This window comes from Netta rufina (assembly GCF_964035555.1).
Source record: "Netta rufina genome assembly, chromosome: 2".
Taxonomy (NCBI): Eukaryota; Metazoa; Chordata; class Aves; order Anseriformes; family Anatidae; genus Netta; species Netta rufina.
Window position 1 is genome coordinate 62,499,661 of NC_140124.1, and position 144,179 is coordinate 62,643,839.

The 144,179-nt window shown below is 42.6% G+C and overlaps 1 protein-coding gene across 2 annotated transcripts; it reads left to right on the top strand.

Moving 5' to 3' along the window:
* The first annotated feature begins 38,541 nt into the window (after nucleotides 1-38,541).
* SEPTIN7 (septin 7) lies at nucleotides 38,542-96,460 on the top strand. Of its 2 annotated transcripts, XM_084283204.1 has the most exons (13): nucleotides 38,542-38,638; nucleotides 71,279-71,385; nucleotides 77,122-77,222; nucleotides 77,822-77,956; nucleotides 79,981-80,098; nucleotides 81,935-82,027; nucleotides 83,280-83,376; nucleotides 84,942-84,993; nucleotides 85,629-85,754; nucleotides 89,761-89,781; nucleotides 92,619-92,754; nucleotides 94,770-94,909; nucleotides 95,437-96,460. In XM_084283204.1, the coding sequence occupies exons 1-13, from the start codon at nucleotides 38,629-38,631 to the stop codon at nucleotides 95,474-95,476; spliced, it is 1,176 nt and encodes a 391-aa protein (XP_084139330.1). In that variant the 5' UTR covers nucleotides 38,542-38,628; the 3' UTR covers nucleotides 95,477-96,460. The 2 variants fall into 2 exon arrangements, with proteins under 2 accessions (XP_084139330.1, XP_084139331.1); XM_084283205.1 differs by lacking the exon at nucleotides 89,761-89,781.
* The last annotated feature ends 47,719 nt before the right edge of the window (nucleotides 96,461-144,179 follow it).

Here is a 144,179-nt window from a genome sequence, read left to right on the forward strand (position 1 = left end):
CAGGAGAGGAGAAAGGCTGGGGCCACCCTGTCACCCCTTTGCAGTATGCTGTATGTGATTTGAGAGGAGCCTGCTGAAAATATGGCTTTCAACAGTTCTGAGGACTGGATGGCTGGCATGCACCTACCACAGCTCTTCTCCTTAGAGGAATTAGCGGATATAATATAGTTAAAGTGGGGGATGAGGGTGATAGTTTAGCAGGCAATATGTCACTGCTTCTGTTGAAGGAAGGCTCGAGTAAACAATATGCATTTTGCAACTTTTTTTTTTTTTTTTTAAATCAAGCAGTGATCTTCTGCTATTTTTTTCTTTTTATTTCTTTGCCAGATGAATTTCTGTCGCAAATGCATGTTCTTCACACGCATTCTCCTCCACTCATCTGAGTTTCATTTCAGTCGTGACCATTACATCATCTCCTCTCAGCAAGTACCCTTGGAGTGGCAGGGAGGGAAATGCAGTCCTTAATGGGGCTGCAGCCTGTCCCGTGAAAGGCTGCACAGAGAAAGATCATTGTTCTGGCTGAGAGCAGCTACAGCATGTGGAGTCACTAAGCTGCGGGGAAATATTCTGACGCTGTCCCATTTGCCTTTGCAGCTCCAGAGATGCACAGCTGCACGGGGGAATGGGTAACACTTCTGAGCAGCTTTCTGGCCAGTTTAAAACGTAGAGCATCCCTATCTTCCACCTGGAAATAAAGAGCTGCGGGGATGGATGCCACGGTCCCAGGAAGGAGGTTGGTAAGATGAGAGTTGTGTCAGACGGCTTTAAGGGTGTCCGAGCAGCAGTCAGCATGAAGCACGCCCTGAATGCTGATACCCGTGGTTGTCTCTCATCCATAATCTCTCCTTAGCAACTGATGGAAGGAGGGGAAAGTCGTGATTTCCTAAACGGGCTGTACCATCTGTCAGCACTACTCATCCTTTCTTCAAACTTATTTTGAGTTAGCTTTTTCTCTCCTTCTGACATTCGCTCTTCCCAGGCTTGGCTATAGCCTGGTGAGTATGCTGTTCAGTACAAATCACCAGGTGCATGTAGCTGTTCACCTCTGAGGTCTGAGGTATCTCAACAAGTGACATCCCACCAACACCAGTATTGACAACTGGCTTTCCATGAGGGGACGTGGAGCGAGGCGGATAACCACTATGGCCCTCTCCGATGTTTCTGCAGGGAGTGCAGATAGTTTCCATCTTCAGAATGACCCCACTGATCCCTGAGAGCTTCTGTGGAGAAGCAGCAATATCCTAAGTTCATTTGTGTCAAAAGCTGCTGATAGACCTCACAGATTTTTACCAGAGATAACAGGATCATATTCCACAATGGCCTTCAACCATGCTAAGAAAAAATTGGATTCTTGTGAATGGGGGGGAATTACTAAAACTGGATTATTCATATTTTTTTCTTACTCAAAAAAAAGAAGTGATTATACAATGCAACAAATATGATTCTTTTATATTTAAATGTGATTCATTTATTGAATAACATCTGGATTACGTCTGTGTGAAGAAATTATGCAGTTGTGTTTTTTTTTTATCCCATGCCCGTTTTATTAATTTTTCTTTTGCATATACTTTTTTTTTTTTTTTTTTTTTGGCTCTTTATTTTCCTTTTGCTGTCAGTAGGGCTTTATTTTAAAGTTTTAGCTTTTGGAATTCCTCTCTCTTCAACAGCGCAGTAACCCTCAAGAGGTTAAAATGACATCCTCATACACTCAGCATACTAGACCCAGCCAACCAAAGCAAAGCAGTGTGCAGATTCAGGACAGAAATAAAATATGCAGCAAGCTCCCAAGGAAAAGAATAAAGAAGTTAGTATGGCAAACAGTGAGAAACTAAACAAACACATTCAAAACACAGCCCACGAGGGAAGCAAACACGCACCGAGTATAATGAGGAAGGAAAAGTCAGGCTAGGGCCATCCCCACTCGTTGGCAACACATGAAGAGAGTCAGCAAATGCAAACTGCGTGCTTTTCTCCAGAAAGAAAGGCTTGATTTTCAGAAGCACTTCTGAGGACAATTTTCTGCTTCCCGCTAGGAAGATCGCTTTTTCAAAGTCATCCTCTGCAGAAAGTCAAGGCGAGTACTGGAGTGTTGGTTTAGTGCTGTGTCTTCTGAGGAAAAATTTATTCCCACTAACTGTGGGTAATTAGAAAGGAAGAAAGCGTTACAAATTACCCGTGGAACTTACTTAGAAACTTATCTTTAGCATTGTATTATGTGCTGACAGCAATAAAGCGGAAGAAACTCAGTGCTGGTGGTTCAAGAGGGGAAAGCTGGAACAGGAAATGTCAGGAACAGCTAATGTGGTGTGCAGCCAGTCAAAGCACAAATCCCGATACATGGATGTTATAGATGTATCTGGAGCAAACACGTACACATGTACATATATGCATATGTATGTGCATACCTCTGCTATGTAGAATCATAGGCAAGAGGCAGGAAGACAGGAGAAGAAAGCATCCTAAGTGCTCCAGCCCCCTGTTCACACATTAGACTTCTTTTAGCCCACCCACACAAAGCCCTTTTTGTCTATGTTGCTACTTTTGAAAAATCTGACCATGCATCCTGGCACATGGGAAAAAGCTAGTGGTTTGCTAAAGCTCTTAGGGGGTTGGTCTGCTTTTTTAATCCGTTGTTAGATGTGCTCAGAGGCTGGGAAAAGAAACATATATTTTTTTTATATTTCTCAAATTGCAATCAAAATAAATAAATAGCAAAAAGGAACTCACTGGCAAATGTACATTATCTATGTGCTGTTATAGTTCTGCTAGCAAGCACAGAGTTTTTCAGAGGGGAGCAGCCAAGACTCAGGGCTTAGAAGAACAAAGCAGCAGAAATAAGAAAGAAGGGAGCTCCAGCCGATGCCTCCAGCTCAAGCATCTAATTCATACAGAATCTTTAATACGGAATCACAGAAGGGCTGAGGTTCCTAGGAGAGATGCTCTAGTCCATTGAGCATCTCAGCGACCCTCCATACAACTCTCCCCAGTATGTCCAGGTCTCTCTTGTACTGGGGGTCCCAGAATTGGACCCAGTTCTCCAGGTGCGGCCTCAGCAATGTTGAGGCAGCAGTGACGTATTCTGAGCTTGAGGAAGTCTTTCATATTTCTCTCTGACACATGGAACAACCAAACATTTTACAGATTTGTCATTTAAAGGGTAACAAATAACAATATATATTTCTTGATCTATATCCCATAAAGGAGAAGGTATTCAGAACAGGGGACTGAATGAGCCTATTGCTTCACATCACTTTCAATTCTATAATTTTCACAGCCAGAATAACTTAATGGGAAAGCGACACAGGTCATCAACACACACACACACACAAATCTGAATGTCAAGCAGTAAGAAAAAAATAAGTAGATTGGTGATTGTAATATTATAGGGAGAATCAGAGGCTTGCACTTCCTGAAGCAAATGCTGTCAGCAACCAGGTCTCACAGCATTTGAACCAGGGGAACTGACAATGCAAATGAAGCAAAGTGAAGTGAAGTTCAAGTAAAGACCTATTGCTGAGGGGTGGAAAGGTTTAAGCACAGCAAACGTCTCAGCTTGACAATGTAAATTCCTCAAAGACTCAAACAGAAAGGGGCAATTACTGCTTTATGTTCCAGTTCTAATCTGAAATTATAGGATAGCTTTCTAATGAGGGGGAACATTGCTGGAGACAGCTGTGGTGGATGGAGGGGAACATTGCTGTAATTACAGGTCCTTATGCATCGGTGTCAGAAGTTCCCAAGCACCAAACACCTCCATAATGTTTGTTTTTGCAGAATCAAACAAATCTCCCAATTTGCAATGGAATGGAAACACTCAAGTATGTGAGCACTTCAACCAGATGGCGGCACAGGCTGGGGCAGGGTAGGAGCACACTAAGTGGGCAGAGGTAAGGCAGCACACTGAAACCCTAACTCAGGCTGGGGCTGCAATAATGGTGGTCAACCAGAGCCAGTATGCCAGTGGTAATTGAGGGAGAGAAAACAAGTAAAGTAAATGGGGGGACAAAGTTTTAGGCAGACCGTCTGATATGGAAGAGTCCAGAACAAACTCATTTCCTCCTTGCAAGATTATTGCTAGCAGCAAGGGCGTTGGATGTTTCATGCACTTCCTTATTACGCAGCATATGTTACTAGAAAGACCAAGAAAATGACTTTTGATTTAACTTTTTTTTTCCTTTGTGAGCTATACAGTCAGTGACACTGGTTTACAACATGTGGCCTACAGATTTCTAGGGATCCACGGAGGACTTCCAAGGGCTGCAGAAGAGGTAACTAAGGAAGAAGCCATTATCTTGCCCTTATCCAATGGCCTGCATCCCTCCTGCAAAGTTTATAGGGATATATAAGTGGGGACTGTTTGGAAAAACACTGCTTTTACACAATTACTACTACATGAAAGGAAAAGGATGGTGTTTTTCCAATTAGCACTTCCATGGATGTACTGTGACTCAGCTCCTATTGACATGCTACATAACTTTTTTCAGAGTAGCCCGGCTTCAGCCAGCACACAGAACGAGAGGTGGCCATATAATGAGCATGACTGCATGATTGGTGTTCTCCTGGTTGTTCACTGTGGCGTGAGACTTTACTGGGCTGCATTCTTTTACTTCACTCTGAAGAAAGAATCATTTGTTCCCCAAAGTAGGTTTTTTACTGACACTCAGTATTATAAAATTTGAGTACTGCACAAATATTGATGATTTCTTTGTAAAACTAAGGTGGGCAGATGAAAGATACATTCAGTTTTGGCATCCAATTAGGAATATTAAAACCTGACCTTTCCAAACACTTCACATTATATGTTTTTGTATATGCAGAAACCTAGTCCTCATAGACTTTAGTTATAGCTCTGAGCACTCAGCACTTTTTCATGTTAGGCATCATATTGATCACAAAGGAAATGAGGAGCATCTGGGTAACATTAGCCACAGTTTGCCCCGTGTGCAAGTTCTATAGCATCATGACCAAATCCCAGGCAGCAACCAGGGATGATTTATCTGCACCACTGCCCCATTTTCTTGCCTTCAGCTTTCAGTCCTGGACTTCAGATTTAGCCAGTCCTGGCCTCTGCTCCTTAAACTTCCCACACATTCCTAATCTTCTTGCTCAGCAAATCCTTGGCCCTAGCAAATCCTTGGCCCTGGCAAATCCAAGATAATGCTGCCTTCCTCCTGTGCCACTTCATGGGGTTCAGCCCCAGGCTCTGCTCATGGGGACTTCCCAGGTCCCCCAGCTCTGGTGTACACACTGCTCCCTTCCCAGTTCCCTCTGGCTTCTGGCTTGCAGTCTGCATCAGCATTGTGCCTCATCTCTGCTCCTGTTTTAAACCTCCTGCCCTCCCTCCTTCCCCCTCTGGGTCCAGTTTGTGCCGCTCTCAGGCTCCTTATCCCCAGCAGCTTGCCCAGGGGAATTGCCCAGGATTACCAGCCCCAGGTTGCTGGCTGGAAATCAGGCAGTGCCTGGCACTGAGTTCAGATCTAAACATAAGCACGGCCTGCCACAGAGCCTTGCAACAAATGTACCCCCCTCCACCCCTCCAAGAAAAAAAAAAAAATCTTAAATTTGGACCAGACTGTGCACAAGGCAGGCAAAATCATCGGGGAGGTTAGCTGCTAAAATTTTAAAGGTTTCTGTTGAACACGTGTGAGCTGCAGACATTGAAAGGCTTCTGTCTTAGCTAACTCTGGCTCAATTTGCTCAAGGACCGTAAAAGACAGAGCCCTTTCAGAAAGCCCACTTCCCCCCTCCACACCTCCCAGTACCAAATGCCAAATATTCATTCCAGAAGCCTTTGACCTGCGTGAGATCTGTTGGCCTTTTATCCTGTATCTGAACGGTGCCGTCACATACCCATGTGTATGTTCAGGTGGTGAGAGCAGCCAAAAGCGGCCCAGTTCCAGAAGCTGAACTCCAAAAAAGTGACAAGAGGCTGGACACAGGGCTTTATAATGAGATGTGCAGACAACTTTAATAACCCGTGGAGCCACCAGGCTCATCTACAGCCACTGGTCCAATGTGGAGAAATCTATACAAAAAGTGCTTTGGTGAAGCCTGCAGGCCTTTGTTTTATCCTTCTCCTCCCCACAGGAATTGTGACAGACACAGCCTGACATCACTGTAATCTGGGAACCAGATATTTCAGAGAGGAATTGCAGCCACACCAGCACCTAGCTTTCATCTGACTTTTTTTTCTCTCTTTGATCTCATTAGCTGGCTAATTACGAAGCCTGAATCAGCACCTTGCCAAAACAGGCCATGTCTTTCTCTGTATCTGTAACCCTCAGAAAGAGTACCCAGTGTGCTCAAGGTGTCCCCTGCGAGCCCTTCAGCTTTGCTCATTTAACCGACCCTGTATAAATGTGTGCTGTGTTCTACTACAGGCCCTGCGCTTTCTGTGTTTCCTATTTCAAGATGAATTGAGGGTGGAAAAAAAAATCTATAAACCTTGACATCACATTTTGCAAAGGAAGCAAATGCACTCCTCCCTAAACTCGAAATGAATGGCCTTTTAAGGTGACTGCTGAATTAAATTCCTGAATGATGAAATCAATGGGCATGAGAAGGTTCTTATTTCCGAAAAAGAAAAAAAAGCTGCAAGGGAAAAAAAAAAAAAAACAAACAACAACACTCAGTAGTGTGATTGCAGGGGTGAGAGCTGAATAGGAGCTGTTTACAGTGACTCAATAAAGATACTTTACTCAGCTTTGGTAGTAAGGCAGCTTCACAGGCTGAAGGGAAATGGGGATATACATATTCTCAGCCCGCTAAGCTTCTCTAATGTAAGACATGCATTTAGTTGAAGTCCTGAAATACCTCGCTACGAAGAAAGATGGTGGAAACCCCAAGCACATCTTTCTGTTTATCATACATTACACATTTCTGACATACTTTACTCAGTAGTGTATGCAGCTGACATCAGTCTCTATACATCTAACATGCCTGCAAGGTATGCAGCTAAAACCCAGTTTCTCTGAAGACCTAAAATACCCTTAAGACAGAGTAAAAATAATCCCATTAAGGGTATGGAACACGTCTGGACATTCTCAGGACAGGAGCACAGCACAGCTTATCGTTCTTGGGGGGGGAGTCACAGCAAATCAAACCAACACAAAACACAGAAATGAAACAATATCTCCGCAGTCTTGAAAAAAACAGAACTGAAGGGAGCTCCGTGGAAGCTGTAAATTCCCTTGAGCTCAGGAGGTCACTAACCATTAGGTTGGTTAACACTGCCTAAGCATTTTTCTACCATTTTCCCCAAGAATACTGCTCTTGTCGTTACAAAAGCACAATGGACATGAAACCTCGCTGCATTTTTTTCCTGTCCTTATGCCTACTGCCCCAGTGTAACTCCCCAAACCTTGCTCTCCACCAGCCTCTCCTTCATTACATTTTCCATCACTGAGACATCCCTTGTGGCTGGATTGTCGATAGCAATAACATGAGCCTTAGGGCAGGAAACGTACTGTTAGGCATCAGTTTTTTTTTTTTTTTTTTTTTTTTTTTATTACATCAGCCAGACTTGCGCTAAGTAGTAAGGTTAGACCACACAGTGATAAAACACTGACGTCTTATCTTAATTGTTCTCGGTGCTCCTACAGGCAACGGTGCTACACCAGAGATAACTGAATGGCAAAGGAGGGTGGATATTTTAGACAAGCCTACATCTGCAGGGAAGAGAATGTGACACCTCTGTAGGATGTCAGTTTTAAAACAAATGCAGCAGGATCCAGTGGCTTTCCGTTTTTAAGCTCAAGTCCTCCTACTGTGACAGAATTACAAGTGGTAAATGAATTCCTTGGACAATCCAAACGGGTAACGAAGAGGGAGCTGAATGATGGCTTGAAGACCTTCCGTACTTCAGTCACTCCAGTGGACTAGACGGCTGCTGGGGCCAGGTACCATGGTGGGCAGTGGAACTCTGCACTCAAAGCTATTTTCCATGGCATAGGCTGGAGCCAACTCTGCATCTCTGCAGCGGATGTGACAGCACCAGGCTCCTTTAACTTCTTCTGCCTTCTTTGCTCTCTGTCTGCAAAGAGAGTGAATTCAGAGTTTTGGACCCTGCATGTATTTTATCCATAGCAACCACAACACTTCCCTCAGATTTGCTAAAATGCACAGCTTTAATTTAGAACAAGGAAGGTGGATCTTCCTGCTGATGCTCTGCTTCTGAGCTCATCTGAAATTTAGAAGTCAGCGCCTTTACTACATCAGGACTTTCCGATGGCCTTCCCCATCTTAGAGCCTCCGAAGTCTGGCTCAGCAACCCATGGCCTTTGCAAGCAATCGCTGGGAAAGCACTGAAGACAAATTGTTGAGTGGTGACTCACTCTACCACAGTTTGGTTGCTTTATCATTTTCTAATGCTGCTGATGGGAAGATATTTTCTATTGTGAGAGGTTTGTTTTCCTGCCCCATTGGAACAAGGATTTCCTGAGGAGTGACTTCTCCTTACAGTGTGTGAGATTTCTTGTCTTTTAGCTCCTGGAAGGCTAACTTAATTAACCATCACCCAGTTACTTACTACCTTCCTGTTCCCTCTTGCCTTTTCAACACCCACTTTAAAACAGAGGGCTCCTCACAGGACTCAGACACTGGCAAGCAGGGTGTGACTGAGGAAAAGCCGTCATAAATCAGCAGCGGAGGAGGAAATGTGTGGGACTAGGCTGGAGCAACCAGGGGCTGCATTTAGACAGCAGCACTGGGCACTGCCTGCGGCGGGGAGCCACACTGCAGGTTCAGCCCTGGCACTGCTGGCCTTCAGCATCAGCTTCAGCCTGGAACAGCCACCTCCAGTCCCGATGGTCACAGCAGAAGACTTCTTTCCCCTCCAATCAGGAACAGCACTCAGGGCTTCTCAGGAAAGCAGACAGAAGTCAAGGTTTATCTTCTATTCTTCTCTTATTTACAGTCTTTGGTGAGGAGTCCTCTCCCCTGATGACTGCAGATTTTAATATTTCATTAGAAATACAGCTGGCTGCTTTGGGCTGCTTGCAGGCATAGCTGCACCTGTTGGGCTAAATGCTTAATGAAATAAAAAGGCTTGCTCTGAGGGACACGGTCAGGTTGTCTCCTCAGAGACAGACTGAATGCTTAAAAGAGTTCATTAATGTCATCCCGTGTGACCTCCTGCGTGACCACCCCTACAGGACTTTCACAAATGGATGCTCTAGAGAAGCTCCCCCAAAAAGTAGTGTCTTAAAAATCTTTCACAGTGTCTTAAAAATCTGTTAAGATGCTACAAAATCTGTAGAAATGCCTCTGGAGTGATGGTGAGGGCGGGTACACGTAGGTGCGTGCCTTTAGGTTGGTGGAGTGGAAGAGATGCCAGCCACATCGCACAGCTCGCTGTTGTTGTCCCCTTCTCAGCTCCCAAAGGGCTGGGAGAAGCAGCTGTAGTGCAGGGATGCCAGCCGTCAGCAAAACACAGCCATTGTTTTATCAGTTTAGTGCTCTTTATTTCTGAATTTATTTACCAGGGACATGCGTGGTGTTCAGTGAAAGCTAGTGCGCCGAAGTCTGAAAGACACCCTTCCGTTTGCTGACATGTTAGTTCTTATTAAATAAAAGTGATCTGTTGTAGCAAATTGAAGTTTTATTAAAAATAAAATAATTTTAAAAAGAGGAGGGGAGGAAAGAGATGAGCAGGAAAACTCCAGAAAAGTGAAACACCAAAGCGAAATAGCTCCTCGGCTCACACTGGGAGGAGATAAAAGGGGAAGCAGATTGACCCAGTCCCATTCTCATTTTCTAGCTGATTGCACTGGACATTGAGTGCCCCGCGGATGGCATGGACCCCACAGCACGCAGCTCCTGCCCCAGCAAGATGTGCACAGAAGGGTAAATGGTGGCTTTGTGGCCACATATCTCAACGAGCCCAATTTGCTCTGCATGCAAGCTGCCGGCCTGGTGTTTGCCAGCTCAGGTGCTGCTATCGCCTTCGTGTTTACATCAAGATATCTCTAATGGCTGGGACCCTGCGGCGAGTGCTGCCAACCTCTGTACCAAGAGGAATTAATTGCAGGATTGGGGCCCACTGTGGAGCAGATAAAAGGGATCTAGAAAAGTGACAGAGCCCAGACAGCATTAGATAAATGGTGGTGAGAAAGCCTGCATTAATAGCCCTAATGTAGCTGTGTTTCCTGAAAAAAAGAACAAGAAATTCCCTAGTGTAGACATACTTATTGTTGGCCAAAAGGCATTCTGAATTCCTCAATAATCAGGCAGGAAGTGGTAAAATCTGTCAGACGAAATGACCAATATGTTATTTTTTCCATTATTAAAAATATATTTTAGGTCATTACTATTAGAGAAAGACATTTTGTGGCCAATCCGATTTATTTTTTTCAGCCATAATAAATTTGGTGGTGATAGGCAGCAACAGGAATTTCTGTACACAAAAATGCATTACAAGAACGTTGTTTCGGATCAGTACTTTGCCTGAGAGGTGCATTAGTCACTAGCGCACACTGCTCTTTCAAAAATGTGCACAAATAGAAATTAGGCGTTAGTGTTTTCCCAGTCAGCAATCAGAAAAGCAGAATTGTAATAATCACAAATTTTTGTACCGCCTGGAGACAGCTGGAGTTTTCATTGCAAACTGACAAAAAACATACCAGGTAGTTTCTGATTGGATTTAGTCTCTTATTGCAATTGCTTTTGTTTGATTTCCTCCATGAGAGAAATCAAAGTGTTGACTTGTATCAGAATAGGTCTTCCAGCTTGCTTTGGCTAGCTGTTCTGAGAATCTCCCATCCCAATTTCCTTCCCTCTCCATTTCAGAAGAGCTCTCTCTTTCCTCTGATGGGTGTAAAGCAGTCGGACCCACCTGGTGTTGCTGCCGAAATTGAGTCAGCAGCCTAACACTGTGGTTCCTTCCAACTTCTTTCTCTGTAGATAAAGAGAAAGGAGGACGCTAGCTTAATAGCTTCTCCCCATTGTGCCCCAGAGGTTAGGCATCTTGCCATACACAGATGTTATCAGAAATGGAATCATTTTATAAATAAACTGAATTAACAGCAGTCTGGATAAATGTATGCCTTGGTCCAAGACTGATGTATTCCTTTCTTTGTGAACATTCCCTAAATAAACTGAATGTTTTCATTTTGTACTTTGTTATGATTTATCACATTGTGGTTTATTTAAGTCTTTCAATGCTCTCTCTTCCATTTGCTGAACTTTAGGCATGGAATTAAGATACCCTTGACTGCACAGTCTCCCCTCTGTGTTTTGAAGGAGAAGCCCCATAGCTATCACAATGGATTACGATGTCCTGCATTAAAAACCCGTGTCACTTTTACAACTCTGTGCATTTATGCAAAAAGACATCAGTAGCTAATGGGTCCATCCAAGACATTAAGTTGAATGGACACTTTTTTCATAGCTGTGGTAATTGTGAATACTCTGAAAAAGGCTCCTTCGCCAGCTGTAGCCAAAGAAAATTGAATACTGTTCCTTTGAAAAAAAAAAAAAAAAAAGCTCTGCAAATATTCAGCCATCTTATTCCATTACATACTATTATGAAAAACAGTGACTTGTTTACTCGTTGGAAGTATATGTACATGTATGTACAGCAGATCTTCTAAAAGTCCCTAAATACTGCTTTAGCCAGCAGTATATCAAAAGCATGGCCTCCCGCTAAGAGCTCTTCTAAAAGATTACTTCTCCATATATCCACTGTAGATAGCCCACAGCACAAACAGATTTATAATCACAAAAAAATTCAACAATCCCAAATTCTATCTTACAGAATTACAATAGCCACCTTTGCTCTCAGAATTCAGCCTCAGGGTTTCTTTTGGGTGACATCCCCCAAACAGCAGGACCAAACTTTCAAATGTGCCCAAAACAACTTTTTCTAGAACTCTGCTTTTCCAGGAAAGAATATTAATGGTGTGGAAGTATAGTCACACTAAACACCTTCTGCTGTTACCAAACATATCAACTTCCATTTGGTATTTAGTTATGCCTTAAACCCTTTATTTACTCTCTAGTCATGATTCATATAGCTATATATTGCTGCCAAGTGAATTCCATTACCATGGGGATATTTGCAGACATTTTAAATAGTTGAGATAAATAAAATAAACTAGAAAACCACCAAGAAATAAACTGATAGAAAATGGGAGATCGCTAGCTTGCAAACTTGAATTAAATACGCTGAATTTGGGGGCCAGCTAGTCAACACATCAGTAACTGCCTAAGTTCCATAATAATATACTGCAGGTAGAACAATACTGCACTTCTTTTTGCAAGAAAAGTAGTCAAAATACTTTAAAGAAAGGGACACGTAAAGAAACATAACCTAGGGAAAGATTTGCTTCTTATACAGCTGAACACTCTTTCAGTAACATTCAGCTCTGCAGATTGATATTTCAAGCAAATAAAAAGCACACTGCCATGAGTCTGTAAGGAAATGTCACATCCAATAGCCTATTTCTATTACAGTGTCTTTGGTGGAGGTAAGCAATACCTGAAAATGGGCATGGGCATCATAAGCATTAGTATACACATAAACCATAAAATCTTGCTACAAGGTATTCCAGGTATATATTAAAAAAAAAAAAAAAAAAAAAGTGGTTTTGTTTAGCATATTGTGTAGCAGATTTGTTACCATGCACTCTGAAGAGCACAAGATTAACTATCAAAAAGGGCTATCAGTTTATAACCAGATAGTGCGTGCTTCATATATGCCACAGTTTTTACAGGTCATTGGGCATTGCATTAGACAGTTTCAGGAAAAAAAAAATAGTAGAAGAAGAAATGTTGGAACAGAGTTTAGAAACATTCTGGATAGCTACAGTCCATGCTGCCAGTTAGTCCAAAAAGGCATTTAATGACCCTATGATCCAGAAGTGGAAGAAAACATCTGCTTCTTAAAACATGTCTATGATGTTATGCAAATAACCCCAACCCCAATTTTTCTACACCAACACAGATTATGTATTTTGCTTGAAAATATATACACTGTAGGAACCAAGTCTGAAGTCTGGCTCTGGGAAAAGCACATAATTACTTCAAAAATTGTCCAACACTCTAACTTTGTTATTACAACAGTACAAGAACTTTTCTTATCTGGAAGATAAAGGATATGTCCCAGGTTATGCTAATGGATCTACTTTGAAACAAGCTCTTGAAATATTCTTGGCTTATACAGTGGATTCATCATCAAAAAGACCATTATCTTCCATTATGAATCCCAAACGTCCATATAACTGATTCTTTTAGAACTGTTTTCTATTTCTAGTATTGCTCAGTCATCAGAGCAAAATCACTAAGTACTAGTCTCCTTCTGTAAAAGAGCAGTTCAGCACAAAGCAATTCAGAATATAAATAAGAAAAAGCAATCTGAATTAAGTTTCATCATTTTCCTTGATCTACATTTCAGTTTTTAATTTTTCCCTATTGTGTGCTCAAAATTTAATTAACTAGATTGAACTATAATGTTTTGAATTTCTATATTTTACAGACATATTTCAGCTGTTTTCTGTTTTCATCAAAAACAGATTTGAGAAATGTTCTCTGATAACAGATTTGACAATGGGAGATGGTATAACCATTAAAACGAATTGCAAAATTTCTGCTGTCACTAGTCACTGAAGGCTTCAGTCAGTCCCATGTGTAAACAGATACCAATCTTTACAGATAGCCTCAAAAAAAAAACAACCAAACAAACAAAAAAAAACCACTCTTTTTTACTTATTGATAAGTGACATCATCACCTTTTGTTGCAAGGGACAGATTAGCTGTATTAGATTAACTGGAGCGCCATGCATAGGCATGTTCAGCTTAATGGCTGAATTCTAGATAAACTACCAGCGAAGCCCAAAAGACAGGTACAAATAAGCCATCCTCTGAGTAAAGCGGGAGACAAAGCCAAGCAGTGAACTGTAAATGTTGCATTCATTGACTGTAACCAAAGGATCCAACACCTGTTTTTAGGATGGAACCGAAAAGTACCAAAGTCTTTTTTTTTTTGATACCAAAGTATCAAAAGCACCTTGAATATCTGCAGTTGAACAGTACAACTGAATATCTGAAAACGTCTTTCAGGAAGTGCAGGGTGGATGTTTGGGTATCAAGGCACCACTTCTTTCATTCATACAGAGCAGTTGGTCAGAAAAACAGGAAGGATGGTCTGACCGCACGGGGCGAACTACATGTGCACGTAAAGTAGATCAGAGAAGTGCAGAGGTTCAAGTCCTCCTCTCTGGAGGCAGGCTCCTGATGGTCCTGATAAGCAATTCCTTCTGCTTATTCCTTCCACGGAAGTACCAGGTGCAGTCCCACATGGCAGATCTGGGAGCCAAGTCATGTGCAGGTCAGGAGAGCGAGCGCAGCCATGGAGCCCGAACCTGCCTGCACGGAGGGCGCGGGGTGTCCCTGAGCTCTGGGGCGCAGGGGCCAGGCCAGTCCTGGTCAAGGCTCCAGCCTGCAGGTGTGAAGGAAGAGGCCCATCGCCTTAGCAGTGGGGCCAGAGAGGAGCCCAGTAGCCAGAGCTGCATGTTTCCCAGTAAATGAAAAGGGACAAAGTGATTAAAATGCCAGAAAATGGTACAATCGGTAACACTTTCACAGAATCACAGAATCACAGAATTTCTAGGTTGGAAGAGACCTCAAGATCATCAAGTCCAACCTCTGACCTAACACTAAGAGTCCCCACTAAACCATATCCCTAAGCTCTACATCTAAACGTCTTTTGAAGACTTCCAGGGATGGTGACTCCACCGCTTCCCCGGGCAGCCTGTTCCAATGTCTAACAACCCTTTCGGTGAAGAAGTTCTTCCTAAGATCCAACCTAAAACTCCCCTGGTGCAACTTAAGCCCATTCCCCCTCGTCCTGTCACCAGGCACGTGGGAGAACAGACCAACCCCCACCTCACTACAGCCTCCTTAAGGTACCTGTAGAGAGGGATAAGGTCGCCCCTGAGCCTCCTTTTCTCCAGGCTGAACAAGCCCAGCTCCCTCAGCCACTCCTCATAGGACTTGTTCTCCAGGCCCCTCACCAGCTTCGTCGCCCTTCTCTGGACTCACTCAAGCACCTCAATGTCCTTCTTGTAGCGAGGGGCCCAAACTTTGCTGCAACTTTGCAACGTTTGCACCTAAGGCCTTGCTTTGGCATACTACTTAATACCTCAGGTCCAATTTCAAGTACTGGGCATACCATTGCTCTGCTGTTTGCAAGGACAAAGCCTGATTCAATACTCCTAGTGTGATGTCCTTTAGTCAAAAGCGTACAACTGGGAAATGCAAAGCACAGCAGCTGCACTATGTACACAGCACTACTTTCTTATCAGCACCCGTCATTTACTTTTGTAGAATCAACGTTCAGATGTAAGTATGGAGAATAAAATAAAGAGCTGACTACTGTATACAGGAAATTAATTTCTTTTTCTTCTATACTGTTTTACTTCCAGAATGTCAGGGGAAAAAATAAATCTGTCAAGCATTTGCACAGGACATCCATTCTAAGCTAAGAAATACATTTTTATTTTGGAGAGCAGAACTTCTTCCCTTCAACAAGAAAAATATAATGCAGTGCCACATTGCATTAAGCGTCTAAGTACTTTTTCCCTAATCTAATATGCAAAGGATGATGGCAGTACCTTCTACCACAGTAGGGAGCATTTGCTAATGCAAACAGGCAGCCGGGGCTGTCCCAAGGTGTCGGTGTGTGCAGACCCTCTGCGCCCTCAGGACTCTGCTCAGGCACAACGGTTCACTGGGGTGTGCGCTCGGCTGCAGCGCTGGGCATTAATGATTACACACCTGGGTATGCAGAAAGTCTCTTAAGGATTTACCGAGACCTGCCCAGCCCAAGTGGGGCTTACTTATTAACAAATAAACAAACAGAGAGGTGGAATTACCAGCCACGTGCTGCACGCTTTGCTTCTGGTCCTCCCAGCAGTCGGTCCTGCCTGCCAGTGGAGGGGGGGAAAGGGGAGAGGGGCATTTGCTTCGGGCTCCAACTCTCCGGAGTAGGAAATCTATCTCATGATCTGCCCGTTCACTGACTCGCCTTCTGCGAGCGCTGTGGAAACAACATCGTAGACGGTGCATTTTTCAAATAGTTTCACGTTACTGGAAATCTTCTGTATTTCCCAAGCCACGCGTCTTTCTCAAGGATCACAATGGTGTAGAGCACTGGACAAACTTCCACAAAGGTTGGCTCTCACCTCACTTAATGAAGCAATCCTAATTGGTATGAATACATGACTAAGGGCTAAGCTCCCTTCGTGCTTCTACTGATCTATATTCTCCGCTACACAACCATGACTGCACAAAGCAACCATTTTCTACCTTCAACAATCAGTGCATGTGTGTGCCTCTCACAAGGATCACATCACTGGGTCATAATCTATCAAAGCCTCTTTCTTCAGATAATTGAAGTAATGGATGTATACCAGGACAATACAGTAAACACACTACAAAACAACAGATGCTGTATTTTTCCCATAGCAATTGTTTAATAGAAGCCTGTATGTGGAACTTTGACAGCATTGTATAAGCATTTGCTGATGAACGTAGCTCTTTCTTAGTGCTGCAGAGCATTTTTTAACCAGCAAACGGTGGGACTTAAGGAGGGGGCCCAGAGAGGCACACTTGACGTTGTTTCATTCGCATGTTCCTAGGATCATGTTATAGGTAGCAGCCAAAGACGACAGCTATGGTGGCAGCACTGGGAATAGTTGGGATAGCAGGTTATTGTGCAGCTTGGGAGTTAGCAAGGGGTTTCTGTTTGGTGAGAGCCCTTCTCTGAACACAGAGCAACTGAGGGCCTGGTTCTGGAAGCCTTTACTCACACCAGTGGTCCTACAGTTTGCACGTCTCAAAATAGGAAAGGGCTGATAGATGAGACATCAGGGCCCAATCAGATGTGACACCAGATGCCTCAAACTATTGTTGCTCTTTGTATTGCCATTGTATTGGTCTGTTTCTTGTGCTAGGGAACAAAGCAGAATGAGAGTATTTACACAGCAATCATCCAATGTAAAGGCAACAGATGTCTAGGAAGGAACAGAGTGTAAAGACAGAAGACACTACTGGTCAGCATGACAAGCAGTGGTCAAAGAGCAGTCGAGATCTTGATAGGCATCACCATGAAGCTGAGATTTAAGGATGGGTTTGAGGGAGGATACTGTGCTTATTATTTACCGTTGAGCATCCTCAGCCTCGTGTCTTGAAAGAGATAGATTGTTTTTGGGAATGGGAGTTTGGGACTTCCACCCATGTGGTATAACCGTACTGGTTGTTTTGGCAAATGAAAGCTTGGTGTGCAAAGTCCTGCTCGAGTTGCACAGCTCAGAAGGGTGCTGCAAGCATTGTGCCAACTGAGCAAGCATGATTCAGTCTGGAAACACACTGTTTGTACCCTACAAACACAGGAGGCACTGCAGTTGCCATCCAGGAGCAAGGCAGCAGGGCACATGTGCCGTAATTCTAACACATCCCATGCTGAAGCTGGTTCACCTAGTGAGTCACATCTGCTTGCATTAAAAAACAAAACAAAACAAAATAGTCTTCATATGTCTCATTGGCAAGAAGACATGAAAACTGGCTAGGCTGGCTGGGAACCAACCTGGCAGCAACCCTAGTCAGTACATTTTGTAAATAAGGTGAGTGGGTTTTGTTTCTGTATCTGAGGACAAGAAGGACACAAACTGGTTCTGCATTATGGCAGGTAGCAGTCTGTATTTAACCTTGCAAAGTGTTTTACTAATTTCACCAAAAAAAAAAAAAAGTAATAAAATTGCATCTTCTTTCAAAAATCAACTTACGTAGAATCTGAAGAGTCTTGAAATTTACTTGCTGAGTTCATTTCTTCAAAGTTTGGTGATGATTTAGGGAAGCCTGTTATTTTTGAAGGCAGAACAGCAGATCACCGCAGGAATGTAAAAGGTTGAATTTGTTATATCTTACACTGAACACAATATTCTTTCAAACTCAGGGACCCATTTGCATTTGTTTCATTTCTTCTCAAAATGCACACAATTTTGCAGAATCTTCCTAACCCTATAAATTACCGTATGAAAAGAGACCTCCCCCCCCCCCAGCTATTCACAACACAGAAAAATGGGACATTAACCTCACATAAAACCCACTGGCTTGCATCTTGCTTCCTTATTAAGTCTGTGCCAGTTTTGCAGTAGATTTCAAAGGTGCAAGCTCACTGTTGTTGTTTTGTTTGTTTGTTTGTTTTTTCCCAACGATCAATCCATGAAGTACAAGAAAATTACTTTAAAAGTACCATTCACTTTTTAAAGAGATCCCCAACAGTTACATACCTCAGCCATTTTCTCAGCATATCTGAAGACCAAAATACATTTTCTGAGGAATTTGAAGCCTGTGCTACAAGAAGAAAACAAGTATTACTCACATTGTTTGTTTTCCCGCAATGTATTTTTATGGGAGAGCTGTGGGGACCATATTCTGTATTCAGTGAACAACTTCTGTGATGTAAAAATGTCTCTTTTTGGTATTCAGATAACCATGAAAGCAATGCAGCTGTATCTCATTGCCATGGACATTACCACCTAAACCAACCAGAATGCAAAAAAGGTTATTTCTTACCTCATCCATTGTGAAAGACACAGATTTATGAGATAACATTTGGCAGTCCTGTGACCAATGATAATAAAAATCTCTTTCCCTTGGGCATCCAAGAACCACAGTATATTGTAACACTTCCAGTTTTTAAACAGTGCTGAACCACATTGCGCAGGGTTGCGTATCTTTCTGAAAAAAATGATGCATTTCTCACTGTTGCTGTGAAAAGTACTTGCTTATCAAATACACCAGAAAAAGTCAAGTAAGATATTAGAAAGAATTTCTGGAAGCCAAAAATGAACCAAGGACCATCTTAGCGTCTTCATTGCTGCTCTTTTCTGCCTTGCTACAAGCCTACCTACAAAAATACTGTATTACTGCCATCTTCACTTTTGCCAACTGAAATGGAAGTTGCTGCTTTCATCCTTCTAGTAGCAGGTCATGCTCTTAAAACGTACCTTTAATAACAGCAGAAAGGAGTTAAGCCATAGGTAAAACAAATTTGAGTATTTTTCTCATTTTGGTGAGTACCTTTTTTTTTTTTTTTTTTGTACTAGAGAAACATACTGTGTCTCGTGAAAAAGGCAAGGCACAGACCATGCTCAGAAATCCCTAACACAAAAGAAAGCGTGTTATGTTTCAAATCACACATCATAAATATAGGTATCCACTATTGAAGTTTGAGCATGAAACATACAAAGAGTTTAAATGGCTCCAAAGAGATGTCCCGAGTATATAAAGGAAACACAACATTGAGATACGTAGTTGAAAAGGAAAGGCAAAAGTAGTTTGTTTGTTTGTTTGATTTTTCCTCTTTTAGTGTGCATCCTTTTCCAGGATCACTTATCCACCATGACCGAGTTTGCCCTGACTGGTAAGGGTGCTCCTGAGGTATCAGCACCACCCCAGACCAGCCCAAACGCTGTCTTGGCAGTGTGATTTTCAGCGCATTCATCTCCTGGCAGGATTTTATCTGGCCAACAGCTGCCTTCAAACAGTATTTTTTTTTTAACGCGTTTTCATTCGCTGCTGGGACGCGCGCGCCAAGTCATCCCCCGCCGATGGCCAGAAAGGCGAGACTTTAGCGGCGAGGATGAATGCCTTGGCAGCCCCTTCCCTCCTCCGTCCCGGCGGCAGGGCTCACACCTGCCTCAGAAAATCCCCCGGGGAAGCGGAACCCCCCGGGTCGAAGGCTGCCCGCTGCCCCCCGGCGCTGAGGGGCGGCAAGTCGGGCCCGGAGCCGCCACCGCTTCCCGCCGAGCTGTGAGGGGAGATGGGTGGCGGCTCCGTGAACGCGGCGGAGATCGTCAGTAGGGTCCCGAGCACTCCTTTGTGAGGGGAAAGAGCCCGGCGCCACCCCCAGCCGGGTTCCCCTCAGCGGGGACTCGGCGTGAGGGAGCGGCCCCGGATCCTCCCACGCCAACTGCGTGAGCGGGCGTGCGGAGGAAGCGCGGGGCGACGCAGCGCTCGCTGGGATGCGCGAGCGGCGCGCGGCATAACGGCGTTCCGAGAATAGCCCTAGTGAAAAGGGGGGGGAGGGGATCGGATGAAGGGACCGTAACCGCCTCGCTCTGCCCCTCCGAGCCGGCGGCCATCTTTAGTCCGGGCAAGCCCCGCGAGCGCTGGCGTTGCGGCGTGCACCCGCTTCCAAAATGGCCGCCGGGCGGCCCCTTTTCCCCTGACACGGGGGGCGGGCGGACACACGGCGGCCGGGCCCGGCGGCGCGGGAGGCGGGCGGAGAGACGTGGGGAAGGCGGCCAGCCCCGCACCGAGCCGCTGCGCGCCCGGGGAGGCGGGCGTGTGAGGCGAGGGAGGGACGCTAATTGCGTCCGGCGCGCGCGTAGGCGCCGTGCGGAAGCGCCGCGGCCCCTCTGCGGAGTCGGCGTAGAGGGCGTTGGAGAATCGGCGGGCGGCGCGCGGGGAGGAGGAGGAGGAGGGCCGGGGAGGTGGGGGCAGCTCGGTCCGCGCCGCCGCGGCGGAGGAGGGAGGGAGGGCAGCGAGCAGCCGGAGCCCAGCGTCAGCAGCGACACTGCCGGCGCCATGGGTGAGTCTCCAGCCCGAGGCCGTGACGGCGTGAGGGAGCGCCGGGGGCTCCATGATGGAGGCGGGCGGGCGGGCGGGGGGCTGCCTTCCTCACTCCTTCCGGCGGCCGGGAGCGGGTCCGAGGGGTCCCCTCCGGGTCCCATCCGTGTCCCCCGGTGTCCCTCGGTGTCCCCCGGGCCGCTGCGAGCTGCCCCCGGCCCCCCCGCCCCGCGCTCACTTCCTGCATCGTGCGCGAGGGCGGCGGGGAAGCGAAAATGCCAGAGGCATCGCTGCGCCTTCGGCCCTTTTTCTCCCTTTATTTTATTTTTTTTTTCCCCCTCCCTTTCTCTTTTCTCTCTCCCTCCCCCCCCCCTCAATCTCCCTCCTCCCCTTTTCTCGTTTTGCGCCCAAATTTGGGAGGGAGGAATTCGCGGCAGGAATTAAAGCAGGCTGGAAATATGCGGGGAGAGGAGCGGGTGGGACTGCGAGGAGGAGGAGGAGGAGGAAGGGGCCGCACGGGGATGGATGTCTGCTGGCAGCTCGGGGTCACCCAGCAGGTTGCAGCCTGCTTTCCCTCCACAAAACCGCTTCTTATTCTTACAGATCCCTACATTCAATTAATTATTATTATTTTTTTTATTCCCCTCGGCTCTCGGCCGCTCCTCACCTGCAGCGCCTGGCCTGGGCTGCGACTAAAAGCAGAGGGGGGATCGCAAGTGCACCCCCGTACCCCCAAAACCTGGGAGCAGTGCTCTGCAGGCAGCTCGGATGCTAGCCACTCGCTTGCCAGATGGGTCCTGCAGGGCGAAAGGCAGTGCTGCTTAATGTTTTGGGGCCAAGGGAAAGGCAGGGCTCCTGCAGGAATAATTGTAGCTGGCAACTTTAGGAAAAGCAGTGAAACTTATTTTACCGTGACGTTGTCAACTTCAGACGGAACCGGTTATGTACAGATGTAATTCTGTAGCATAACAGCCTTCAAGAATCTTCTGCATGCAGTTGTATGCCACCTCCTGCTGACAAAACATCAGCGAACGCAAGGCTGTCAGAAGTATCCATGTTCTTTCATGTCCATTACGATCTCCCTCTGCTTCGCGCTGGCTTTAGATTACATGCCAAGAAAGAAATTCTTCCATGCGTAGGGACATCCGTGATCTATATTAATGTTGAGCCAAAAAAAAAAAAAAACAAACATCCATGTGAGTGTATGGGCAGCTCCCTTGGAAGTTAGATGGGCCACTGCTTTATATCTTCACCAGAAGACAGATTGTACCTTCTTATGCAAGACATTTTCGTAGCAGTAGCTTTCTGGTATTCGGTGCTAACTTCATTTCTGACCAGACACCAAAGTAATAGTACTGTATTTCTGCTTTGTAATTGTCTGTGTGTAGTTTAAAGTCCTTGCCTGCTGAAATATTAGGAAATTGGATAAAATGTAGTTTAGTGTAGCATTAGGTATCTTTATTAGGTAGTGTAGCATTTAGGTATCTGATGCCAGTGTACTTTATAATGTTTATGTCTTGTTCACTTCTGTGAGATTACTGGCATCTCTGGCTGATGACTTGTACATATAAGAGCATTGTTTCCTGCTTCAGGAAAACGGTTTCAGATAGCTGCTTTTTTTTAATTGTCTTTTAGCTAACATGTAAATAGCAGAGACCAATAAATAGAAATTTTACTTAGGAGAGCAAGTGTCAAAAAGATTTTACTTTAAAGGTCAGCAACTGCCTTGTCCACACAGAAACTGGAATCAAAATGCAAGAACATCACCTGTTCTCTGTCCACTGCTGTGGGGGAAATGGTTGCTCCTTAGTCATTCTGAAATTGAAGCAAACATACCCAGAACCGTGTGTATCGGTCTGTGCTCTGATAATAACTTGCGGTATTTCCTTCAGTTTACCCACAAGGACAAGTGACGTGCCACAGTTAAAGTGGTACTTCGAATGTGAACTTAATGTGATGAAGAAATGTGTCTGTATATATGCACAGAAACTTCATCGTATGTCTTAATCAGAGATAAAGGATGAGACTTGTGCTTTTTGTAAGCAAAAATACAGTAAGTTCTGGTTTTTTTTTGGTTGGATTTTTTTTTCCCATTAGAAGTGCGTGTAAGCATGTATGGTAGTGTGGTTTTTGGGTGTTTTCCCCTCTGACTGACTGCTGATATAGTGGTACTTTCATTACTCTTAAATTTCTTAATTTTCAGTAACTTCCCCAGTGCTTTATTTTTCTTGTTTTTAATACCACCTTGAAATACACATTAATACAACAAATTACAAATGCATTACAAGGGCTACAGATCCCAACCTTGTTCTAAATACAGTTGGTGGAGGAAACTTTACCTTGGGGAGAGTGTAGGAGAGAGGTTTCTTCTCAGAACTGTATCGCGACGTTCATTTTTAGCATTAATTTATTGCCAGACTTCACTTAACCTGTCTAGACCAGAGATGTGTATGTATGAGCGACGTTCTGTTTTCTCTAAGTTCATTCTCTCACTCCCGAAATAAGCCAGTTAATTGCAAATGTGTTCTCTATAATTAGAATGGCATTTAGTCACCATTTAAGTAGTTTAGTTAAGTCTCATATAAATTAGTAATTCAAATTTTGGGTAGTGTTAATCTCTAGGCGGACACAAACTGTCCTTAACAAGGCTTTGCCAGACTTGAACTGATGTTTATGAGATGTATTACAGAGGTGGGGATGGTGACACAGGTGAAGTAAGGAGATTTCTCAACTGCAAGGGCTAGAAACTCTGCTTGCAGAAACCAGTGACTTCCTGCTCACCTTGTCAGAGGGAGTTTCAGTTCGTGTATGTCAGTGGTGAGTCAAATTGGACTTTTTTTCCTGCCGCTGCCCCTTGTTTAATCACAGCATCACGATGGTTCCATAATGTCATCATGTAGCTGTTCGCAGTTTGTTCTGGTTTTTCCTTTTCAGTAAGGAATCAAAGCGCTCTTCACTTATGTAATGTGTAGTTTTGCTTTCTGCTTTGGTTTACTGCAGCTGCCCTGCAAAACCAGGCAATTGCTGCATTGCATGAGCATGGCTGTGAGGCTACAGAGCCTCATAAAGTTCTGATGCTTCGTGCTAAGTTAAAAATGGGAAAATAACCTGCAGGCTCACAAGCAGGTAGAAGACAGCGTGTATCCGCTGTCCTTTGGTTGGAATTTGAGCGAGAGGTACACAAGGCACATGGCTGACCAAACCTTGTTCTGATGTGCATCCCGGACTTCCTTTCTGCAAAAGCCGCTTCATCCGACTTCTGCTTTTTGTGCTCTTCCACCTTCGTAAGCGTGCCCTGCAGAAGCTGTCTGCGAGTCGCGTGCAGAGCTCCCTGTCCAGGCCGGTGGTGCTGCTGCACAGGTTGGTGCGTAGCTTCCTTGGCCTTCCCACAGCCACTTCAGGCAAAGTTGTTCTTCAGTGGCTCTAACTCTGTACATTATTTACAAACTGCTCTTTATAGGGCTGTTTTTTTCTTGCCAGATTTCCATCATTTAAAAGGGTGATGGTTCAGAATGCATTTGCAAATAATTGTGGAAACAATATTGCAGAACAATAACACTACCGGTGTTGCGTAAGTTCACTAGCTTCTGAATGTAACTGAACTACAACTGAGTGATTTCTTAGCGTAGAAGACTTGAAAAGCAATTTTTAGTCGACATTGACAATCACTTCTCACGATGAAGGTTTTTAATTGATTTTTGCCCATTTTACACTTAAATGTTTTGTGTGTGTGTTTATCTGATTATCAAAGCAGTTAGGACTTAAAAGCAGGGGGAGGAATGATTAAAACATCAGGGAGATTTCTCTTTCCGTTGACCCCTGTAGCTTTAGGAGGATCAATATTAGGATATGGCGTATTGTTCTAGTGTCAGCGTTTTTATAAGAGAGCCTTCTAAGGGAAGCTTGCATCATAATCACAAAAGATGAGAGATCTGAAGAAAGAAAGAATGAATCTGACTTGAGACTCTTTCATTCGACCACAAAGAGACCAAGGGGTGACAGTGGCCTAGAAGCGTGTTCTGGAGGGAAAGAAAATCACATGGTAAACATTTTCCATTGTTTTGTGGTGAAGCGTGCTAAGAGCAAGGGCATGAACGAGAGGAAGGGAAGTGAGGTATGAGGCATTCTCTTCTACGTGCTAGGTGAGACTGGGATGTTGTGCTTTGAAGTAGCAGTTTACCAGATCTCAATCAAAATAGTTACCTTCTCTGTAGAAAACAGTCTATCATAGACTAATGATCAGGCCTTTCAGAAAGTCAGTCTGATGTTGAAGGCAAAATTTCTGGTGTGACACTTGCCTAGAGAAGCGTTGTAAGTTACTGTAGTTGACACTGAAGAAAAAATAAAGATAATGTGAACGCTGGTACTGGTGCCAGTGGTTGTCCCTGTATTGTGGGGAGGCAGATTATTAGAAGAAGAGCACATGAAAAACTGATTTATTTTTTTTTTTATATCTCATGCATTAAAAGAATATTCATGTAGTGATTTAAGATGAACTTTAAATAAGATGAAACTTAACCTAGGGAGATGGTCAGGATTGCCAAGAGTACTTGAGGGAATGGTTAGCATAAAGCTTAACTCATGTCTTTTCTGATAGTGGCTGAGTGGAGTGTTTTAGGCTCTTACATGCAAAATAATTATTTTACAGTGTACAGAAAGTTTTAGCTGCCCAGCAATACTCATGAACAGCATCCTTTGCATGTGGTTCCCTTTCTTAAACACCTTTACCCCAGGATTTCATTGCTTACACTTGTGTAACTGGACTGCAGCTGAAAAAGACTTCCTTGCTTGTGTATTCACCTCTTCTATTTTGTGTTACCTCTGGTGTTCATGTGACTGGTATGACTAGATGAGCTTGCTGATGTAAATGAAAGCTAACCTTAGGGTAGGGTAGTTGTCAGCTGGATATTTGAGCTGATCTGGCTTGTTCTTTGGCTGTACAATTACCAGGGCAGATGGGAGGGAAGCCTAAGCTCACCCTGGTGGTATGGTTTCTGGGCAAATCTGTTGGCCAGTGGCTCGAAGGGAGGCAGTTAGCTGCTTTCCCTGCCCTTGCCGTGGTGCCTCTCTGGCCCTGCTCTTCATGGAGCTCAACTTGCAGGAATTGCTTTTTCCTCTCAGTTGAGCTCCCTGAACCTTGTCCTGTTGTGGGATCACAGAATTGTTGGCGCTAAAGAAAAGGCAAGTGTGCTATAGGCAGGAGATGGGACGTGGACCATTTTGGCCATAGATGGCTTGGTGCATCCCTAGTTCAGTGCCTGTTTTAGCCCAGTACTGCTGCGGAGAGACATGAGCTTGATTTTCTGTTCCCACCCCGACACCCTGTTTTTTTCCACTCCGTCCTAACGTAGGCTGAAGGCTGTGGTGGTGTGCCCAAGGCAGTGGAGATACGCGGCAGCTGATCTAGTTGTACAACTTGTTTACTGCCACTCTACCCGTGGTTAAGATAGGGAATGTGGAAAACCCCATCCCCTTGGAGCAAGGAGTGGCGGCAGCTCTGAAGGCAGCACTCTCCCCTCCGTGCCCAGCTGCTGACTGAGTTGAGGATCCATACGTGGATCCTCATAAGCCCTGACTGATGATGACTGCAGAAATCCTACAGTGCAGAGGGCCTTGTCCTGGCCAGATCCTACTGTGATGATGTTTTAACTGAGTTAAGATACTGCTTTTAGCTGACTTCTTGTCAAAAACAAAGTGGTCGTGTGAGGTATTAGCAGCTGCTGCTGGAGAAATGTGATTTTTCTGGAAGCTTTCTGACAGCAAACATTTTTCTCACTGTATAATCTTGCCAGTGCTCCCTGTAGCTTTTTAAAACAAGAATGCAAAACTCGGAGTTTATGACTGAAAATTTGAGTTCTGGATGCTGGCTCAAATGTAATTGAATGGTTTCAAGTTTGGGGCAGTGAAAATTCCCAAAGTGGTGCGAGTCCAAGAAACCCGTTTTTTTTTTTTTTATTTATTTATTTTATTTTTTATTTTTTATTTTTATTTCTATATATTTTTTTCGCTGCCTCTGAAAACAAACAAGACTTTGTAATTTTAGTTAGGTAAGGTATAGTAATAAACCAAGAGATTCGATATTAAATTAGTTTCCTGTTGAGAGGCGTGAAATTAAGGTCTGAGTAATCCCTTGATCATGGGCAAAGGGCGGCCAACCTATTTATTGCCTTCTATATGTATTTTTTTTTTTATGTTTTTAGTAGTTGATGGAGAACCTCAACTCTGCGAACTGCTGCAGTGCTGTTTGCTGGAGCTCACGGACATCTCCTGTTGTTCAGCTGTGCCAAGTATTGACCTTCGGTGCTCTTATTTGCAGTTGGGCATCTGCAGACTTCAGAGCAGTGGAGGGAACATGACTTTGCAAGGAAGAGATGGAAGCAATGGAAGACAAGACTTTAAAGAGACCAGGGCAAAAGTTAGAGGATATGGTTGTGCAATCCTTTTTCAGACCTTGTGAGGTTGAGGACTCTCACAGGAACTTGCAGGAGCTTTCTTTTTAGTCAGTTAAAAGAAAATTGTGTTAAAGTGTTAGAAATTCCAAACAGTACTTAAGGCTGGGTGCTTGAAGGGAAGAGAAGAAGATGGGGATGTTGAGCACCCGTTCTATAAACAATTAGCAAGGAAAGCTTGGAATTTCAACACAGACTTGTTCCTTACAAGCCATTTTAAATTGATTTAGCAAGTTACTTTTTTTCAGCTGATTGCTGTTTATTCCTTTATAGTTGTTTAACAAGGCATCTGCAGAAGGTATTCAAGATTTGCTGTGTTCTGGATCCTTAAGCAGTTGAAATTATCAGTGAATTCAAAATTATATCACAATTCAGTATTTCATGCATACCAGGTTATGGTACGTGAGTGCTAATGTGTTGGTAACAAAGGGAAGCTGACATCTTGTTCGTCTGAACAGATGCAAGAGTTGATTTTGGAGAAGACTTTGGAAGAGATTAAGATATAGCTTCTCCAAAGAAATGTTTAGAGATGGCCTCTAACCTGGTCGTGGAATGGATTTTGCTCAGCCCTCGCTTTGTGTCTCTGGCTTCCTGCCTAGCGGTATGCCTGCAAGTCATCCAGTGTCAGTATCCCCCTTTGGTAAAGGTGACTCGTTTTCCGTAAGGTTTATTCTTTTTCGCTGTAGGTAGTGAAAATGACCCTGTGTTTCTTGTTCTCTCCAGCTGTGTTCCCAGTTGTGAATCTTGGCTGTCAGGCACTCCGGTGTGGCAGCCAGGTAAGGAGAGGTGTGAACTCCCACTCTGAAACTTAGCATTGCTAATTGCAGCGGAGCTGCTCTGCTGCTCTATATCTTGGACCGCGTAACGCATGCTCTTTGCAGCCAGCTTGGTGTCTAGTGCCAGGAATTAAAGTAGTTGGGAAGCTGGGAAACGAGCAGATTTGATGCTGCTGATCATCAGGATGGAGCTGTGGCTGTGGTCCTTGCAGTCAGTTGTGCACCTGAGGGAGCTGGACAGCTGGCGTCCTGAACACCGTCCCGAGGTTTGCCTTCCTATTTGAAAAATGTTTGCAGTAATCACTGAGGTAAAAATGAATTCCTTTAAGTGGAATAAATGAAATCCAAACTTAGGGTTTCTAACTGCCAGCTTATAATTACTTCTCATCTGTAAGATACCAATTATATATTGTAGTCATCTTAAAATATATCATCCAGCTTTAATGTTATTATCAGTATGGACCATTCTTTCATATCAGGATGTTTCCCTGCGGGTTGCAATAGTGTGAGATCTTGATGGCAACCAGGCTTTACTTACTGTCTTCCCTACGTAGTAATTACAATGGAACAATTTTTCTGTGGTATCTTTCCAGCTTAAGAAATAGCTCAAAACAATGCAGGCAGCCAGCTGTGTTTCAAAACTTGGTAGCATCTGAGGTTAACACACTGACTGTTTCTATTAATTGGCATCATTCTTTGAAATAGCACCTGATTGTTATTTTTATCTCTTTGGTCTCATTAGAGTTCTTCCTATTATAAACGCAGCATTCCACAGGAAGTGTGGAAATAGTTAAAAAATAAAGTCTTCTAAATATTACTAATTTAAGAATATCCCAAGGCGCTTTTTTTGATTCTTGATGTGTCTTGCAGAAATACTGAAGCGTGAAAGTAAACATGATTTTAGAGTGTCCTGAAAATTCAGTTTGTAATTAAAAGCCTGACTTCTGTTAGCGATGAGATATCCTCATATGTTAATTTTTCCAAAGGAATTGCTTGTTGGAAACATAGGGATGAGCACTTTCGGAAGTGCCCAGTTCACACTGTTCTGGAGGGCTGTTTGTGCCAGCCCAAAAGGCAGTTAATAGTAAAAGGCAAGTGACAAGGATGTATCTCTTAGAAAGTTTTAGCTCGGCGTGTCTGTCTTGGTGAAGCCTCCTGCAAGTCAGAACTTGAGGTATTTGGTACAGAAACTAGTGTAGGAAAATAAAAGAATATATAGGAAAGCAGATGGCTTCCATATGGGAACGGGTGGCATCCGCCATGCAGAAATACATGGCAAAAGCCCCTCAGCCTTGGTAGGTTAAGAGAGAAGTCCTGCTGTTACCAGAAACACCAGGGGAGACGTGCTGCAACTTCTCGCAAGGTTCTCGGGGTGTGCACTGCACCTGGAGCATGGTGAAGGTACCAGAGTCTTTCTGCATGAGTAATTGAGCTCTTTGTGCCTTATCTGCATGCTCTGGGTACTCGAAATAGGTCTGCTGGTGTTGCTGCATTTCTAGCCTAATGGGCTATTTCTTGGGTTGCCAGCCTTAAGTCTCCTTGATGAGCCAAATGGGTTTACTTCTGTATTCATGGCACAGAGCAAAAGTAGGCACAGAGTGCAGGTCTGCCTTTATCTAAGCACCCCAGTTGAAATAGGGGCAGTCGGGTTGCAGGAATCTTCTCTTCCTGAAAAATTCACCCCGATGTTTGGGCGGCTGTAGCTAGCCCTGGCTGCTACTGCTACTTCGCCCAAAGGTTTGGGGTGGAGAGGGAGGAAATCAGCAGCACACTTTATAGAGTGAGACCTATAAACCATAATCTATCACTACTTGCTGAGTCTTTGTTTAACTGGCTGATCTGTATGCAAATTCTGAAGGAAAATACAATCTTACTTGGATTATGTGAACCTGAAAGAGCTGAAAGTATTTTCACCAGTACCTTGGATTAAAAGGAAATGGCTAAGGATCAAAACCAATACATGGCAGCACAGCACTTAAACGTGTTTCTTAATGGTGCTGTTAGGACGCTTTGTCGCCCTTTCTACTAGGTTTCCAGCAGTGAGTAAGACTTGAAATGGTCCCCAAGTTGAGGCACTTGCCAATGTTGTGGAGAATTTCTGGTTCCTGAAAGGTGGCTCTTCTCAAACCTGTACTTTAATGGATTTCACAGGAGGTGAAAGTAGAGTGTGTGTGGTAAAACTGCCAGAAAGTTCCCACCATTTTCTTAATTCTTTTCAAGTTTATTTACATCTCTTTGGGAAACTTACACAAACCAAGTAGACAAAGGACATATGAAATATGAAGCCAAATACAGATTTTTTTTTTTCTCGGAGGTTTTATATAGCAGAATCATATAAAGATTTCTCTATTTTGAAATATTTTGAAACAAAGCTCCTTCATATTCTAGCTCTTTCCATGTTTCCTTTGCATCTTTCAGCTTCAAGCTTTGCCTTAGTGTTTGGATCAGCATAAACATTCAACGTTAGTAAAACCGAGGAGGCGGAGGAGTTAGGAAGAAAAGTTAGAAGTGATGGATAACACCATGTCACATTTGGTCGGAGCTCAGGCTTCTGCTGTTCTGACACTGGCACCCCTGGCTGCCTCGTGGCGACCCCTTTCTGTAGGCATCCCTGTCTTCTGTGCCTCTTCTTCACCCCTGCTTTATGGAGCAGAAGATAATCAGTCGCTTGCCATCAAATTTGATTTCAAATGGGTCGCTGCAGTTAGATGCAAGTTGCTACCTGGTGGTGTTCTGTGTGTCAGTTTCTACAACCAGACTTCAGGCCTTTTTCTTCTTTTAAAGAAAGGGTAAAGTGGGAAAATGAACAAAGAGAACAAGAAGCTTTTTAAACGCACAAGATGCAATTTTACTCTTGTATTTAAAATGCAGAAGAAAGCTTCCTTTTCCTTCCATGAATTAATTGTCTAGCTAATTCCAGTAGAGGATGACACAGAACTGTTGCTGCGTGTGGCTGGCCTGGGTGTCTTGTGGGGTCATCTTGGGCAGGACTTCCTTCAGCACGCTGCGCTTCTAGAGGCCTGCTTTTTGTAGGTTGACAACATTTTGGCTTGTTTGTTTTCCGTCCTATCCATCATTAGTTTTGTTGTTTCGGAATAGTTGGCTGGCTTCGTTTTCCTGCAGTTGTCTGCTTTCTCGCACTTGTTTGGTTGCTGGAAGAATGACAGCACTGTCTGTGGTCCCTGCAGCTACTGCAGCCTGCTCCGTTTGCTCAGGCGTGCCCTTGTATGCTGCACGCTGGCTATGAAGAGCAGCTATTTCATTTTTTATAATAGGTGAACTAAGGTTTACTAGTGTGTTGGTTATATTCCTTTTGTTTTCCTTTGGAGTTTACCACTTTCCATGTGGGTGCGCTGCCCGTAGCCCAGCAGATACTGTACTGCCAGCTCTTTCTGATCTCTTGCAGTGCAGAATCCTTTTGCTCTTATAAATCTCATGCGCTTCAGCACTATCTGCTAATAAACCGGATCTGAGTGTCTGGCACGGGGAGAGAGAGCGAGTCTGAAGCCAGCTGACTCTTTACTGATACTGACTCAGTGGCTACGCCCAGTGAGACTTAGAAGAACAATCTGCCTTGGAACTGCAGTCACTGCATCAGCAGTCGAAGTTACTGATTACTGACTTGATCAGTTTGCTCCTGAAGGCTGAACGAGATAGTGGTTTATTGGTAGTGGTTGCACAGTGAAAGAATTTTATCTTCTGGATCCTTTTTGACGAGTTTTAATTTTGTCTAACATAGGCAAGACCCCAGGCTTGCACTCACAAGCCAAGCTTTCCTTCTACAAAAGGTTTTTAGTAGCTTTCTGCTGTCTGCAGTTGATATGTGCTAGAGGGAATAGAAGTGCCGGTTTCCCTTTCATCAGTGCTAGACTTGTGCTGTGCAGATTATGGCACATGTTATTGACTCTGCAGATGTTTATACTTTCAACAGTGAAAGGAAAAACATTTTTGTAGATGTTCAGCACAAGTTTAACTCTACAGCTGTAGCTGATGAGTTTCCTTTTTCAGATTGTTTTCTCCATACTTAAACTCAGTATTTGTTGTAAATGTGGATAGCGTATATCTTATTGTTTGTAAAAGCAAGATTAGGGTATTATCTATTGTAACAACAAGTGCTAGGGGTGTAGTAGCAGCATTACTGTACTAGATACTGCTACCTAAAGCTCCTATTCTAAGAACAAAAACTGTCACTTGCAAAACATGCAGTTGCTCTCTGCCTTTGGGACGAGGCAGGGCAAGATGGGTATGTGTATTAGCTGTATGCTTTATGCATTGTCTCCATATTGAAAATTGGAAAATATTCAGACTTTGTCAAGCTGTGGGAAGCTTTTAAGGCCCCGAAGATGTTGATAGGGTATCTCCTAGTCTGTCCACCCCAGTTCCTAGAAATCTAAACCTGCGGGACTTTAAACAACTAGCACTGTTGCAATGGGCAAAATTGTAATAATAATAATAATAAAAGTTATATCAGGTATACTTAAGGAAATAGTGCTTTATAGGGTAGTCTTTCTGTATAAAACTAGAAATTCACCTAAACTGACCCTAGTTATAATGTGATGGTAAGGAACTGAATAGACATGTTGTGGCTAGAATATATGCAGAAATTAGTTAAAAGTTCTAAAAAGATGGTTTTAGCTTTATTGAAAGCAGTGTTAGAGCAGATGAAGATGCTGGACCTGCCAGAAGAAAAGAATTTTCTAAGTAAACTGCGTATAAGAGAAACTTGCCTCGTGCCTAGGTACTGTACAGGAACAGACTGGCTGCGTAGCAAATGTGAATTTTAGAAAAAAATATTATGTTGGGAATGTATTCACTGTTCCAAATGCATGGAATAAGTTAAAAATGATTACCTTCTGTTTGCACTGGTAAGTGCCATTGCTATCGCATGTCTAATTTAGTAAGTAATTGTGCCCTTTCTAAGACTATGTTGCTTATAGTGTAGTCAAAGTTCAACAATTCATTCTTGGGTTTTCTGGGATGCTTCTGGAGACTTTTAAAAATGATGATAAATCCTAGAAGGAGAACAGGGGGGAAATGTATCACATTTCTTGCTTTTAGAATAACTTCGAGAAGCTCCAAAGCCCCGGTATAACAAAAGCTTTGGCTGGATCAGAGATTCCTCCAGTGTTGAACTGTTTTTTCTATTTTATCCTTTTTTCTCTCCAGCTGTCTTCATTCATATTTGCTGCTGGTTTGGCTGGGTCGTAAATCCTTCACATTTATCATAATATCCTGTAACAGACTGGCAGTGCGCAGCAGCTGCACTTACTCATGTAGGCTTTGAGCTGAGCTCTTGGCTTGCACAGAGGCAAAAAATGGCTTTAGCTCACCTTGGACTTGCAGTTCTCCTTGATAAGGGAATAAGGTGTGCTGCTTGGTCAGGCAGTGGGCATGATGGCAGTCATCTTTTGGCCCAGATGGCATTACCTGCAGAATGACTTGGAGTTCTTCTGTTCCTGGACATGGTCAGCTCAGAATAAAGGAGAGATGTAAATTACAGTGACTGGGCAACAACACAGATGATAGACTTAATGGAAGGCAAGGTAATGAGGATTTCCTGATTGCCTCCTAGGAAAGTGCCGCCTTTCTTTCTTCTCATCATTTGCATAGTTACAGCAGCTTGCTGTTGGCTATTAGTCCGCCAGGTCAAATGATGGATCTAAAAGCACCAGCTCTGCTGCTTGTTTATGTGGGCTCTGGCATTTTGCTTGGGGCAAGCCTCTGTTAAAGTAACATTGAGCATACAAAGTGGATGCATCGTAAGTCAGCTAAGGCCAACGTTAAATTGCTTGTATGACTTGCTTTCATTTGTGCTAAGTGAGAGCAGAGATGATGAATGACAATGAGGGCTTACAGGAAGATATTACAAGACTTGATTAAAGTTGATAGATAAAACACAGTGTAGGTGAATGTAAAGTGATCCATACACAGACAGCTTTTGTGCTGTGCGCTCAGAAGGGAGCTGTGACCATCTGCTACAGTCTGGGAAAAAGGTCTTGGGCCTGTGCTGTGGTTCCCTGGAAGCCTCAGCTCAGCACTCAGCAGTAGTCAGAAAACCAAACCGGGTGTTGGGAGAAAATAAGAAAGGAACAGAGAACAGGAGATCCCATGTGATGTGGCTGTGTAGATCTGTGACTTCTTGCCTCTTGGATACCATGCATAGTTCCCACCTGACCTCTCCAGAAGCTTGCAGATCTGGAAGTGTTGCAGAAGAGCACTGGAGGTGATCAGAGGCAGAAACAGCTGCTTCTCAGAGAAGCGTGCTCGGTTATTAAGGCTGTTTTCCAACACAGGTAGCACTGTGTGCTTGGCAAACTGGAATGTCACTGTTTTTTCACAGCACTGCCTTGTTTCAAAGTTTAAAGTGGTGATGTGCAACATGATAAATGTTAGTAACTTGGTGCTTGGTATCAAAATTTTTGGGTGTTTATACTGCTGCCGTGTCTGCAGTGTTGGTTGGTCTCCCAGCCTGTACAGCTAGCTCCATTTCTGCTGCATGTGCATCTGTCCTTCCAGAGCTGCAAGGAGTGTCCTGTGCTGCCTCTTGGTTTCAGCAGGCAGAGAGGGGCACTGGGACTGATGGGCAGGGCTTTGTTTTTTTGCCTCCTTGGAAGAGTGCAGCAGCAAAGAGCTAAATAGGCAGAGTTCTTGTGGCTCTGCACACTGGTACACTGTGAGGGGGGCTGGGAAAGCAGAAGGCATACATCCCACTGGGTAGTAAAGGAGAAGGGAACCTCAATGCTGCTTCAGCTAGTGTTCATGACAGTGTAAATTGTCTAGAAATAGGCTCTGAGCCTCTGGGAGTATGGAATTGATTAAAAATTGGGTGTTAGGGTTCAGTAGCATTACTGACTGCTGTCTTAGAACTTGGCAGTGAGATTTATTTATTTATTTCTTGTAACAGTATCTTGAAATGCTCCAGCACCAGAAGATACTTGGTGGAAAAGCAAACAAACCAACCCCCAGAAATTTAAAGGGTCTTTGTGAATATGGTTTTATCGTTAAAGTATTAAAGTGTCGTGTTGGAGAGCTAGCTTGGGTCTTTTGTCATCTACAGGGTCAGATGATATTAAAAAGGCACTTAACTTGTGCACACTGATTTTTTCTTTATTTTCTGGCTGTTTAACCAAGACAGTTATGCCCAAACCTGCAGTAGTGCTTTAATGCTCAGTGTGGGAAATGAAGTGAATTGGCACTGCTCACTGAATGTATAAAGTGATAAAGAAATACAAGAACCTGAGAGGTGTTCATGATGATGGTGGCTTTGATCTTTTTACCTTTTCCACTCTAAAATAAAAAGGATGTACAGTAGTGTGGTGAAATTAGATTATGTATTGTGGTGAGCACCTATGTAGAAAACAAATACCTGTGAATCTATTGCAGGTTCAGGTTGCATATGGTAAATGCTGAACATCTAGAATAGTAAGGACTACTGAGTGACCACCTGTATTGGCAAATGGTTTGCAGGCTGTGTAGCTCATTATCACGAAATGAAGCTGTCTGTATAAAACAGACTAAATCGTGGTTGCGTAAAACAGTGTATTCTAAGTATACTAGATCAAAAATATTTTGGGTAACTTTGTTGATCAAATGTAAGTAACTTTTCTTTCTTTTTCTTTCTCTCCTCACGCCACCCCTCTTAATCTCCCTGCATTGCTGCTGTGCCTGTGTGGGCTCCTTGCTGTGATGGTTCACATTCATCATTTTACTGGACTACTCTTGGATGTATTCTATCCATGTCTTCAACACTGGAAATGATGGAAATGCGTTGTTTACAAAGTAGCTGTAAGTATTCCTTTGATAAAGACGTGTTACAGCTATTGTGCAAATGCAAGAAACATTAAGGCTTTAGTAGGTGAACTGAAACTGAGCTTAGGTAGCAGCTGGTTGAAAACTAAGAAGGAATAAAAGATAAGGAGAAGCTCTTGTAGGTATTGGAAACATGAGATCTCACCCTACACAGTTATCAATACAGTGGAAGCTAATACTTCAACAGAAAAGTAACTTCTTGTAAAAGCTGTTTGAGGAATTTAAGAACGTTGATTTCGTTTTTTTTGTTGTTGTTCTGTTTAGAAACAGAAGGTTCCTGAACAACTAGGACCTTTTCAAAACCTGTACGTTGAAAGCACTGATTTTAATTGATATTGTTGTATGAGAAATCTGAGTCTGGCAACCAGCTTTGGTTTTTAGAAAGGCTCTCTTATTGGTAAAGTATAAATGCTGAAGTTAAACACAGCATTAACGCTAGGCATGACATTTCTTCATATATCTTTCTGATTAGTGGAATTTATATTTTGGTGTCTAAAATAAAACAAATTATGGATTAAATGTTGTACATCCACTTAATGGAGCAAACAACCTGAAAGTTGCTATATGATCTTGCTTAGCAGTTCATACTCAGCTTTCTTAAAGTTCCTAGAAGTTAAACTATTCTAAATGTGCAACTCTTATGTAAAGAGGAAGGCAAGGAGATAAGAAAAAATAATATTTTAAAACGAGTTACTTTTAAAGGCATTCTTAAAAGCAAAAGAAATAATACCTTGATATAAAGCAAGGGATAAGCTCTTTCTTGTAAGTATGGCTTACATTAAAAGGCATGTAGGAATTAAAAGATGCAGGTGACTGGTCGACAAGTAGAACTACATGTATGAGGAGTGTCTGAATATGAGTAGGTCTTTTATACCTTGTAGACTGAATAGTAATTACACATCCTTAATAGTTATTAAGGACATGCCCTGTTGAAGAAAGTTTTAATGCCTTAAAGAGCATCCACCTGCCTGTGAGGTAGTCTGTGAAGCATTGGCTCCTATTTAGTGTTTTAAAATGTGACGTATTTCTCAAAAGTTGTAGTAATAGCCTGGAGAAGTAAAACGGTCCCTCGATTTTTACATTTCTGGCTGATTTTTTTTTTTAAATCTTTTGAAACCTTTAAGATGAGACTAGTGCTGCACTTAAGGCTGAATTCAATCAAAAAGCATCTTAAAGAGTTTATTGATGACAGAAGGCAAACACTTGCACATTTGGAGAAGTACTAACATTTGTACTATTGTGTGTATTTGAACTCGAAGTTACAATGCCTGGCTTTAGCAGGCTGTCATTAAATGTTCCTCTTCATTCTCTATGAGTTAATGAATTAAAAGATACTGTGTTATTTAAACTTGAAGGAAAATTATTATATTATCACTAAATTAGAGCTGGGAATTGTTTGTTCTAGGATTTCATCCTTTCTTTCAAAACAGTTCTGCTAAATTCAGACTCTGGATTTATTTAAATTCAGTGGTAGCACCAGTATAATGTATCTTTATAGTAGCATAATCTTGATAGAAAATAATGGTTTCTTTGCCAAATGGAGAAAGCAATTATGTCAGTTAAAGCAAAAAGTCAGTTCATTGCAATCTCACAACACTAGGAAAAGAAGCTAATTCTTATTTGCATTCAGTGACTTTAAAAGAGAGAGTTTTTCTATCCTTGCAAGGAATGTTTGCTTTAATTTAAAATAAACATATTTTTAACTCTAGAAGTTATTACTCTTAACAAGTTTACTTATTGATTTTTAGTGTTTAGAAAAAAGCATCCAAATAAACATGAGTCAACCACATACCAAATTTAAATCGACCATACTCCATCCCATGCAGTCAAGTTCTGAGGCAATAGTGCCTGTAGCAGAACAGATGACATTGTGTGTGTTTGTAGAATCCCTCTGTCCTCTTGAAGTTAATTGTGGAAAGGGGAATTCAAATTTGTAGACAGTGCTTCAGCTCCAAGGATGTGCATAAGTGCTGTAAAATCTGAAACTGAGGTATTATCAAATCACATCCTGTCAACTTCGGATAGATATAAAGCTTAAGGTTTTAAAGCCCTTGCTCCATGTAAAACAGTATGTTGTGTTGTGTTCAGTAGGCAATTGTGTCAAAAGTATTTTTGTTTTTTCTGTAAAAGAACTGAATTGTCTTATCTCAGAAGATGCTCAGGCCTGCATGATCAACAAGCCCACTGGTAGAATTCTACTAAAAGAATGGTTTAAAAGTAACATGACATGGGTGATTTCTGGAGGTTAGTCAGGTCTAGCAGAGTGATGGAGAGGCATTTTAACCACATTCAACGTTTTTAATGTTGTGAGAAGGAGTAGTGGGTAACATCTGAAATTCTCATCTCTTTTCATAGTAGGCAATATTTCGAATGACTCCTTCAGAGTGCAAGCCAACTGAAGTTTTGCCTGTGTGAAGGGTTTGTTGCGATACATGCTGCATTAGTATACATCAGAAACAGATTTACCACTAAAAGATTAATAAAGGCTTCCAACTGTGTGATGCAGGAGAAGCGACTGCCAAGTTAGTCCTGATAATATTGGGGCAGTACCAGCACAACTCTCAAAACTGTAGAAGAGCTACACTCATACTACTTACCTGTGTTTCAAATGGGTGTTGTACAAAGTTGAGTATATTTTAATGTTTGCACTGTTACACTATTGTGCTTGCACAGCAATTACATGGCAGTTGAACTTGCTAACTTTCTGTGCCAGTCTCTTAGCAATCCAGTCAAAAAAAAAAACAACCCTAGGGTTTCCTGTTTGTTGCTGCAGTACATTGCATGGTCTTTGATGTAGGTAGCTTAGGGTTTTGAGAGGTAGGATAGATAGCACCCTTCTTTGAAAATGAAGCAAACTGTTAAATAGCTTGAAATACAAGCACAATAAGAAGCTTTTCTTTTAACTTTTTCTTCAAAATATCTCATCTTAGCAACAGAAGAACCTTGAAGGATATGTGGGGTTTGCAAATCTTCCAAATCAAGTATACCGGAAGTCTGTGAAGAGAGGATTTGAGTTCACACTCATGGTAGTAGGTATGTTTCTTTTTTATTCATTCAGTGGTGATCACTGGAAGTATGTTGGCATAGTTCTTAAAATTTAACATGATGATGTAAGTATATTTTTCTGTGATCTCATGAGAAAAATGTCTTAATTTCCATACTGTTAAGTCCATAGTGTTCAAAAGAACAGGTCTTGTGCAAGTAGGAAAGAATGAGAATGAAGAGCTGTACAGTTCATAGAGCTTAAGAAACAGGGCCAGTGTGGCTCTTGTCTAAGATGTATACTTGCAACTATGACAGAATATAAATAATTTGAGCTTTTTTTTTTTCATTTGAATAAAAAATGGAACTGCTTTTAAAATTGTGAATGCAGCATGATGACCTGAGATCCAAAAGTAAAGCTGGAGTCTTTCTTTGAACATCACCATTCAGCACGATCCCATGTATCCTGCATTTCTGTGGCCACAAAACTGTGCTACAAAATCAAAGCTTTAATTTAAACAAACCTTTCTAGCTTGTATGGTTGCAAAGAAAACCAAATGTAAACAGTTGGTTCCCTATGGACTACAGAGAATTTGAAACTGTAGTTAGAATGGATGAAGAGTGCTGGGCATAATGGTTCATTTAGGCTTTGGTGATGACCCAAATTATTACCTGTCCTGCTAGGACATCCGATTTCCCTTCCCCCCCCCCCCCCCCATTTGAGTATTTGAATTGTAGTAGATCATTATTAAGGTTTAGGTATATCTGTACCCAACTGATGCATATGTACTGGTTATGTGACTCACTTTTGTCATGCTAATGGTTAAAATTATTAAAACAAACAAAAGAAACTTTGTAATAGTCATCTGTCTCCTTGATGTCTTCCTTTATCTTGTAATTTGGGTAGCTTGCTTAATGCTTTGATGTTTTGTCATCAATACAATGGTTGTATCGTGCAGTCATTATGGATATGTAACAAAACTGCTGTTGACGGAATTAGAAATTAAGGTCAAATATCAGTTTATTTTGATGTCAGAGTGAGAATTTCAAAATTTTAGTGTTGCTTTTTTCTTTTGCAACTTGAAGTCCCATCGTAATCTATCATCCAACTACATAATGATAGTTACAAAACTGTTCAGTCTTAAAATTTGGTTTTCCATTATTGTCCGGGGGGGGGGGGAGAAAGGGAAGGCAGAAAGGAAGAAATGATTTTTGTAAATTTTAAACAAAATGGGCTGTAATTTGCAGTTCAGTGTTTCATTCCTGCAAAAACCAAGTCACTTAAAATGCAAATAATACATGTAGTGAATGTATTAGAGCTGTAGAAAATGCATACAGTTAATTTACAGTTCTTTTGCCTGTTTAATTTAATAATTTAATTTAATAACTTATGGCTTAATGAAATTGCATTTAGGAAAATGGTAGAAGATTGTGTTCTTTGTTCTAAAATTTGATGGGAAATGAGATCTCAATTAGAAAATTTTGTTACTCCTTTTATACTTAGTACTGTTTTTATACATAATAGTAAGACTTCATTTGTAAGCAAATTTGTCCCATTGTGTGGATATTCACTGAGGGAGGTTGTCAGTAATATTCTAAATTTGGCTGTTGTTTTCCCCCCACCCCAAATACAGAAGTCAACACTATGTGATCGTTTTGTACTAATATCATGGGGGTGGTGTTTTTTTTCTCCTGGTACTTCAGTGATGCATCTAGTAATGCATGTGCTGAAAAGACATGTTTTTTAAATACTAAGCTGAAATAGTTTATATTTTACTGGATGCTGCTGTTGGTAGAAATTGACCTGTAGTGGGCAGTTTGATTTGTAATAGTAATCAGCTGTTATTGCATTTTTTGCTTTGAGGTAGTGTACTCTGGGTTGGGCTAGGTTCTTCAGCTGACATGAGGGTATGGTTCTGCAGTAGTAAAGGGAGCTATCTATAATCTATTTATTAAGACTTCAAAGTTTCAGAATGTAGTGCTAATCTGTATATGGTCAGTGCTGGCTGAATAAGAACACTGTATCATCTCTTTGTGAAAATCCAAAATATCTTTTGCTTTTTGTGCTGCCAAGAGTCATGTGTGCGTAGCTGCCTTTTACTGTAGATTGCACAATCACTAGTCTGCTGGCTGTGCTATATTTATAGATGCTTCAACGTCAGTATGGCTGTTTGGTCTGAAATGAAAAACAGGGACCAGTGCTTCTGGTTGCTACAGATACAAGGGAGCGTATTGCAGTCTGTGCCCAGCAGTTTCCAGGTGTTGATGAGGCTTACCATTGCAGCTAATTCATTTGTATAAGTACTGCTTCCTACTTGTTCACTTAGTCTGCAATTACCAATTCACCGTACTGGATTTGTGTAGCAAGATAGAGGGCTTTTGAAATTAGGCGAGCATAAGGCCCAGTGGCTGTTGAAGAAGCTGGTTTCTGGAGCAGATCCAGGATGCAGGTGCTCCTTACTGGAGCTGATGGATGGTGGTTGTGGGCATGCTTTGGAAGTGGCTCTGTTTCAGCCGTGTGGGCAGCGGGCTGTCCTGTAACATGGTCTGAGTCGAGCCTGGTGAGATTCGTGTATTGCTAGGGAGGTCTTTTCTGTAAACACAGCTGCTAATTCCAAGGCGTTTATGTTAAATGTAAAGTGTTTGAAATGCATGTAAAGATAAATCATTGCTGTTAATATATATCCTCATTTGTATTTAATGTTTTGGGAATCATTGTAAAGCTAACCTTAACAGGAACTGGCATTACTCTGCAGCCTTGGCTCTGCAACTTTGGCTCTATAGCTCATTGGCTATATTCATTTTTTTTCTCCAAATTGTGTTGTTTCGTTTGGTAGAGTTTGTAAACTTTTCTTAGGAAACTGAAGACTGAGCCCTTTTTTCCTACTTGATCATGTGTAATTAGGACATTATTTTGTGTTTAAAACTTTCACGGGACTGTGAATTCTGGATTGGACCTATTCTAAAAGGCCAATCAGTATTTTAAATTAAATCCCACTATTTTTGAAATTCTCTTTGTAGAATGAAGGCTAACAGGTGCCTGCTCTGAGGATAAGACATCAAGGAGGCAGAAATACGCAGTGAAAGCTTAAGTCTTGATGCGTTCAAAAGAAGACATAATGCTTTAATACAAACTACTTCTACATTTTGAATATTTAAAGCTCACCACTTGCAAAATTGTCAAGTTTGCAGGCTATTACCGTTGTAATTTTGTGTAATCTCTTCACATATAAGATGGTTGGACTCTCCACTGTTTCAACAATATAATACATCATCTAAATATTAAGACTGTAGTCTCCTGTCTCCCTTTCTCAGTCTTTTTTTTTTTTTTTTTTGAGGAAAGTGCCTGCTGAAGTCAAACTTACAAGAGAAATTCTGGTAGTAATACTACCATGGTTGGGAGCTCACAATTAAGGAAATCTTAATTGTGAAATTGTAGTTGTCTGCTTATTAATATAATTACACTTGGATAAGTAGTGGGTGTGTTTGTTTTTTTTTTGTTTTGTTTCAGGGTAATGAGGTGTGGAATAAGAAGTGTTACTTTTCACTGTGGTCTTTTGTCTAAGTACTGAATCAGAAAATCCCTCTTGTTCTTGTACTGAAATTATACTGGTATGTTTTGAAATAACACCCAAGTAAATACAGTCATCATCTTTTTAAATTATTTTTCACCTATATTCTCAAGGTACTTCAGCATAATTATTTGGGGTAGCTTTTCTTAGAGCAATATGCTTTTAGGTGTTTGGGTGTCATGACTCTTATTGGAGGTTGGACTTTTAAATTTTGTTGGAAATCATCAGCTTTTCTCCCGTGTGCAGAAGCCTTCCAGGCAGGTGGCTTTCCAGAAGGCATTTCTACACAGTTCCTGTTTCTTGAATGACTGTGTGGTAGCTCTGACTCGGAGAGCTGTTTTGAACCCTTTGCTGTAGCAAATTGTCTGTTTTGCTTTCTAATTGTTGCTTTACCCTTGTAGCTCACCTGTGGATTACAGCTTAAAGGAAAATATACAGTACTGTGATAGCATTTTGTTTATAATTACATGCAAACATTAAAACGTTCTGGTTTAAATATGGCTTTTTGGCTTGGACACAAAGTAGAAGGCTGTATTTTGCAGGACTTGAAGTTACCTTAAAGAAAAAGCACACTTGAGTTTTAAAATGACTTTACTCGTCCCTGAAGAAAACTTTGACGAGTTTCATAGTGGTACCTTGTGATGATGGATCATGTTCTGGTGAGAATTACCCTTCTGTTCACTTTCTGCTGCAGTTTGTTTATCAGGCCAGCAGGCATGCCGACCGCCTCAGATGCTCATGTGGACTTGTCTTCTGCCGACGCATGGCTTCCTGTCCTCCCCAGCTGCACTTTAGAGCCAGGAACAAAACCATCAAGTATATGACAGGATAGGAAAAATAATTAAGTGAAAAATAACATTGGACAGGCAGTCCAACCACTTGAGGATGTTTCCGGTTGTTGTTGATCTGCTGTGGTTTGAAATGCTCTTAATTAAGGTTTCTTTATTGCCTCTACTACCACAGTATCTGAGTGTATGTTTGGGCTTTTATGTGTCCTTCATATTTGGTTTGCTTGGATTAACAAAGAGTATTCAGTGATGCTGACTATTCAGTGCCTAACTGAGCCATTATATTTGAGGCATGAAGGCTCTATTGTCATACAAATACAGTTTATGTTAAAACACATTTCGCTTTTAGACCTAGATGGGAAGAAAAGAGAGTTCTGATCTTCCCAGTCAATTCTCAGCTTTCTTTGGTTGTGTGGTTGCATTACCAGTTACAGAGCTCTTCCTTGTCTATGTACAGTCAGGGGTGCACATGCATCTATCTCAGAAGCAAAAAGCTCCTTAAAGAAAGGAGCTATCAAAGCTTGCTTAGTCTTGAATGTGTCCTGCCTCCATGCTGCCGTTTCCCCTGTGACTTCCATTCCTCAAAATACCTCAATTTCTCCAGTCCTCTCCTCCATCCTTTGTTACAGTCGTGTGTTCTGTACTGCTGCCTTGGCTGTGGCCCGTTTGGGGCTCCTTGCACGATGATCCTGCTGTGCCAGTTGGCTGGTGCCAGGTCAGCGCTCTCCCAGTTCCCGCTGTTGCCCGTTCTGTAAAGAAAAGTGTTTGTGTCCACCCCTTGTGGAGCAGACGTGACTCCCTTAGGAAACCAGATAAAAAGATTTCAACTTAGAGGTGTTCTGTTGACTGGATGGTGAGGTTTCAGTGAAGTACAGAAACAAGAAAGGGCCATTGAAGAATGTTTTGACCTAAAAAAATTACTGTCTTTCACATACTGGCTGTGTGGATTCAACATGTTCCAGTGATGATGTCTACAGAGCGTTAAAATGGATAGCTTAATCCTTGCCCCTAACCAACACACCCCCAAAGCAAGACACGTAGAATTCAGGAGAACTTGTGGATGTGCAAGGTGCAGAAAACTGGTGGAGCCTAGGATGGAGCCGGGGTATTCCTAAAGGTGTCACATGCCTTGGTGTTGAATTAACGCCTGACCACAGAATCACAGAATGGCTGAGGCTGGAAGGGACCATCTAGTCCAATGCCCCTGCCATAGCCAGGGATGCCACCCACTGGATCAGGTTATTCAAGGCCCCATCCAGCCTGGCCTTGAACACCTCCAGGGATGGGGCATCCACAGCTTCTCTGGGCAACCTGTGCCAGTGCCTCACCACCCTTCTGCAGTGAAGAATTTCCTCCTAATGCCTAGTCTATCCTCTTTTAGTTTAACACCATTCCCCCTTGTCCTATGCCTTCTTAAGGGTAAGAGGTAAAAATGGTGTAAAATGGGCCTGATTTCTACCCCAAATGGAGCCCCTTTCATCTGAGAAGCTTCCTGTGCTGCTCTGTGGAGAGAAGCCCATGCTGGAGCAGTCTGCTCCTGAAGGACTGCACCCTGTGGTACGGAAATTAACCTGACTGTCATGAGAAGATGCTGACATGAAATGGCTGCTCCACACCAGCAGGAGCAATGTCTGCCAGGCTGGGGTCCAGGCCGGGAGCTCAGCCTTTGGCCTTGAAACTGCACCTGGGAGCCAGGGCCATCCTTGGTGTGCAGCTGGACACCTGAGCACCAGAGATGCCCTGAAGAGACCATCAAGGAGGACACAAGAATCTGGGGAACAAATGACCAAAACTTGATGGAGAAAGCAAAACTTTCTACATCGTATTATTGTTGAATTTATTGTTGTGTTTAGTGTTGCTAAAGGTCAGTTAGTGTTTATCTAGAAACCCTAGCTCTTCATGTAGTCTCACAAATTGCTCACTGTAGTGTTTTTTTCAGTCCATATGAAAAAAAAATCACCTTAATTTTTGTTAAACTGCTTTTAAGCGTTTTCCTTGCTCACTGTGCAATAGTTTAGGCTTGCGCCTAAGAAAAATTGTAGAGACTATAATGGCTAAAAGTGAATCTGATATTTAAAACAGCAGTTCTTCAATACTCATTTTCTCTAAATTAGCAATTTACAACATTAGTTGGGAATGTAGTGCTCACTGCACAGGTCTTAATAGCTTTTGGCGTTGTTTTTTTCTTTTTTAATTTATTAACTGTTTGGATGCCATGCTTGCTGACTAGATTATATGATGGCCAACCTGAGCATAGTATCTCCTCCCAGATGCCGTACCTGTATGTTCTGTGCTTTGCCTGTGCATGTAAAATATGCAATCATATGACTACAGAGTCCTGATGACTATGTGCCAAGTGTATTATATTCAAATATTGTTTTGAAAGTTGAGGAAGCAGCTGAGGAAAGGTTTTATGAAGCTTTCTTTGTGTATTTAACTCAACCAAACTGTTTCTTGTTGTGGCAGTGTTTTGGTCAAAACCTAATTTTTATTGTAATGTGTATGTTTGTCTCCTCACAGAGGTTTTGAGGGAAGAGACTTGCAGCAAACTTTGTGAATATGAACTCGTAACTTGTCAAAAAGCTGTGTATAACCCATGTGGTTTTTATTTCTTTGAACAAATGGTGATTCTTTTAAAAAAACATTTTCTTTTTTTTTTCTGTTTCATGTATCATTTTGTTGTCAGCCTCATAATAAATTATATGAAATCTTTTACTTCTATTTGTATTGAAAATAGTGTTTCCAAGGGATAGATTCAGGGAATTTCATGAAAACCTAATGAGGTACTGTGCTGTACACTGTGTAGGTGTTATTCTCTCTGTCTTTTTTCAGCTTTCTGGAGTTTTCCAATACAAACCTATATAATTAACCCTTTTCTTTCATCGTAGTTGTTTTCAAGCCTGTTGTAAACTTCTTTCCATGTATCTATGGAAATATTTTTTCTTTCCCTTCTGCTAGCTTATCAGTTTTTCAGTGTATATAAAGTTGTCCTTGCTAAATTCACCCATCTGTGCACATGTGTGTGCATGTACACAAACGCTGTTACTAAGCTGGTATTTCCTATATTGCAGTCCTTTTGTTGAACCCTTCTCATGGTGAGATCAGCATTTGGATCTGGTTCTTGTTCCTTTTGGTTAGAGGTTTGAGGTTTGCAACTTAACTGAAATGAACAAAGCTTTTTTTTCTTTTTTTTTTTTTTTTTTTTTTTAAATTAGAGTGATTGGCCATTGCGTGGTGTCCTAGTCTTGCTGTTGTATGTACTTGGATGTGATGGTGTTTAAAGTAACACGCAAATTCAACCAGGTCTTAAGGAGGTACCTAACTAGCAGATGTGTTTTGCTGCTTAACTTGGTTATCAGATGGCTGATGTTTGATTCAAACCTCAGAAGCCATCAGATTGTCCTGAGCTTTTGTAGTGCATTGGTATGAGCAAAATGTTGCGCATCTTGTAAGTAATGATGGGTTTCAAAGTTGTGTGGTTAGTATCCCTTTTCTTTGCCTTGGATAATCAGGTGCCAGTTCATTGCTGGGCTGCTTCTGGGGCAGTGTTTGCCACAACCCTGGAGTTAGATTCAAAGCACGTTTTCTTTTCTTTGTTTGCTTTAATAAACGTGCTGTGTGGGTTGAAAATAGCTTGTCTCTTCCTGTTGGCTAAAAACGATAGGTGTGGCCTGCTGTATCAAAAAATGCTGAAAATTTCATGAATGAGTAGGTTAATCTTGTGACCGAAGTGATATTCTTGGATGGAGTATTTATGGTCCAAGCTTCCAATTGTAGTAAAGCCGCAGTGACCCATTAAATATGACCCTTCTGATCCAATGTACATATTTTCCCTCTGGCTGATTTGCCATAGCCAGCTCACATCTTTACTGTGACTCCATTTGAAGCTGTTAAATTTAGTTCATTTCTCCAGTGTTTTTGTGTGTAGTGTGGCTATTGCATGCAAATGTTTCATTTGTGGGTTTTTTTGGGTCCTTTTCTATTGAGCTTCTGAGTATGTTTACTGACAGGTTTGAGTTTATACCTTGCTCCTGCCTAGGATTATTTTTATTAAAGAGAATGAACATGTTCTAGGAAGAATTTCTCTTCACTTCTGTTGTGATGTTGGTGGTGTCTGATGTTTTTCTTCGTTCGCTTGCTTTTTTATAATACCTAGGCCAGAGCAGTTCGATTTGTCAGTGCTTGAAGGGGAGCAAGGCTGCACAAGTTGCATGTTTCATCAAATTGATTTTTCTGTTTAGTTTCTTCTTAGCTTTGACTTCTATCCCGGCCTTTCAGTGTAGCTGTTCTTGTTACATGTATCAAAAATGCAAATAGAAGAACTCTTAAACTATCTTGAAATGATGCTACGTGTCTGTCAGTGTTGATGTAAGCATCTCAAGTATGTAATGACATTGTTCAACATACCAGGCTTAACAGGAAGAAGGAACTAAGAGGTTTTAGGGTTTTTAGTGTTTTGCTTTTGTTTGTTTGTTTTTGGAGGGGCCCAACTTCCTAATTTCACAAGCAGCTTTGGCGTTCTATCACTGTAGTTTCAGCCTTCATCAGTGATGAGGCTTTGAGCCAAAAATTATGTTGACAGCTTAAAACAAAACTTTGAATGTGTCAAAGCTAATGCAGTGTGCATCATTCAAGTACATCTTTCGTTAATGAAAAGCAAGTGTTTTGCAGGGTGCCCTCCAGAAGGGCAGAAAGAGTCTGTGATTTAAGGGAATTGAGTTGTTGGCCTTCCTCGGAATGAGACGCAGCCCAACTGAAGTGCAGAAAAGGGCAACAAGTCAGTTCTAGCGGCACCTGGCTAGTGTTGTATTTCTTGGGGCACGTGAAGCCAAGCTGTTTTCTATGTAAGGTAACAGCTTGGTTACTTGACAAGAATCTGAGGCGTTCTCAGATGACCTCAGGAGCTGCAAACTGCAGTTCAGTTCTCTTTAAGATAGCAATTTTGCAGTCTGAAGTCATCATCTGTTAAGTTTTGAATTCATAGGCTGATCCTGGATCTTGGGTCTGTTTTCTGTAGCTAGATGTACTTAAATAGCAAATCAGTGGTCTGAAAGCAGTTTCTGGAATGTTTGTGGGGCACTTTCCAGAAGAGACTAACAAGCATTGTGTTTAAACTAAGAACTGTAAAACAAACCGCTGCTGAAAAATGTTGTAATTATCACATAAGCAGTTGGTGGTACTTGATAAGCTGAAATGGCACGGACTTGAACAACAGATACATGAATAGGAATAGATTGCACACATGCATTGATTATTATTGCTGCCTTTATCCACATTGCCCCTATTTTCAGGAGAGGAATAATGTTTTATATTCAAAAGCAAGTTAGGGAGCCATATGTTTTTGAAGCAACTGAAATCTTGTTTGTTCTGATGTTTGGATCATACTGCCATGGATCTCTTTTTGCTTAAAATCCGTATGTTTTTTGTTGTTGTTGTTCATGAACATTACTAGCTTGTGGTAAAACAAAAAGTTGTGTTGTTTTTACTGTGGTTGAAAGGTTATCTAGGACCTGGTTTTCACCCATCAGACCAACAGTTCAGCAAGTTAAAGGATTTTGAAGTGTTGTCCCAAATGTAATGGGACTTATATTCTCTTGGAATAGCCCAATTTTTGTTAAAAATGAGGTAATTTCAGGAGTGTTCTGAAATTCTTATGGATGGTTGATCTGTGATACAATATTCTGGTAAAGATCTGGTTGAATCTTCCTTTATAAATACCTCCTCATTTATAAGTATCTTCTCGGACTCTGTGTTAGAAATCTATAATCCATTCAGTTTGGGTCTGCGTTATTCAGTTAACTTGCCTTCACGTCTACGTCATCTTCCCATGAGGAGACTTTGTTCAAGTTTGTCCTGCAGAGTTAAAAGGGAGATATGGATTTTCTGAGTAAACTTTTTTTGTTTGTCTTGAAAGTCAGTAATTCTTTTACCATCTGTTCATGCTTCATGAAGGTATGAGAAAGTTTACTGACTACTTCCTGTTATTTTTTCTTCACTGATCTCCTTACTAACTATTTACATTTTCCATTGATGAACGATTTTTTTGTTTTGTTTTGATACCCCCAGAAAATACTTTACATAAGAACTAACAGCCTATCAAAGAGGTCTTTGAGCAATTCAAGTAATACCCGAAGTAAAAATACTATTGTCTTCGTGTAGGATGGCACAAGTCAAAGACAGAAGGGACTTTTCAAAGTATCAGTGGATGACCCTGACTATGATCATCAGATTGCTAAGGTTAATTTTACTTCATGACCTGCAGAGAGGTTAGTGCAGCATAAAGCACAGTGTTCAAGTTGAAATGTAGTCACTACTATTTGTAGCCAGTTTATGAGCTTTAGGGAAACCCTAAAGACATCAGACTTCAAAGAGGTCTTGCCTGCACTCTCATTGGCTGCTGTACCACATCCACTCCTGTATGTAGATTTCTGGATCAATAAGGATAGCTTTTTACAGTCATTTGTTCTGTAAAGCCGTGATGATTTTTTTTCATTTGTAGTCTGGGATGTTCAGAGTACATAAAACTTTTATTTGAACGATTATTTCAAGGTTTTGTTTCGGCTCTTAGTTCTTCCCAAGCAACTGAAGCTTAAAAAAAAAAAAAAAACAAAATGCAGGGAAAAGTATTCTATTGGTCATTTTGCAAAATCCATTGATATATGCTTCAAATTTGCTCCTTGTGCAAAACCAGGTAGAATTTGATCAAACAATGTACATTACTTATTCATTCCATTAGCAGGCTAAGGCAGTCTAGTAGTTGGGAAACTAAATCTGTGCCCATTTCTTGTGGGGGAATAAACAATGTCCTTCTGAAGGAGTTCTCACTCTGTACACTTTGATCCTTTTATGTAAAGTTATGACACTGTTTAATAGTGAGGTTGTTCAATGATTAAATATTTTTAGTGACTGATTGGAAACGAATGAGTTGAGACTGGATAATCAGGCCACATTTTAGTTTTAACAATCCCTTGAATGGGAACAAATTGCCTTGAATTATCGTAGCTATTCCAGGCTATACAGCACATAAAAGGATGTGGGTTTTATACACCGTATATGCTCTTAGACTGTGGTTTGAACGAGGACAGTGTTTGTTCAAATTTGTACTTGACTGTGAATTTATCTGCTTTTGTTGACTTATGTCAAATGGCAAGCATTCAGATAACAAATAAAGCTAACTCAGGAAGTACTTTATGAATTTTGCAGATACTCAGGCTATTTGATGTTCTACTCAAAAAAAAAAAATCAGCCTCTGCTTAAAATAACAACAAAAGCATTTATTCTTCAACTACAAAACATTTTTGTACATCTGTCTAGTTAGAAAGGAGCTGAGACCTACAAGTTCAAAAAATAAACCGTACTCTGTAATGAATGGGGAGATACACGGCTCTGTGTGTATATGCGTTTACTCCTGGTTTTGTTGATCTCTTTAAATTTTATCAGTCTACTTTTTTTTTTTTGGGGGGGGGGAGGAGTAAAAAGAAACTTCATTTTGTGGTAGAAGTAACTTGCTTTTGACCCAGTGCAAAGTGCCGCATTTATCTTCTCTAATGCCTATTAATTTATGTTGGGTGGCTGACTGAGACCTGGCAAGCATACAGACAGCAGGAGATACGTAACAAAATACAGAAAATCAAGAGGAGAATTAGCGTTATGACAGCAGTTGAAATCATGGCATGGTACTAAGTATTAGCTTAATCAGAGTTTAAATAGTATTATTTCAGATAGAAACTATGTTCAATTAAATTTCATTTAATGGTAATTCTTATGCGAATGACACTGATTTCAATATGCGGAGTGCTAATACCTTTGTCAATATAGCTCTTCTTAATAAAGATTTTATAATTAATGAATAAAACGAGTTGATCATCCTATTCTATTTTTAAAACCAATATGTTACTGTATTCGTTTTTATGCTTTGGAAAGCAGGGCAAAAAAAGCTTCCTCATTACTGGTAAGAAAGACGAGCTGATTGCAGAAATAGAGGAGTTCTTCTGCTTATTCAAATAACCTTATGTTTGTTGTGTATTTACCAGTTTCCTTGACTGACTGCTGTTGTCTTCTTAAAAGAAAGTCATGAATGTTCAATATGATCTATATTCAAATGGGCTATTAAAATATTAATAATAATAATAAACAACCGTGATTCACTTAAATGTTGTTTTGTTGTGTTCTTTCCTTGCTTGAACGTTTGTAAGTGATGTAGTTTGGATGTAACTTGCTAGGGTTAGGTTATCTTCATCTTGCTGAACTGAAAAATAAGCATTAGGCTTAAGACCCTAGCCTTTAAATGATGAATTTAAACTACATTTTTTCTTTTGGGGAGACATTTAATAACTTGTTCATATTTCATAACCTGAAGAATTTCATATTTTTCATACTGGGGCTTTATGGAGCGTGCCCTCTTGAAGTCTCCCTTTCTCCTCGTAAAGTGGTTAAAGGCTTAATTTGCATTTTCATTCAGATACTGAGCTGTATCAACTCTTAATTCTTTAGAACCACCTTTGCTATCCCGTTAATAATAGAAGTGGCAGGTGGGTTTTTTGCATTTTGTTGTTGCTTTTGGTAGGGTGTGTCTTAATAAGAAGAAAGCTGCTTGCTACTTTGCTCCAGCTATCGAGGGCTAGACCTTTGCAGAAGAAAGCCTGTATTTTCTAGGGGGGAAAAAAAAAAGTCACACATTCGTTAAAGCTGCTTACTTTCTTCAGGTAGACATTGATCTAACAATGCTAGCTATCAACACTCTTCAGATCAAGTCTGAGACTGGCTTTTATTGGATAAGATTTTAAACTCTGCAGAAGAGATAGAAATACTGCGGATTGTGGTGCCTTTTAGAGAGGTGGTGTGTATGCCAAATTTAGGTTGTCGGTGCCTGCTATATATTTCCTGTGAATTCTCCCACGAAGTAGCATTTTTTTTTTTAATTCCTGTTCTTTCCTGCAAGCGTTTTCTGGTGCACGTGCCAGTACTTACATTATTATCAGGGTGACATGAACACCTCAGTAAGTGGTACTGATTTATTCTTTTTTCTTTTATGAGGAGGGATAAATAAATAGCTGCTCTTGCTTATAATCAACTGTAGTCACAATTAGCTAAGATTTTATTATTATTATTATTATTATTATTATTTTGGCTTTTTATATGAAGCATCCTCATAGTTGAGTTTTATGGTAGTTTTTGTTACATCAAAAGCAAAAGGATTCCAACAACTCAGCTGGCTTTTCAGGATACAGAGAAAAACTTTTAAATTAGGTATCTTTTTTGAAAGAAAAAGAAAAGAAAGAAGCAATTCTTCTGGCAATTCTTATTGTCCAGCTATAAAAACAGTACTATAACTTAAACTGTCATTGTACCTGTAGAGGATCACGTAGGACTGGTCTGCTAAACTTTGTCTTGATTATGTTTATGCTTCTGAGAGTGGAAGTTCAAGAGCCATATCCTCACATGCCTTGCTACCTGTTCTGCTCAAGCTGCTGTGCCACAGAACTACTGTTGAGTATATTTAGCATCCTTTCATGTCCAAAGGTCTCGTTTCTGAGTGTAGCTTACTGTTGATGTACTTTGGACACTTTCCGGAAGGCTTTTTATTGCTTAGTATTCACAAACATCTTCATCCATTTCCACATTTTGTAACAAAATGACTGCATATGCCAGAACATATGTATAACTTCAGATATATCTGCTTCTAGAAGCAAGCAAAAGCTACTATTCTTGAAGCTATTCTGGGAGAAAGCAAGTATCTTCCCACGTGGGCGTAGCAAATCCAGAAAGAGCAGGTGAAAACTGAAGACTAAGGCAACTTTATCTATTGTTACTTAGCTTTGACATACAGTAAATTTTGATTTGCAAAGATAACCAGTGCAAAAATAATTAGCAATTAAGTTCTTGTGGATAAAATGTTTTAAAAATAACAAAGTGACTGGGCTAGGTAGTGCTGGCATGTGCTGCTGTCAGCTGCAATGCCACAATTCGGGTTCGGTGCTGGGGGAAGGAATTTTCCTTATCTCTGTGAACACAGGTGGATTTCTGTTCATCCTTTTCCAGTGTACCACAAAAAGGTCTCCGCAGTACCCTCCTGCCCACCAGCTTTCTCTCACCATGTTGAGGTCTTCCTGGAAGGTGACTGAAGTCCTTGCAGATGAGGATGTGACAATGCACTGGAATCACGCAGCTGAGTGAAGTAGAGGTGGTGGCATTCAGCATTTCCTCCAAATGTCAGAAAAAGATCTGCCATTTAACACCGTTTATTTCCAAGCAGATCTCTTGTGGGAGACTTCTTGTCTGATGGACTGTGTCTAGTGGGTACCATGCCGAGGACATTGTGCATAGATACTCTATTCAGAATAAATTCAATTGCTGATGTTCTGCTTAACCTTTGGAGTTAGTCTGTATAAGTCGTCATGGATGCCCTTTTACAAGTGTGCGTTCCTCTCTGTAGCTCTTTAAGATATTTCTTGTGTTGTGCTTCATGTGAGCTCATGGGGTGTTTCCTCTCGAAGGCTTAAATGTGTAAGTTTGGTCCTGCCCTTGGTGTATTCAGAGTATCGCTAAATGCGTTCTGTAGCCATCTGGGTGACTTATTTCGGTCTTCTGTGAGTCATGTCTAACAGGCAAGCAACATAAAGGGTAAGTGCAAAATTAGTTCTTCCGCAGATGTGGTGGTCCATTTCCTCACTCGTGGTCTGAATCATGCGCTGGGTATATCGAATATTCTCAATTCTGAAGGGTTTTATTTTTTTTCCTTTCTCCTCCAGCTTTGTTGAAAAACTGGGTCAGTTGTCTAGCTTGAAATAAGAGGGTTTAGCATAACATTTTCATCTGAAGTCTCTGCTTAAACCTCTATATGATAACAGATTAGCTGCATCCAGAACAGCAGAATATGCTGCTTTTCTTTTTGAAGTCTAGTATTGCTGAAAAGAATACAAAAGATACATTGAAGCTGTTCCCAAGCTCTTTGCATTCTTCATCTGCTTTGGGACATATAATTTCACTCTAAGTTATAGAGTGTAGGGATTTGGAATTCTTATTTTTTAAAAACAAAACTTGGATATGGAGATAGTCTATATAAGGAAAACTTTGAATATTTGAAGAAGAAAAAAGTTGCCAGTAAAGTACAAGTTTTGCTAAAATGCAATCTATTCTTACCTTTTTAAGTCGTATTGAAGTTGCTGCGTTCTGTGGTTTTTGAAAGGTGTTTTTTGCTTTTTACTATCTTAATGTATCCTGTTGGCTGTACTTGAGTTCATTCATAGTTACTGTGACTTGTTTTGTGTTGATAACTTAACTACTCAGAACTTGTTGAAACAACTATAGCTTGCCTTTTGGAACAGCCTGGTTAATCTCTCTGTTCTAAGCCTGCTAATCAGTCGTTAGCGTTGGTTATAAATCAAAACTAAGCACTGTTTGTGTAAGCTGTGAATAGTATGGATTAATAGAGCTTTCTGCCATTTTAAATACATGTTTTTCTTGGCACTTTGAGGATATATGAAACACAGTAATTGTTGAGTGTTGATCCTTCTTGGTTAAGTGCGCTGAAGCTCTGAAATAGTATTTCAACTGTGCTTTGGGTTGAACAGTGCTCTTGGAAAGGAGCAAGTAAAAGGAAACGATAAGAGCAACTTCAGAATTTCACTTCTGTGTGGTTTGGAGTTTGTTTGCTTTTTTTAGTTTTACGCAAAAGTTGTATGCGGCTTGTTTTTAATGAAATCTTAGGAGGTCTGGTGCAGAACAGCATGTGTCAGATAGGAGTGTGTTTGTTGCACCTATACTAGGCCATCCTTTCTTCTCATAACCGTGGGGACAGAGATGGCATTAAGTTCCCATCACTCCCCTGTGACCTAAATTCAGTTTCTTTGCAAGTGTATGTGCATGTCTTACAAAATATTCTTCAAGGTAGCCTAACCATCTTCTGCAGCTTGTTGTTCTTGGGGTGAATGGGCTAATGTTAGAGCTGTAAATGTATTCAGTGGGTTATGAAACGGTACATGTATGAAACCACAGATTTGAGAGTAGGAGTGCGGTTGAAAAATTGCATAGCTTTATATAGGCTGTTTCAGGTTTGCTTTCTTGGGTAGGATTCTTGCATAGAAGGTTAAGAGAACTAATTTCTAGTCCCTGTTTGATAGTGGAGTCAACTCCTTGCTCCCAGTAGTTACCTCACACTTCCAAGATGCCAACATCAATGGATTTATTTCAGCTTGGCCCCTGTAAGCAGGAGTATCTCCACTGTCCCGTGTGAATCCTGCTGCCTTGGTTGGCAAACCACCACCTTGCTTGGGGAGAAAGTGACTCTTGGCTTGAGGAAGGCTGCTTTAGTCTGAAAGGAGTGAGGACTAGGAGGCACTGCTCTGCTGTATTTGAAACACTTCCTGCACTTGAAGGGTGAGAGAGTTAAAAGACCAACAGGCTTTGTGTAAGGAAGCTAGAGTTCAAAAGAATTAATACAGACCTATATGAAATATAAGGAAAAAACTGTTATGGGTGTGTTCCTCTCTTGGTTGAATAAAAGCTTACTTCCTCACTCCTTTCCATGGGTGTGGGAAGGGAGACCCTTCAGTTTTGAGGAAAGAGAAGGGAAGTATGTTTCCTTTCTGGATTGACCCATAAATGCGTGCCTGTACCACTGGGTCGTGTATCCAGGAAAAAATCGTTTAGATAACTGAGGCTGGCAGTGTGATCATGCGAAAGAGCCCCATGAGACTGGGGGAGTATTCTGCATTCAGATTTTAAAATCAGTGCTTCTGTGGTTCACCTCGAGACTGCAGATGTCTGCATAAAATATCAGTCCTGTTTTCCCCATAGCTGTTGTCTGACACCCATGAATTTGTTCTTCTTCTGTATGGGCGGAAGGCTACGTGCTCATGCTGCTGGTTGCCGTTCCTTTTCCTCCGTCCCTCTCTGGATAACACTGGGACCTCTTGAGGAACTTCAAGAGGTACCAAAGATTGGGAATCTCACAAAGGTATATACTTTTAATGAAACTTGTGTAGGATCGTGTGCTTTTCTGTCCCTGGAGGACAGTATAAACGAGCTTTTTTTATTCTATGGTTTGTGTTGGTTAGCTGGTTAGTTAGCACAGTTGTTAGCGGCTAGCAAGTCACGCTTGTGTTTCTGGTTTGGGCAGATAGCATGCTAGCTGCCTGCATCTGCAATGGAGTTTTAGCTCTGACCCCAACTTGTTTTGGAAGAGAAGCTCCCAGTTGTTCCCATTTACTGGGCTTTGCCACATCATGGGGTAGCCTTGCAGCACAAGAACTGCATTTCTTTCAGATGAACGAAATCAGGAGAGTGTGTCCAGGACGCCTGCAGCAAGTTCCAGCTGCTGGCCCATCATTTTGAGGTGTATGCTGAGGGCACTTCTCAGGCAGAGAGAGACGGGCAAGAGGGCTGAAGGAAGGAGCTGCTGCGGTAATTGCTTTTAGGAAGCGACGGTGACTGGTGTCTGGGAAATCATGCTTGGTTCTGCCAATTACAGAACAACTCCTGCAGTAATAATGCACAGATCTAGGTGCTTTTGTTACTATAGACATGCAATAAAGCCCATCTTGACTCTTTAGAAATGACAGAAATTTTTCTTATTGTAGCTGTTGTTCTTGTGAAAGTGTAAACTTGGCCTTAGGTGCGGTCAAATCTTGTTTAACTCCAGTAGTATGAATTATTACAGAAATTCTGCAGTGTTTGGCTTTTCATGCATGGAGAAAGTAGTTTATATTTGCTGTTAAGTTATGCTGATGTCTTTAAAAGGAGAAAGAAGCAAGGCACTACGTGTCTAGTAACACATCTTAGAAGCCTGGAGTTTTTACATGCAGAAATGCTGAAAGAATCCATAAAAGCACATGATGAATTTAAATGCAGGCTGTAAGCTTTAACTTAAACATTTCAAGTAAAACACCATTTTAGTGTTATTTCATAATGTTAAAATTTAAGTCTATGTCTTGAAAAGCAGAAATTTGCAGAATGGAGGAGAGGAGAATTGGGCATAAATTAGCATTCCTGAGAAGTTACTGTGCATCTTTGTTCTCTTTCGTGTATATTGCGCTGAGGGGCTTGTACACCATGTTGAGGTAAGAGCTATGGGTTCCTTCAGAGACTGTTACCATTTGATGCTCTTCTGTAGCATTTAGGTCTAAAGCAATCATGAGTGCACACCTGGCCTGGCACAACTTGGTGTTGAGTGTTCATGACATGACAGTAAAAGGTGATTGTATTTTTTTTCCTTTTTCCCCACCGCTGTACTTAACTGAAGGAAGACACGTCCCACAGCCTGAGTAGGCTGTCTGCCATCATTTCATGTAATTCTTCATCAGCATCATTAAGTTGAATTAGCCAGAGTAGTTCTGAACATTCTTAAATTACTTTGTCAACTGTTGCAAACTTGCCAGTAGTAAAAAGCTTCAAGCTTGTCGCTCTCAGTTCCATAAATGCCAAGATGTTTAGCACAGAGAGAGCGCTCGAGGACCCGCAGTAGGCCTGCTGAGTTTGCTTTTTCCTAATGAGGAAATTGGCAGGAAGATCCATTTCCTCTTTGATGGACTGAGAGTTTCTAATGCTGTTTTTCTCTGCTTGTTCCCACTCGTGACATGGTCAGTTAAGCATGAAGGAACGTATGAATGAGGTGCTTCCAAACGTGTGCTGAATAAAGGCTGATTGAGCTGTATTGATCTGCGAGGAAATTGAGCCTAATAGCAAAAAGAAACCAGCGAAAGTCTCCTTAAAGTCTGCTTGGTAATGAAGATGTAACCAAATCTATTGTGCTCCTGTAGAGGTGCTGTGAAATCAACTTGCCTTTGAGAAATCTGACCTGATTTGAGATCATAAACTTAATGACAGAGAACATCTTATGTCTTCTTTCAGAAGCACTGAATACTCTTAAATAATTCCTTTCAGAATCATAGGTAAGTATGTTTCAGGAACGTTTTTGGACCAAGGAATGTATTACCTTTATGTTCAGGCCTTCAGGATAGTTTTAACTACTAGAAATGACACAGCTCATGCTCACGACGTTGGGAGGGAAAGCCCTGAAATATAAGAAGAGGCAGGAGCCTGCATCTTTAATTTACCCTTTTTGAGGGGGGTAAGGGCATGAAGAGACTTCTTTTGCAGTAATTAGGATGTTACCTGGTAGAGAAGGAGTTTTTTCTTTTTAATTTCTGAAATTGCCTGTCCAGGCAAAAGAAGCATAGCACCCTGACAGGTGCCACTGCTTGAGGGGATGGGATGGTATTGGGAAATGGAGCTCTGATAGCAAAAATAGCAAGTTATGCCCAATTAGGAATAACTTTGGTTGGTCATTTTAGTACCTGAATTATCTCTGGAGAAATTTAGGTCTATAATCCTGTAATTTAAATGAACCATTATTGAAGATGAGTTTCTAAGAGTCTCTTTTTACTTGGAAGGAAAGACAGCGTTTTGGAGGGTGGTAGTGACAACCCTGATGTTTTTATTTTTCAGTGTAGACGAATTTAGAACAGGCTGTAAAAAGTAGTTAACCTGCCATGCATAATGTAAAGAGGAAGCTTGTTATGGTTGCTTGCAGTGGGTTTATTTTTGGAACAAAGATTCTTGGGAGAGCAAAGGCCTTATTGATGTATTTTATAGTGCGGACACTTCTGCTAAAGTCTGAATCTTGCCTAAAACCATTTTCCACAGCTTTCTGATTGATTTTTCTCTGGGACTGTTTGACTTCTATGTAATTGGGTGCTGGGGTGAGTGCTACCACTTTCCCTGTGTGACAGCCAATTCAGGACTCTGCCCTTGCTTTCAAATTAGCTCCTCTGCATGGCTTTGGTGCCAGCAAGCTCTGATCAAAGCAGCATAGACTGGGGCTGCTGTTGCGTATCTATTATTTTTAGATCCAGCTAGCAGCTTACTTCTCAATTTTATTCCAACTTCCTCATGCTTTTCAAAGACTTTCCAACTTTCTCTTCTCCAAGTTCCTTTAATTTTTGTTGATTCTGGTGTGTGTGTGTGTGTGTGTGTGTGCTTATGTATCTTCTGATGCAGACTGATGTTTGAGATGCCTTACAGTGCAGTAAGACTGCTGAATCTGTTGGATTCTTCATTTTCTTTCCCTTTTCCTTAGGAGATTTCATTCAGACCTTCATTTAAGTGATCTTGGTTTGGGGCTGTTGTCTTTCCTTTGCTTTTGAGGGTGGAGTTCCCAATAATACTACGGATATGCAATTATAAAAACTTGCCTTGTTTTCTTCCCTGTAGTAAGTTCCAACACTAAATGACACTATTGGCACTGTAAAAGTTTTGTTTTGTTTTCCATTTTACAAGGACACCGTACTATGCAATGAGCTCTTCTAGTCATAGCATTTAGAAATAGGTAGGAAAAATCCAGAATTGCATCTTTCTTTTCAAATATATTAGAATCAGCGCAAGTTCCTTGGCAGCCATTGCCTTGGCCATGGCTCTGTTTTGCAGTTCATTACCTCCACCAACCAATCTGAAGTGGCAAAGTGTCTCTTTCTAGTCCTCCTTCCATCTGGGTCTGTAATGTGACTAGCATCAAGTTACCAGTGGAAAATAACTGGAGCTGCTGTCTCCAAGATCACTGGTTCCTTTGAGAGATTTCCCATCGGAACATGGCAAGGATGATTAGCGTCACAAAAGGTAATGGATAAAACACTATACAGAAAAAAAAACACACTCTTTTTGTGGTTCTAGAGTCAGCATTAGACTTGTTTATTTCAAGATTTGTGTTTTCTCATTTGCCTAGCCTTTCAGTAATCACACTCCTTCAAAAAACTAAAGTTTAAGAGGATATTTCCATTTCAGTATCATGTACGTGTCAGCTTTTTTTTTCTCCATACCAGGTTACCGTGACTTTTAGGAAAATGAGACTTGAGTACTTTTCACTGCAAAACTTCGAGGAGTTTTCTTACTTAATGAAAAACAGAACAAAGTGAAGGGGAAAAAATTAAACTGTGCGTTCCATATGTGGTCAGTCTCTTTTTGACTAGTTACTGTCTAGAAGTTTTTTTTAAACTGAGTCTTTTTTTTTTTTAACAGATACTGGAAATCCCTTTTCACCCCATTGCTTAATGTAGCAGGCAACCTTTTAAAGATGCTAGAAATGGAAAGTTCAGTTGCAGAGGATCTCAGTTGCATAAATAAGACTACAGAAATTATTATCTGTCACTTTTAAGTACTTGAAGAGGCATACCGGCCTCAGTGGCATTTTTGAAGCACCGTTCTGGTTTAATTAGGAAAAACTGTGATCCAACAATCCAACAACAGCAACTGTTTCTTCAGGCTGTAGTTCAGATTTTGACCAGCCTGCAGTGTTTGCTGCTGCTGAGACAACTAACAGTGCTTTGGCCAGATTGGATTAGCGTATGGATCCAGCTGGAGAATTTTCTGGGAGCGGCATGGAAGTTTAAGTCTTCAGACAGTCTTTCAGAGTGACAAAACAAACAAACAAAAAAAAACACAAATACAGAGAACAGGTGATGTGGAGTCTGGAATTTATATTTTTTTTTTGTGGTGATCCTGGTTGATACAACTTTGTGATTAATCATTTTTTTTGCAGTAACTTGTCAAAATGAACTGTGGTTGTACTGGAATTTTGCTTGGTGCTGGCTAAAAATCTTCTAACATCAGAATTACTTCCTGTATTGTGGTGATTGCGTTGAAGGATCTGTGTTTATGATCTAAGATATTTTTCCTTGAAGAATCTTCAGCCCTCTGCAGTTGGGGGAGCTGATCATCCTAGGGATACCTTCCACATTAAAGATACTAAGTGAAGCTATGCCTGAGTCGGTTTTTTGAGAAATAATCGGCCATTGAGAAATAATCCAAGGTGTTAAGTATTTAGAAATTGTATTTTGTGGACTCTGCAGCTGTCTGAAATTTTTGAGAGTTCAGGAGGAGCACAACCTGTAGCACTGCTCAGCTGAAGTCATGGATCAAAGTAGTTGCTGTTAATAAATGCAAAATGCCATCGTTTGGCAACGTGCTTTTGAGTTGACGCTTCTTTTTGAAGCCTTGATTAATGCTGCTGCCCAGTTCTGTGTAGGATGAAGGTAAGTCTTTGGTCCTATCTTAAAAAGAAAAACTCATCAGTTTAATGAATGATAGCTTGTTTAGCGTGTCTGTAGTCTTAGCTTTATAGCAGTTGTTTGGGATCTTTCAAATCAAACAGCTGTTGAATATGGAAATCTCACTTGTTTTTATTTGCAGCTGACTCTCTAAGGTTTTTATTAAATGGGGAGCTTTCAAATATGTTAAATTGTAAATAAATAGCTTCATGTTAATCTAATGTATCTTCTTTAGACTTCCATGCAGCACTGAAGCTTTTCTTAAATTTTTGTAGGCTCATTAGTAAATTTCCATTTCAGTAGAAACAAGTAGATGATAAAGCATTTACCTGCAAGAACTAATTTGAATAGGAATCCATTTGACTGTTACTAAGGCAAGTTCCTCAAGATGGCACGAGCTTTGACTGTGGGAGAGCAACATAAGATTTTTTTTCTTCAGCTCAGATTGTGAAGTTCAGATAAAATAGAAATCCATAGTACTGCAAAGCTGTTATGCTAATATTTTGGGTTCTGGTATATGGAAATTACTAGAATATGCTATGTACTCTTATCCCTAAAAAAGCAAATGGCTGTAAAATCCCTGGTGAAACCTAGAGACTATAATAGCATAGGCACTGCAATTGGAGATGAGGTGAGATTTTGTTGGTATTTTGTATTAGAAAGGCTAATTTAAAGGGATACTGTTACACTGTAGTTGAGGAGAAATAGCAAGATCCTTTGTATTTTAGGTCTTGGAGGTATACATTGCTGACAGAAATGCTGAACACATCCAAAATTGCTAACTCAGAGGAAGCTAACAATTGGCAAGTATTTGTTCACCACTTTTCTGCTGCATCAGTGCCAGGCATGGCAGAAACCAATATAGCTAAACAACTCAGCAGACATTGAGAAGGAAGAGAAGATGCTAGATATTCACTAATTTACCATGTCAGTATTTTTTTTTTTTTTAACATGGCATTTGACTGAATGATTTAAGAATTACATGGGAAAATATTTTAAGAATTGCTTCATTTGTCATGTGCTTACTCTCTGTATACATCCTCACCTGCTCTGAAGGACAAGGCAGTGACTGCCCCGTTCTGCCTCCTGGGCTCCAGGCTGTCCTCACCAGTTCTCAGGAGCTCCAGGAGGAGTCCTGGACTACCTCCTGTGTCTGATCTTCGTGCTCAGCCACAGCAGAACATCGCAAGCATGCTAGACAGACCTTAGGGTGTAACCTTATCAGCAGGTCTGTCTCTTTTCCTTTCAGCTTTCCAAACATATGCTCCTGATGTTGGCTGTAAAAGCAGCTCAGTTTTACTCTTAAGTAATTACTAGAAAGCTAAATAGTGGTGGCAGTACTTTGGAAGCAATGGCTTAGCATTTAAACAAAAGAAATTCTTAACATATCAAGAAGGATGTAGTTCTGACAACACAAGCCAATCCAAACCTACCTCAGCTTACATATTTCTCCTTTAGAGACAAAATGCCCATTTTTATGGAATACGGTGGAAGTTATCGTATGGAAACTAAAGAAAATAACCACCTCAAGTAAATGAGGTATCAAATTTTGTGTATTTTGTCATGAGAAGAGGCAGCAGCATATCCAGAAGAGCATCTCTGCAACATTTTTGCTCATTGATTTACTAGCACTAAGCCAAATATTGAAAAGCAGGCATAGAATTCCCTCCATTTATCCTGATTTGCAGAGGTCATTGCCCTAATTGTTCTCTTTTTTGCCCCCAAATTATATCACGGTTAAACTTGGGGAGTTCCCTAAGTGAGCCTTCTGCATCATTCTCTTGACAGTCATGCCGGATACGAAGAGCCTTGTCCAAATACAGCTTCCTTTGTGCTGCCTGCAACAGCAAGCACTTGCAGAGATATTCAGGAGAGACGGCATTTAGAGGCAAGGTATAAGATGTTGAAAAGAATTATGACTGGCTCTAGGAATCTCTCAGTTCAGTCCTGTGACATGTTTTGTGGATCGCTTCAATAGCAGAACGTTTCACCTGGGATATTTTCAGAGCACTCAGCACTTATTTTCAATATTTTTCACTGTTCTGATGCGTGATTTGCAAGCAAAGAGCTAATGGAGTGCTGAGTAAGTCAAGGTGCTCTTTGTAGAATTATGTGGAAGACTTACTAATTTCCATGTGCATAAAATTCAGGTTTTTTGTCCTTTGTAAATTTCTGTGATACTGTTGCTATCAGATGTTTCATTTTTTTGACATCCTGCCTAACGTGCTTCACCTGTCTCTCCTTTTGCTTGAGTTGCTCTGTAGCACTTGTTTTTAAGTAGAAAGTGAGTAGTGCAAGCCATACTGTCCTTAAGGTGTGGGTCCTGTATCTGTACCAGGGTCTCTTTTATTCAGAAAAATTTATTCAGAAAAAATAAATCCAAGTCACTTTTTTTGTTAACATTTTCTCATCATCATGCTCTGTATTTTTTTTTTCCCAAGTAATGAAGGATCCTGCTGTGACTAATTAATCTGTGGTCTGTTGATTAACATCTGCTGACTAGAGAACTAAAGGTATCTTAGAAATTACTCTATGTGCTTGAAATGCTATATAGTTGCCGATAGTAATGTGTAGGTGAAAATTGTGTTACCATTGTCTTTCCCTCTCTCCTTTTTCAATTCATATCACTGGGGAATGTAATGAATTATATGCATCACTTTGTATCTCTTCAGAGAGCAAGCCCAGCTCTGCAGCTTCCTCTAGATGCATAGTTCTTCCAGACCAAGCAGTGGTATTCTCAGATGTATGTTTCCTAGCCTTAAAACAAACAAACAAACAAACAAAAATCCTTTAGCATCTAAGCAACTTTTTTCCTCACTTTTTCATCTTGGACCTGTATATTTTTTCTTCTTTTGTGATGGCTTTGTTTTGGCTTCATTGAAGTCTGAAAATTCAAGGTACGTGCTGGTTATGGAATTTAACCACAGAAGGTTGTTGTCCTGGAGCTCTGCAGTTGCTGTCATTTTCAATTGAATCCCTCAACCCAGTTATTTCACAGGGAGCTTGTGCATTTGGATTTTCCATGTAGGTCAGTTTTGACAACTTCTTGTTGCTTGTAATGTCTTTTAAACTGCATTGCAGTATGACTGAAGCTTTATCAGGCGTAGGGGTTTCTTTTAACTAGCACTGAAAACAAAAACAAGGTAAGCTTTGGCATGCCTGGGCTGATTTTAAGTGTAGATTTTTTAACTTTATATAAATATATATATATATGGAAACCTGTAGACCTGACTTACCTCATCTGTCTGGCCCTTACTTTCCCTCCTTTTCCCACCCCCAACACCCTAATGCCTTAGTTAGCAGGATCGCTTCCTGCCTCTCCATGGTGTGTTAGGAGTTCCAGCACAAGCAGTGGGTTGGGAGCAGGGGCCACTCGTTCTGGCAGCAGCCAAAGTCTAACGTGGTCAGTTAAACCACTGCTTCACGGCCATTTTAATCTGTCAAGTTGTAGAAAACGAGAACTGCTTCTGCTTTGAGAGGGAATAACATAATTTGAAAAATGCTATCTTGAATCTGTTTCAGTATTCTTCTGAAGTACTTCCTTGCTTTTAATGGCTTTTCTGAATTATTTGAATGGGATCTGTGGCCAGAACAATATGCCAAGAGTCTGTCCTTAGTTACTGCACTTAAATTTTAAATTATGCTCGAAGAAAGTTGATGAAATTGTCTCCTTGTATACTGAATGTCAAATTCTTCTTGTTGTTGACGCAGTTGCTGATAGGCAAAAGCAAATTTATCGCCAGCAGACTTCCCTGTTATGTTTTGCTGGGATCAACTCTGTGGCTCTAGCAGATGTTACTTCCATAACTTGAATTTGGAGCATAAATTACGAAATGGCGGAGCTTTGGATTTCTTCCCTTTATAAGTGTCTGAGAACACAACGTTGAACTATCTGCATGACTGCACGAGACACCGTCCTTCGCAATACTGTAGCTACAGGGGAGAACAGCCACAGAGCATGGTGTTGAGCCCACCCCAGCTCCCAACAGGTTTTGTTTGGGTTTTCCTGTACATTTATTGAAGCATTGCTTTGCGTTTCGTACAGTGCCGAAGGCAAGAACTAGCCTTTGCAAAAGTTTCTAAAATCAGCCTTAAAATTAAAAGCATCTTGTAGCCTCTGTTTTTTGTGGTCATTTCTGGGCTCTTAATGCTTTATTTGCTCTCAGTGCTACGTGTTAGTCTGCAGCCTCATAATGAAATTTGATTAATCATGTAGCTTCACTTCTGTATCAAAACTAGTACCATCAAGGCCATTGGGCATCTGCATAAAGGTGCAAGTGCTGTTGTGTGCGCATACTGTGAGTTGTACAGGGATGGAAGGAGATAATGTGCATTATTTTTGTTGTCTGACAAGCTTATTCTCCTCTTTTGAATCACCAGCGTTAAGCTACTGGGGTGATACTTTAACAAACAATGACACGAGTTAGAACTCATAAAATGGAAGAAATTCCATCAAAAACCTAGCTCACCAGCTAAAAATGTTCCTTGATGTAAATATTCTGTATATCTGTGTTGTTGGGAAGTGCAGCATTTTTCTGTTGCATTTGATCTCTTTGTAATAACTATCTGGGGCTATCAGGTGCACTAAAAATCTCTGCCCCCCTTTCTCTCACCCACTGCAGTTGCTAGCAGTTGATGCATCCTTGTAGTCTGTTGGTGCTAGTAGATACACTAGTTAGCAGATACACTGAGACTGGGTCTTCTTGGTGGGAATACCTGAAGCATGCTTCTTAGGGCAATTTAATAGAAGGCTTACAAATTGTCCTGCTTGGGGCTTGGGAAAGCAACTTGAAACTCTAAAGTACAGATAGGATACGTGGTCGCATTCCCAGCTGTGTGGTTGTATGTCACAGGGCACAACATGAAATGCTGTTTGACTGCCAGTAGCCAAGCACTCGTTAGGGAAGAGTGGACAGACTGCTGGTGAGTTCTGCCAGAGTAGTTTGTAAGTAATGAAGGGGTAGGAAATGCTTATACAACATGCAGAGAGCACGCTGAGAATCTTCAGTATCGATTAGTTAGCTAGATCACTCGATATGTTTAATGAACCCTCATAAATCCAAGTGTGTAAGTCACGCTTACGTGCTGAAGGGTTGGATTTTAGCCAAACAAGGTTCTAAAAGTATTAGGAGATCACAATAGGAAACTGATCCTGGATTTTCAGAGCCATATGATAGCCGGAAGATGTACTGTGGTGCGTTATCAGGAAATGTAATATGTGAATGAGAAGATATCTCTGTCCAGTAGGAGTTATTCATCAAAAAACAACTAGGTATAAAGTTGGAAATGGAATTGGACTGCTTGTCCACTTCTGTACTTGCTTAAATAAGGATGAAGGAGGTAGAAAAGTTGGAGGAGGTTGGAAAGAGGCCACATTCTCAACGTGCCACAACAATGAATGGTGAAAAAAGCAGCATCATTAAGATTTAAGGATAACAATTCGTTTCTGTTATTATAGGGAGGAGATGCTTGCAGCCTAAGTTCCTTTAAAGTATCAAAGTTGCAACAAGAGCTGATGGAACTTGAACAGGAGAAAAACGTGCATTGAACACATGCAAGTTAACTGTAGATAAATTCAGTAACTGATCTTCCAAAACTCCTGATCTGTGATAATTTATGAGCGATTTGGAAATGAAGGTGAAAGATTTGTATAACTTAGCCAAAAGCAATTGTTCCTGAGTTGGTGATGGGGGGGAGTGGTTTTTTGTTTGTTTTAATTAAAAAATATATATATATATTCTACACCTGTTTTCATGTTTTCCTTGTTTTCCAGTTGTTTATTCTCTGTACTTACCTGTTTTCATATTATTCTAGAGACTATGTTTTGTAGTTTGCAGGCCACTCCAGCAGTTACTGGTAGTCTCTTCAGACCCAAAAATGCGTTTTAAATAGAAAAGAAAAAGCTAAATATAGAGGGAGGGCAAGGTAAAGGCAGTCAGCAGTAGTTAGACAGGAGATAGCAATTGAATGTTTGGTTTCCAATTATCCTGCAAAGTCAGAGGATTTTTTTTTTCTCATTTTTTTCATTGTGAAATGACACATTTTATGCTGAAACTAGAAAAGTCAGGACATTTCTAAAAGAATCGCCTAGTGTGAATTAGGTAGCTAGATCTCGGAACGCATCGTGATCCATGGAGTGACTGGAGTTAGCACACTGCCATGGTGCTTTCCTGGCTTCATGGTGTGGCAGCAGTGCAAAACGTCATTATAAGTGGGTACAAAAAGTGGGAGGAAGCATTTTTGGTGGATGTGTCTTTGTGTTATGTTAAGGCAAAGTAAATTCTATTTGTTTTCCCTGTTCTCTTCTGTTTTCTTCATAGTATTCATAGCCCATTGGAATCCTCTGAAGCTGCAACTCAAGGCTTTCCAGTAGGGAGGGAATCCTTTTAGGTGAATTTGCATTGAACAAGCTTCTATATGGGAAAAACAAAGGTTTTGCTTGTTTGTTTTTGTTTTACATTTCTAGATAAATTCAGAATACTTGAATGTGTCTGAAGAGGCTGGCTAGACTTGTTTGAATGCACTTGGGTTCTCTAATTCTGCATCCCCTGTAGGCAGCAGAGAAACTTCTGCTTGACAGCAGTGGAAGCAGCATTTTCCCCATAGTAAGGTACCAAATCACAGAATATCCCGAATTGGACGGGACCCATAAGGGCCATCAAGTCCAACTCCTGGCACCACACAGGTCTGCCCAAAAGTTTAGACCAAATGTTCCTGTTACGGGTGTTTTTTCTACCGTTTCAGTGTAATTTTGTATTTGCTATTGCAGCCTTTTACTACCTTCATAGATGTTTTGAGCTCAGAACTGCCACCTCACCCTTGGTGCTGGGTTTGGGGACACACAGATCTGTCTGTGCCTGGGGCTGCAGTAGTTCAGGGGCCATCCTGTATGGAGAGTGCTGCTCCAGCTGCTGTAACCATCTCGGGTGCGCTCCTGGTTTTCATTGGATCCTTTCAGAGTTCAAAATCTCCTTTCCATATGTTCAGTTTCAATGGCAACATGACGAGCAGTTTAATCCTTGGGAAAAGGGCTTGTTGTGTGTGTGTTCTGCTTTAAGTACTGCAGCATGTTAAGACGAGCAGGGAGCCTGACAGGGGAGAAGGGACAACTCTTCGCATGTTGAAGTGGAATTGGCCACGTGAGTGTTGGCCGTGCTGCAGCCCATCCGTGTTTCTTCAACAGTTCAGCAGAGAGCCTTCTGTGAGATTATGGTCGACTGAAAAAAGGATTGTTATAAATGAGGTCTCAATTCAATCTGAATTTTGTAACATTTATAAAACAAATATTTCTAAAAGGTATAAAAGCTATAAAAGGTATAAAAGGCAAGTAAACAGCGCTGGGTGTGCGGGGAGTCTACGCTCCACCAACATGCACACACAAACATCAAACTTTCTAAATATACAGGACATTGCTTTACATACTAAACCAGAGTATGCCTATACATATGTACAATCTGGAAAGGTAACAAACAATCCTTTAAGTTCCATGACTTAACAGTCTCCATTTTTCATTCCTTTTGAACAATATGTCTCACTTTAAGTTGTCAAGCAACTCGATCTTCAGGCCTTATGCATCCCGTTCTTCCCAGATCGAAGAAAAGCATATCCATCTCCTTTTCAAGGCCAATAGGCCTGGGTCAAAAGGCACGTCCAGGTCAGCAGGGGGCGTAACAGCAAAAGCCTTCGATGGCTGTAGCAGCAGAGGGGCCCATGCCATAACAGTCGGATCAGTAAAGGAGCCCACAGCTCCCTCACTGTCTGGCAAACCACGCGTTTGTGACTGTGGCTCCACATGGCTCTTCAAGGCCTCAGAGACTGCTCGCCAGGTGCCGAGCAATCCTCCTGCAACCTTGTTGTTTTTAGTTGCAGAGTCCCACACCTTGACCTCAGTTTGGCCCCATCTTTCAGGCTCATAAACTGTCTGACTGTTAAGAAGGAGAATGAGCTGTAAGGTTACCAGGACAGTCTTTGTTCCTAAGGACGTATGATTCCCCATAATGCCCGGCTGCTTACCAGCGAGAGGCAGTTGTGTGCACAGGTCCGCTTCTCTCAGCTCAAGATTCTCTTCAGCTCCAGTGCACCTGTTTCCAGCGACGAGCTTCTCTGAGCGGTTTGCCAAGTCTGGCCAAACCTATCTTCATGAGGCAATCAAAATGCCTGTTCCCGTCCTGGTCTCCATTCTGCTAGCTCGTTCCTCTTCACTTCTTTTTCCTGCTTCTTTATTGATCATAACTCCATCGTGTTGCCTTTTTTATCTTGAGGGCAGGCTCCCCTCTTATACCCTTCTCTCCACAGCAGTTCTTTTCAAAACAACTTTTCATTGGTTAAACAACTTTGAATGTAACAACAACAGCAAACACTCAGAAACATCCATGCCTTAACGGCTGGAGAACAAGAAACTGGAGACTGCATGGAGTCTCCGGAATCACCCTTCTTTGTTCCCTCTGAACTCTTTTATATTCCTGATGGCCTCATCCTTAAGAGTTTAATGTTATCTCAATCACGGGGTTTTCCAACCCCCATGGTCACATTCCCAAATCTCCCCCTTTATTAATATCAACCATTTTCTTGACACGAATTACCACTCCATATATAACAGGATGATGGATGAAAGAATATGAATCTTATAAATGGCAGAATTAGAGGGAGGCTCAGCAGGGTGGATAAATAATACTCCAGCTTATCCGGAACAATGTGTGCATCTTGGGTGGGGTGCTGAGACGAAGACACGGCTTCAGTCTGGCTGCGGAGATAGTTGGGAAAGCCGTGTCTTTCAGGAGCTTCTGTCTCGTGCAAACTCAGTAGGGAAAGGCCTTTAAGCTCCTGCTGACCATTCCCAGAAGAGCAGTGGATGCGCATCCCTTGCAAGCAAACACTTTGAGGCACAGCTCTGACATGTCTGACCACGGAGAAAGGCAGAATCCGTAATAGTAGCGGTGAGGTGCCTGCCAGCAAACCCGCCCCTTCTGGCCCTGGTACAGCTGTTGTTTTGGGGTTGGTGTTCCCAGCAGTGCTCTGCTGAGGTGGTAACGCTGTGTCTCCGTCCTCATGCACAGCCAGACCCTCTCAAAGCACGCGTTAGCTCATCTCTCACCCAGGGCTGGGCTTGGAGAACAAGCGCCGCTAATAACGGAGCCAGCCTGCAGGAGCTCTGCTTGCAGCATTTCAGCAGCTGCTAATCCATTTACAGGATAGCTAATCAGATTGTTCAGCTCAATGCCCCAGAGACTTCAAGCTCCACAATTGTAATTGAGCTGGCTGATGTGTATAAGCTAGCTTGTGGATGAAATCCAGCCAGTGATTACAGTGGGGAGACACTCTTGTCTGCTGAGGTCCATAGCTACTTTCTGTTTCCTAGCCCTGAAGTACTTGTGTTGGCCTAGGGCACTTAGCTCAGGACGAGTTTTGAAGCTGGGAGTTTAGTCTCAAAATCAGTCATCATTTTGGGTGGCTGATGGGGCTTAGACAACTTTTTTTGTCTTTTTAAAGTACGGGGGCAGTGTAGTTGGTTCTTTTCCTTTAGTGTAAATACGTTTACAGGAGTTTGCATCCAGATTTCTTAGTTTAAGAGCAAAGTTGTGTCATTCTCTGTGTTCAGGTTAACACGTTCACAGCACTGCACATGGAAAAATTAAACCAGAAAGCATCAGTTTCATATATCTTTTTATCTAGTTCTTGTTCTGGTGTGAATTGTCGTGTTGTCGTGTTGAAATAGCTCCTTTGCAAATTTCCCATGCAAATCACATAGGTTTGTTTGTTTGTGGTGATGTGTGTGTGTTTTGTTTTTTTTTTTAAACTTTTCTTTAGCTTTTGTGACTTCAGTAATTAGGGTAATCCGAAATTCCGCCCCCCTTAAGACCCTCAAATAATAGTTGACATAAAGGAGAAAGCTTAGTGTGCTTTGGCATAGTGACAGAAACTGATACCAGGAAGATGGCTTATTTATAAACTTTAATTTGGGCAATATCATCTTCAAGCGTTGTAATGGGAGCGATGGAGAAGTGCTAAATGTGTTTAGCACTACTTTAAAATGTGATTGGAAAAATGAATATTTATAGAATCCAATAGTGACAGTTGGATTTTCTGATTTAAAAAAAAAACAAACAAACAAAAAAAAAAAAAAAACGCAGAGTTTTCCTTGAAACTGAAAAAGATTACAGCTTCTCAAAACCTTGGAACGTAGTGAAGGTTTTCAGGTATTATGTTTTAAGAGTACTCGGATCTAGAGCTAAGTGCTTATACTGTGTGTGATACTACCAGTTTTACTGAAGCTGTTCTGTTTTCTTCTAGGTGAATCTGGACTGGGAAAATCAACATTAATCAACTCATTATTCTTAACAGAATTATATTCCCCAGAGTATCCAGGTCCTTCACACAGAATTAAAAAGACTGTACAGGTACGTCTTGGGGTGGAAGACTGCAGCTTGAGTAAATTAACTTGCAATGTAGTGACATAAAATGCTATAGTTGTCACATAAGTACCTGTGTTTTAAGTAAGTGCAGCCACAGTGTAAACCACAGAAATATTCACAGAAATATTCAGGGTGTCACTCAGCATACAGTAACTACACAACTTTTAGGTTATGAAAATTGTAGGATGTTGAAGGGAGGGATCCGTGAGATGCTTTGTGTGCTGCCTGTGCTTTACAAATGTGATACAGGTGCAGTCCTGTCAGGAAGTGGAATGTCTTATTATCAATTTAAATATTAAGTATCTATATTAGAAATACTTAAATGTGTGTTAAAACCTCTGACTGTTTACGGCAGGCTTTTAGAAACCGTATTATTCGGTCTTTCTACTGACTGCAAATCTTTTATGTAAAAGTATTTGGCAATATTGTGCAACCTGTGTCCTTTATTGTACATTTTTTACCTGTTGTTAGTTGTTGTTCTGACACTTGTTGGCCTAGGGTGAACCTGTCTGACTTAAGCACTACATGAGTAAAGACAATGTTCCTGCAAGTGCATGATACGGTTGAAACGCTTAGATCAAAAAAATGAACTTGATTGGTTTGCTTTCTGTAATATTTTGCTATGAATCAATATATTTTTCTCTTAGGAAAAAAAAAAAAAAAAGTATGCTGTTTATATTATAAAAATGTTATTCAAAAAGAAAGTGAAAACTGCCTAATACTAAGAAATAGTGAAACGTCCTCTTAATGTTGTGGGTGGTTTAGGAAGTTCCTGCTCTTCAGCATGCTACTTTCTGCCTCCGCAGTTGAGCAACTGAGTAGGAACAGATGAGCTCTGCTCATCTCCCTTGATGCACATCAGTCACTTGTTTAAGACTTTGGATTATCACAAGCTGTCTTCACCAATCTCATACTCACCCCTTGGTGAAGACCAGGTTATGGCTCACAGTTGCTGTGGTCCAGCATGGCTTTACCAGCTGCAAAACGTGACAGTCTCAGAGCACCTCAGCTGTGTCTGAAGTTGTGGTGTACTTACAGAGCTGTCACGAGGGGATTAGGAAGCCTATGTTGAGCTAGTAGGTAGTCAAAACTCTAAAGAGAAGCTGTAAAATTAATTAATTTTTTTTTTTTTAAACTGGAATTGGATAACACTGCTCCAGTGGTATGACCCACTGACCTTAGTGTTTTGTGGGCTTTCTGATTTTGTTTGGAGTATGGGATTTTTTTCTTCAATCTCAGAACATTGGATTACTTCGTTATCAGAGGGCCAGGGAAAAGTTAGTTATGCTCATACTTGAAAAGGTTAAATAAAACTGCTTGTCAGTTAGGCCAACATCAGGCTTGAGTACTAATAAAAAAAAGTATTTGCAGAATATTGATTTTTTTTGTTATTACTTTATTTTTTATTTGGAGGAAAGTTTTTGAACATCCAGAGTTTGATGATATATTTACGTTTCTCTAAGCTTTGGCCATGTCTGTTAAGCTATTTGGTTGGTTTTAATATAAGATAACAGTGACTGACAAAATGGGCTTGCTAGCTTGTTAGTAGGGGTAGTAGAGTATTATTTGAATTAGGCTGAGTTTAGGTATATGGTTCAAAGAAATGTTAAGTGGTGTGGAAAAGATGCAAATAGTTTATTTCTAGTATGATACACTTATTAAGGAAAGGAGATGAAGCTTGGTGAATGCTGGAAAACTTAGGAGAAGGATGAGTTTTATTGGTAGAAGGGCTTCTTGTGATTTTGCTATTGTTGATTACACATTGTTAGCTGAAGCTAAATCAATTCAAGTTCACTTACAGGCATAGTTTTAAATAACTTCAGGATGAGTTGGATTCCTGTCATTAGAAGATATTAGTTTGTTATTTTTTTTTAATTGGGAAAAATAGTAAAAATTTACATACAAGCTAAAACAAAAAATTGCAAGACAGGTTTCAAATTAACTCAGCCCATCCCTGATTAATGGTGGATCACTGTAAGGAAAACTAACTGAACGCTCTGTCTGTGGAGTTTCTGGAATCCGAGTTAAGTACTTTCATCTGCTTGGTTGCAAAATTAGATAATCTAATCATCCTGACATGTTGCATTCTTCAGAGATGAAACTGTCTTATTTCAGTTTTGAAGTGAGGATAAAATAGTCTGCCACTACAGCATTGGAATCACATACAAGACAGCCACAATTGCCAGCACACAGCTTCCAATCAAATGTGAAACCAAAGAGTTAGCAGCAGAAGCTGCTCTTTGGATCCATGGGATCTGTGCTCTTTGCCACTGCAAACCTTTCTGAATTGAAAAATGCTAAGGGTTTTATAGCGTAGAGGTGAAACAGACAAAAGAAAATTTAGGGTACCAAAGCATCCTAAAATCTTGGTCGTAATAATTTCCTGTTCTTACATGGTGGGAACCATTTACTGATTAGGCATCGTGTAAGAGACTCTCTAAGATAATTGCAAACTGTATTTTGGGCAATGTTTGAAAGCAGCAGCATGTCGTTTTGTGAGGCAGATTCTTTGTATTCCTTTCATGGAAAACAGCTAATAGTAAATGACTTGATGTCAGATGGATGCAGTCTTGTTTAACCCACTGAAGTTCCTCGAGCTGTGACGTGTGTGGCATCACAAGACTTGGTGCAGTGCTGGAGGACAGAGCAGCGTGACCCAGCTAGCCAGAGTGCATGGGAAAATGGCCGCTCAGAGTAGATTTTCATTAAAAAGTTTTAAATTCCAAGGCTTGAACTAATGTTTTCCATGAATCCCTTGGGAATACTTGTAAAACCAGATGATAGGATGCAGTTGGATGCTTAACTATGAATGACACTCGTTTACAGAGATTTTCTGGGTCTTTGCCAGATGTTGCTGCTTGCTGTGTCTTTGACCATGTATGGGCACGTCCATCCAGGTTACGAAAGAAAGACATGGAGGCTCTATGGCAGGGTCTTCACCTGCTGTCTCTCACCAGCCATGTCTGCTGCTTACAGTGTGTGGTGGATATGGTCTGTCTGTCTCCCATGCTTTCATGGCACACTTACCTAGATGCACTGAGTTTCTTGTTCTGTAGGTATTTGAAAGCTCTGCAAGATACCTGCATGAATTGATGAAACGTAAGAATTTAAATCCCCCCCACCTAGAAAGGTATTAGTGCTGCCTACAGGTACTCAGTTACTGCAGGCCACTTGTCAGAAGGTGACTTCAGGAATTTAGCCACACTTACAAGCATACAGGGTCAGGAAAAACATGTGGTGTGGCATTTCTACAGAGCTCCTGACCTTCCTTTTTCATTGTTGTAAACACACATTCAAAATTGTACTTGATTAATTGTTTTTTCTGAATAAGCATTCCGCTATGAGAGCGTAATAATTTAATGATTTTTGCTGGGAATTTGCGTGCCAGAGAATAAAGTCGATACCTTGTAGCACTTGGCAATACTACAGTTCTTAACCTTATCATCTGCAATATTTTGAAAGTGTTACAGGTTTCTTATGCTTACAGAGAGCTCCGTTATGTGAGGGCTCTGTGGTTACTGCATGCAAGATAGCAAAAAGAATTAAAGGAATCAGAAGTTAATCTCCTGCGTGCTAAAGCTTGTGAGTAGTAAACTCTTGGCTGAGTTGACTGTGTGCCTGGGGATTACTGCCTTGAGTTCTGGCATCAATTGTGTACAATAAAATTTCTCTGTAGCGCTCTCGAGGGAAAAAAAGATCTATTCACAACAATTAAAACTTAAGTTTTTCAAATGCTGCATATGCATTCCCAGGCTCTCACTGCTTTGGACTGGACGCTTCTGGAAGGATAGAAATTGTGCAGTTATAGAAGGGGTAACTTGGTGGTGTCTTAGGCTGCTGGGTGTTGTGTGTTTCAGTTTTGTTGTTTGTTCTTTAATCTTGTCTTAAACCTTCCCAACTTTGTGGTTAGGCACGCCTGAGCAGGAGATGGAATTAAGTGACCTCCAAGTCCACTCCAATTTACCTTCTCCTGTGACTGACTACCCAGGTAGCCCAGAGTTGGGCGTTCTTGTTTTGTGAAGATGCATTAATGATTTTTTCTTTTTTGCCTTTTTGTTTGGTGAGGAACCAGCTCATAATTACCGCAGGCTGCAGACAGCCATGGTATTGCTGTATTTGTTTGTCAAGACCTAGCAGCAAAATGGATAGGTCTGGCTTGGATAGGATCCGTGCTGAAAAGTAGGGGAAAATAATGTTCTGCAAATTCAGAGATTAAAAATACAGAGCCCCAGCTTCTTTGGAGTTATTTATTGCTGTTTTCTGTGCTTCTGAACATGCTCTTAATTACAGTCAGTGTTTTACTTGTGCAAGAGGTATTTAGTTTGACTTTATGCAGAGTGCTAATTTATCTTGTAGTTTGGAGTTGCATCACATAACCAGTGACTGCAAAGAGTTTGCAACAAGTTTCAGGTATGGTTGTGAGCCAATCCATTTCAGCTGTGCAAATGGGTATGTGCAAGCACTTAAGTAGCATTGAGGAGATCTCTCAAATCTTGAGTTGGTCAAGAGGCCATCCAGATGGGATTTATTATCCAAGTTTCTACTCTCTGAAAGTTCATTACTGCATCTTCTCTAAGGGTTCACCTAGTTACTTTTAACTTAATTTTCTCTCCCCAGGTAATGATCAGGAGGCTTAAGAAGTATGTTAAGCAACACTGTGGCGTAAACATCTGCAAACTTATTTGCAGCCATTTGCTGTTAGGAATAAATGTCTGGCATAATTAATTTCTTGATTTTGTGTCAAGAAAGCAGCTTCACTAATAATTAATAGAAATTGTCTTAATATCAGAAAAAGCATGATTAAATGTGTGAGCAGTTCAAAAGAGCCAAACTGCTAATGTGATTTTCTTTTTTTCACTGCTGTGGGTCAGATTGGCTGATACAACAGTGCTTATAGCTCTCTTTTCACCGAATGCTGCTGTATCAGTGAGATGCACCTGATGCTGGCATTGGCGATAATTCTTGAGATATGAAGTGTTAGCCATCCATTTGCCGTGTGGCTTGAGCTTTCTGTTTCACGACCTGCTTCCTGCAAGAGGACGGAACTGTGCTGCAGATGGGTGGTCACAACTCGGGCAGGCACTCCCACACCCAAAACTTGCATCATGTCTTGCGCTGCAGCAGTTGTCTTGTTGAGTCAGGCTTCCATCCGAGCCCTGAGCTAACAGAAAACCATTACAGTCACGTGAGCTGTGTCACAGCAGATTGCAGCGAGATTGCATTACCTTCCCATCTCTCTGCCTCTATAGCAGGAAACCCTCACTTTCTAGGATTCCTTTCCCAAGCATTGCACTAAAAGCAGACAAACAAATATGTTATATCTTTTTAATAACCTGGACTAGAGTATAGCTACGTTTCTAGCCTAGTTGGGTTGTTTGGGAAGGGGGGATTAGTGCTCTTTCTCTCTCTCTCTCAATTTTGTACTGGCATCGGTATTGTTGTTTAGAGTTTTTCATCTTTTGAACAGGAGTTAAACTATTGGGACATTTTATATGCTTAAATGGGTTCTATTACTGAGTTTAAAAAAAAAAGTTGTGATTTAAATTTAAAATGTATGAATCAACAAATATCAAAATAATTTGGATTTTATAAGCAAAGCAAGTTGCTCTGAAGCAGAAAGGTCAGCAATTCTTTGTCAGACTTCTTATTCATTGAATCCTTTTCCTAGTGTTTAAAATCAATGGCTAAATTGCTAGGCATTTAATCTCATTCATTTTACAGGTTGAGCAGTCAAAAGTTTTAATCAAAGAAGGTGGTGTTCAGTTACTACTTACAATAGTTGACACACCAGGATTTGGAGATGCTGTGGATAATAGTAATTGGTAAGACATTCTTTGTGTTTTCCCACAAAATTCTGTATCTCTTTTGTATGTGTGAGACAATGCGTTCTGACTTTTTTCAAAATGTACACTTTGATCTTCAGTTAAAATGTTCATGGCTTTAAACTTGTCTGCAGTTTGCTATTAACTGAAAACTTAGACTACTGTAGTTTCTATTACCATTATGACTTGATTGAAACACAATCAGCTTGTCTCTAATTATCTTTAAAGTGAATGGAACCTTTAGATCTGTATCAACACTTCCAGTATGCTAAACCTAGTTGAATGTTCTCACAAGACTTGACCAGAAAGTATATTCCTTTGGTGTATTCCTATACTCTCTTTAAGGATTTTCTTTAATGCTATTGCAGTGATGGTAATTGTGTTTGAAAGGGTTTTTCAATGAGCTAGTAGATTGTATCTGTACAGCTATGTAATTTGATTGTGTGTTGAGGAGCTGGTTGCTTACAATATACTGTGTTGAATTCTTTTAATTAAAAAAAAAGTCATAGGGAAATAGCGTACACTTAATTCTTAGCAAAGTCAGACTTTTTTACATAAGTGATGTAACTTACAGGTTTTTATTCATGTAACCTCTGCAGCTGGCAGCCTGTTATTGACTACATCGACAGTAAATTCGAGGACTACCTGAACGCAGAATCTCGAGTGAACAGACGTCAGATGCCAGATAATAGAGTGCAGTGCTGTTTGTACTTCATTGCTCCTTCAGGACATGGGTTAGTATTAGTGTATTTTGTTTCCTTTCTGTCTATATCCCAAACACCCAAATTTGGCATTCTTATGTATGGAAAGTTCCAGATATGGCTTATTAATGACCTGCAGACCATGTTTAATTTCAAAGACAAACTTACTTTGACTTGTCAAACATCAGCAAGCGTGCCAGGTAATAAGTTAGAACACGAGAAAATATGATGGTGCATTAATAACATATCAAGAAAAAAATAGAACAATTAAAAAACACATAAGTATTCAAAAGTGCCAGGATGGCTTCTGATATGTATGTCTTTGCCCAAACACATTTAAATTTCAACTGTAGAAGCTGGTTCGCATCTCAGGCACAGGATTTTTCTTCCCTTCTGAGGTTAATGATAAATCAAAGATTGAAAGCTACTTGCATCCTTTTAAGAATGTTTTATTCACCTGGAGTGTAATCCTTTGACTAGTGACAGTTGCAATATTCATGTTCTGGATTTTTTTTCCCCAGTTATTATGCAATCCTTCACCCCTTCCTATTTTTAACTTGATCAGACTTCTATCTAGTGGTGGAGAGAGGGAACTGCATTTCCAGGGTGTATTAGATGCAGGCCAGCTAGATCTGAAATTTGTTGCTTAGCATTTTATTGTATTACAAGTGATTACATTTCTCAGAGACTCCTTAAGTTGTACCTTCAAAACCAGGAGGAGGAGAAGATAAGTAGCCTATTCTGTTGAATAGATGAAAAGTAGTAAAATGCTGTGAAGGAAGTAATGAAGAAATCCTGAGGAATATTCCTCTGGTAGTGAAAAAAGCCTGTTATTACATTCAGCTTCTCTAGTTAGCATCTGAATGGTTCCAGTAACCATTTTGAACTACACGGAGTTCTAAACTTTGGAAAGAAAATGCTATTTTTCTAATGTAGATTTGTCTTCACTAAACTTCTTTTGATCAACATGCATGTTAATCAAGCAAGTGCTGTAGTTGGGAACTATCCTCCTCCTTTGGCAGCTGACCATCAGCCAGAAGTTGATTTAGGTGGCTTTTTGAAATGAGAGGGAAAGCATACAAGGGTGAATGGATAGCCACACTAGTGCTCTTAAACTAGAAATACATTAATGTTAGCTATTTAAAGGAATCATGCTGCGACTTTCAGTGGCAAGTAGAAGCTGTTAAACTGGAGATAAATACGTTTTCTGTGATGTTTTGTTTATTCTTTTATGTATGTATGTATATGGTTTCAAGGAGAAGCTAATTTGAGTACCAAATCAATCTGTTCCTAATCCTAATTTATTTAATATGAGAAATAATCTTGTTAAATCCTTTAAGTGAATCCTTTAAGCCTGACTGAACTTGTTATAATTCTAAAGCATTAATGCATCAAAACCTATGGCTTTACTTTAGCAAACAAGAACTATTGACCATTTTGACCCATATCTGGTGTTCTGATGTACCTGTGTGGTGGGTGTTTATTTTTTTTTTAAGTCATTGCCATCCTCTTTCATAATGTTCTTTTGTTAAACGTAGTACTTCAGAGATGAGATACTTCTGCTTTGTTTGTATGCAGGCCACAGTTTTAATTGTCTTTAGCAATACATATAAAAAAGAATCTTACAGCTCACTCTCAGGAAAGGACATGTAAATAAACATAATTTTCAGAAAGTAGAGCTGGATATGTGAACATGGTATGATTCACAACTATAAACTCCTACCAAGTCAGGTTTTAAATAGGACTATTTTCCAGCTAATGACACGAGCTTTGCAACCTTGGTAGAAGAATTTTTATCACTTGCTTAAATGAATGTAATTTCAGCTAGCAGAATTCTCTTGACTGCTTAGTAACATTAACATACAATTTACTTTCCTAGCATTATACTATGCTAGGGAATTCCTATAGCAGTTGCTGGTAGTCTTTTCTGAATTTCATTCTACCATCTATCACTTATAAATCAGTGCCTTAAGAACAGTTGTCAGGACAAATCCTGAATCATTTGTATGTTCTTGTTCAAAGCCTTGCAATTTATATTAATTAATGCTGTCTTTCAGACTTAAGCCTTTGGATATAGAGTTTATGAAGCGCCTGCATGAAAAAGTGAACATAATTCCACTCATTGCCAAAGCAGACACACTTACACCTGAGGAATGCCAACAGTTTAAAAAACAGGTGAGTTGAAAGATGAATATTTACGACGTGGACTAATTTAGTAAGCCAGTCCCTATGGAAATGGTGAGATTTAACTTCTTGTATGCAAAAATTAAACCCTGAAGCAGTGACTTGAGACAGCAAAGCTAAGTAATTTATATCTCTAGATTTAATTATATTTCTTGGTGAAATCTTGTTTCTCTCCTCAGGGAAAGATGTTTTAAGTGTAGCATGATTCTTGGCGGGTGAAGTATTTCACTACTGAAATAAAAATCAGTAAGGTAGGAAGGGAACTTTCAAGATTTAGGTGCCTAACAGAAGTTGTTTAAAATAAAGAAAAGAGAACAATAAAACATCCAAACCAACTAACCAAAACCAAACAAAGAATCCCCAAAACACACAAACACACACAAAAACAGTATTTAACAGTATTTACACTGTTACTGACTTTATTAGCACTTCAACATGAAAGTGAATGCCATGTAAAGATACATTAAATATTAGCTTTGAAACAGTATGTCTGTGTTAAGCTTTGGGCTGTTGCGATGTATTTTAAAGATGGTAAGATAATTGCAACATTGACACAAATGAAATTTTCTTTGTGTTTTTACAATAAATTTAGTAGTAATGCTTCCCAAGTGGATTGTTTTATTTCAGCTATGCAAGGAGGAGGATGAGGAGAACACAGAACAGGATAAAATGAGACATGAAGTTGATTTTGTTGAACTGAGTCCCATCCTAGTTTTAAAAAAACAAAGGTTCTGAAAAAAAAAAAAAAAAAAAAAAAAAAAGAGTTAAGAAATGCTGTGCAAAAAGCTCTTGATTTAAGACTTAAAATGCAATGACATTTTCTGCCTTGGAGAAGTGTAGGCAAGATGCTGTAGACCTGAAGTCCATTTTGTTAGCTTTTCAAGTGGTTTTTCTTTGGATGTAACCCTGTGTGGAAGGGGTAAAAAAAAATGTAGAATGCAGAATATTTCTTAGTACATACATAGCTTTATCAATGAGTTGATGTTAAATGTGGCAGACTTTCCAAAATGAAACTTTGAAAAGAAGTCCTTGCCTGAATTGGAAGCATATATTTCTTGTAAGATTGCAAACTCATGAACCAGAAATATTCCCAAAGGCTCTGCAATGTAGCTGTCAGCTAAATGGCTTAATACTTTTCCATTCCAAAATTCTGGAAAACTAATCAGCTTGTTTCTAAAAATACGCTTCGGACAAATCAGGCACCAAAACAGTAAAGCCTCATTTTTGATCAGGCTGTCAGTTATTCTTACATTTTCATTAGTGCCTGCAAATATTTTTCAGCGCAACTTGCCACTGGAATCAGTCCATCAGTCACAAGCTCTATCTAAAATAGATGATCTTGCTTCAAGCAATAGGTGCTCAGGCAAGCTGGAAACAGAAAAGAATAGGTGTGACAACAGTAGCTGTTGTGGGAATTAAAAGGGCTGAAGTATGCCAGCAGTTATCTACTCAGTGTTTTTTTTAGAAGGTATTCAGTTGCTAGACTAGTCTGAGAATTTAAGTTTGATCGTATTAGTTTTTGCCATTCGCGTAAATCTCCCTGTTGGCCCAGACGTAGAAAACTGCTGGTTGATTCTTGTACCTTGCATTGATGGACAGTGTTCCATTAGCTATGAGGTCTTTGGCTCTAATCCGCATTCTCCTGCCACAGGAGTGATGGTCCTGCTAATAATCCCTTGGAGTAGCCAGATGATGTTAAATGTGTACAAGTTCTATGATGTAAGTTAATCACCTTAGTATGCAAAGAGGGGGAATCAGATTTCATAGTCTTATAATAATTTATTTCTTGCTGCATTCGTCAAGCAAATAACATGTTCTTGTTTTTAGATAATGAAAGAAATCCAAGAACACAAAATTAAAATATATGAATTTCCAGAAACAGATGATGAAGAAGAAAGTAAGATTGTTAAAAAGATAAAGGTAAATATATCTTTAACTGCTTCTCTTTTGCTTTGACTGGGGGGGGGCGGGAGGGAAAGGGGAGGAGAGCGAAAAGCTTTGTTGATAGTGAAGAACCCACCAAAATGTAGAGGATAAAAAGGTGAGAGGTTGTTCTAAGATGCACTGTTTCTTATTTGAGAGAATGAAGTTCTTCTCAGATTTGCTTCAGTCCTTTAATGGGTGAAATTTAGAACGAGAACATGAGATCACATTCTCATTAATAAACTTTTGAAAGATTACAGATCACTTGCTTTCTTTTTATTTAATCCCTGTTTGACTTCTACCTGCCTGCCACACTTCATTTGACTGTGAGCTTGGTAGGAGGCAAGGATCCTCTTTCAGGAAGGTGTGCAGTGGCATGAATTGCATGCATTGTACTCAATAGAAGTTATGTCTAACCAATTGATATACCAAAACCTTAATTTAGACGAATGACTAAAGGAAATCTGAATGACTGTTGGGCTGTCAGGCTGTTGCATGACTTCTTTGCTTGCTTGTGTTTTTTGGTTTGTTCTTTCATGTTGAAGTCCATCTTGTGGATGGACTTATCTTTTTTGCTCAGTAACTTTAACAGCCTATAAAAGCTTTTACATCTTTTGTTACTGTGGGAATCGCATAGGATAGATAAAACACAAATGGCACAAATGAATGCTATTCTGGGACTAAGATGTGCTAGCCTAAAGGAGAAGAGGAAGAATAAAAGCGAGGATGGAAGTCCAAAATATTTGGCTTTGTATGCTGTTCCTTTCAGCTATTTGAAGCAGCTCTTGACTACTTTGCTTGTTATACTGAAAAGACTTTTGCTTCAGCTGAAAACAAGAACCTGAATTAGTATTTTTGGCAAATGTTTGAAAATTGGATGCAAGATCCAGTCAAAATAACAACCCTTGTAGCCAGTGGGGATACAAATTGATAAATAATTACTGTGCAAGTTAATTAAATAGAAAATGGTTTTGCCTGTGCAGTTTACCAGGTAACAGTAGTGTCTGCTTCTTACCCAGATTTACAGTATGTGACAGTGTATAGGGAATTTCAGAAAGGTATGTGTGTAGAATGTGTGTAATAAAAACAAGTCAGAGGTCAGTGAATGCAACTATTCTGGCAGTTTGGGCAAGCTGCACTACAGTGTTACAGCACCCAACTGCTCTCAGTCAAGTTTATACATGATATGCTTTTGGTATATTTTTGCATTAGAGAAGACTGATTTTTAAAGCAATACTTTATGTTGTAGGATCGTTTACCTCTTGCTGTGGTAGGTAGTAATACGATCATTGAAGTCAATGGCAAGAGAGTTAGAGGAAGGCAGTACCCGTGGGGAGTTGCAGAAGGTAAGGCTTTTTCGTTATTTGTGGCCATTTGAAATGTATTAGGATGTTAGTCTTTATTTGAAATGTTTTTAAAATGCTTGGTATAATGTGCACTGGAAATCCATTGAATGTACTATTTTTTATTATTCTGACAGGAACAAGGTAAAGGTTCAGCAACGTGTAATTTTTCAAGCAGATTCCTGTTGAAGCTTCACTGAGGAATTGTAAAAACCCGTAGTAACTTATTACAGTTCCTACATAAGATGAGACTTAAATTCCAAGTGTTTACTAGCATTCTTATTTTAATTTCTTACATATAAACTGTGTTCATTTCTTGAACTCTTTTTTTTTTCAGGGTATTCACATTATAAATGTTAATTTGATCAGCTTGACTAGCATAAATTCAGTTTAAAGTTTCTGTAAGAATTTAAATACCCAAATTCCTATACCTATCAAATACCCAAAATATATTAGCCTTAATTGTTGGGGCTTAGCAACAGGAAGGTAGCTTGTATTGAATTGAATAGTTTTCATAGTTCCTTTTTTTCCCTTTGTTTAGACCTTTCTAACAGTAGAAGATAAGCTTTAAAGATAACGATGTTCTTCTGACAACCATTGCTTGTGCTTTCACATCTATTTACCTATTTGAAACAGCACATGAAAAATAAAGCTCGCACCATGCCATATAAAGAAAAGAATTGTTATATAAACTTGCATTGTTTTTCCATTATGATTACACGTTTTTTCCTTGTAGAGTGCATGTATTGAAGAAAGAGAAGATTTTTCTCACTATTTCTGCCTTTCAAGGGCAATGACTATAAATTCAATATGGGTCAAAATAGCAAAGAATCCAAGCACAGTATGGACCAATACTTTAAAATGCTGCAGCGTTTCTCTTTAAAGTACATGTCTGGCAGGAAATGAGGTTTGGCACAAAGCAAAAACCAGCTGCACCAGAGATGATCAAGCTTTATTTTAAGGCTCTTGCGTTAGTATTTTGAAATGTACAAAATGGTACTGCTCTTCTTTATTTTAAAACAAACTTGAGAAATATTTCACACTCAGGTTGTAGACAAGTGCATCAAATTGAATATACAGACTTCCTTTGTCTAGTTGAACAACAAAAGATGCATTAAAATTGAACTAAAGACTTACATCTCCTTTGGTGGGGCTGGAGGGAGAAATAGACTTCATGAAGTCTGTCTTCTAAAGGCTTTGGGCATAACTGGATCTAGACTGAGGTCTTCAGTTAATGTCTGACCTTCAATAATACAGCTGTGCTGACAGGGCCTCCAAGGGATCATGAAGTTAGTTAAACTGGCAAAACTGTTTCTGCTGAGGTGGTTTATTCTGCTATACTGATTCAGGGTGCAATTTTCTAGTATGGCTTAAGGGAACATACCTTGGCTGGTAAGATGTACTGATAAAGTCGTATCACTAATTCTCTTCTACTGTAAACACGCATCCTGTGTGAGTGAAAAAAGTCTGGGCGTAACCTGTTGAATGAGCATATGAAGTGGATGATGTCTTTGAGTAAAGCATATATTTTGGTTGGAGTCTCAAGAAAAAATTATAATTTTCCACAGTTGAAAATGGGGAACACTGTGACTTCACAATTCTGAGGAACATGTTGATAAGGTAAGTGACTAATGGGTAACATGGAGTTTTCTAGTATGTCTAACAGGCTGGAAAGTTTTATGTTGGAGGAAAAAAAGATCTAAACTTGTGAGTTCATACTAATCCAGTGTTTTTAGTTGTAAACAAAATTTGTGCTCTTTGAAACCAATTTGTTTAACCATATATCTAGCTAGGGGTGCCAGTGAAATTTTTTTATCGGATACCACTCTTCTTTTTGATTTGTTCTTTTTTTTAAAAAAAAAAAAAAAAAAGGTGATAAACGATAGGAACCCAAGTTGTCTGTTAGTGCTGACGTGTACTTAGTTGCAGGCATCTTTTTTAAATTTTCAGTGTCAGTATTTTCTAAAGCAACCTTCATTGTGTTAAGCGCTGAGAGGTTTTTCTTCCTATATTCACAGCAGTTCAGTAAGTTCATCTGCTCTAACAATTGCTAGTTCAGTGCAAAATAATCAGCTATTTCTGTGACTTAGCTGTCTTGACAACTCTTATTTAAATGGAAGAATGACAACATTGTGGGGAATGGGGCTTTAATGTCAGAATATAGTTTAAGTCAATCTGCACAAGGCACAGAGACTAATTTTGCACGTAGTATTTTGTATTTGTGCACTAAGCTGATAAATTACACTTATTGACAGAACTCATATGCAGGACCTGAAGGATGTCACTAACAATGTACATTATGAGAACTATAGGAGCAGAAAACTGGCAGCTGTTACCTACAACGGTGTTGACAACAACAAAAACAAAGGGCAGCTAACAAAGTAAGTTTTTGTTAAGATTGTATTGCTCTTTAATCCTTCCGCTATTTTTTTAGTTGGTTTCATGGTGGGAATTACTTATTTCACTTTCTATTCTTCAGTCATTTGCCTCTTTGCTGCATTCTGGTCTGTGAACGCTATACTTCTGGCTTACTCGTGTTTTGTTCTGTTTCATTAAGGTTTACACTAGTCTTAAGTGAATAGGTTAAAAAATGGGGTTTAGTTGGATTCAGTTTTGAAGAGAAACCATACGTTCACTGTTTCTGAGTTGTATTTCATTAGTAGATACTGGAAAATTTTTGTGCAGTAGTGTTTCTATTTTGGTATATATACTCTTTTGGCATTATTTCTTTTTGTATGAATACTCAATAGTCAGCATCAGGGATGTTTTTGAGAGAAAAATAGATTAATGTTTATTTAGAAACTTTGGCAATCCAGACGCACTGTCATTATTGAATGGCTGCCATGGCTTCTTCTAAGGTTGTTTATCATGATAGTGGAATTATTGCAACATCTTCATCCATTGTGAGAGGAAAGTTGCAATGCAGGGGTTTTGCTTTTATTTTTGTTGCGGTTTTTGCTCTTTAATGCTAGTAAGTCATCTTGACGGCAAGCTGTTTGCCAACACGGTAAAATTATTTGAAGATTTAAAAGCAAGCTTTATTGAATTCTTCATATACAATACTATTTGAGAATACCATGTTTTTTTCATTTAATACATGCATTTTCCCAGTTCTATATTTATCAACAATAATCAGTTATTAAATTATTATGAATTAGTGATGTAGTGAGGTCAAGTCTCAGACAGAAGTAGTCCTCAAATATGTTTATAGCACAGTGGTTACTTCTCACTCATATTTATTGCCATCACATTATCCCTGATTTACATGTCAAGGCTTCTGAGTACATCTAGCAAGTATGTTGGAACTTTTTCTCAAGCTGCACTTCATCCTCATGACAGTACAGTATTATGGCTGAGAGGGGAGGAGTTTTAAAAACAGAAATTACTAAATGAGATAGTCACCATGGAGAACAAAATAGCACAGCTAGGAGAACAACAGGGAAGAAAGCCCTCTTGAGCGTTTGGGTGGAAGATCTTTAGCCTAATTCTTTGTTCAATGACAGTGGATTAAAGAAAATGCAGAATAGAGAATTACTCATTGCCTCCAGCATCTATCTAACTTGCTATTGTTATACTTTTTTAGTGTATTGTTCACTTTATTTTTTACTGTGCTATTTGCTATCACTGTACTGAAAAGTGAAACTTTTTATTGCTCTTTTGTGTATCATAGGAATTTGTTTTGATTTTTAATGCAGTGTTTAGTAGCAGTTTATCTCTGTTTCTGAATCTCAGTGGATTTTCTTCAGATTTAGAAGAACCTTGGTTTTTGTGATAACATTTACTATTTCTTGTGTTTTGTGCCTGTTTGTATTTATGTTAGTCTGTACCTACAGACTTAGTCTATTAGTTATATCCAAGGTACTGTTTGTTGTTTTTCTTCTTTAAAAAAGTGATTTTTTTGATTCCTATACTACAAACAAAATAAGATGCATTTCTGTATATATACCTGTACCAGAAGGACTTCAAAAACTATGTTTGTGTTCTTCCTCTTTCAATCTTTTCAATCTTGTCAATCAGTTGCTAATTTCTGAAACTTTTTTCCACTAGGATTTGTGCTCCAAATGTTTGGAATTACTTTGCTTTCAGAATCATGCTTAGTTTTTTGTCATCTGAGGTCACTGTGCTGTTCCACCTGAATATTTATAGCACTTTTAGTGCCTTTTGGAACTCATTTTCTTGATAAGAAGTCTGATGCACAGAATATTGCAGCACTGAATCTCTGATGTGAATTAATAAAGGTGGCACTCTGAGCTGTCAGGTTTTTTTCTCAAGAAATAAGTTATCAGTTTGATTCAGCCATCTGAAAGGTGGCAAAATCTATTGCAAACATACGAAATTTTGAATCTTTTGCAGTTTTTCTTCAAACTCAGGATGACTTAAAAAATTATAAATCATGAATGCACATGCTGGTTATGAAGAAGCTGATGCTATTCTTGTCTTGCTACTTTTTCCGTATGTTGAATTATCAGCATTTTTTTTAAGCCAAAAAGCATGTTAAAGCTTAGTGTGCTTTCATGGTTTTGAATTTAGTATAGGTGAAGCAGCATAGAGAAAATTTTCCTAATAACCATGCATGTCTTCCTAGAAATCAATTGAAAGGGGGAAGAATGAATGCTAACGCTTTATCTGTGCATCCCCTGAGGAATCTTATATTTGGCTGCTTCCTTTTTTGAAAGAAATGTCTGTGTCTCAAAATGGAGCAATATCTGACTTGTCCTCTGGAAATCTGATTCTTTAATGGGAGATGGGTCCAGTGTCTCTGTCTGAGAATAGAGACATGCTCTGATGCTGTCTGGTGGTGTTACAAGCATCCTGTTAAACACAGATACAACCTCTGGCTCCGGAAACTCCTAACCTGCTGTTTCTTTTGTAAACTGGAAGGGTATATATAGGCAGAGATTGTACAAGCTGTGGTTATTGCACTTCTCCAAAAGATATTGGAGACCAGATCTTTTTACCTTCAATGCAGCTATATTTTTCTGATCTTAGCGGATCTTTATTTTTCAGGCAACTGTTGACTTATTTCTTTGAACAAAAGTGCAAATGTGAAAATCAGTATGAGTCCATGTTATAAGATTTAATAATACTGTGCAGATGAACTGAAGCAATTTGTTCTGTCTAGATGATAATTTTCTTTGATTTTTCCCTCCTTTGCTTTGGTAAAACTGTAATCGACTTTTCTACAAGTAACACACTGACCTAAGAGCCATCCAAAGCATGCACCATGATTACATAGTGTTTTTGTGTTTTATGTTTAGTGTCTGATTTCTTCAAATTGTCAAGATCATTTCATCTCTTAATATATAAATAATCATCAAGGGTAATCTTCAGGTATAGCAATAACTTGTCTCTTCACACTGTGCAGTAACTATAATTTTACATGTGCACTATGTGGCGTATGCTAAAATTTGCATTTGCTCTGAAATATAAAATTCTTAAATTGCTATACAAAGTTGGTATTTTCAGTGAGTTTCAACATAAAACCATATTTCATTGAAAGTCGTGTTGTATACTGTAAAGATCAGCCTTATTTATCTAGAGATTTGTTCAATAAACTGGCACACTGGGTCACAAAATACACAATGCATAAATCCTTCTAACTGCCTAGTTTAAACTACTTCTAACTCCTTTTGACCATATTCTTACTGTTATCTTACCAAAAAGCCAAGATTCTCTGCTTCCTTTTCACCAGAGAGAAGGAAATTCAGTGAAATAGTTCTAGGGTATTAAACCCGTCTTACTTGTTGTGAGATTTAATATGAGAATCTTGTTTTCAGACTATTTTTTCTCCTCTATGGTGTATGTGAAATGCTAACCCAACACAAGCTCAGGGTAAAGCATCAAGGTCAGGGGAAATAACTGCAGTGAAGCTTCCTCCAGAGCTGAGCACAGCCTCCGGTGAGACCTCTGCTGGCCATTGATGTGAAGTGCTCTTTTTGCAGCACAGGAACATTATTAATTTCATTAATAAAAGGACATCATTGATAACATCCTTTACTAGGAGATAATTTTTAATGAGTAGATAAGCCTCGATATGGCTTCGGTTTCATAAAACTTGTTTATAGCAAGTGGTTGTTTGTGTCACTGAACTATTTAAAATTGCTTGAAGAGCTTGCATACTCTAGGTAAACTATTGCTGAAAATATCTGCACATCAAATCTGCATTAATATCCTACACGGTGTAGTGATTTACTAACTGAACTTTAAATATAATAAGCTTTAACTAACAGTGTTTCCTGTTACTGTGAAAAACTTGCTTTCTGGGGGAGCAGATAATTAGCTTTAGGACTCTATTAATAATGAATTTACTTTTTTAATTACTGCTTTTTGGTTTTGTGGTTTTATTTAAGCATGCTAAGCTAAGCCTCTGTATTTTTTGTTTTTTAGATTTGACACAGTTGAAGGCATGTAAGTGGTCATTTAAATTTTTCCAAAAAACTTAGACAAAAATTATTTAAACACAAAAAGGGTTTTACTGTTTAATGTTTCAAATTTATAACAGTTTTCTGTTATCCAGCTCTTGGCATTGTTTTTTTTTCCCTAGCTGTTTTTTGTTGTTGTTGGTTTTCTTATAAAGCACTGCTAATGTAAATTTTAAGAACTTATAAATAATTTCAGGGACAAATATCTCTGTAAAAACCCTTTCTCTTTGGGAACTTTTTGGCTAAGCCTCAAGACAAATACGGTCAAATTTCAACAATGAGTAGAAAAGGCTGTTTCAGTGCATAAATTGTGAAATTTACCCAGTTTCTATCTCAAGCTCCATCATGTTTATATAGATGCTTATGAAAATTCCACTAATTCATTATAGTTATCTGTAAATTTACGAGTTTTCATTGGATTGGGAAATCAATTACTTCAACCTTCTCTGACCATGGGTTTATCTTACTACTGGCTTGCAGAGGTTCCACTTTGCACATATGCAGAATAACTTTTTAACTTTTGCAGATCTTAGAGGGCTGCTTTAACACACATCCTGTTAAATCAGTTAAATGTTTTACGTATTTATTTAGTGTTTTGCTTTCAGCTCTTTTTTGCTTAAGCCCCTTGTATTATTTTATCCTGAAATAAAGGATAATGTGCACTTACCCATGTCACACACTTATGACCCAACAAAACTAGCTGTGACCTCTGTTGTAAAAATCTCAGCTGTAAAAGTTCACTTGTAAGTTTATCAAATGTTCTGTGCAGACTGTTTTTTGCCACTTTCTCAAATTCTCAAATAAGCTTGCCTGACATCTGTGTTAGACGATGAGGCTGTCAACAGAAGGACAGTACTACTTCCCTCCCAAGTCTATGGGAAATGCAGCAATGATCTGTTAGTATTCAGATCCATGTCTCAGTTAATTTTTGAAGAGCAGGCATATTTGAGAACTTTACACCTCTAAAAGGTAACAGTGAAATAATTTTATTAGGACAGATGGTTAGCTTACACAAATACTGCTACTCACCTCCTCTTTCATTCTCTTCTTACGCGAGATATTTTTTGTGTATTATTATATGTGACCCGTGTTTAACCAAGTTTTTTTTCCTTGACAAAAGTTCCTAGCAGTTGGCCTTTTGAATGGCTAGAGTAAGCATTAGACTGAGGATCAGTTTCAGTTCCATATGTAATACAGAATTTTATTCACCAGTCCAAACTTGGCAACTATTAGTTCAGATTCAATCAGATTTTTTGTGGAAATGCCATTTTCTTTCTCCTTACCACTCCTGATCGTCACCTTTAAAGCACATTTTAAAATGCTGGTATTTGAAAAACTGTTCACATGGCCTAAACTTTATGGGACCCTGCTTACTTTCACTGTATGGCTAGTTGTCGAAAGCAAGCAATAAGGATAAACTGAGCCATTAACAGTCAAAACAGATCTTAAAAAACACATTTTAACTATGGCGAATATGTAAGCTCATTCCTTTAAGAATGAGTGGTACATTCTGAATCAAAATAGATGTTGCTAATTTTATTTCAGTCATTGCTGGAAGTTCCTTAATTAGTTTGCCTCCTAGAGTGCTTTTTCTGCATGAATTGAAGCAGAACAGTGTGGGGTTTTTATGTTTGTTTTAAGCACTGAAAGTGAAAATAATATTTCTGCTAGGGCTTAAACTTGCCATCTCTAATTTATAATTTGCTTGCCTGAGCAAATTATGCATACATTACAGCAGATAGCCTCTGTTGTTGATTGTAACTGTTCCCTATACATTGTTTTCTCCATTTTTATCAATAAGACAACTAAAACTGATGTTTTCCAAAGCCATGCATTCTCAAAACTGAAAAAAGAGGCCAGTGATTTGTTTGGGTTGCTTTTGTTGAACGGCATGAAATTCTTATGATAAGGCTGCATATAGCAATCATCCTTAGATCAAAACCATCCTGTTTATTGGGTATTTAATATGAAACTTGCTGTTCAGAGCTTGCATCACATTCATGTGGGTCTCAAGCTTATACAGCTTTAAAAATTCTGTAGGATTCCAAAAAGTAGTAACCATTAAATAAATATAAATATATAAATATATAAATATATAAATATATAAATAAATATAAATATATATATAAATATAAATAAATATATATATATATATATATATATATATATATATAAAAGATATTATTTTTTATACATCAATTTAATGAATAATTTTCTGAAGGAAATTCTTCCAGCTATCATTTTGATGAATGTTCAGTTGCCCAAAACTTTTTTGCTACTTTTTTCCAACTTCTTTGGAAGTATGACCACCTCGTTCAACACAGTTGCAATGCTAACTTGATGCTCACGATCACTCTGAACAGTGACAATTTAAAGGAAAAATGGGACTTCTGTCTGAAACTCTGTTAAAAATTTTTATTAATCTGTTCTACATAAAGGTTCTATCTATTGATTTTTATATATATTTGAACTGCAAAGAACAAGATGCCTGAAGATCACTTGGAAGATATTCATTTTTTTTATTACTCGTAACTTTGGTTTATTCTCTACCCATGACCAGGTTCTACCAAAGATAAAAAGTCAAGAGCTTCTTTAACCGTAATGTAATATAAATCAAAAAGGGGGGAGAGGGGGGAGATATACTGTATGAAATTTCCTTTTGGTAGGAAGCTTAACAGTTAATGAAATAATGCAAAATGAATGTAAGCTGTGTTATTTATCATAATGCTTCAGCATTTTTATCTTTTTTTATACAGATACCCAAATATTACAGAAAGAAAAAAAGTTTTTATTAGCTAACTACTTCTTCTGGATTTGTGGCAGGAGCCCGTTGGCACAGATGGAAGAGGAAAGGAGAGAGCATGTAGCCAAAATGAAAAAAATGGAAATGGAGATGGAACAGGTGTTTGAGATGAAAGTCAAAGAAAAAGTTCAGAAACTGAAGGACTCTGAAGCTGAGGTAATGAAAATGTCTTAAATATGCTTGAAAGTGAACAAATACAAAGATGGTTCTTTTCTCCAAGATTTTCCAACATTTTACGTGTAACAAAAACTCAGTTATTTTTCCCAACTTTTTCTCTTTGCTGAAGTGGGATAAGCACAAACTTCAAATGCAACTTTAATGTTCATATACATTCTTGTTTTATTTTCACAATCACAGTATTTTGAAATACTCCTTAATTTTCTTACCCTCTCTTTTAAAATATTAAAATACTATTATTATTATTAAAATATTCCCCTCTTTGGAATATTTTATACCTGTTTTCTTACAATTGCTTAAAAAAGTTCTTCAGACTTTCATGTTTTACATAAGCTAATTTAGTAATAATAATTTGCTTTGCATACTGAAAAGGCATTTGAGGAACTTCTGATACAGTGTCTAAGGCATAATCTGAATAAGAGTTACTAGATGAAGAAAGAGGCAGGCATATCTTGTTGGCACTGTTTTTGTATCATTTAAACATACATAAATTTTATTGATACTTAACTCTAATTTCTGTCTCATCCAGGTGAATGGATTTTATTCACAGTGAAATTGTTTTTATGGGTTTCAAGCAGCCCTTGAAGTGTTTTCTTTTTAAGAGACTAGTATAAAATTACATTAAACTAGAAAATTAATTTTAAGTTTTGGGTAAGCAGCTTCTCTCAAGAAGCTTAATGGAAGAGCTTTAAATAGTCAATGTTCATAAAGATGCAGTGTGGCTCCAAATTTGAGGGAAAGTGAGGAAATTTGGCAGGGTAGTTGAAATGCTTGCCAGTCTAGGCATTGTAAGGAGCCATTGTATACTGAATCAGGTTGATGGCTTGCATTTTTTTCAGTCTATTTTTTTGTTCATTAAAAGAAGTCAATAGGTAAACAAAGGATATAAATACTAAGGTAGACCAGTCAGAAATTTGAGAGTTTTAAAGCTAAGTGTTTTATTTGAATCACAGTGTTTATTTAGGTATTGATGAACTTTTGCTTCCTTAATTTCTGTAAATATTTCAAACCCATTTATAATTCTGGCTTCCACAATGTGCTGTGACAACAACTCTGTAGATAAATTGTTATATGGAAAAACAGGGCAAAAAAAACGTCTTTTTGCATGTACTATCTCTCGACTTTTTTCACTGATAGCATCTTGCTGAATTGAACAAACAATTAGAAACTGATAAGTTTTTTTTCTCCCCTTTCTTCATTCATGACTTCGTAAACTCCATTGTATATCTCTATAAGTAGGCAGTAGACCGTGCTGCGTTTAAAGTATATTAAAAAAAAAAAAAACGTAAAATCTATGTTAAAGGGTTTGCATAAGAATAAGGACTTGTAAGAGAGAAGAGGGAGTTTTAATGAAGTCATTTAAAAAAAACCTGTTGCAGCACGTGAATGGGATTACTTTTCCTCACAGTGTCTCCATTCTTGCATCCAGGGCATTTGATTGCCGGTCCCATCACCAGAAGCTTTCAGGAGAGACTTCTTATGCAATACTGGCAGTGTAGACAATTCACTTCAGTAATACTACTAATAATTCGTTTAATTAGTGAGTAAATTAATCCATTTAATAATGTTTTTCCAAACAGATCCTTAATGTAGTTAACACTATAGGATGAAATCAATGTGTGTTTTTTTCCTCCAAAGTCAAAGCTACTATGTTATGTATTACTGATATTAAAATATTTTGTAATTTGCTTAAGGTTTGCATCAAATACCAACATTTCCTTGAGTTTCCTGTTGCTTGCTGCATGTAACTGGCTACAACTCCTATTTGTGACTCAGGCAGCATTTGGGGAGTTTTCTGTGAGCTTTACAACGTGTTTAAGGGATTTAAAACGCTTTTCTTTGTGTTTAATTATACCCATAACCTTAGAAGTTTTGGTTTAAGAGTTACTTTCTCTGAAGAGAAACTGATACTATCTCACTTTAGTATAGTTGCTGATGTTTGTTGCTGCAATGTTCTGTGTCGTTGCTGAGTCCGTTCATGACTTTTTCTATAGCTGCAGCGACGCCATGAGCAAATGAAAAAGAATTTGGAGGCACAACACAAAGAATTAGAGGAAAAGCGTCGCCAGTTTGAGGATGAGAAAGCAAACTGGGAAGCTCAGCAACGTATTTTGGAACAACAGAATTCCTCCAGGTAAATTGATTCTTAATCTGCAGTTCATAGTAAATGTTCTGTAACTTTCTGTTAAAAGGAAATTTCCATAGTAATAATGGTCAGTGGTGTTTGACCTCTATGGAAATTCATTTAAAATCCAATAAAAAAATGAAACTGCAGTTAGTTGCAGATGAACACCTCTCAAAAATACTGGGATTAGCTTCAAAAGCAAGTTTTAATCTGGAAAAATGCTATATTCATACATAGCCAGATCTATCTAAAAAAAATGTTGTATTTGAAAGGTAGATCGTATCAGACTTCTGAAGGGTGGAGAGTTAAAGCTTCAAGAATTAAACTGATTAAGTCTGCAATCCACAAGATAGGGTAATGTGATAAATGCACTGCTTGACTTCATGCACAAGTACTATGAATATAATACATTTTCATACAGTGTATTGGAACCTGTAAGACTTGAGAAAATGCTTATTTAAAAAAAAAATCATGTAAAAAGTGAATTTAATAACATGTATTCGATGTTTGACTTTTTTTTTTTTATATCATTGTAGAACCTTGGAAAAGAACAAGAAGAAAGGGAAGATATTTTAAATGCATCATTTTGACCACCAGTTACGTATTAGTTGCCAATATGCCAGCCTGGACATCAGTGTTTGTTGGATCCGTTTGATCAATTTTGCACCAGTTGTATCCATAGTAATGGATTTAACAGCATGACAAATTTTTGTTAATTTTGATGGAGAATGAGATGCCTTGAATTGTCTAGGGTGTTGTGTACTTGGAAAAATAACAGCTCTAAGTACCTTTTTTCCTTTTTTTTTTTTTAAACAGATGTCATTTTAATGCAAAAGAAAACATTTTACTGTTGTACAATCATGTTCTGGTGGTTTGACGGTTTACAGGATATTCAAAAATGCAAGGACTCAAGACGGTTTTTAGTGAGGACAAATTGCCATAATATGATGCAAACGATGCTTCTTTATTACTATAATACAAGAATTCCATTCAGTGCAGCATATACAATAATGTAATTTAGTCTAACACAGTTGACCCTATTTTTGACACTTCCATTGTTTAAAAGTACACATGGAAAAACTAAAGTCGTAGGCTTAAAGTGCACCTAAGCTTTTTATAACAACCCTTTTATGTTTTGGATTCTTTAAATATATGCTATTCTCATTTACTAACTTCTTTAGCCTGAAGGATCTCATTACTGCTTCATTTTTGTAATAACATTTAATTTAGGTATTTTTCCATATATTGGCCCTCCTAAATAGAATATAGCTTCTTTCATATGGTAGGAACCAGTGAGTAAAACTTTCCTTTAACTCCCTTTTTACATTTTATGGTAAGTAGCAGGAAAACGCATTTATAGGTCATTTCTAGGCAAAATTGTGGAGTTAACTACCAACCTGTTTCTACCTGTGTGCAGTCTTTCTTTATTTTACTAGAAATGGGAATATGGCCTCAAGAAAAAGTCACCATTTCGCATTTAGCTGTATTCATATACTGCATTTCTGTATTTTTTTTGTTTGTATTGTAAAAAGTCACATAATAAACAATGTTGTGATGTAACACGGTGATGTGTCAGAAATCTTAAAGGAGTTGTATAGCCAAGCACTTACTCGGGAAGTGCTCCAGTTTTCTCTTTCCCACAGGCCTTGTCTTTGTCCCACATTGACCTGTCTTTGAATTGCCTGAGGAATTAGCCTAAGGTACAGAAATGCCTGTGAGTTGTTGAATTGTTAGTAAATCTTGTTTGAGTGAGTAGCTGGGGGCCAGCTGTGCTCTGCATTGGCTGAACAAGTATCTAGCTTGTCCAGAAGAGGGCACCAGCTGTCCACACGCTCCTGCTGTGTGTCAGACCTGCTCCAGGCCCAGGAATACTGCCTTTGCATCGTCTTTTATGCCCTATAGAAGCTTTTATGTGCATCTAGCTGCATTTTAACACATGTGCAGCCTCTTCAGGAACTTCTGTCATCGGCAAGCATTTGTTTTCTACCCTTTTATTTTGATTTCAAAGTGAATTGAGACGGTTTTAGTAGTAGTAGTAGTCAGGAACTTGGTATATAAAGAACAGAAAGAACAGTTGTAACTTCTTAAACTGTTGCAGACTCCTTATATCTTTTTGTTTGCCTGCAAAACAATGAAGAACAGCTTTTTTTTTTTTGCTTTTTTTTTTTTTTTCCAGATGCCACTGTACTACCCCTGCTGCCGTGCTTTCTTTTATGTGAATTATACTTATTGGAAATGTCATTTATTCATACAGCTTCCCAATGAAGAGCTTTTCAGTAGTCTGTATAAAGGACTCCTTTTAAGTACACTGCCTCTTTCTTTTCACAGAAGACACTGGTCATCAATAAGTAGACATAGTTTTCCCTTTCAAATAAACAGAATTGCAAAATAATTGCAAAATCTCTTATCTTTTAATATATCACAGCTCCTCTGTCTGCCCTGCGTGCCCTCTCAGGTTTCAGTGGAATTCATGAAACTGAACAATGTGAAGAACAGGCAAAAGTTACTGCAAGGAAAAGAAGCGCCAGCTCTGAATTGCTTTTAGGATTGGTCAAAGCTCTGGATTTGCTTCCTATGGAAATGGTTGTACTTTAGCATTCCCATTTGTTCAGAAATAAGGATTTAATTTATCAGCAAATAATTTTAATTGTACTTGTTCTCTTTCTGTCCCTACCTTAAACCCACCCTCACCTCACCCCCCACATTTGGGGTAATCAGAAATGAGGTTATGCTCTCATTAGGTCTTTGTATGAGGGCATAAAATATTATATAACATAATAGCTATTGTATTTGAATGAACATTTAGAGCATATGGAAATCAAATGTTCTGAGTTGGTTTTGGAAACGGAACATTGTCCGTTTGTTGTCCCTTCTGAACTTGTTTCTTAAATGCTTGGATTTTTATGGTAAGTTTGGGCTTCACCAGAAAAGTATGAGTTTGCCAAAAGTTAGATTTTTTTCAGAGTTTCCACACTTGTAAGAAATAGAAATAAATAAAATTACCTTGAAAGAGTAATTGTGTAGCCAATAAAAATGTTTAAGCTGAAGAAGTACTATGACAGCCCATTTTTTCTCCCACTGAATATATAATAATAAAAACATTTTATTTCTGTAAACTAAAAACTCACTTTACTTAATAGCATCTTAAGCTTACTTATTTGTGTTGCAACTCAAAGTACCTGCAGCAGAGGCTTTGTTGTGGGCTGATGTATAGCAGTTGGTCAGAAACCTATTGCATCCAGGTGACGTTTTCTCTTGCCTCGCTTAGTTTCAGCTTCAGAAGGAGGCTGGGGGTGCACCAGGAGCTGTGAGGGGACGCAGCCAGGGCAGCTGGCACGCACTGCCCGCAGGGATGTCCCACACCATGCAGCAGTGGTGTGCTCAGCAATAAAACGGGGGACTGCCACCACTCAGGGAATGGCAGGGCATCACTCAGTGGGTGGTGAGCAATTGCACTGTGCATCGTTTGCTTTGTATATTCTCTTATTATTTTCCCTTCTATTTCTGTCCTACTAAATTGTCTTTATCTCAACCCATGAGTTCTACTTTTCCCCCTGATTCTCTCCCCCATCCCACTGTGGGATGGGGAGGAGGGGAGTGGGCGAATGGCAGCATGGTGCCCAGCTGCCTGCCAGGTTAAACCACAACATGGGATGACGTTGAGGGTTTCACTTTTCACAGCAGCTTTCCCATCTGGTAGTCACTGACCAGCTGGTGCCCTTTCTGGTTCTTCAAAAGGCCGCATACTGTACCTCCTGAGTTCAGGTGACCTTGTGTCACCCGAGTACTCCTTGTGAGCATGCTGCTCAAGCAATACCAAAAACACTCCTCAATTTGACAGCCTAGGGAGAGAGGTGATCTTCATAATACCCAGGAAAAGCATAACAAAGACGTCCTTACTTGTTTGAGAAGAGGGTTGGTTTGGTTTTCTTGATTCAAGAAACGCCTCAGTCTGGCTTTAACACAAACAGCTTAAAACCATGTTTTTAAAGGTTTCAATACAAATAAATCAATATGGGAATCAGGGACTGGGTGGGAGATTAAAATTTTATGCTTTGGAAGTAAGCAAAAGGTGTGGCCAAACCAGGTGTAGCTGTAAGTGTGGAGCCGACCAGTATATTAAGGGTCCATCTTAGCTCACACAGTTTGTCCTTGGGTAGCGAGGGCAGGCTGTGTTATGTGCCCAAGCTAAGGGCTTGCTTTTCCTTGAGGTCTAGCTTTTGTATGCAATTCTCAAGTTTCTTGCCAGCTTAATCTTAATGCGTTCAAGCCTCTCAATACCGTTTACATTCCTCCATTGCCAACATCTCAGTTTCCTGGGCTTGTGCTCTTTAAGGTTCATGAAAGGCAATTACTCCCTTCTCCACAATCCAATCATGCTTCATCCCATATCCTGTCGAGGAACTTGTTCTGCTGGGTGGCTGGTGGGGTTGGTGGCCAGCCAGCGTGCCAGCCTGCTGCTGGAACCAGGACCTGCTGTTGCTCCTCCTGGAATGAGCTGCTCGCGTACCATCAGGAGCTGAGCACTTCTGAAATTCTGCATTGCCTTGTTGCTTTTCCCACCTCAGTCACATGGTTATTTCTCCAAGGGAATACTCAGCTAGTGCTCTTGGATGCTTCCATGGCTTTTATCCAGCCCTAAATGTTCCACTTCAGAAATGTGCGCTGTCTCCTGGTAAAAAAAAAAACAGGAGAGGTAAGCTTCAGAGGGTGCGAATGGGATTCCTCACCCACCTGGTGATTGTGGAGCAGCGTGTTGTTCCACAATTACATTGTGCTGCTACGGCTTCTCTTAATTTTGACTATGTCCAGCAGTGAGGAAGCACAGCACACACGAGGTCTTTCTTTCCCTTCCTGTGGTCTCCAGGATGTGTAACTCCAGCTGTGAGACCTGGGAGCCCAAACAATTCATCAGGATCCACCTTGGGGACCCTCAGGAGGTAGGAGGGGAGCAGGGTCTGCAGAGCAGGCTGGGCAGCCAGCCAGAGATGCTGCCGAGGCACCCGCAGCTCTGCCCCAGGGAGCAGCTTTGCTTAATGCAAGTGCTAAGAATCTGCTCTGTGTGCTGCACTCTTCTAATGAGCTTTTAAAAGCAAATGACTGAGGGAACCAGGTTTCCAAGCGATATAATGAGAAGAAACCGCTGACAGACTTAGGGAAATGAGTAGAAATCTTCATCCATTTGCCTCGTGTTTTGGAGTGCAGCTCAAGTTCTCTCATCTTCCTGTAATGTATCACCTCGGTGCTGGCATCCGGAGAGGTCTCTGAGGCAGCCACAATGCTTGTTTTTTGCAGCTAGAGCAGTTTTCTAATGAAGGCGATCATCTTGCAGCTTGCCCTGAGATAGACTGCGTAAGTCAAGATAAAATTCGTGGGTTTGATTTATTAGGAGAATATTATTCCTCTGCCTTCTCCAATTCCCTCCTTGTCTGCTAGCAATAATCTCATGGAAGCCCAAGGAATGGAAAGAGCAGCTGTTGAGCAATGTCAGAGACAGGTTTTATAGTTCTTAAAGATTATTGATAGCCAAGAGGAACCTGTTTTCTACTGCCAAGAGCTTCTCATGAAGATATTAAAATAGTTTGTTCCTTCCCTTTGGAAGCCACTGGATCACTTCTTCCTAAAGTGAAACATCCCCATGTGCTCGTGAGGTGAGCACACACAAACCATGGCAAGTACTTCTCAGGAGAGAAGTGGCACCCAGTAATGTCTCACCCAGTGCCATGGCTTCAGATCTTGCACAGCCTGTCCCACGCTAGTCACAATGATGCTGTGTTTTGTAGACTGTGCTTGTCTTGCAAGGGCAGCACCATTTGCAGGGTGGCTGCTGCCTTTTGGAGCGAGGGCTGCCCTGCTCCAGCCCCTCCCTTGCCCATCATTGTACGGGGCTGCAGCTTGCCCCCAGCTTTGCCCTGGTTTCAACCGCAATGTGCCTGTCTGAAGCTGTCCTGATTTCCAGCAGCACAGCGGTAAATGAGGTTCTGAAGTCTCCACTGATCTGAATTTTGCTTATGCTGGAGAAGGTGGTGTTAAAATCTGGAGACAATTTTTTGCCACCATCTTCATTCTGGCCAAAGCAGCCCTGCTCTTTGGGTGTCAGCAAAGGTAAACCAGAGCCACAGCAGGGTGCAGGCGCTGATTTCTCCCTAAGAGAAAGCCTGTGCTTTATGTTGCAAGCCTGAAAACTGCGAACAGCCTTCAGGCTTCCACCTGGCTAGCAAAGACCATTGAGAACTTGGATGAGTCACCTAAGTCATTATTTTCTTTAGTTCTCCATATAGAAAAGAGAACAGATCACAGATACTCTGGTCTCCATGCAAAAGAAAAATGTCACCTTTCTTGTGGGAGATGAGGGCAGGGGCTTGAGTATTAGTGAAATTGAAGCAGGTTTGGCCACAGTGAACAGCTGAGAGTCCTGTCACCTGCTAGGGCACGAGCCAGTGCAGCTGCTTGCTCATTGCCTTCGCTCCCTGCTGCTGCTTTGTGTTTCTGTGTCCTGTGTGGAGCTGAGAGCTCAGCCGCTCCTCATATGTCTTTCCCTCTAGGCCCTTCACCATCTGGACACTTTCCAACAGTTTTACATCCTTTTTGTACTGTGGTGCCCAGAACTGCACACAGTACTCGAGGTGAAGCTGGGCCAGCGCAGAGCAGAGCGGGACAATCACCTTCCTTGACCATGCCATGTCATGCCATGCTTGATGCACCCCAGGATACGGTTAGCCCTCCTGGCTACCAGGGCACACTGCTGGCTCACATTCAGCTTGCTGTCAACCACAGCTCCCAGATCCCTCTCTGCAGGGCTGCTCTCCAGCGTCTCATTCCCCATATGTGTATAAATATCTGAGGGAGGGTGTCGAGAGGATGGAGCCGGTCTCTTTTCAGTAGTGCCCAGCAACAGGACGAGAGGCAACGGGCACAAACTGAAGCACAGGTGGTTCTGGCTCAATACGAAGGGGCACATCCTTACTGTGAGGGTGACGGAGCACTGGCACAGGTTGCCCAGAGAGGTTGTGGAGTTTCCTTCTCTGGAGATAATCAAAACCCGCCTGGATGCCATCCTGCACAACGTGCTATAGGTGATCCTGCTCAGCAAGGATGTTGGACTAGATGATCTCCAGAGGTCCCTTCCAACCCTGCCCATTCTGTGATGATTCTACGATGACACCACCACTTCAGGTAACCAAGAGATGCTGTCCGTTTCTGCCATCCTCCTGGGACAGCCAAGAGCTGATGATGTTCCTGATATTCTTTAAACAACTCCTGATTTCTCATGCCCGTTCCCACTTTATTGGGCCAATTTCCTTGTGCCTAGGCTCTTTATCACCATCCCAGCTGATAAGTTGTTTCCCAGATTCTTGTGTCCCCCCGATGGTCTCTTCAGGATGTCTCTTGTGCTCAGGTGTCCAGCTGCATGTCAAGGACATCCCTGGCTCCCAGGTGCAGTTCCCAGGTCGAAGGCCGAGCTCCTGACCTGGACCCCAGCCTGGCAGACATTGCTCCTGTTGGTGTGGAGCAGCCATTTCATGTCAGCATCGTCTCATGACAGGTTACTTCTGTAAGTGCTGCCATCAGGGGCACCCCGAGACCCTTGTGATGTCACCCCAGAGTCACTGCCACCTGATGGCCTCACAAAAGGCAGCTGGCCATAAGTCCCCCAAGTGTCCAGCCTGCATTCAGTCCAGCTGGTGGCACTTTAGAGATTGAGGTCCCACAGCTGGAACGTGAGAGGATCCATCTTGGCTGCGCAGGGCCCAGCAGGAGGAGCCGGGGGCTGGTGACCATCCAGGCCACCAGTCTGGGCCCTGCATTTAAGAAAAAAAAAAAAAAATCCTAAAAAGCAACCTAGATGGAAGTAGTTCGGGGGATGGAAAATTATCATGGAATTGGGTAACTGGGTGACAGCAGCAGCCATAAAGGTGAACTTGCCCTATCAGGAAAAAGGCTGACAGAAAAAGTCTCCTGATTCAGCTCCCAGATAACAAGAAAAGAAGCGAGTAGCTGTGTAACTCCATCCTGCTCTGAGACCTTACAGGAAGCAGCCAGAAGCACGTCCAGATTTAATCAGCTGGATTTCCTACACTTTGCATCTCCATCCTTACTGAGCAGGGAGCTCTGCTGGATTTTCTCCCCTGGTCCCCAGATGGATGTTTGGTGGTGTGCCGTGGCTCAGCACACCCAGCTCTGCCCTGCTGTCCCCTCCCCAGCACCATGACTGCATCTGCAGCCGAAGCTCTCCCCAGGGCAGGTGTAATTGATGGCCAGGGGGAAAAAATTGTGCTGGGGGAACAGTGATCTAGCCTTGCTGCTGCATCAGCTGTGCCTGCAGAACAGCCCAGGCTACATTGGTCTTAGTTCTTTCTGATCACCAAGCCACCCTCTCAGAAAATGAGTCTTTTTTTTTTCTTTTTTTTTTTTTCTTTTTTTTTTTTTTTAATACCAAGCTGTGTATGCTCTAATCCTCAATACTATGACCTAATTTTTCTGCAAATAAGGGCAGCAGTTCAACACCTGCTCCTAGTGTGTTTAGCTTAAGCACTATTTATAGCTCTTTCAAAACAGCAACAATAATAATAAACACTTCTGTCTCAGGTTTGGTTTCAGACCCCCAAGACTTGGCCAGCTTTTATCTTCATCATACCAGAAGACTTTCACCTTGTACCAAGATGAGGGAAAATGGCCTCAAGTTGCACCAGGGAGGTTTAGGTTGGATATTAGGAGAAATTTCTTTACAGAAAGGGTTGTGTGGAGTTGGAATAGGCTGCCCAGAGAAGTGGTTGAGTCACTATCCCTGGAGGTCTTCAAAAAACATGTTGATGTAGAACTTAGTAGCATGGTTTAGTGGTGGACTTGTCAGAACTAGGTTAAAGGAGGTTGGACCAGATGATCTAGGTCTTTTCCAACCTGAACAATTCTATGAGTTTATGAAGAGGCACCAAAGCAGATGTGGCCCCCTGTGTACCTATCTGGGCTCTTCTGGAGACTTTGCTGCTGTCTGCTTGCTGTCACAGACCACCAACTGAAATCCTGACTGCAGTGAAGAAACTCTGCAGGGAGGGACTGTTGCACAGGTCATGGTGTTTGCCAGGGTACAGTGGAAGAGAAGCTGATGAAAGCTGATTTAGAAGCATGGAAGGTTAAATGTTAGTGCCCTGACCAGAACGTGCAGTACTTCCCCACCACCTTCTTACCAGGCTGCAAAAACTCAGAAATGACCAAAAGCCACCAAAGCCCGGGGGAACTAGTGTCTGCCTGTATTTAAACAGCAGGTGGCAACATCCTCTACTGTATGAAATTCTACTGAAGTTCTCAAAGGGTTTGTTTTCTTTCTCTTGGAGCTGAAGAAACAGCGGGCTCTGTTTCCAGCCCCTACATTTCTCAGGAGCAGCTTGCCAATGACTCCAAAGGAAAACCTTTGGAAATGCAGTGGACAAGTATCTTGAAGTAGGACTACAGTTACTCTCTAGAGAAGGGTTTTTTGTTGTTGTTGTTGTTGTTGCTGTTTTGTTTTTCCTGTGGGTCAAATAGTTTTCCCTGGAAATAGTCAGTGGTGTGTGAGGGCATGTGGGAATGCCTCCATGCACGCTGACAAATGTTTTTTATACAAGACAGCTTTGACAAGATTAGGGAAAGATGCAGAAAAAAAGCTTCCACTGAACACAGGGATGTTCATGTGTGTGTTTTAATGGCTTCTTAAATGCATGATTTGGAAAAACATCTGCAATTTCCCATACCCACACTTCCCTGCAGGGAAGTGCTTGGTGGTACCTCTCTCCTCTAGAACCTTCCTCCTCCTCCTCCTCCTCCTGCTCCTCTTCCTCAGTGTATTTCTTGTATTTCCTTTAACAGTGTGTTGATGGAGTTGCTACTATTATTCTGTCTAGCTCCACCATGAAATCTCAGCTTCCTCACGAAGTACAGTTGTGTGGGCCTTGGCTTGCAAGCAAAGACTTTAAGCATGGATTCAAGCCTTGACCTGGAATCTCCTGGCACCGTGTTGATGCCACAGTGCTGAGACCTGAGATATCCAGGTTTCATCAGCCTTGGCTCTTGGCATTCCAAGTTCATCGACCACAAACTTGTAATCAGCCCAGAGCTGATAGCTTGGACATGACTTAGCCCCAGCATCTGGACAGGTGTCTAGGACTAGTCCCAAAAGGGAGAAGGCCAAAACTTTTTAAAATGGGAGCTGTTGGAAGAAGCCTAAAATTAGGGCATTCGTGGCAAAAAAAAAAAAAAAAAAAAAAAAAAAAAAAAAAAAAGGGCCAGGGTCCATACAAGAGTGGTTTAATAGTGTGATTTCTGATTACTCAAAGAACATTGGTTAAATTCTTCCCATTGTGTCTGTTGTTCTTCTGAAGCATCTCTATGGTCCAGTTCTTCTTTGCCTCTGTCTAGCAAAACCAAGATGTCCTGGGTATGAAGGATGAGGGACAACGTGATGTGCAAAAATTTGATGTTTAAAAACAATAATAATAAAAAGTCAACCAACCAACTCCCCTTCTGAATGCAGTGCAATTCTGCTTGGCACATTCAGATCTGGCAGTAGCTGCTAATGGTGCAGATGAGTTGCTGCACAGAATGGTGCAAAATCTACATAGTGAGCTTCAACTCCAAGAAAGCAGACAATAATATTCCATAAAAGCACAGTCTGTAAATGCCGTCTCATCTGGGGCACTGACAGACAACCCTGAGGTCCAGAGGTGAGGTCACATATTTTTTTAAACACACAAGAACTGACAAAATAAGTGAGACTATTATGGACAAAACAGCAGCCAGAAAATGAAGTCAGATTACAGGGTTTTGGTACAACAAAAGGTCATCTCTGTAGCTATGCAGACGGTAAAGGCTAGCCCAGAAAGTCCTGAAAATTCCCAAAGAGATGAAGAGGATTTAAAGGCTACTAAAATATTTCTGTGCATAAAGATGAGTGGTCAGCAGTAAATGCCTCAAAGCCCAGCAGATGACATTTGAAAGTGGTGAGGAGACCAGTTTCTTAAATCACAACATTATTTAAGTAGCAAAGTTCATTTTGGGCACTGGCAACAAAGATGCTTCCCCTTTCTTTTTTATCTTGTGCTCTTGCAGTGGCTGTCATTCTGGGATGGGATTCACATTACTCTTCAGTTAGTTTTCCATTTGCCTCAAAGTCTTCCTTTTAAAACATGCTCTCAATGTTGTTCTTGTACATACCATGTTGATGTCTACCAATCTTTTCATCCATGAGGACAATCCCCAGCCATATGGAGCTGTGGTAATACAGCTGCACGGAGATGAATGCAAGCAAACATTCCCATTTACTTAGAAATTAAATATGCCACAACAATAAAAGGCACGAGCTCAACACCTGCTGCTTCCTACTTGATGATTTCAGTTCCTCTTCCACATGCTCTTCCTGCACCAGTGTTCAAAACCTGTGGCGCCGGTGGTAGCTGTGGCTCCGTCTGGACTGACATGATGGTCACATTTTGGAGGAACTGGACTGGCTCTGGGATTATCTGAGACAACCTGAGCTGTGCATGTCCCTGTGACTGGCTCGGCTGCACAGGCACCTCTGGGGCTGAGGGGGCTGGCCTGTGTCTTTGCAAAGCTGCTGTCTGTCAATTGTCTGCTTAAGTGGAGATGCTGTGTGTTTGTGGGGGGACATCAAAGCTCCCCTGGTTCCACTCCATGGTGGGTGCTCATTTACAGCAAAGCCTCCAAGCAGCATTTGGGCCTAATTCCTGCAGAAAGGCAGCTCCGCTGCCAGCTGTTACAACTCCACTGACCTAATTTGGGAGCTGGGGGCCAGCACGTGCCGTCCCTGTTCATCATCCTACACCAGCAGCCCGGCTCTGGTGTCCCTGCAGTGTCCTTTGGGTCCTGAGTCATTGCGGTGGTGGTCATGGCTCTGTGGGGCAGTGGGGCCCGAATTTGTGGCTGGCCACGGTGGGCATGCAGCTGGCAGCATCCTGCCCTGCTGAGCCCCATGGGATGGGCACAATGTGGGGCTCAGTGCTGGGGGTGCTGAGCTGGTTTGCTGCACCATGAGCTGGGTTTTAGGGGATGTCTGCCTTCAGATAGGGGGGATTTGGGGCAGGGATGTTAAATCCCTGTGGGTCCCTGGGAGCAGGGTCAGAGATGGACGGGAGGTGGTACACCACAGCCTGGCAAGCAAGTGGAAATTTTGCTGATCAGCATGGCTTTCTCCTTCTCAGGGCCCCAGTAGAGAGGCAGTGGTATGGGAATGGGTGCTGGGCTTGGGGTGCTGAGAGCTGCTGGAGGTCTGTCTCCCCATCCCTTACTCGCTGTTTTTTTTTACCAGCTCTGCATCTGGCTGGGTCAAGAGCCTGACTCTGGATGCAGGTGCACAGGCTTGTGTGGAAAGGGCAACAGACAGCCTTCAGATATTGTTTATCAGAAAAATAACCATGATTTTGCATTTTGTCCTCAACCCACGTTTGCTGACTTACTGATCTTATCAGCTTCTGTTTACTAGGCCGGTTTCAAGCACCCAGAGCTGGCTCCAACCCCGGAGAGCAACCCACACAGAGTGACACTGCGGCTGGGCCCATGCCATGCAGGAGCTCAGCTCGGACATCCTGGCCATGGGCCCACCATTGTTGCTGGCTCAGGGGGTCCTCAAGCAATCTGCTCGTGCTGCAGAGGCACCAGCTTTTCAGTCTGAAACACCAAGACAGGAAGGTAGAAACACTTTCTCGGACAAAAACTTGCAAGATTCCTGAATGGACAGCACTGCAAAATTATGTGGCAGGTGCTTGGCACATGGTGCCCATGGAAGAGGTGACACCTGGCAGGGGGGATGGCCCTCCACCAGCTTCCCAAATAACTTCAGTTCCCAGCCAGCTCTTGCCAAATAAGCAGTGAAACAACTGGGTTGCAGCTTCCATGTTTTTATGAACCCCTCATTACCTACGGAGATAGTGGGTTCGTGGTTGGGTGCTGCACACTGACCAAAGTCTCCATCCTCTGGGTGGAGATGATGCCTCATGCAAAGCCTCCTGTGCCACTGCTTTTGGCGTAGTAAAGATGAGGGTTGCTTCCTTGGGCCCAGCAAGGAGCACCAGGTAACTGTTTGCACGGTGTTGGGAGGTGATTTATTAGTGCTGAACTTCTCGTTAATCTCACAGAGGAAGAGCTTGGCCCCTGTCCGAGCCGGGGAAAGTAGCAGGGCTGGAGCCAAAGACACAACAGGATGAACTCTGTGTTCTTGGCAGCTCTGGGTCTTGAGCTACTACCTCAGGGAGTCATCAGCCTGTGGCAAGCGTATCTGAAATCCAGTCACCAGCTAACCCTGGTGTGAAGCAAGCAGCATCTGGGGTTACCTGCCCTTGGGTTCAGAGGCAGCCTGCTTTCCACAGCTGGCACCAATGCAGTAGATGTTGGGCCTGCATTCTGCAGGTGGCTCAGGAGAAGGAGGCTCATAAAAACATCTAGTTCCGTGTCTCCTTCTCTGGCCAATGCCTCATCCCACAGGACAAAAAAAGGTGGCTGAGACTCCAGCAGCAGGGAGGTAGCACCCCAGCCACCTCGGTGCATGGCTCACCCTGCCTGGAGAGCCATGCCCAAGCCCTACCTGGGGTATTTCTCCCCACTGTCTCAGGATGAGGAGGTGAGGAGAGCCTCAGCAAGGATGTCTGAGGGCCATGTGTATGCCCAGGTCTAGGGTTGGGATGGTTTGGGGTAGAAACATTGTGAGCTTCCCCAAAACCTCAGCTTGGTTCCAACTGCTGCTGAAATACAGTGTGACCTGGGTGCCTTGGAAAGCTCAGCATGGCTCCAGAGGCAGATCCCTGTTCGAGTGTTGGTGATCCCATCCTAAGACAGACAAGAAGAGAAATTCCTGCTTGGAGGACCCAGGTTTGAGAGCTGGGCTGGGGACACAGCCCCACTCTGTGCTTTGGTGTGGGGTTGGCAGTGTTGGCCCCAGCTATCTTAACTAGTGGGCAAGGACAGGAGAAGCCAAACACCTTCACCAAAACCCATTGACACACCACGTAGTGTTGGCTCGCTGTTGGCTCACCGCACCGCTGCAAGCCAGGAGGGAGGAACAACTCAGGAAGGAATTGTGCATTAGGGAGAAGCACCTTTCCCACTTAATTTTAGCAGCAGCCAGTGGTGTTTATGGGAATTTCTTCTTCCTACGTGTTTCTGTTGATTGCCTGTTGGTCACCAGCAGCAGACAGATGTGGGGATGCTCCCCGAGGATGCTCTCTCTGGGCAGGCATAGTAAAGCAAGCACTGCTTTGTGATGGCTCAGGCCCTGCTGGGAGGCTATCATGCTGTTCCAGGCCGTGCATCTTCGTTAGTGTTTAATGGCATAGCTTGTTTAATTAGCACACCTGCTCAGTGGTGGGAAATGGCTGGATGGCACTCTGAAGCCTCGTGCATCACCTCTCCTGGACAGAGCAGAGCAGGGGCTCTGCAGGCTCTGGAAACACACCAACAGCTGCACAGGGCAGAGCAGAAAAGGCTCAGGCTCATCACCAACCCCAAAGATCCCAGCACCTTCCTGGGGTGGTAGCTGTGAGTGATTGCTGACCCCCATCAGCTGGGATGCAATCCCCTGCAGCTGCCGGTTGTATGGCTCAGGTTATACAGGGAACCGGAGGCTGTTGTTTTGTGGCTGTGTTTCCACTCTGGTCCATGTGCTGTTGCAATGGTGACCTCAGGAGAGAGATTTCCAGTGTCTGAGGGCAGGGGTGGCTGGTAAATCCTTCTAAGTGAGGGGGGAAAGGAAGGTTTTAGACCTAAATTGTTGTCTCTCATATTCATTCCATATAGCTTAAGAAGCCAAATTTTATGTGCTGAGATTCAAACCCTTCTTTGACAAAGATTTTGGGTTTAAGGTGGTTCATCACAGCCCCTTACACAGTGTGTTTTACCTCCTAAATGTATCTGGGGGCTGCTGTCCCTGTAATGGAAACCAAAGCACGAGCGGGTTGTAGGGCTTGGTGGTGAAAAGAAGAAACAAGTTCTAGGGTTTTAAGTCCCTGCTGTGGGGCAGCTGGTGTGCAGCTCTGTGTGGAGCAAAACGATGTGTTTGGGAAGGAGAGGTGCTGTGAGATGTTCAGTGGCTGTCCAAAAAAGCATTGCAGCTAGCAGTAAAGAGCAACAGTTTACTAATGGTGAGAGGGGCTGAAATTAATTGTTCAAAAAGCAGCCTTGGGGGATGGATTCATGGTTTCTTAATGTGCCAAACCATGCTGAGGAATGTGGCTTGGCTGGAGAGCCGCCTGAGGTAGGTCTGGCAGCACTCCTGACCCTGGGGTATGCAAGGAGCTGCATACCCATATACGTGCTGCTGTGCAGCTGAATGGGGAAAGACATGAGTTCATCTGCCCTGATGGCCTGGTTCACATGTTGGGGTTGGAACTAGGTGATTCATAAGGCCCCTTCCAGCCCAAACCACTCTGTAACTCCATGTGGGCATGGCACTGAGGGACTTGGTCTACCGGTGGGGTTCAGCAGCTCAGGCTGGTGGCTGGACATGATGACTGTGAGGGTCTCTTCCAACCTAGGTGGTTCTCCGTGGCTGTGTAACTCCTGGCCTGTGGCACAGGTGGCTTTCTGCATTCTGGAGCCTTCTGTAGTCATCCACACCAGCACTGCTATCTGTGCTCCTTGTTCTTCTTCCCTGGACAGACCGCATGGGGAAGATGCAGTCACATCTTCATGCCACGAGTTGCAGAATCCCTGTGTAATTCCTGCTGTGTCCAGCGCAAAGGAGCCTCTAGCCAGCCTGAGCCTCTGTGTGTGAGCAGTTGTGCTGGCACCAACAGCTCTGTCCCCTCGGCCACTGAGATTTTCATTCACTTGGACTTATGTACAGCTCCGGACACTGTTTTTGGGTGACAGTGTTGAGTTGCTTTTCCAAGAGTGACAAGCAACAGCTGGTGCTGTGCGGAGGGGAAAGCTGTCCTCCTGTGCTGCCTTCAAGGGCAGAGAGGGGAGCAGCAGTTTGTCACTCAAAACGTGCTGCTGCAGTAGGCGATGCTCGTGTGCCTTCCCTGCTGGCTGGAGGGGAAGGGCAAGCTCCCAGCAGTCAGCTTTTCATCCCCAAATCTGTCTGAATTAAAAGGCAATGCAGGACTTCAAAGCCCCCGTGCAGAGGTCAGTCACCGCCTGACCAAGCGGGCGATGGAAGGAGCTGCCCTGGGCCTGCTCCACGAGGTGTGAGCAAACATTGCCTCACCAGCCAGGACGAGCCCCACAGGGCCACTGCTGTCCCCGGCCCTGGGCTACAGATGACCCCACACCCTTCTCTTGGGGCAGTGACAGCAAAGCTAGCCAAAAAAAATCAGTCTTGTCTAGGCAAGGATCAGTCTTTCCTCATCTGCCCTGCTCGCTGCCTTCTGGCATCACGCCTTTCTCACAAGCGCACTGCGCAGACTTGTTTTCCAGCAAACACTGGTGTTTTGTAATTTTTTGGCAAGTGAGGTGAGCCCTTTGCAGTTGTCTGAACTTTGCATTTGTTTAAGCAATTTGTGGCTGTGTCCTTTGGAGGGGTCACTTGTCCGAGCCTGCTGGAGCGGAGAAGAGCCGTGGGGTGGGCCCCGGCCTTCCTGCTCTCCTCTCCACCCGAGCATTGGCTGGCTGCAGGTGATGCAAGGTGGGCTTAGCTTCGCTCTGTTTGCTTACAGAGTCAATGAACGCCCTATCTCCTCTGACTTCTGGGGCAACCTTTACAAGGGAGGCGGGTTTTGCCTGGAGGGAGTGCCCAAATGACACCACTTGGAGAGAAGTGGCTTCATTCAGGTCATCAGACCCAGCACCCCTCATGCATCTGCCTCTGCCATCAGGGTGTTGGCTGACTGCGGGTGGTCCTTTATCATGCCACCTGAACCAAAATGCTGCCAGTCACCTGCTGGTAGGAGCACAGCAACTGCTCCTTGGCATATCGAGGTGCCGCTGGCCATGGAGGGAGGATACCGTGCAGAGGTATCAGGATGCTGCAAGTGCCTGCTCATTGCCAGCCTCTTCCAAGTGCTGAGCTGTTGTAAAGACAAAGCTGAGCTGCAAGCCACTGCAGGAGGGAATAGCTGACAGGCAGTCCAGTGTTTTTGTGCCCTTGTTGAAGCTGAGTGGGGGTCCATTAGGATTTTTGAGCAGTGTGTGTGTCCCTTGCTGCAGTGAAGCCATACAAAGTGCTCACCCCTGACGTGTTCCAGGGGGCTTGGTCACATACATTTGGGGGGCTTGGGGGGCAGCGTATGAACCAGAGGGCGCTGCTGTCCTGTGGGCAGAGGTGTGGCTCACAGCTCACTTGCATCTTTATCCACAAGATGGAAATAGCTGCAGCTAGCACAAGGGTGTTCATTACCTACAGGTGTATAAATAACCGCTGATGTCCTTGAGCACCATTGCTGCTTCCCTGGCGCATGAAGGCACAGCAGCAGGCAGCTCTTGGACCCTGCTGTTTCACCCCAAACACAGCTGCCTCTGCTAAACAACAGCTCTCAGGCAAGGCTCCTGTTGGCTTGCGGTTTATAACTAGTGTAGCCCTGACTGTAATGACTTCTGGGCTTCAAATGAAAGGCAAAGGCATTAGGAGGCAGAAGGCCCTGCTGTGAGGTGAGCCCTGCAGCTTGTGAGGTGCGCTACACCTTGCAGAACAGCGAGAGCCTCACTTGCCTTGTGGGCAGAGAAGGCCTGCTTGGTGCATGGGTGGCTGTGTGCTCTTCAGCCCAAATGCTCCACACCTGTTTTTTTTCTGCTCTGTGATAATATCTTTCTGTTTACAAAAGGAATTTTAACAATTGCCAGAGAGGCCAAACTCAAACTTCATCAAGCTGAGGGGTGAGGAAGCTGCAGCAGTGGTTCAGAGGCAGGAGACAGCAGCTGGTTTCCTTGATTTCCCTGCAGTTTGGAGGAGTCATACTGCCCATCCTGGTTGGACCAGGATCTTTGGGGACTCCCTCTCATGGCCCATCCTGACTGCAGAGCCCGACCTGGGGGTTACCTCGTCTGGCTGAAAAGTGAAAGAAGAAAGATGGGCTGCCTCAGTTATTGCTGGGGTGCTTGGCTGATTTGCATGCCAAGGGGACGTTGGGCTTCCCAAAAATACTTTCAGTGCATCTCTCAGCAGGGAAATGAAACCTTTCTCAGATGCCTACGCTTCCACACACACACCTACACACACACATGTGCATCTCCTGATGAGTGCTGCAGCCAGTGCTGCAGCTGCCCTTGCTGGGTAAAGCGGGGCTAGGGGCAAGCCCAGATTTCAGCTTTCCACCATGTTTCCTGACTCCAGATCTCTGTATGCCACTTGGGTTTGCAAAATGAAAATAAAAAATAAAACACCTCTGCTTCTGCTTGATGGGGAAGCTGGGGTTTCTGTTCCTGTTCTGAGGGGGCTAGAAAGTTGTGATCCCACTTTAACAGCTTTGCTGTCCCCTTTCCTTTTATCTAGTGAGAATGTATCAAGCTGTAGCCCTATGTGTAGTAGTAAATTTGTAGCACATGTGGCTGGATTGGCAGTGACAGGTTAGCTATCATTCTCACTTGTCCTTTGTGCATCATTTACTGTTTTATTTCCAATCTGAACCTTTTTCCTCCTTCACTCTACTTTCCCCCATCCTGAGTCCCATAAAGCCCTTTGCCCGTGTCTCCCTGCCTTGGCTTTGCCTTGACAAATGCTATTTACTCTATTGCTCCCATTTGCTGACTTGTTCACAAAGCCAGTATGCCCTGCAGCATGCTCCACAGCCAAAACCTAGTTTGGGGGGCTCCTAGAAACCCTTCTGCAAAAAAGAGAGGAGAAGCTGGGGCACATCTGCTCACCTCCAGCCCCCCCACAGGAGCGTGCAGGCAGCTAACATACACCACCCTGTGGATAATCCTGCCAGGGAGAGTGGGCCCCATGTGCAATCCTATGGTAGAAACAAGTGGCTGTGGTTTGGGAAAAAAAGTCAAGTGGGTATTACCATCGTCCTTCACAAGCATGGTCACCACTGTGTTGTTTGCTACTGAGTGCTGCTTCAGTGCCTCTGGCCTCCTAGAGTGGAAACACTCACATGATTTACAGAAAAAGACAAAGCAAAAGGGAGGGGTGGGGGAGAACACAAAACAAATGCTCTGATGCACCTGGGATGCTTGTGGCCGCAGTCACAGTAGCAACAGCCCACATCATCCTGTAGATGCTGGGGCACGTTCCCCATCACAAGCTGATGTTGGGAGCATGGAGGAGGTTGCCCAGGCCATCATCAGGGCCCTTGGACTTGAAGGGATTACACTTCTCACCTCATCCATGCCCGAGATCCCTGTAGTGAACAGAGACCTGACATTCTTGCAATAACCCTGAGAGCTTGCTGCCCTTGGTCTGAAGTAGAGTCAGGGGGTCAGCTGTGGATGATACAGGAACTGTTCAGGAGATAGAAGTGCCATTTGGTGGCTGGCCAGAGCATTAGTTAGCATTTATGTGGGGAAAGTTCAGCCCTGCAGAAGGTTTTGGTGAAGTACCACCAGTCTTCCTGGGACCAGAGCTGCTTTTCTGTCAATAGCCCAGGGATGGCCAGGCCTGAGGAGCTTGGCTGCTGGCTCTGCCTGCAAAGGTTTTCTCTGAGTTTGGGCAGCTCTGAACGATTAAGAAATAGTGAAGCACTGGAGCTTCTGAGCTGAGTAAAGGTGTGAAGGGGAGGCTATGTTACTGCAAGCTTGCATTTTAGGAGTTCTTATTTCAGAAACCGTGTGCTACCTGCCTGAGCAATAAGTTAGGAGTGCACCAGCCCCTTGTAAGGAATATCCACGTATATCCTCACTTTACTACTGTTATCCTCTGTAGTTACTGACCACGTGCAGCTCTGAAGCAGTGGGGATGCTGCAGGAGAATGGAGGCACATCTCACAGCTGGAGAAGCCCACAGGAAGGCTGGTAATGAAGGGTTAGCAATTCCCATCTCCCGAGCCTCCATCCTGTGCTCTGCAGGGCAGACCCCCCTGCTGGCTGCAGCTCTAAAGCAAGAGCAGCTGTTGACTGTCATGGGAGCAGGACAGCAGGTCTGTGTATCGATGCTTCTTAATTAACAGAATTGTCTGAGTTTCTTTGCTGGCACAGAAACGTATTCTTCACATAGCTGTGTGCCCTGTGTTGCAAAATGGTCACTGCTGCTATTTTTGTATGTGTTTTCCCAAGCAGTTTTTACTTTTCTGGGTATCTGCTCCTCGTATGATCTTGCTGCTTAGCCAGTGATGAAGATGAAGTAAGAAAAGGGAAAGTGCTGAGTTTTTCCATTTGGGTAACCAGCTGGAGGCACCCTGCAAGGATCTTGCTTTTTCAAAACATCAAACACCCTCTGAAACTTTGATCTTTTTGCAGTGTTTAATCTGGGCACCCCTAAAAAGTCATCATCTTAAATCACTGATGTATTTTGAAAACTCAGGCCAAGATGTGGCAGCTGGCAGCAGGCAGGGTGACCAGCACAAGGCCACAGAGCCCCTACATCTTCGCTGCTGTTTTGGCCTTCTCTGTGCTCTTCTCCACCAGCTGTTGCAAGGAGGGGTGGAGGTGAGGGAAGAGGATTTAATCCATTCAATCTCATGTCCCTGATCAGAGCAGTTCTCCATGACCATGACCTGCTCTTGCCTGAAGGGGGAAAGCTGTGCAATGAAGGGATTTGGCATCTACGTGTAGGTTCCCTGCGAGGTGGGAACCAAGCTTGTGTTGGGAGGGAAGTGCCCCTGTGCAAAGCTCCCCAGCTGCTGCTTGTGGCAAAAAGCTACCCTAGCAGCCAGGTTGTGTCACTCTTCCAGAGCACCCGTAACTGATGGAAAGATCTCCTCCTGAACGTGATTCCTGCTCAGTGTCATGCTTGGTGAGCTCACACAGACATTTTTCCCCTGCCTTGACCCCTATGTTTTTCTGCCCTCCCCATGGGCAGAGCACCCCTGTGCTCCAGTCGTGTTCTCCTCTCTCCAGAGCTGTGCACAAAGTCTGTCTTGTTTCCTCAGGACAAAGAGGCTAAAGTTCCTCAGCCACAGGCATCGCACAGTGTCTGCCAAATTCAGCTGGTCCCTAGCTGATATTTCTACCGCTGGGCCTGGGCTGGTTCACAAGCCAAGGCTTCCATGTAGCCTTTGGTCCTGAAGGACTTCAGTTTAACTTCTTCCTCTCTGTGTCTTGGAGGGAGGGAATAAAACCCCATCTTCTGAGTGCCATCCCATACAGAGCTATATTTGGGGGATAGAGACAGGTAGGCAGCAAGTTTCTAAGCTCCGGGAAAGAGTTTGGGAAGCACGAAGCATTGGCTTGACCCTGGTTCCAGTGGAGTCAGGTGTGAAATTCCAGCTGACATTCCTGGGAGCAGTGTCAGGCCAATGCCCAGCAGCTTGAAAAACTCCCACCCCTTCAAAGCCACATTCACTGCAGGCATCTCTGGTTGCAGAGAACTCTCTGTATGGCCAAAGCCTTCCCGATAAATATCAGGCTCGCAGTCTCATGCAAGTGGGTTGCGCTGTGCTGCCTTTGGATGTGCACCGTTTTCATGTGGGATGGAGATGCTCCAAAGGTGGCCTTCCATGTGGCGTTTCTCTTGGTTGCAAACCAACCCAACAGCACAAAGTCCAGAGCAGGGGAGAGAGAGAGGGGGAGATTCTGCCTGTCTGAAGCTGAAAGGAAGAAATTAATCAGAAATGATTAATATTTCCCTGCTGGTATAGCTCCTCTGGGGTTATTCCTCCCTGCCCTGATTTTTATTATTTTTTTTTAATGCAGCCTTTATTTATCTGCTATCCACACCAGGATGGCACCCCTGCGACGTGTAACAGGCAGGCGGAGGATGGGGAGCTGCGAGCACAGATGCCTCGTCTGCCCTGCTGTAGAGGATGGTGGGGAGCTGGCTGCGCTGCAAGGCAGTGTGCAGGGGTCTGGGGAAATGGCAGGCATTTCTGCATGTCCCGGCTGGCATCTGGTGCAGGGAAGGAGTGGGAGGGAGAGGGAAAAAGGCACGCTCGTTTCACAGAGCTGGATGCCAGCTTTGTCTTTGCTTTTGCTGCCTTGCCAGTTCCTGGCATTGAAAATTGTGAAGCAGCTCAGCCTTCACCAGAAAACATGCGACTGGTGTAAAAACATCCTCATCTGAGAAAAAAAAAAAAAAACGAAAAAAAAAAAACAGCAGTAAATGCCTGGCTCTTTCTTTCCCCCTTCAGGGGGATGAGGGTGCATTTTCAAGCACTCCTCTGCAGGCTGGGGTGATGAGTGAGAGCTGATGCCCTTCCATCAGTGTCCAGAGCCTCCATTTCTCCTTTGCATTTCTTGGATTTGGATGCCCCCAGCCCAGAAGTCTGATGTGACAAAACTCCTAGGTCATGCATAGGTGAAAGCCAAGCTGGGTTGAGGAGAGAAATGTGGCTGTGCTTCTACATTAGCAACACCTCCTGGAGATAAAGCCAGTTCTGCCTGGGATGTGATCTTTCCAGTAAAACTTCCCTTTGCTCTAAATGAAAGCTAAAGAGAAAATGGTGAGGGTTTTCAGGTGTTGTTTGGGCCTACCTCCTCTCCCATATTTTGTTTCAAAGCAGTAAATGCTGTGCTTGGTCAAATGTTCCTGCCCGCTGCTGCTGCCATCTCCTCATCTTATGTTTCTAGCACCAGCCAAAATCTGTCAGCAGAAGCCCAAGTGCACTTCCTGACCTGCCAGCCCACTCAAAGCATCCTAGCCATCCCAGCTGGCTTCCCTTGACCTTCACCCAGGGCTTACAGGAGCAGATATTTCTCTTTCCATTGATGCTGGGACATCCGAGTCTATATGGGGCACCTGTGCGAGCCTTACAATTATTAGGAAACTCTATGCGTTTCCTCCTTCACCTCTTTCAGCACCTGCTGTGTCTTAGCAGATGCACCTGTATGTTATAGACCACCTTTGCATGCAGGATTGAGCTGTGGGAAACATAAAGGATCTGTTACACAGGTGCTCACGCCACTGGAGCACTCCATGCTGGAGTACAAGGTAGTTTTGGGGAGGAGAGGCACCAGGAATATTTCATGATAAACCTATTTTCTAAAGGACTTGCAACTGCGTGTAAGAAAATGTGCAGTATCTTTGCATTCCCCATCAATTTCTGGGCTGAAACACGGAGAGCAAAGATTTGCTTCATGGGACCATAGTATTTATAGTCATTGTCCACATATTGAAAATCAAGCGTATCTGGTTTTTCATTAACCAGAAAGAAGCAAACAAAATCAAAGATTGTTCCTTCAACCGGCAGTTTATGCTCACTGAGTTGAAACAAATATCTTTATTTCATTTTGTGGAGCTGTTTTCTAAGCAATTACTTTCATCCTTAGCCCTTATAGTTGTTACATGCTGGTAAAATTTTTCCCACAGCCAAGGCACTTATCATTGGCAAATGGCTTCTCCATAAAACTCCAGACAGCTCTCTGGGAATTTTATTTGCTAAAGAGATGACAGCTGAGTGAAATATGCTTCCCCAACACCTTTTTACACTGTTTGAGCTTGATTGGATGCCGCCGTTGGAGACAATAAACTTGTTCACCAGAGTTTGGAGAATCTCAGCAGGAACACAAGCTTGTGGGGTGCATAATTTAGTCTGATGTGGTTGTAGCCACCAGAGCTACCTTCTACTGCTCACATTGTGCCTTTGTGCAAAAGGATGCAGCCCTTCTGGTTTCAGTGTGACCACAGGCATCCTAAAGCCAAGCAAGTCCTCATGTGCTGTGTCGGGGCAGAGCTCAGGAAAAGAGAGAAGAAAAAATATTCTCGTTACTGAAGACTTATGGCAGTAGCATTTATGGGGAAGGTGCTTGCACTGTACAAGGCATGTTGTAAGGAAAGCTCGGATCCAGACCCAGCAGAGTTTTCCTGTGTAGATTTTAAATGACTTTATTCTGGGAAACCACCGGTGTTTCAGCTGCTGCCTGTTGCTGGCAAAGACAGCTCTTGTGCCCAAGGGGTTTGCAAGATTCTTGTCATATTTCTTTTAATGGAGAAAAAATAAGCAAGTGGGACTGTCCCTAGCAATTTCTTCAGTCCATATCGACACAAGCAGCAGCCAAAGACAAACATCTCGGTCTCTTGGTGACAACTGTGGGGATGAGTCACGGAGGTACAGACCTGCTCCATGTCTGCAGGGACGGCCAGGCACTAATAACTGCTGGTGGCTGGCCAGAAAGGGATTAACCCGATGGCACGGGGAGGTACGCACAGCTTGGGCTCTGGCTGTGAAGCACTGTGTCTCCCAGGCCCTGATCTGGCCGCTGCCTTCGGTCTTGCTGGCTGCAGCCTTGGAGCCTTCCATCCCCACATTTCCTGATGCCCAGAAAGCTGAGCAGGCGACGCCGGCTCCGTATGGGTGACGGAGATCTATTTTGGGGAGGTGGGTTAGATTTATGAGCACAAGCATGTGCCTGCTGTGGCAAATGGCTTGGATGAACCAAAATGTCAGCGCATCCTGTTTATGCTGCAGCCCAGACAGTGGGAGAAGTATTTTTAAACAAAAATGCAGATCATGCTGTAATCTCTCTCCGTTTAGGAAACAAATGTTGTTGCCACAATGCAAAACAAACATCTGCCCAAAGTTTGGGATTCCTTTCCCTTAAGCTGTCTGCACAAGAGAAATGTTGACTTTTTTCCTCCTCTTCGGATTTCCTCACTGCGGTCCTGTGATAGATCCAGTGAAGAAATGTTTGCCATAGGTAACAGTTTCACGTGTTTGCATTTCACAGCATGCCAGCAATTTGATTGCTGAGCAGTCATTGTTTTGAAATGTCAGGGGTGTCTGTCCGAATTGACCGACTGCTCCTTGCACTGCAAGCAGATGCTTGTGTTTTGACAACCTCTTTGTATCAAAAGAGAAAGAAACCACAATGGCTAAAAATTGCTCTGTTTGCTAAAAATACTGCAGACAGGAATAGAAAGCTCACGGTGCTGTTTTGTAGACTCACGTGTGCTTTGGATTTTATTATAGGATCAGAGCTGCCAAGCTATGCCGAAGGCTGTGGCTGAACTTCTATTACAAGCCTGCTTTTGGCTTCTCCCCCAGACCACAAAAGAGTTCACAGATGCTGCAAAATCAGTAGGCAGGCAGCCCTCAGGATGGAGGCAGGGTTGCTTTGCTGTTCTCCATCACTGGATTTTGAACCAGGGTGCCTGGAGCAGCCCGGCTGTGTGGAGCATCATCCTGCCTGGGATGGGGCTGGAAATGGTTGCTGGCATCCCAGGGAGTGCTAGGTCTTGCCCTTCCCGCATTACACCTATGGTCTGTGCCAGACCATGGTGGGGAAATCTGGGCTGAAAATCAGGCTTTGTCCTGTCGTTTCTGACAGTTCCTCATGCCAGTGAATGACAATATTAGCATATAAGGAACCAAACAATGACCCCCAGCTCCACTGTTGCCTTTTTATGTGTCAAAGTTGAAGGAGTAAAAGTTTCAGGATGGCTTTGAAATGAGCACCTCCCCAGTGTGCTATATTGGGCTGACACCACTTCATCACCCTCCCTGCTTTCCCCTCTTATTTTTTTATTGTGGTTTTATTCAGCATCCAGAATACATCACTTTGCAAGAGCTTAACCTATAAAAAGCAACAAGTAGGCTGAAGCCCAGCTCAGCTGGGACCAGCTCTGCCACTCAGAGTTGTCAAAGCCCGTTTGCAGAGCACACACTGAGGAGGAAAACACCAATACCTGAGGGGGCTAACCCAGATAATGTGAGCAGCACCATCTCTGCTATCGTTAGCAGTGAAGAACGGCTGCTGCAGGTCATTACAGTAAGGAGCCAAGTGGGCAGAAAAGTGCCGTGAGATTTTTCCCAGTGGTACCACTGAGCAGAGAAGCTAATTCATGTCTCCGTCTTGCACCATTGCCTCCCTTGGTCAGGATACATCTGCACCGCGGCGCAATGCACGAGGTACTCGAAACACCTTGCAGCTGGCAGTAACAACGATAATGCTAATAAATAAGATTGTTTGCTTGTGAAATGATCATTTGTTCCAAAATAGTCCTTATTAATAGCACAGGGATGGTGGTGGCCATCTGGGGCCTCAGCTATGCAAACCACTAAAAGAATTTGCTCAGCCTTCTCTTTGCTCTGCGGCCGACACGGATCCGCGCTGCTGCTGTTTTTGTCCTAGGTCAAATGGGTGCTAAAATTGGTGAACGTTTCCTTGGTGAAATCTATTTCCAGTCAAAACAGCCATTTGTCGCTCTACGTATTTCATAACGTGACAAAGAAAAGCATGAAGTGGTATTGACGCTCTGAGTAACGCCGCTGCCTCCAGGAGATTCGCCCACTTGATGAATTTGTCCTGTTTTGTTTCTTAATGGTTTTTCAGAGCTAGCTGAATTTCGCCTGTGCAGATAAGGAAAGGGACTCAAACCAGAAACTGCATCCATGCACGCCCCAAAACCCATTTGGCCTCTGGGACACTGAGTCCAAGGAACCAGACCTCATCTGAAACAAAACCTCGGGGCTGCTTATAGCGCGTGGACACCAGCTGCTTTAGTCCACTCACCTATGGGGCTGAATTACTTGCTAATTATAGCCTCTGGGCATACCTTCACACCCTGCAGAGCTATGCCAGCCCTCCCGTCAGGCTGGCTGGGGTTGTTTACCCAGATCTGCTGCTGTCAAGTGCTGGGACTACATCCCAGCACACAGCCAGCTCTGGCTGCATGATGCCAGCCAGGGCGTTTTGCATTGCCAGCCCGCCAGGTTGAAGCCGTGCTGCCCTCCTGTCCCTCTGCCCTCCCTGTTTGGCCCTGTGTGTGGCTGAGGAGCTACTTATGTTGTTGTGGAGTCTGGGGGGTCATTTTGCATCTGGTCTGGTGGGAGGCGTCCCTGCCCACGGCAGGGGGTTGGAATTAGATGAATTTTTTAAGGTCCCTTCCAACCCAAACTATTCTGTGATTCTATGTTTGGTGTCTACAGGGAAAGAATTAACAGTAATATCTTCATTTTCCCATTCATCTGTGGCTACTGCCTCTGCTACAAGTGTAGGGAGTTGCTTTTGTGCAGACAGCCTAACTGAGGGCTTGTCGTCAGTGGGGCACTGGAGGCTAGGTGGGGATGAAGGGGACGAGACTGGGGAGTGAAGACAGGTAGATGAGGTGAAAAGGAAGGAGACATGGGTGGGAGGATAAAGAAATGGGGGCCTTGGAGCTGTTTTTAAGAGGAGGCTGATGGGGGTGCCAAGTTAGCAGATAAATGCAGAGAACTATATATAGATATGACTACAGGTGCCCAGGTAAACATGTATTTTAAGAGATTATAAACAATAACAAAATGTTATTAGATGTCATACACATATATAGATACAAATGACTTCTGCAATCGGTACTCATCAGTGCTCATATCAGCAGTGATTTATAAATCCAGCACAACGGAGCCATTGTTCTCTAAATAGCCTGCTATTCTGACCCAGTGTAACGTTTGCAAAAAGCAGGAGACAAATGGTAATGTAGGTAAGAGACGCAAATTGCACAGAAGCAGAGATGAATGATACCTCCTGGGGCACGTGCTGGAGGAAGCTCAGCTCTCACAGCTGTTAGGAGGTCTCTGGCAGCAGTATGTGCTTTGTGAGGGAAGGACGTGTTCGGGACATTGCTTGGGTGCTGTTCACTGCATGCTTCATTCTTCTCCAGTGAAGTCCAGGGAAAGTCCCGAGCCGGTACCAAACTACTGCTCAGAAATTCAGAAGTTTTTTATTTATTGCACGGGTAAGGATGTAGGGACTTAGCCGTGGCACCAACCAAGCAGAAGAAAATGAGATCTTAAACCTCCAGGAGCTTACCTGGAGGTCTGGTCTCGCCTACTGGGCTGGGATGGCCCTTACAAACCTGTTACACCCTTACAAGCTCACTGTGCTTATAAAGGTGAGAGGAGCCGTGCTCTGGGGAAGCCCAGGGGAGTGAAGGATCCAGTTATAGCCCCTTGTCATTGTTGTCCTGCCTTTGTACGTGAATCTTGGAGAAAGGAGCCCAGGCACTGCCAGGAATTAAGAAAGCATTTATTAAAACCAATATGTCTCCGCACAGGTGCTAATTTCTGGGGCACTGCACAAGGTCCATGGCTAGAGATCTTTGAGAGCAGGTCATTCATATTCTTTGAGGATGTGACTTCTTTGATGTCCCTTCCAGAACTGGTTTCTGTAACTCTGTAACAAAACATTACAATCTGCCCTTTTATCTTTCCAACTAAACATTCTATGGACTTTTTCCCTTGTTACAAAAGTAGGTGCTGATCCTGACTTGTGCAGAGCAGGATCCCAGTGCCTGGCTGGTCCCTTAATCACTTCACCAGCTGAAGGTAGCCCTAAAACATGGACATGAGATTGGAAATCAGAGGATAATCCTGGCGAAGCTTTGTCACTGAGATAATACAGAAGTGCTTCAATTAAATATAAAAGCCCCATGGTCTCTTTAATCCAGCATCTTAAGACTCTTTTCTTTATTTTTTATTTTTTTAATGCCTGTCCACAACAGTCAGTCTCCTTTGTTTTGATTTTTTGCCGTGGCTCAGCATTTCCTTTCTGGCTTGAGAAAAGCTGATAAGATGTCAGGAGCTGGGATGCCAGGAGCTGAGCCAGGTGATAAGATCACCAAGGAAAAACGCAATCAAATGCCTTCTTGGTCCACGTCAGCCTCTGAGCCACAGCTGCCTGGCAGCTCTTGACCTGGTGGTGATCTTAGGGCTGATCCACCTGCTGTTTTGGCATCCATCAAACTATTTACATTTGGCTGTATGCTTCAGGGGTGGCTTTGCCCCACTTTCTTGTGCTCACGTGCACAGGACCCCGCCACTGCACTGCCCCACCTCTGACAAGGCTGTGTTTGAAGAACCATGGCTTTCTCTTCATTTTAAGCCTGCCACCTTCATGTAGCATCCATTAAATAATAATATATATAAAAAAAAAAAAAGTAGTGAAGCGTCCGTAAGACTCATGGCAGCTCAACAGATTTCAAAGTGATCTTTTCTTCTGCTGTCAGTGACTGAGTGTTGTTCTCCTGTCAGGAAAATCGGCTCCAGCTAGCATCTAATCCAGAGACAAAGCTGAAAGATGACAGTTTGATTCTCCGTTGGGTACATCTAAATATTTCATTGCCATTATTGCACAAGCTAGGGTTCCCTCTGTGCTATAATATAGCATAACGAGGATACAGATCTCAGAAACAGGCTTTCTTAATTTACATCTCACAAGACTTGTTTGTCAAATACAACCAGAGCAATTGCCTGCTTTCCATCTCTGAAATGTGCTAGCAATAAGCTGAAAATCTAACAGGATACACATATTTGGCAGGCTCTTTCCAAGGTTTGTATCAGCCCTACTGCTGGATTCAATAAATACAGATGATTCAAACCTTTTCATACATCTTCTTAAATATTCTCCTCTCAAAAAAGAAAAAAAAAAAAAAAAAAAAAAAAAAAAAAAGCCTAAAACAATTTGTGAAAACACTTAAGAAATTTTAAGGTGTATTTCTTCCCAAAAATTTTCATGAAGTGTGAAACTGGATTTATTGGTAAGTTGGAAATTCTGCTTATGTTGGGTTAAAAATCCTCTAGTGTTTCTGGTTAAATGGGTGCGTACTGAGCCAGAGAGAAATGGAATTAATTTCTTGATATCCGTCTCTGGTGGCATCCAGCTATGTTGCCCACTGCAGCTTGAGCACTGTCCAGTCAGATACTTTCTCAAATTAATTCTCACAGCACCTGATGGTGAAACAGGAAAATGAGAGCAGGCGATTAGAGGACAGCTTTTCTAGGGCTTGAGGATCCTTCAGTCACTGAACAGCGGCTGCTGGGATTCTCAGAAACATAACTTCTGCTGAAACAGATAAGATCCCTGGGAAAAGAGAAGTCTTTCAGCTCCTGGTAGTTGCTGTTGTGCTTTCCCAGCTGGCCCAGTTGCCTCTGGAAATGCTGTACCCGCAGCAGAGGTTTGTAGGAAGCCACAGGGCAAGGAGCAGCGGTGGGCTCCCTGCCTCCCCAAGCCAAGGTTAACACAAGCTGGCATTTTCCTGTGTGCTCAGACAAGCTGTTCGTGTTGTCTTCCCTTCACCTGCCATCCATCTCTCAATTTAAGGCACCACAAAGTCAGCCAAGCCACAGAAGCCAACAGTGGTCCATGCAGCCATGGCCAGGCCTTGCATGGGGCTGCTTTGCCACTCGCTGCAATCCCACGTGTGTGGCTTGAAGGGCATCATACGCTCTATTTATCCTTCTGGTTTTCATTCTTAGGCTTTGAGTTAAGTTTCCTTCCTAACAGGTGTTGTTTTGAATGAATTAAGCGGTCACTGCTCATCCTAATTGACTGTCTGTAGTGAAAGTTAACAGTGCCAATTATGTCTCTCACACCTTCTTCCTATTTTTGTCTCCTGCTGCTGAATGCAGTGGAGAAGTCACTGTGTGAAAGCCCTACAGCCAGGTGGATTTCTTTGCAAAAAACCTCTTCTGCACAGCAGGGAGGTTAACAGGATGTGATATTATTAGCTGTAAACCCAGGTCTCTAGGCTGGCTCTGCTTTGATATATGATTGAATGTTCCCTCTTGGTGTTCAGTGATTTCTGACAAATGTCTCTCCACCCATTGCTGATCCTCATTTACAGTGGGCTATAAATCAAGGCAGGTTTGACCAACAATATACACAATGGGTAAGGCTGCAAGGGTGTTTGTCCAGCTTTGGGAGTGCAGTGTGGCTGTTCTTAGAGCTTGTTGTCCACGTGGCTATGCGAGGTCACCACAATGTGTGCCCTGAGAGGGTTTGCACAAGTGAGCTCCTTGCAGTTTCCCAAGGAGCTGCTTTGCTGCATGCTGTGCACTTTCCCTCTTCCCAGGTCATGCTGCTATGAAAACCTGCACTTCAAGCTGAGCATGTTTTTCCTTTACCTGTTTGCCATCACTATCAGGTTATGCTGTTAAAGGTCTTACACACAGAGTGAAATACGAGTATCTTGAGTGTTTCAGCTCTGTGCTGTTAGTAGAGAAGTAAAACTTCTCTCCCAGAAATGTGGGGGGGCTGCAAACTTTCTGGCTAGAAACAAATACTTTGGAGAGAAATAGCATTGCAAAATGCAACAGTTCTTTAGCAATGGTAATTTATTGCCCAGCCTTCACTTGCTGATTAACACTGTCAGTGCCTTCAAAATGCAGCAGTTCAGGTCACCGGATGCAAGGAGTGTCTGAGCCTGTTGCTGCCATCGGCGGGAGGTAGAGAAACTGCGTGCGTGAGGTGCGAGCAGGTGGATGACCTGGTCCGCATGGTGGCGGAGCTCAAGGAGGAGGTGGAGAGGTTGAGGGATATCAGGGAGTGTGAGAGGGAGATAGACTTGTGGAGCTACTCCCTGCAGGGGCTCAAGGAGAGGTATCGAGGTGAGACACCCCAAATGGGGGTGGACCCCCTGCCCTGTCGCCGTTGGGCAGAGGGAGGGGATCTGGGAGTTGAGGAGGAATGGAGGTAAGAAGGGGGATGGGGCTGAAGCAAGGATTGCTGGCGTTGTGCCAGGGGGAACAATAGCAAGGCCGGGGGATAAGGCAATGGCCCAGCTGAAGTGCATCTACACCAATGGGTAACAAACAGGAGGAGCTGGAAGCCATTGTGCAGCAGGCAGGCTACGACTTGTTTGCCATCACGGAGACGTGGTGGGACCAGTCTCATGACTGGAGTGCTGCAATGACCGGCTATAAGCTCTTCAGAAGGGACAGGCAGCACAGAAGGGGTGGTGGTGTGGCTCTCTATATTAGAGAGTCTTTCGATGTTGTAGAACTCGAGGCTGGGAATGACAAGGTCAAGTCCCTTTGGGTTAGGATCGGCAGGGACAACAAGGCTAGTGTCCTGGTCGGGGTCTGTTATAGACCGCCGAACCAGGATGAGGAGACGGATGAGGAGTTCTACAGGCAGCTGACAGAAGTTGCAAAATCTTCAGCGCTTGTACTCGTGGGGGACTTCAACTTCCCTGACATATCCTGGAAGCACAACACAGCCCTGAGAAAGCAGTCTAGGAGGTTTCTGGAGAGCATGGAAGATAGCTTCCTGACGCAGCTGGTTAGTGAACCTACCACGGGTGGCGCCCCACTAGACCTTCTCTTCACAAACAGAGAAGGACTGGTGGAGGATGTGATTGTCGGGAGCTGTCTTGGGCAGAGTGACCACGAAATGGTGGAGTTCACTATTCTTGGCGAGGCCAGGAAGGAGACCAGTAAAACCACTGTATTGGACTTCTGGAGGGCTGACTTTGAGCTGTTCAGGACACTGGTTGGTAGAGTCCCTTGGGAGGTGGTTCTGAAGGGCAGAGGAGTCCAGGAAGGCTGGGCGCTCTTCAAGAGGGAAATCTTAATGGCACAGGAACGGTCTGTCCCCACGTGCCCAAAGACAAGCTGGCGGGGAAGAAGACCAGCCTGGCTCAACAGAGAATTGTGGCTTGAGCTTAGGAGAAAAAAGAGGGTTTATAATCTTTGGAAAAGTGGGCAGGCCACTAGGCAGGACTTTAAGGATGTAGCGAGGCTGTGCAGGGACAAAATTAGGAAGGCCAAAGCTCATCTGGAGCTCAATCTGGCTACTGCCGTTAAAGATAACAAAAAACATTTCTATAAATACATCAACACAAAAAGGAGGACTAAGGAGAATCTCCATCCTTTACTGGATGCGGGGGGAAACTTAGTTACAAGAGATGAGGAAAAGGTGGAGGTGCTTAATGCCTTCTTCGCCTCAGTCTTTAGCGGCAATACCGGTTGTTCTCTGGATACCCAGTACCCTGAGCTGGTGGAAGGGGATGGAGAGCAGGATGTGGCCCTCACTATCCACGAAGAACTGGTTGGTGACCTGGTACGGCACTTGGATGTGCACAAGTCAATGGGGCCGGATGGGATCCACCCAAGGGTACTGAGAGAACTGGCAGAGGAGCTGGCCAAGCCACTTACCATCATTTATCAGCAGTCCTGGCTATCGGGGGAGGTCCCAGTTGACTGGCGGCTAGCAAACATGATGCCCATCTACAAGAAGGGCCAGAGGGCAGACCCGGGAAACTAAAGGCCTGTCAGCTTGACCTCAGTGCCAGGGAAGCTCATGGAGCAGATTCTCTTGAGAGTCATCACGCAGCACTTGCAGGGCAAGCAGGCGATCAGGCCTAGTCAGCATGCATGAAAGGCAGCATTTGATGTTGATGAACCTGATCTCCTTCTATGACAAAGTGACGCACTGGGTGGATGAGGGAAAGACTGTGGATGTGGTCTACCTTGACTTCAGCAAGGCTTTTGACACCATTTCCCACAGCATTCTCCTCAAGAAACTGGCTGCTCTTGGCTTGGACTGGTGCACGCTTCGTTGGGTTAGAAACTGGCTGGACAGCCGGGCCCAAAGAGTCATGGTAAATGGAGTCAAGTCCATTTGGAGACCAGTCACTAGTGACATTCCCCAGGGCTCGGTGCTGGAGCCGGTCCTCTTTAATATCTTCATCGATGATCTGGACAAGGGCATTGAGTGCACCCTCAGTAAGTTTGCAGATGACACCAAGTTAGGTGCGTGTGTTGATCTGCTTGAGGGTAGGAAGGCTCTGAAGGAGGATCTGGATAGGCTGCACCAATGGGCTGAGGTCAACTGCATGAAGTTCAACAAGGCCAAGTGCCGGGTCCTCCACCTGGGGTGCAATAACCCCAAGCAGAGCTACAGGCTGGGAGAGGAATGGTTGGAGAGCTGCCAGGCAGAGAAGGACCTGGGAGTGATGGTTGATAGTCAGCTGAATATGAGCCAGCAGTGTGCTCAGGTGGCCAAGAAGGCCAACAGCATCCTGGCTTGTATCAGAAACAGTGTGACCAGCAGGGCTAGGGAGGTGATCGTCCCCCTGTACTCGGCTCTGATGAGGCCGCACCTCGAGTACTGTGTTCAGTTTTGGGCCCCTCGCTACAAGAAGGACATGGAGGTGCTTGAGCGGGTGCAGAGAAGGGTGACGAAGCTGGTGAGGGGCCTGGAGAACAAGTCCTACGAGGAGCGGCTGAGGGAGCTGGGCTTGTTCAACCTGGAGAAAAGGAGGATCAGGCGGTGACCTTATTGCTCTCTACAGAGAGGAGGCTGTAGCGAGGTGGGGGTTGGCCTGTTCTCCCACGTGCCTGGTGACAGGACAAGGGGGAATGGGCTTAAGTTGAGCCAGGGGAGTTTTAGGTTAGATGTTAGGAAGAACTTCTTTACCGAAAGGGTTGTTAGACATTGGAACAGGCTGCCCAGGGAAGTGGTGGAGTCACCATCCCTGGAGGTCTTTAAAAGACGCTTAGGTGTAGAGCTTAGGGATATGGTTTAGTGGGGACTGTTAGCGTTAGGTCAGAGGTTGGACTCGATGATCTTGACGTCTCTTCCAACCTAGAAACTCTGTGATTCTGTAATCTGTGATTCATTGATAAGCTTCCTGTGGCACTCATCATTCACATGCCGTATGTTTCCTTACCATTTATCTGGGCAGATGTGGATGTAGAGGCAGTAAAAGGTGAAATGCCTTGGCAAAGGTCACTGAGCAGATATAGGAATCGGGAAGGGAAGGTGATAACTTTGATATATTTCCTTAGGTACGTGTTGTGGGGCCACCAGTCCTGCCTGAGCCTCATGAGGTCCCAGGTGGACATGGTCTTGTACCAGCAGGACATGAGGTCCCAGGTAGTACACGGGGGTTTGGGGCATAGGAGAAGGATGAGGATTTGCCAAGGTGGAAATAGAGCTGTTAGGGGGTGACCATGTTTAATTAAAAGCAAAAACATAAAATGGGCATTTTTTTGGCATGTTACACTTTTTTGTAAATGCTGTTACTATTCACGTGGCCAACCAGATGGACAAAATTCTCATGTATATGGCCACTGTTACATCAGCTCCAGGAGTTTGCCACTTTAGACAAGCAAAGAATTGGGCTTGTAACATGCATTTATTATGTCCTTTTGTCCTAAGACCTGTAGTATACAAGACTCCATCTGCTGGAATATCATAAGCTTTACATTTTTTTCCTGAACATTATTTAGTATATTTCTCAGGTTTTGTCTTTGGAAGGAAACAATATGAATACTTATACACATACCTACAGAGGCTTACTTCAGTGTGTAACTGCTTTTATTCCAGTTTGCCATTTTGGAAGGAGGTTAAGATAAACCACAAACCAAAGCACACAGAATAAATATCTCTCCAGGCCTAGTTTTGCTAGTATAACTTTTATCCATTTACATAAGCAGCAAAACTTTCCCAGATGGATTAGTCTTTGGGGGTGTTCTCTAACCCCAATGTTGTCATTCATTTTTTGTTTGTTTGTTTGTTTTTGTGTTTTGTTTGTTCGTTTGTTTGTTGGGCCCACCAGAAAAACTATGATGAAATAAAGAAGGTGGAGAAATTCTCTTATCAGAGTGACATTCCTTGTCACTCCAGATGTTCACCTTCTAGCATCCATCAAATGAGGCCCTGGGTGATGGATGCTGGAAGGACTGACCCTGTACTGTTAACCAGCTAATCTCAGTAGCTCGAAACTAGATTTTTTTCATAAATTATGAGGGGAAACAAGCAGAGGAAAGCTAGCAGATCCTTTTCAGCTCCCTGACAGGAAAGCAGCATTCAGACATCTCATTCAGACATCTCATTAAGTGTGGGGACAACTTTGTGTAGGTTTGTTATCAGATGTAAGGACATTTGTAAAATCTGCTTCATCGATGCATGAGGCAGTTCTTGGGAGATTTAAAATGAAAAGCCCAGAGCTGCTTTCTCATCCTATGGTTCTTTTCAAGGATTCACACAATGTCTGAGGTGGGAAGGGACCTCTGAAGGACACCTGGTCCAACCCCTGCTCAAGAAGAGCCACTTAGAATGGGTTGCCCAGGACCACATCCAGGCAGCTTTTGAAGATCTCCGAGGAGGCTCCACCACCTCCCTGGGCAGTCTGCGCCAGTGCTCTGCCACCTACACAGTACAGAAATGTTTTAGACTGCAAAAATATGCAAAGAAGAGCAGGGACAGAATGGAGAAATCCACCCAGGGCAGTGGGGATGGTCCCACAGCGTTTGTCCCATCACACGGACATCAAACAACTGGAATTACTTTTCCTCTTTCTGTCCTGGCTGCAGTATTGTACAACAGGACCAAAAGCTGCCACTGGAGCTCACCTGATGTGTCTTCATAGAAAAAGCCATTTCTGGCATTGGGCTTCCCACATTCTGGCACATCTCTGAGCGTGGTCCTTGGGCATGCAGCAGGGAAGGTATGTGGCTAGAAATCATGGTCTGCCTGTATCTGTCTGCCTCATTCCCTTCGTGTTGTACTGTGAGGATAAGGTCTGTGGGATGAATGTGGGTCTTAACCTTGGCTGTAATTCTGTGGCTTGTAGATGAGGTTCCCTTTAAGAGAGCGTAAGCCTCGAAGTGTTTTAAAAAAGATAGATCCTGCCAGATTGGGCAGAGTCAGTGAAGATTTATATTCTAGTTATTTATTTAATTTCCCTTTATTCCCGTGTTAAACGGTTTTCCTCCCAGATGCTTTCAGTGTACCACAAGTGCCAAACAAAAGGACTGGGAGCACTTCAGAGGACAACCTGGCAGTGCTCTAAGTATTGCTTCACCTTACACTTGCTGAACTTAAAAGGTGGTGACTTTCCACCACGGGCCTCCTGGATCTTCCAGTCCATTTTAGAAACTAATGTAAAGTTCCAGGAAGAATGTGGACCTGGAGGATGTAAAGCAAGCTGTGGAAAAATGGGAGTGCTGGGGAAGATATACAGTGAACGTATACTTACTATATTTGGAAGCCAGAGTGTGTGCACTTCCAGCAGCTGTGAGCAATAACATTACAAGGGAAAAAACTACTTAATGGGTTCCTGCCTGCAACTGTGCCACGGTTTTGAACAGCCGGGGTATGAAAGGCAACAGTGCCCAAATTTCACTTACAGCCCATGGGACAGCTGGGTGTTTGCAGAGATCCAGAGCACCGATAATGTACAGCCACATTTTGCTGAAAGCACCCACAACCCTGATGAGTTGCTCTCTGAAATCCTCTGTCTGCCTCTTGAGCAGGGATGTTGCCAGCATTTGCAGTTTCTGTGCTTGAGCCTGTTCTCAAATCAGCAATTAGCTGGATTCTAGGAAAACTTTAGTCATCTCCCCCTTCCTGGGAAACATCACATCAGCACTGTGTCTTCCAACTCCCTATTAAAAATCATTTGAAATGTGGCAAGTTGCATTTGAGTAGGATCTGCGTGAAGCTAGCAGTCTGCCCAGTTTGGCCAAAAGCTGGGAGCAAAAGCACAGTGCAGTGACACCCTCAGCTCTCATGTTCAGGTGCTGCCTGACCAGATCCGTCTCCTGCCTGCCAGCCACAAGGAATGCAGGTTTTTATTATATTTGATAAAATTTAGTGAAAGTTTCTGGAGTTGGGGATATTAAAGTGATCCGCATGCTGGAACAGAGCTCGTGCCCTGGACTAGCATAAGCTCAGCCTTTGTAATGCTGCTTGAACTTTTCAGACCACGTAGTCCACCACAACTGACCCAAACACTGATGGCCATGGGTCATCTTTGTGCTTGGAGCTTATCAGACCAAAATCTGGACCTGCCTGTGATTAGATGTGGGAGAGAGAAATCATGATGGATCATCACGGCCTCTGTTCTTTGAACCCCCGCAGGGCTCCCCAGAAGGGGAGCAGCCTCTCAGAAGGGAGGGTGGGCAAGCTGGTAGCCATGGGCTAGTTGGCTTTTTGGACTCTCTCATTGCCCTTGTGCTGAAACATGCCCAAGGCAGTGGAAATATATGGTGCAGGGATATTCACACAATGGAAAAGCTGGGAGGGCTTTAAATATAACGGAGCACAAAGGTATGGCTTTAACTTGTAAGGTATGTTTTTGTGTAGGAAAAGGAGAAGCCCTGGAGAAACACAGTGAGTGAAATGAGAGGTATTTAGGGCATTCAGTGCTGTCAAGAGATCTGGAGAGGAGAATGTTCTGCTTGACTAGTGAAACTATATACACTGCCATACACTCAGGTAGACCCATATTTTGGTGGAAAACTAGAGACGAGGCAGATCTGTTCTAACTTCACTACAGTTCCTTTCATCAGATGTACAAAGCTCTAACAAAATATAATTTAGAGAAAAAGATCTTTGCCATGGCAGAACTGAAGCAAAATGTCTTACATTTTTTATGGTCTCTGTTTCTAAAAATATAAATGACTAATTGAAATCATAAAATATTAACAAAGGCAGTAATCCACGTTTACAGATAATGCTGAATTACCCCTGAAGACATTCTTAAATATGAGTTTAATGGACACTTTTGAACAGGACGAGCAGGTTTCTTCTCAGCAGCTCCAGTCCTCTGGGGATATGCTTCAGGGAACCACCAAAGCCCATCACCTTGTGCTTGGCCTTGCCATGTGGTCCCAGACACCACAGCACACTGCAGGGTTTGTCTTCCCCAAGAGACATCCCCAAGAGACAGCTGGGCCAGGATGCTTCTCTCTCTCCCAGGCTGTGCTGGACTCCATAGTAATAATATGATTATATTTTTAAAGTTGTGCTTTTGGGCTGTGCGCACCACAGTGAAGGGACTGACCCCGCCCCAGAGCACCACACGCTTGTAAAAATATTAACTTTCCCCCAGGAAAAGCTCAGCTATCTGAGGCAGATTTCAGGCACTGGTCCAGGAAACTGTGAAAGTTGAAGGCTGTGGAAAACCATCCAATGGACAGATGTAGTGGGATTTCAGTCAGCAGGAGGGTTTTCTCACATCCCTCCTGCCTCCAAGTCAGTCAAGGAGTATGTCCTCAAAGCCCAGGCGATCTTTACTGTCCCTCAGTTAGATAAGAAATGGAGATGGAATTTGCCCAAACCATCAGAAATCTGGAAGCAATTTAGAAGGTGAAATCAGAGGTGTCAAGTGAGAAAGAGGGATTTTCAGTGGTGAACCCCCAAACTGTCCAACTGTTTGTGTTTCACCAAGTGTATCCTTCCTAGGGAAGGTGAGAAAAGGATCAGGAAAGGTTCATTTCTAACCACAGCTTTATTACAAAAGAGCATTTGAAGGGAAGTGCTGTATATCATGCAGGCATAGGTGTCCTGGGCTCATTTCCACCTCATCTGTGCAGGATATCTCACCTGCATGCAAGATTTTTTAGCCTACAACCTATAAGTAGCATCCATTCCCTACAATCTGCAAAATGTATTAGCAAAAGAATTTTTGGTGCACTTTCCTTTATTCTTTATTATTGCTATTAATACAGGAAAATGCACTTCTAACATTGTTACACCAATAAAATGCTTAATTATAGACCAGGCCATAACACACCAGATGTGTGGGCCATGAAGAACTTAATGAAGTCATTTTATTGATTTACCATAAATCATGATAAAAACTTGAGGAATATATCTCAAGAGAAAGAGTTGTATTTGGTAAAATAGAACTCATTTTCTCTTTATTAATAGGATAAGTTTGTTTCTAACTGAAGTTTTTGTCGAGTAATACTGTGTTTCTGCAAGGGAGGTGATCGTCCCCCTGTACTCAGCTCTGGTGAGGCCGCACCTCAAGTACTGTGTTCAGTTTTGGGCCCCTCGCTACAAGAAGGACATTGAGGTGCTTGAGCAGGTGCAGAGAAGGGTGACGAAGCTGGTGAGGGGCCTGGAGAACAAGTCCTACGAGGAGCGGCTGAGGGAGCTGGGCTTGTTCAGCCTGGAGAAGAGGAGGCTCAGGGGCGACCTTATCGCTCTCTATAGGTACCTCAAGGGAGGCTGTAGCGAGGTGGGGGTTGGTCTGTTCTCCCACGTGCCTGGTGACAGGACAAGGGGGAATGGGCTTAAGTTGAGCCAGGGGAGTTTTAGGTTAGATGTTAGGAAGAACTTCTTTACTGAAAGGGTTGTTAGACATTGGAACAGGCTGCCCAGGGAAGTGGTGGAGTCACCATCCCTGGAAGTCTTCAAAAGACGTTTAGATGTAGAGCTTAGGGATACGGTTTAGTGGGGACTCTTAGTGTTAGGTCAGAGGTTGGACTCGATGATCTTGACGTCTCTTCCAACCTAGAAAAATTCTGTGATTCTGTGATTCTGTGATTCTGAGAGTGGACTTGAGGGTGCATGATGCCATTTCAAAATCAAATTCAAGCAAAATAAAGTTCAACATCTTGCACTTTCACCACATTGGTAAGTGTCCTGGTTTCAGTTAGCACAGAATTAATTTTCTTCCTAGTAGCTGGTGGAATGCTGTGTTTTGGCTTAGAATGAGAAGAGTGCTGATAACACCCCGATGCTTTAATTGTTGCAGAGCAGTGCTTATACTAAGCCAAGGACATCTCAGCCTTTGCTCTGTCCTGCCAACGGGCAGGCTGGAGGGTGCAGTAAGAGCTGGGAGGGGACAGACCCAGGACAGGTGACCCAAACTAGCCAAAGGGGTATTCCATACCATCTGACGTCATGCTAAACAATATATAGGGGTGGCTAGCCGGGGGGAGGGGGCCGGACTGCTCGGGGTTAGGCTGGGCATCGGTCAGCGGGTGGTGAGCAATTGCATTGTGCATCACTTGTTTGTACATACTATTATTACTTTCGTATTATCCCCATTGTATCATCATTATTATTATTGTTATTATTATTTTTGTTATTTTTTTTTTCCTGTCTTATTAAACTGTCTTTATCTCAACTCACGGGCTTCACTTTCCATTTCTCTCCCCCGTCCCAGAGAGGGAGGGGGGAGGGTGAGCGAACGGCTGCGTGGTGTTTAGCTGCCGGTCGGGTTAAACCACGACAGTCTTTTTGGCGCCCAACGTGGGGCCCGAAAGGTTGAGATAACGGCAGATCTGATCAGAGTGTGTTAAACTAAAATTGGTGTAAGGATTAGACCTGCTTAATAGTCACTTGTCATGATGCTGATTGCTTTAATCACAACTCTGCTGCGCCTGTTTTCCAAATTGAGTATTATAGTACATTATTTTCCGTATTTGCTCTCTGTAGTGTTGTTTCTCCTCTCCGGGCCCTGGTTTCAGACCATTATGGTACTAAGTGTTATAGCAATGGCTTATGAGACGATAAGATATCTGGTCATGACTCTAACTTGGTATTTATACTCAGTAACATCGTGGACTCTGTACTTTGGAAACAGCATCTTGGGAACTATTAGCAATTATACCTATTGTTTTTCTCCATTAGAGAGTCAATCTGTGGAGGGGAAAGGGGAGGATATTTTTCCTTACTTGCTTACTCTCCCTTTCTCCTTCACCACCCCTGTATCCTCCTGGGTCACTCTGCCTTCCTCCTTCACCACCCTCTTATCCCCTGAGCTTGTTACAATAGCTCTCCAAGATATTGAATATTTCTGGAATACTCAGAATACCATAGTCTTGTTGTTCTGCCTCATGAATGCACTTCAGATTCTGCTTAAAGTTAAACAACTACTTATGAAGCTCATCCGGAGATCTGCCCGGAGGCAGTATAGTTGTGGGTGGCAGGGAGTATGGGTGGATATGGGCAGGCATCTAGAGCAGTTGGCACCCCCAGTGTGTTGGAAATTCACCCCTGAACAATGGCAAAATCCTCAAAAACTGGCAGAATGCTTGAAAAAAAGGTGTAATGATTCTGGCAGTTCCAAAGTAACACAAATCATTGTAACGTGCTGGGGCCTGGCTCATGCCTATCGAGCTGCCATTGATACTGCTGTCAACTTAGTGACAGACCCTGCGGCCACTCCAAACCCTGTGACAGATCCAACGGCCACTGTGACCCCTACGGTGGATTCTGCAGCCGCTCCAGTCCCAGCTCCTGCAGCCGCTCCAGTCCCAGCTCCTGCAGCCGCTCCAGTCCCAGCTCCTGCAGCCGCTCCAGTCCCAGCTCCTGCAGCCGCTCCAGTCCCAGCTCCTGCAGCCGCTCCAGTCCCAGCTCCTGCAGCCGCTCCAGTCCCAGCTCCTGCAGCCGCTCCAGTCCCAGCTCCTGCAGCCGCTCCAGTCCCAGCTCCTGCAGCCGCTCCAGTCCCAGCTCCTGCAGCCGCTCCAGTCCCAGCTCCTGCAGCCGCTCCAGTCCCAGCTCCTGCAGCCGCTCCAGTCCCAGCTCCTGCAGCCGCTCCAGCTCCAGCTCCTGCAGCCGCTCCAGCTCCAGCTCCTGCAGCCGCTCCAGTCCCAGCTCCTGCAGCCGCTCCAGTCCCAGCTCCTGCAGCCGCTCCAGTCCCAGTTCCTGCAGTCGCTCCAGTTCCAGTTCCTGCAGTCGCTCCAGTTCCAGCTCCGGCCGCTACTCCAGTCCCAGTTCCTGCAACTGCTCCAGCTCCAGCTCCTGAAGCCGCTCCAGCTCCAGCTCCTGCAGCTGCTCCAGTCCCAGTTCCTGCAGTCGCTCCAGTTCCAGCTCCGGCCGCTACTCCAGTCCCAGTTCCTGCAACTGCTCCAGTCCCAGCTTCTGAAGCCGCTCCAGCTCCTGAAGCCGCTCCAGCTCCAGCTCCTACTGCTGCTCCAGTCCCAGCTCCTGCAACTGCTCCAGCTCCAGCTCCAGCTCCTGTAGCCGCTACAGCTCCGGTTCCTGCAACTGCTCCAGCTCCTGTAGCCGCTCCAGCTCCTGTGGCCGTGTCAGAGAAACGAGCTGTAGCAGTGCAAGTTGACCCTGCAGAGGGCATTCCAACCCCTGTGGCAGACCCTGTAACAAAGTCAGAGAAACGAGCAGTAGCAGTGCAAGCTGCCCCTGTAGAGAAGGTGAAAATATGGTACAGAAATTCAAGTCGTTTAGAACGCAGAGAGTCTTCTGCCAATCCAGGTAAGGCTTCTGCCAAAACTAAGTATAGAGATGACGAAGATGATGACGACGCTGGGCCGTCAAGGATTCAGGAGGAGGAAGATGAGGATGCCGAAAGAGCAACAGTAACTACCCGAAGCCTAAACGAGCGCGAGCTACGAGATGTGCGAAAAGATTTTGGTCGCTGTATAGGTGAGCAGCTTGTCACCTGGCTGCTCCGGTGCTGGGACTCTGGAGCCAATTGTGTGGAATTAGACGGCAGGGAAGCCAAGCGGCTGGGATCCCTTGCTCGAGACGCCGGCATTGACAAAGCAATTGCAGATGGAGCACGACCCACCAGCCTCTGGAGGCGTCTCCTCTCAGCTGTGAGGGAAAGGTATCCCTTCAAGGAAGATATTTTATGTCTACCAGGCAAGTGGACCACTATGGAGAAGGGAATCCAGTACCTGAGGGAATTAGCCGTACGGGAAGTGATTTATGAGGATCCAGACCTCAATCAAACATCCACAGATCCAGATGAAGTCAAGTGTACACGACCCATGTGGCGGAAGTTTGTACGGAGTGCACCATCATCATATGCCAGCTCATTGGCAATAATGGCCTGGAAAGAGGATGAGGAACCCACAGTGGGTGAAGCGGCTAAACAACTCCGGCAGTACGAAGAAAGTCTCTCCTCTTCCTTACAGGCCTGCGTCTCAGCTGTGGAGAAACTTTCTGAAAAGGTTCACCAACTTGAAGAGAATCTATTGTCCTCCCCACCTGAACCAACCAGTGCCCACCGACCAAAGGAGAACACTTGGGAGAAACTTTCTGAAAAGGTTCACCAACTTGAAGAGAGATTATTCTCCTTCGCACCTGTACAAAGCAGTGTCTCAGCTGTCAGGGGTAGGCGTTCACCCACACAAGGAAGACGATATGGTGGGTACTCACCCCGTGCCACCCTGTGGTTTTACTTACGAGACCATGGAGAGGACATGAGAAAGTGGGATGGAAAATCTACCGCGACCCTAGAGGCACGGGTACGTGAGTTGCAAAAGAAAACAATCAGGAAAAAGGGATTCTCCGAAAAGTTTGCTGCTCCAACTTCCAGCAGACAGTCCTTCAAACACAGAAACGAGGAAGATTCTGACCAGGATTAGGGGGGCCCTGCCTCCAGCCAGGGGGAGGAAAGGGACAATCGAGTTTATTGGACTGTGTGGATTCGATGGCCTGGCACATCACGCGCACAGAAGTATAAGGCTTTAGTAGACACCGGTGCACAATGTACTATAATGCCATCGAGCTATAAAGGACCAGAGCCCATCTATATTTGTGGAGTGACAGGGGGATCTCAGCAGTTGACTGTATTGGAGGCTGAAGTGAGTCTGACTGGGAATGAGTGGGAAAAGCACCGCATTGTGACTGGTCCGGATGCTCCATGTATCCTTGGCATAGACTATCTTAGAAGAGGATACTGCAAGGACCCAAAAGGGTTCCGGTGGGCTTTTGGTATTGCTGCCTTAGAGACAGAGGGCATTAAACAATTATCTACCTTGCCTGGTCTCTCAGAGGACCCCTCTGTTGTGGGGTTGCTGAGGGTCGAAGAACAGCAAGTGCCAATTGCTACCACAACTGTGCACCGGCGGCAATATCGCACCAACCGAGACTCCCTGATTCCCATCCATAAGCTAATTCGTCAATTGGAGAGCCAAGGAGTGATCAGCAAGACTCATTCACCTTTCAATAGTCCCATATGGCCAGTGCGAAAGTCTAATGGCGAGTGGAGACTAACAGTGGACTATCGCGGCTTGAATGAAGTCACGCCACCACTGAGTGCTGCAGTGCCGGACATGCTGGAACTTCAGTATGAACTTGAATCGAAGGCAGCCAAGTGGTACGCCACAATTGATATCGCTAATGCATTTTTCTCCATCCCTCTAGCAGCAGAGTGCAGGCCACAATTTGCCTTCACTTGGAGGGGAGTCCAATATACTTGGAATAGGCTGCCCCAGGGGTGGAAACACAGCCCTACCATTTGCCATGGGCTGATCCAGTCTGCACTAGAGCAGGGGGAAGCTCCTGAACACCTGCAGTACATCGATGACATTATTGTGTGGGGTGACACAGCAGAGGAAGTTTTCGAGAAAGGGAAGAAAATAGTCCAAATCCTTCTGAAAGCCGGTTTTGCCATAAAACAAAATAAAGTCAAAGGACCTGCACGGGAGATCCAGTTTTTAGGAATAAAATGGCAAGATGGACGTCGTCAAATCCCAATGGATGTGATCAACAAAATAACAGCTATGTCTCCACCAACTAACAAAAAAGAAACACAGACTTTCCTAGGTGTTGTGGGGTTTTGGAGAATGCACATCCCAAATTACAGTCTGATTGTAAACCCACTCTACCAAGTAACTCGCAAGAAGAATGAGTTTGAATGGGGCCCTGAACAACGACAAGCCTTTGAACAAATCAAGCAGGAAATAGTCCATGCAGTAGCCCTTGGGCCAGTTCGAACAGGACCAGATGTAAAGAATGTGCTCTACACTGCAGCCGGGGAGAACGGCCCCACCTGGAGCCTCTGGCAGAAAGAACCTGGGGAAACTCGAGGTCGGCCTCTGGGGTTTTGGAGTCGGGGATACAGAGGATCTGAGGCCCGCTATACTCCAACTGAAAAGGAGATATTGGCAGCATATGAAGGAGTTCGATCTGCTTCGGAGGTGGTCGGTACTGAAGCGCAGCTCCTCCTAGCACCCCGATTACCGGTACTAGGCTGGATGTTCAAGGGAAGGGTCCCCTCTACGCATCATGCAACTGATGCTACATGGAGCAAGTGGGTTGCACTGATTACTCAGCGGGCTCGAATAGGAAACCCCAGTCGCCCAGGAATATTGGAAGTGATCATGGACTGGCCAGAAGGCAAATACTTTGGGATATCATCAGAGGAGGAGGTGGGTCGTGCTGAAGAAGCCCCACTGTACAACCAGTTGCCAGAGAATGAAAAGAAATATGCCCTGTTCACTGATGGGTCCTGTCGTATTGTGGGGAAGCATCGGAGATGGAAGGCTGCTGTATGGAGTCCTACGCGACGAGTTGCAGAAGCTGCTGAGGGAGAAGGTGAATCGAGTCAGTTTGCAGAAGTGAAAGCCATTCAGCTGGCTTTAGACATTGCTGAACGAGAAAAATGGCCAGTTCTCTATCTCTACACCGATTCATGGATGGTAGCAAATGCCCTGTGGGGATGGTTACAGCAATGGAAGCAAAACAACTGGCAGCGTAGGGGCAAACCTATCTGGGCTGCTGCATTGTGGCAAGATATTGCTGCTCGGGTAGAGAACCTGGCTGTGAAAGTACGCCACGTAGATGCTCATGTGCCCAAGAATCGGGCTACTGAAGAACATCAAAACAACCAGCAGGTGGATCAGGCTGCTAAGATTGAAGTAGCTCAGGTGGACCTGGATTGGCAGCATAAAGGTGAATTATTTATAGCCCGATGGGCCCATGACACCTCAGGCCATCAAGGTAGAGATGCAACATACAGATGGGCTCGTGATCGAGGGGTGGACTTGACCATGGACGCTATAGCACAGGTTATTCATGACTGTGAAACATGTGCTGCAATCAAGCAAGCCAAACGGTCAAAGCCTCTTTGGTATGGAGGACGATGGCTGAAATATAAATATGGAGAGGCCTGGCAGATTGATTACATCACACTCCCTCAAACTCGCAATGGCAAGCGCCACGTACTTACAATGGTGGAAGCAACCACCGGATGGCTGGAAACATATCCTGTGCCTCATGCTACCGCCCGGAACACCATCCTGGGCCTTGAAAAGCAAGTCCTATGGCGACATGGCACCCCAGAAAGAATAGAATCAGATAATGGGACTCACTTCCGAAACAACCTTATAGACACTTGGGCCAAAGAACATGGTATTGAATGGGTGTATCACATCCCCTATCATGCACCAGCCTCCGGGAAAGTTGAACGATACAATGGCCTGTTAAAGACTACCTTGAAAGCAATGGGCGCTGGGACGTTCAAAAACTGGGATATGCATTTGGCAAAGGCCACCTGGTTAGTCAATACCAGGGGATCTACCAACCGAGCTGGACCTGCCCAATCAAACCTGTTACGTACTGTAGATGGGGATAAAGTTCCTGTAGTGCATGTAAAAAATATGCTGGGTAAAACAGTCTGGGCTACTCCTGCCTCAGGAAAAGGCAAACCTATTCGTGGAATTGTTTTCGCTCAGGGACCTGGATATACTTGGTGGGTGATGCAAAAGAACGGAGAGGTCCGGTGTGTACCTCAAGGAGATTTAATACTGGGTGAGAATAGCCCATGAACTGAATTGCACCATGTTAAATAGTATATTATACTGTATGTTATCACTACCATGATTACTATAGGTGACTAATTAGAATGTATGGAAAAGAGTGTAACCTGAGCATGACATAAATGGTATGGAATAAGGGGTGGATAGATGTCCTGGTTTCAGTTAGCACAGAATTAATTTTCTTCCTAGTAGCTGGTGGAATGCTGTGTTTTGGCTTAGAATGAGAAGAGTGCTGATAACACCCCGATGCTTTAATTGTTGCAGAGCAGTGCTTATACTAAGCCAAGGACATCTCAGCCTTTGCTCTGTCCTGCCAACGGGCAGGCTGGAGGGTGCAGTAAGAGCTGGGAGGGGACAGACCCAGGACAGGTGACCCAAACTAGCCAAAGGGGTATTCCATACCATCTGACGTCATGCTAAACAATATATAGGGGTGGCTAGCCGGGGGGAGGGGGCCGGACTGCTCGGGGTTAGGCTGGGCATCGGTCAGCGGGTGGTGAGCAATTGCATTGTGCATCACTTGTTTGTACATACTATTATTACTTTCGTATTATCCCCATTGTATCATCATTATTATTATTGTTATTATTATTTTTGTTATTTTTTTTTTTCTGTCTTATTAAACTGTCTTTATCTCAACTCACGGGCTTCACTTTCCATTTCTCTCCCCCGTCCCAGAGAGGGAGGGGGGAGGGTGAGCGAACGGCTGCGTGGTGTTTAGCTGCCGGTCGGGTTAAACCACGACAGTAAGATATTCAAAGTTCTTTATAAACAAACTCTAAATCAAATAATAACCCTTATTATAAACAAGCAAATTATTTTAGTCCCATTTTATAGACAAGGTGACTGAAACAGAGGGTTGAACCAGCTTGACAGGGTGCAGGGAGGAGAATCCATGGGGAATCCATGCTTATAATAAATTGGCTCCTTCCTAAGAGCTTTATGGAAGGTGAGAATGGACAGTGAGGCCCAATATCAAGAAAAAGATTATTGCATAAACATCTTGGGCTAAAGGGTGGGTGTCCCAAAAGGATGAGAAACCCAGTGGTAAAAATGTTCAGAAATGTATTTCTTCAAGCAAAAGCCTCTTTTCCAGCCATAGACAGGAGCTGCTTGCATTAAACAAGCTGTTTCACTTCACCATAACTCAGTTTTCCACCTGGAAAACCTACCTTGCTGAGTTTTGCACCCCCTGGTATGGATGGAAAGCTGCACAGAAGTCATCTGTGACCTGAGAGCAGGTAGGCAGCTGGGGCTGTCCTGAGTCAGGACTTCGTGGGGAAGCAGGCTGGATGGGCCTGCAAATGTTGCTGGGGAATAGCCTCAGGATTATTGATTTAAAAAAAAACAAAGGAGCAAGCCGCATACAGTGAGAGCATGATGTCATCTGCCATAGCCTCCCCAGATTTTGGTACTGTAAGTAGGTATTTATGAATGTGGTCTTTACAAACTGCTCTAAATACTTTTTGAAGAGGTTTACAAATCTGCTTAGCTTCCAAAATGTTTTATTTTATGGTTTCTACAGTGGTCCCTTAATCTACAATGGAAGCACGTTCTAGGTAGGAGACAGATGATGACACAGGGATAAAATGACCTTTCCTTCTCCTTCGAAGAGGTAACATGCACACAGCATGGATTATTATGGCTTTATTAGAGAGTTTCTCTTTCCCTTCTTGGCTTCTAATTTCATGATCATTTTTATCTGTTTTTTTTTTTTTTTTTTTTTTTTTTTCATAGACTGAGTACCATTTTCCCCTGCATTTTTTCCTCCCTGTTTACTTTTTATCAATTCGCACATAGAAATGCATGAATCTGAGCTGAACTTTCCAATTCATTGTATCTGAAGGGATTTGAAATTAGGTCAGACAAGTTCGGACATCCCTACAGGATAATCCTGCTGTTGTGCAACATTGCTGGACATACTGCAAATGGTACAGGCTCCTGTTGGAGGTGATTCATGTTCGTAGGGCTGAAAAGAGAAGTGGATATGTACTAAGTGATTAGAGTCCAAGTATGGGAAAATCAGCAGCAATCCTGCTGCTGGGGGGTGTTCACGGTAGTCATTCACTGTCTGGGAAGGACACTATGCTGGACTTCCCTGCTTTTGTTGCAGTAAATCTGGAAACAACATCGCTGTAGCAAAGTGTTCGACTGGGTCTCAGTGGTTGTTCACCCCCCTGCATGCCACGTTTGTTCAGAAAGTCACCAGTGACAGATGGGGAAAAAGCAGCTCTCCCTGCTTCAAAGGCATGGGCTGCTGCCATCAGAGCCAGCTTCTCTTCTTCACGCAGGTCCTCTCTGCTTGTCACCAA

Excerpts from the sequence above, each read along its gene's own strand:
- SEPTIN7 (XM_084283204.1), top strand. Across the intron at positions 92,755-94,769 it reads TGAAGGACTCTGAAGCTGAG|CTGCAGCGACGCCATGAGCA; the intron begins GTAATGAAAATG and ends CTTTTTCTATAG. Across the intron at positions 94,910-95,436 it reads GAACAACAGAATTCCTCCAG|AACCTTGGAAAAGAACAAGA; the intron begins GTAAATTGATTC and ends ATATCATTGTAG.